General features: G+C 45.1%; 9 protein-coding genes across 12 annotated transcripts in view; 4 read left to right on the top strand and 5 right to left on the bottom strand.

Moving 5' to 3' along the window:
- Positions 1 to 4,778: 4,778 nt before the first annotated feature.
- On the bottom strand, positions 4,779 to 7,313 carry LOC120029034 (caspase-13-like). Its single transcript, XM_038974327.1, is given in 4 exon segments — positions 4,779 to 5,115; positions 5,236 to 5,345; positions 5,429 to 5,557; positions 7,076 to 7,313. Coding segments are annotated over 4 exon segments (570 nt in total). The 3' UTR covers positions 4,779 to 5,022.
- A 6,994-nt stretch (positions 7,314 to 14,307) lies between these two features.
- Positions 14,308 to 15,240, top strand: LOC120029232 (olfactory receptor 11A1-like). Its single transcript, XM_038974520.1, has one exon. The coding sequence runs from the start codon at positions 14,308 to 14,310 to the stop codon at positions 15,238 to 15,240; it is 933 nt and encodes a 310-aa protein (XP_038830448.1).
- A 12,601-nt stretch (positions 15,241 to 27,841) lies between these two features.
- Positions 27,842 to 37,750, bottom strand: LOC120029080 (caspase-1-like). Its single transcript, XM_038974385.1, has 8 exons — positions 37,568 to 37,750; positions 30,281 to 30,565; positions 30,037 to 30,146; positions 29,423 to 29,599; positions 29,079 to 29,319; positions 28,850 to 28,978; positions 28,657 to 28,766; positions 27,842 to 28,536 (listed from the first exon to the last, which is right to left on the bottom strand). Exons 1-8 carry the CDS (start codon positions 37,572 to 37,574, stop codon positions 28,444 to 28,446), a joined length of 1,152 nt encoding a protein of 383 aa, XP_038830313.1. The 5' UTR covers positions 37,575 to 37,750; the 3' UTR covers positions 27,842 to 28,443.
- Positions 37,751 to 38,297: 547 nt separating this feature from the next.
- LOC120028603 (rab5 GDP/GTP exchange factor-like) lies at positions 38,298 to 47,832 on the top strand. 4 transcript variants are annotated; one of them, XM_038973813.1, is made up of 9 exons: positions 38,298 to 38,416; positions 39,431 to 39,633; positions 39,967 to 40,142; positions 44,547 to 44,716; positions 44,944 to 45,025; positions 45,221 to 45,353; positions 45,459 to 45,550; positions 45,677 to 45,933; positions 46,066 to 47,832. In XM_038973813.1, exons 2-9 carry the CDS (start codon positions 39,455 to 39,457, stop codon positions 46,465 to 46,467), a joined length of 1,491 nt encoding a protein of 496 aa, XP_038829741.1. In that variant the 5' UTR covers positions 38,298 to 38,416; positions 39,431 to 39,454; the 3' UTR covers positions 46,468 to 47,832. The 4 variants fall into 4 exon arrangements, with proteins under 4 accessions (XP_038829741.1, XP_038829742.1, XP_038829743.1 ...); XM_038973814.1 differs by having other exon boundaries at positions 38,317 to 38,416; positions 39,405 to 39,633; XM_038973815.1 differs by lacking the exons at positions 38,298 to 38,416; positions 39,431 to 39,633; positions 39,967 to 40,142 and adding an exon at positions 42,622 to 42,656.
- An 881-nt stretch (positions 47,833 to 48,713) lies between these two features.
- Positions 48,714 to 59,591, top strand: LOC120028958 (Fc receptor-like A). The gene is made up of 6 exons (XM_038974236.1): positions 48,714 to 48,744; positions 48,885 to 48,920; positions 49,708 to 49,998; positions 50,708 to 50,974; positions 51,162 to 51,437; positions 59,140 to 59,591. The coding sequence occupies exons 1-6, from the start codon at positions 48,720 to 48,722 to the stop codon at positions 59,337 to 59,339; spliced, it is 1,095 nt and encodes a 364-aa protein (XP_038830164.1). The 5' UTR covers positions 48,714 to 48,719; the 3' UTR covers positions 59,340 to 59,591.
- A 343-nt stretch (positions 59,592 to 59,934) lies between these two features.
- Positions 59,935 to 70,974, bottom strand: LOC120029233 (inner ear-specific collagen-like). The gene is made up of 5 exons (XM_038974521.1): positions 70,901 to 70,974; positions 61,416 to 61,834; positions 61,224 to 61,313; positions 61,036 to 61,107; positions 59,935 to 60,830 (listed from the first exon to the last, which is right to left on the bottom strand). Exons 1-5 carry the CDS (start codon positions 70,972 to 70,974, stop codon positions 59,935 to 59,937), a joined length of 1,551 nt encoding a protein of 516 aa, XP_038830449.1.
- A 13,812-nt stretch (positions 70,975 to 84,786) lies between these two features.
- LOC120029234 (serine palmitoyltransferase small subunit B-like) lies at positions 84,787 to 85,020 on the bottom strand. Its single transcript, XM_038974522.1, has one exon. The coding sequence runs from the start codon at positions 85,018 to 85,020 to the stop codon at positions 84,787 to 84,789; it is 234 nt and encodes a 77-aa protein (XP_038830450.1).
- Positions 85,021 to 91,528: 6,508 nt separating this feature from the next.
- Positions 91,529 to 102,590, bottom strand: LOC120028908 (60S ribosomal export protein NMD3). Its single transcript, XM_038974178.1, has 17 exons — positions 102,344 to 102,590; positions 101,918 to 102,046; positions 101,300 to 101,372; positions 101,046 to 101,180; positions 100,786 to 100,882; positions 100,592 to 100,672; positions 99,905 to 100,033; positions 99,712 to 99,802; positions 99,114 to 99,192; positions 97,658 to 97,754; positions 96,701 to 96,818; positions 95,140 to 95,285; positions 93,888 to 94,000; positions 93,663 to 93,735; positions 92,230 to 92,336; positions 91,991 to 92,061; positions 91,529 to 91,852 (listed from the first exon to the last, which is right to left on the bottom strand). The coding sequence occupies exons 3-17, from the start codon at positions 101,341 to 101,343 to the stop codon at positions 91,719 to 91,721; spliced, it is 1,515 nt and encodes a 504-aa protein (XP_038830106.1). The 5' UTR covers positions 101,344 to 101,372; positions 101,918 to 102,046; positions 102,344 to 102,590; the 3' UTR covers positions 91,529 to 91,718.
- A 293-nt stretch (positions 102,591 to 102,883) lies between these two features.
- Positions 102,884 to 142,976, top strand: part of LOC120028896 (protein phosphatase 1L-like) — a 47,592-nt gene continuing 7,499 nt past the window's right edge. The window contains exons 1-2 of the mRNA XM_038974168.1: positions 102,884 to 103,751; positions 137,444 to 137,642. Of these exons, the coding sequence (XP_038830096.1) occupies positions 103,353 to 103,751; positions 137,444 to 137,642 (598 nt within the window). The 5' untranslated portion in view covers positions 102,884 to 103,352. The remainder of the gene's footprint in view (positions 103,752 to 137,443; positions 137,643 to 142,976) is intronic.

Here is a 142,976-nt window from a genome sequence, read left to right on the forward strand (position 1 = left end):
CAAAATAACAAAACAACGTAGACTGACCTGAACTTAAGAACTTACATGTAACACGCAGAACGCAAGAACAGGGAAAAAACAGACTACACAAAAACCGAACGAACAAACATACCGAAACAGTCCCGTGTGGCGCAACATACAGACACGGAAGACAACCACCCACAACAAACAATGTGAAACAACCTACCTTAATATGACTCTCAATTAGAGGAAACGCCAAACACCTGCCTCTAATTGAGAGCCATACCAGGCAACCCATTAACCCAACATAGAAAACACATAACATAGACTACCCACCCAAAACTCACGCCCTGACCACTTAAACACATACCACACAACAGAAAACAGGTCAGGAACGTGACAGAACCCCCCCTCAAGGTGCGAACTCCGGGCGCACCCCTAAAACTCAAGGGGAGGGTCTGGGTGGGCATCTGTCCGCGGTGGCGGCTCCGGCGGTGGGCGAGGACACCACTCCACCACTGTCTTTGTCCCCCTCCTTAGCGTCCTTTGAGTGGCGACCCTCGCCCCCGACCATGGTCCAGGAACCCTCACTAAGGCCCCTCCACAATAGAGGAGACAACTCAGGACAGAGAGGTAGCTAAGGACAAAGAGGTAGCTCAGGACAGAGGGACAACCCAGGACTAGTGGCAGCTCCGGACTGAGTGGCAGCTCCGGACTGAGTGGCAGCTCCGGACTGGGTGGCAGCTCCGGACTGGGTGGCAGCTCCGGACTGTAGGGCAGCTCATGACTGTAGGGCAGCTCATGACTGTAGGGCAGCTCATGACTGTAGGGCAGCTCATGACTGTAGGGCAGCTCATGACTGTAGGGCAGCTCATGACTGTAGGGCAGCTCATGACTGGTGGGCAGCTCATGACTGGTGGGCAGCTCATGACTGGTGGGCAGCTCATGACTGGTGGGCAGCTCATGACTGGTGGGCAGCTCATGACTGGTGGGCAGCTCATGACTGGAAGGCAGCTCATGACTGGAGGGCAGCTCATGACTGGAGGGCAGCTCATGACTGTAGGGCAGCTCATGACTGGTGGGCAGCTCATGACTGGAGGGCAGCTCATGACTGGAGGGCAGCTCATGACTGGCTGGCGGTTCTGGCAGCTCCTGACTGGCTGGCGGCTCTGGCAGCTCCTGACTGGCTGGCGGCTCTGGCAGCTCCTGACTGGCTGGCGGCTCTGGCAGCTCCTGACTGGCTGGCGGCTCTGGCAGCTCCTGACTGGCTGGCGGCTCTGGCAGCTCCTGACTGGCTGGCGGCTCTGGCCGCTCCTGACTGGCTGGCGGCTCTGGCAGCTCCTGACTGGCTGGCGGCTCTGGCAGCTCCTGACTGGCTGGCGGCTCTGGCAGCTCCTGACTGGCTGGCGGCTCTGGCAGCTCCTGACTGGCTGGCGGCTCTGGCAGCTCCTGACTGGCTGGCGGCTCTGGCAGCTCCTGACTGGCTGGCGGCTCTGGCAGCTCCTGACTGGCTGGCGGCTCTGGCAGCTCCTGACTGACGGACGGCTCTAGCGGCTCGGGACAGACGGGCGGCTCTAATGGCTCGTGGCAGACGGGCGGCTCTAATGGCTCGTGGCAGACGGATGGCTCAGAAGGCGCTGGGCAGACGGATGGCTCAGAAGGCGCTGGGCAGACGGATGGCTCAGAAGGCGCTGGGCAGACGGATGGCTCAGACGGCGCTGGGCAGACGGATGGCTCAGACGGCGCTGGGCAGACGGATGGCTCATACGGCGCTGGGCAGACGGATGGCTCATACGGCGCTGGGCAGACGGATGGCTCAGACGGTGCTGGGCAGACGAGCAGTGCAGGCGGCGTTGGGCAGACAGCCGACTCTGACCTGCTGAGGCGCACAGTAGGCCTGGTGCGTGGTGCCGGAACTGGTGGACCCGGACTGGAGACACGCACCTCAAGGCTAGTACGGGGAACAACAACAGGGCACACTGGACTCTCAATGCGCACTATAGGCCTGGTGCGTGGTACCGGAACTGGAGGTACCGGGCTGAGGGCACGCACATCAGGGCGAGTGCGGGGAGAAGGAACAGTGCGTACAGGGCTCTGGAGACGCACAGGTGGCTTAGTGCGTGGTGCCGGAACTGGAGGCACTGGGCTGGAGACACGCACCATAGGGAGAGTGCGTGGAGGAGGAACAGGGCTCTGGAGACGCACTGGAAGCCTGGTGCGTGGTGTAGGCACTGGTGGTACTGAGCTGGGGCGGGAAGGTGGCGCCGGATATACCGGACCGTGTAGGCGTAATGGCTCCCTTGAGCACTGAGCCTGCCCAACCTTACCTGGTTGAATGCTCCCCGTCGCCCGACCAGTGCGGGGAGGTGGAATAACCCGCACCGGGCTATGTAGGCGAACCGGGGACACCATACGTAAGGCTGGTGCCATGTAAGCCGGCCCGAGGAGACGTACTGGTGGCCAGATATGTAGGGCCGGCTTCATGACATTTGGCTCAATGCCCAATCTAGCCCTACCAGTGCGGGGAGGTGGAATAACCCGCACCGGGCTATGAACACGTACAGGAGACACCGTGCGCTCTACTGCGTAACACGTTGTCTGCCCGTACACCCGCTCTCCACGGTTAGCCTGGGAAGTGGGCGCAGGTCTCCTACCTGCCCTCGGCCCACTACCTCTTAGCCCCCCCCCCAAGAAATTTTTGGGTAGTACTCACGGGCTTTTCGGGCTTCCGTGCTAGACACGTCCCCTCATAACGCCGGTTCCTCTCTCCGGTTTCCTCCGCTCTCCGAGCTGCCTCCAGCTGTTCCCATGGGAGGCGATCCTTTCCAGCCAGGATCTCCTCCCATGTGTAGCAACCCTTACCGTCCAAAACATCCTCCCATGTCCATTCCTCCTTCTTGCGCTGTCGTTGCTGTCCGTTAACCCGCTGCTTGATCTGGGTTTGGTGGGTGGTTCTGTAACGGCGTTCCTCCTCGAGTAGTGATTCGACCAACGTGCAGCGGGTTGTGAATACATAATGATTTATTAGACAGACGACGAAACACGAAAACAAACACTTGGAATGATTTACAAAATAACAAAACAACGTAGACTGACCTGAACTTAAGAACTTACATGTAACACGCAGAACGCAAGAACAGGGAAAAAACAGACTACACAAAAACCGAACGAACAAACATACCGAAATAGTCCCGTGTGGCGCAACATACACAGACACGGAAGACAACCACCCACAACAAACAATGTGAAACAACCTACCTTAATATGACTCTCAATTAGAGGAAACGCCAAACACCTGCCTCTAATTGAGAGCCATACCAGGCAACCCATTAACCCAACATAGAAAACACATAACATAGACTACCCACCCAAAACTCACGCCCTGACCACTTAAACACATACCACACAACAGAAAACAGGTCAGGAACGTGACAGAAACGAAATAAAAATCAAATATAAATAGTTTTCTACAACTCAAACTAAATAAAAACTAGCAAATCAGGTTTGAAAACTAACTGAACCTAAACTGAATTTCTAATAAAAATAAAAACAAAACATTTAAAGAATAAAAAAATTACAGAGCCTGGGTGCCGATCAGTTATGCCAAATTGGCCACTGGTAACCCTACCATACCAATCTACTGTAGTTTATACCAAGTAGCACACAGGTGTAGAGAACATCGCTTGAACAGGCCTGCTAGTCATTTAAAAAACGTTTTATGATGGAGATAAGTCATTAGTTTAGACCTCATCTGTGGTTTTAAAAACTCTACTTCTCCTTACCGAAATAACATTCACATGATAAGACATGCACTCTACACACACGTACACAAGGATGTTGTATTGTAAATATGTGATTGTGTAGTAGTGGCCTGAGGGAACACACTAAATGTATTGGGTAAAGTGTTATGAAATGTAATGTCATGTAATATTTTAAACTGTATATAACTGCCTTAATGTTGCTGGACCCCAGGAAGAGTAGCTGCTAATGTGGATCCTTAATAAATGCAAATACAAATATGCAAACTTGCTCACTGCCTCACAATTGTCACGCCCTGACCTGTTTCACCTTGATCTGTTTGTGTTCGTCTCCACCCCCTTCCAGGTGTCGCCCATCTTCCCTATTATCCCCTGTGTATTTATACCTGTGTTCTCTGTCTGTTTGTTGCCAGTTCGTCTTGTTCGTTCAAGCTAACCAGCGTTTTTCCTGTCAGCTCCTATCGTTCCCAGCCTCTTTCCTCGTCCTCCTGGTTTTTGACCTTTGCCTGTCCTGACCCTGTACCCTCCCGCCTAACCTCTCTGCCTGACCCTGAGCCTGTCTGCCGTCCTGTACCTTTGCTCCACCTCTGGATCACTGAACTCTGCCTGTCCCTGACCCTGAGTCCGCCTGCCATCCTGTACCTTTACCTTACAATGGATTTTCGACCTCTGCCTGCCTTGACCTGTCTTTGCCTGTCCATTGCCACAATAAACATTGCTACTTCGACAGTCTGCATCTTGGTCTTACCTTGATTCCTGATAACAATAGTGGATAGGCAAAATTAAGTTAATTTTCATTTTTAGCCAAAGGCACATCACATCTGTTAAATGTATTACATGTTTTTGAGTGCAGTGAGATATTTATTTTCGGCAAATACTGCTTTTGTCAAAGAGACTTATTTTACTTATCTTCCAAATGTTAAAACAGGAGTGGCCAATCTTCCTCCTGGAGAGTTACTGGGTAACCTAGTACCCAATACATTTTTGTTCCAGCTCTGCTCTAACACACCGCTAACACATCTTTATGTTGATTAGCCGAATCATGTGTGTTAGAGCAGGGCTGGAACAAGACTACATAGGCTACCCAGTAGCTCTACAGGAGGATATTATAATTTGCAGATTATAAATTATTTGTAGATAAAATAATGTTAAAAGGTTCATCATAGGTATACATTTAAAACATACTGGTGATGATCTTAAAAGGAGTGTATACCAAACACTTTCATACAAAATAACAGAAAATATGCTCCTCCCTTATTCCTCCATTGTGATTACAGTACAATTAATCAATCATCACAACTTCTCAGAGGCCTGGGAAGAGGTAGAAGTGCTTTGTTAGAGTGGCTCTGTCTTTGGTCGGCATCTGTCTGGGGAAATCTTCAAAGCGTCCCATGACCTGTATGGAAGAAAAAACAAATCTGTTATTGTGGCTCAAAGTAAATCAAAGCTAATCAATCATTCTATACAGTGGAATAAGGAAAGAACAATGTTATCTGTTCTGTTTCCAGATACTTGCCTTCCTGAACAATTCTTCTATATGATCATCACATGCATAGGTGTTGAATGTCTTCATGATGTGTTGGACAAAAAAGGTGCCCATCTTTGGATCTCTGTAGGACACAGTATCTGAAAGCGGAGGTAATGTAATGGGGGTTTACTCACAGTGATTTACAAACAATATAATGCCTGAGAATGTATAACACACTGACCTGGTGTGCAGGACAGGAGGGAGATGAAGTCCTTCTCTTTGTGCTCCCTCCTGATTGAGTCACTCTCTAACCCCTGGTCAAGGCTGGACCCAGGCACTGTGTCACTGACCCAAACAGACCCATCCTTGCCTGAAACAACATGCAAATCCTCTTTAATATGAAGGTGATGCCTGTACAAAAGGTTTACTTACATACATTTCAGAAATGTGTATTTTTAACCTGTTTGGGCTGCAAGGGGCAGTATTGAGTAGCCAGATAAAATGTGCCCATTTCAAACGGCCTCGTACTCAATTCTTGCTCGTACAATATGCATATTATTATTACTATTGGATAGAAAACACTCTCTAGTTTCTAAAACCGTTTGAATTATTTCTCTGAGTGAAACAGAACTCATTCTGCAGCACATTTCCTGACCAGGAAGTGGAAAGTCTGAAATCGATGCTCTGTTCTTCTTCCTGCCTATAAATGGGCACAAGACTTATTAGTATACATGCACGTCATACACCTTCCTCTGGGTGTCAAGAGGCTGTGAGAGAAGAAATTAGTTGATTATCTTGGTCTGAGATGGAACACATCATCTTGGAATGACGTGTCCACCATTTTCGGTACTCTGAAGAGCGCGAGCTGGACAGTCGGATTGCCTTTTGTTTAGCTGCCGTTATAGGCGACTACAATCTCCGGCTTTGATTTTATTTGATACATGTCACCATATCATCGTAAAGTATGTTTTTTCAATATGGTTTCATCAGATTATTGAAATTTTTTCGGGAGTTTTGCCGTGTTCCGTTCTCTTCCGTTTGTTGACATGGAGAGTGTCGTGCCACCCGGCTAGCACGCTTGCTAAATGAAGAGGGAAAGTGTCCGTTCTGAATCCAAACAACGACTGTTCTGGACAAAGGACACCTTGTCCAACATTCTGATGAAAGATCAGCAAAAGTAAGACCCATTTTATGATGTTATTTCATATATCTGTCGTAGTCGCCGGCGCCCAAGTGTTTCTGGCTATTGTGCTAAGCTAATATAACGCTACATTTTTTTTTCTCGCTGTAAAACACTTAATAAATCGGAAATATTGTCTGGAATCACAAGATGCCTGTCTTTCATTTGCTGTACACTATGTATTTTTCTGAAATGTTTTATGATGAGTAATTAGGTATTTGACGTTGGTGTCTGTAAGTTTTATGGCTGCTTTCGGTGCAATTTCTGACTGTAGCTGCAATGTAAACTATGATTTATACCTGAAATATGCACATTTTTCTAACAAAACATATGCTATACAATAAATATGTTATCAGACTGTCATCTGATGAAGTTGTTTCTTGGTTAGTGGCTATTTATATCTTTATTTGGTCGAATTTGTGATAGCTACTGATGGACTAAAAAACTGTTGGAGTAAAAAAAGTGGTGTCTTTTGCTAACGTGGTTAGCTAATAGATTTACATATTGTGTCTTCCCTTTAAAACATTTTACAAATCGGACATGTTGGCTGGATTCACAAGATGTGTACCTTTCATATGCTGTATTGGACATGTTAATGTGTGAAAGTTAAATATTTTAAAAAAATATACATTTTGAATTTCGCGCCCTGCACTTGAGCTGGCTGTTTTCATAAGTGTACCGTCGTCGGGCTGCAGCCATAAGACTCACCTCCCCTGCAGGCCTAGATGAGGATGACTTTGGGTTTGTTAATCAGTGCTTTGCAGTTCTCTGTGTTCAGGTGTGTGAAGATGTTGTTGATGGGGAAGATGTCAAGATTAGGGTCCCCTTCCTTGTAATGGACACCCATGATGGCTCCCAACTCCCCATGAGACATCATCACCACGAAGACGCTGTCCGAAAATAAGTGTTCCTCATGTTTAGAGAACGCTTTCACAGCCTCGTCCATCTCCTGCAAGAGCAAATACACAATATTACATATCATTTTTAAACCTTGCCTTGAAGAAATGTCCACATAAATACTGTACGGTGGGAGAATATTACCCCTTTCAAACCACTGAAACCCCAAAGGAGTGCTCTTTAATGACTGCAATTTCCAGCAAGACCAAAACAAGTGGCGATCTGTCAAGTTGCAGGCATAAGGGTATTGTGTTTCCGTCATCCCTAAGCCTAATATTAGTCAGGCCTGTGTACAAGAGGTCTAGGATCTTAATATGATCACCCTGTTGTTGCAGGAAATGTCCTACACAGAAGGAAATGCAAACGTAAAGTGTATGAGGTTTAAAAGGCTTCTAAAGTTTGTAATTACCCCTGATATTTTAGACTTAATTTTCCTAAAATTGTATCAACCCGTACAAAAATGTACATTAACTATATTCTGCACATATCCTGTTACTGGATTATTTTCCTTCTGTGAGAAAGTGGTCAAATTAAGGTCCTGTGTGTTCAGGCAAAACAATGTTTCTATGCCAAGGTTTCAAGTTAATTATAAGTATTAAATTGTAAATTTATTTTACACGTGAAAGGGTTGTGCCAATCAAGAGGTCAGCTGCCATGACTCCTGTGAACAGTACACTAGGGGTAGATAGATGATACGGACCACTTCGATATCAACTCTGTGAAGGTTATGGTACATTGTACAAACACTTTGTATTTCACACTCCGAAAATATTTTGCAATTTAAATGTTTTTCATTAAATAAAATGAAATCGTTTGTTCATGCAAAAAAATGGTTACTAAAGTCTAGCTCTCCTCTGACTGGCTTCCTGGAGCTGAGCTTTGCTGAGATCTGTGCATTTTGCTGAAAGCCTTTAGAGACAAAGAAAATGTAACCCTTGTGGTCCAAATGCCAATTACAGATGTCAGATCTTAATTTGACCCGTTTTGACACAGGAGTAAAATAATACTGCAGCAGGAGGATTTGGATGTCTAAAGAAATATATAGAATTCCCGACGGGGGGCAGCTGGAAGTGGTGTTTGTATGCAATACAGTACCGTAGCTTACCTACTAGCTACAGTTGAAGTCGGAGGTTTACACACACCTTAGCCAAATACATTTAAACTCAGTTGTTCACAATTCCTGACATTTAATCTTAGTAACAATTCCCTGTTTTAGGTCAGTTAGGATCACCACTCTATTTTAAGAATGTGAAATGTCAGAATAATAGCAGAGAGAATTATTTATTTCAGCTTTTATTTCTTTCATCAAATTCCCAGTGGGTCAGAAGTTTACATACACTCAACTAGTATTTGGTAGCATTGCCTTTAAATTGTTTCACTTGGGTCAAATGTTGTTTCGAGTAGCCTTCCACAAGCTTCCAACAATAAGTTGGGTGAATTTTGGCCCATTCCTCCTGACAGTGCTGGTGTAACTGAGTCAGGTTTGTAGGCCTCCTTGCTCGCACATGCTTTTTCAGTTCTGCCCACAAATGTTCTATAGGATTGAGGTCAGGGCTTTGTGATGGCCAATACCAATACCTTGACATTGTTACCCTTACGCCATTTTGCCACAACTTTGGAAGTATGCTTGGGGTCATTGTTCAATTGGAAGACCCATTTGTGACCAAGCTTTAACTTCCCGACTGATGTCTTGAGATGGTGCTTCAATATATCCACGTAATTTTCCTCCCTCATGATGCCATCTATTTTGTGAAGTGCACCAGTCCCTCCTGCAGCAAAGCACCCCCACAACATGATGCTGCCACCCCCAAGCTTCACGGTTGGGATGGTGTTCTTCGGCTTGCAAGCCTCCCCCTTTTTCCTTCAAACATAACGATGGTCATTATTGCCAAACAGTTCTATTTTTGTTTCATCAGAAAAGTACGATGTTTCATCCAAAAAGTACGATCTTTGTCCCCATGTGCAGTTGCAAACCATAGTCTGTCTTTTTTTATGGCAGTTTTGGAGCAGTGGATTCTTCCTTGCTAAGCGGCCTTTCAGGTTATGTCGATTAAGCACTCGTTTTACTGTGGATATAGATAATTTTGTACATGTTTTCTCCAGCGTCTTCACAATGTCCTTTGCTCTTGTTCTGGGATTGATTTGCACTTTTCGCACCAAAGTACGTTAATCTCTAGGAGACAGAACGCGTCTCCTTCCTGAGCGGTATGACGGCTGCGTGGTCCCATGGTGTTTATACTTGCATACTGTTTGTACAGATGAACGTGGTACCTTCAGGCATTTGGAAATTGCGCCCAAGGATGAACCAAACTTGTGGAGGTCTACAATTTTTTTTGATGAGGTCTTGGCTGATTTCTTTTGATTTTTCCATGATGTCAAGCAAAGAGGCACTGAGTTTGAAGGTAGGCCTTGAAATACATCCACAGGTACACCTCCAATTGACTCAAATGATGTCAATTAGCCTATCAGAAGCTTCTAAAGCCATGACATCATTTTCTGGAATTTTCCAAGCTGCTTAAAGGCACAGTCAACTTAGTGTATGTAAACTTCTGACCCACTGGAATTGTGATACAGTGAATTATAAGTGAAATATTCTGTCTGGTAACAATTGCTGGTAAAATTACTTGTGTCATGCACAAAGTAGATGTCCTAACCGACTTTCCAGAACTATAGTTTGTTAGCAATAACTTTTTGGAGTGGTTGAAAAATGAGTTTTAATGACTCCAACCTAAGTGTATGTAAACTTCCGACTTCAACTGTACGTTGTACCTTAGACTGCAGGTCCACTGAGTACCATTTCAAGTAGGCTACATGCAGCTACAGCGTGTTTTGTGTGACTTTTTATGTGGTACTGGATAATTGACATATTTGCATTGGGGGGGTTAATGTTAGGGATTTTTTTTAATCAATTGTTTTATTATACTGTATGTTTGAGGCAAACAATAAGCAAAATAAATCATTGAACATATAACAATTATATTGTGAGCATATGTCCAATATAAACATGATTATCAATAATACAAGGTAATTCATAGAACATGCACAGACCTAGCAAGCATCAATAGATGTTATGCTAACTGATTCCACCTTTGAAGGAGAAAACAAACAACAATAGAAAATAAGCTCTATATGCTGAGATTCAGGTTGGAGATTTTGAGGTGGAAATTATAAACTTCTGACTTTTAAGCCGAGAATACATTGGAAGTTTGCCTTTCCAATGTTGATTTCACCACTGAATGATTGAATGGAGGAGTTCCACCATCTGATCATCATTTTTTATGTTAAGTTAATTGCATTTATTTCAATGTTTTCAAGAAGTAAAAAGAATAGTCAGAATTTACGCACCAAAGAAAAGTGTCTCAGCTCAACGAAATCATCTTTGGATCATAGGCTCAAATGCATAAACTGCTTTACAAAATTAAAATATAAATATCAAAGCCAAATAATACAGTCCTTCAACGCAACAACAAAGTCGCCTTCAAATACCGACATCAAACTGAAAGTACAGTATGCTACTGTGGCCTGTGCATTACAGCTTAGCAATGGAAATGTCACCTAAGACCATAACTATACTGACAAATTATACATGGCCTAACTATATAACGTGGGCGAGCATCCTCACTGGAGGAAAGTTTATTGTTTTACAGTAGCCTAGGCCTACACCTGTCAATCAACTGACACAGACAATGGGCGGCAGGTAGCCTAGCGGTTAAGAGAATTGGAACAGTAATAGAAAGGTTGCTGGTTCATATCCCCTAGGTAAAAAATCTGTTGATGTGCTCTTAAGCAAGGCACATAACGCTAATTGCTCTGGATAAGAATGTCTGCTAAATTGCAAAAACTTAAAGGTACTACTGTTTACAATCAGGGTATGTTCATTGCTATAATTTGTTTTATTGTCATATACACTGGATAGGTGTGAAATGTGTTATTTTACAGGGTCAGCTATATTAGTATGGCGCCCCTGCAGCAAATTAGGGTTAAGTGGCTTGTTGAAGGGCACGTTGACAGATTTTCACCTTGTCGGCTCGGGTATATTCAAACGTCGCCACCTACTGTATTGGCTGTGCATCAGCCTACCATTCCGTAGTATTAATTCCTTATACTTTGTGAAAAAATTGCCCTACCAACTAACCCTGCACCCATTAAAACATTACTTTGGCCCCATATGATCCTGCTCCAGGCCAGCAACCTGGAAAGATGGGACACTATCGTTCAAAACATCTTGTAACTCTTCTGCAAATACTTCACTGCAGCTGCCACCACATCTATCCTCTGTTATTCATGGCCATCAACCATGGCCATGAATGCCAAAAGAACTACCTTATTGAAGCACATGTTATTCCTATCACTCTCTATTGGCCTTGGCCTACTCACAGGGATCCTCTTAGATCCCTCACCCTGGACCCATCTTCCTCTACTACTCTCTTCACTGCCTCAGCATAAGACACCTTGTGCATAAAACACTTTGTGATGGCGCCTGAGGGGAAGGCAGACGTCTTATCGGTTCTTAACCAACCATGCTATTTAGTTAGTTTTTTTGCGTTGTTCGTAACTTGTTTTGTACATAATGTTGCTGCTACCGTCTCTTATGACCGAAAAGAGCTTCTGGACATCAGAACTTCGATTGCTCACCTCAAACTGGATGAAGAGTTCTTCTTCAATGAGTTGGATGGGAGGGATATAATACAGAAACCCGACCAGGCCCTGATCAGCGTCATTCGCTCGAGAAGGAAACACAAATTTCGTGAAAAGAGATCAGGGTCCTTTGTGAGGATCAGGCGACGAGTGGATAATCTGCCCAACCATTCCATCCTGCTAACTAACGTTAAATCGCTGGAAAATAAAGGGATGAACTGAAAGCATGTTTATCCTACCAACGGGACATTAAAAACTGGAATATCTTTTGTTTCACCGAGTCATGCCTGAACTACGACATTAAGAACATATAACTGGTGTTTTATACACTCTATCGGCAGGACAGAACTGCAGCCTCTGGTAAGACACGGGGCGGGGGACTTTGCATTTATGTAAACAACAGCTGGTGCACAATATGTAAGGAAGTCTCAAGGTTTTGCTCACCTGAGGTAGAGTATCTCATGATAAACTGAAGACCACACTATCTACCTAGAGAGTTTTCATTTGTATTTTTTTGTAGCTGTCTACATACCACCACAGACCGATGCTGGCGCTAAAAGAGCACTCAATGAGCTGTATACCACCATAAGAAAACAGAAAAACGCTCATCCAGAGGTGGCGCTCCTAGTGGCCGGGGACTTTAATGCAGGGAAACTTAAATCAGTTTGACCTCATTTCTATCAGCATGTTAAATGTGCAACCAGAGGGAAAAAATATTCTAGACCACCTTTACTCCACACACAGAGATGTGTACAAAGCTATCCCTCACCCTCCATTTGGCAAATCTGACCATAATTCTATCCTCCTGATTCCTGCTTACAAGCAAAAAACCACCAGTGACTCGGTCTATAAAAAAGTGGTCAGATAAAGCAGATGCTAAACTAAGGGACTGCTTTGCTAGCAAATACTGGAATATGTTCCGGGATTCTTCTGATGGAATTGAGGAGTACACCACATCAGTAAGGGGCTTTATCAATAAGTGCATTGAGGACATCGTCCCCACAGTCACTGCACGTGCATACCCCAACCAGAAGCCATGGATTACAGGCAACATTCTCACTGAGCTAAAGGGTAGAGCTGCCGCTTTCAATATGCGGGACTCTAACCCGAAAGCTTATTAGAAATCCCGCTATGCCCTCCAACAAACCATCAAATGGGCAAAGCGTCAATACAGAACTAAGCTCGAATCGTACTACACCGGCTCCGACACTCGTCTGATGTGGCAGGGACTGCAAACTATTACAGACTACAAAGGGAAGCACAGCCGAGAGCTGCCCAGTGACACGCGCGTACCAGACGAGCTAAATAACTTCTCTGCTTGCATCGAGGCAAGTAACATGAAACATGCATGAGAGCATCAGCTGTTCCGGATGACTGTGTGATCACGTTCTCTCCGCAGCCGATGTGAGTAAGACCTTAAAACAGGTCAACTTAAACAAGGCCGCAGGGGCAGACGTATTTCCAGGATGTGTACTCCGAGCATGCGCTGACAAACTGGCAAGTGTCTTCATTGACATTTTCAACCTCTCCCTGTCTGTAATACCAACATGTTTCAAGCAGACCACCATAGTCCCTATGCCCAAGAACACTAAGGTAACCTGCCTAGATGAATACCGACCCGTAGCACTAACATCTGTGGCCATGAAATGCTTTCAAATTCTGGTCATGGCTCACATCAACACCATTATCCCAGAAACCCAAGACCCACTTCAATTTGCATATTGCACCAACAGATCCACAGATGATGCAATCTCTCTTGCACTCCACGCTGCCCTTTCACACCTGGACAAAAGGAACACCTATGTAAGAATTCTATTCATTGACTACAGCTCACATTATAAGAATGAGCATTTTGGGTGGATTTTTCATGTAAAAAAAGGCCTTTGAACACCCTGGAGGGCATGTGATGCAAAATGTTATCTGTTTTTCTCTATATGGTTACCTTGACTCTGAAAATGTCTAATTATCCCCAGGTATCCCCAGGTATTGGTAATCCTTTGCATATCACACCATGGCAAGCTTCTTTTTTTTATATCTCACAAGTATAAGAATCAAGTGAGGAGCTGAGTTTAAGCAGGTCATCATGGATTAGAAATGAGCAGGCTTCATTTTGGATTTAGAATACAGATATAATTTTGCATTTGAATGTAAAGTTACATGAGTGCAGGATACAAAGAATAATATTGTTTGAATTATGTTTTCATGAGAATGAAAAGCAGTCTATATTGTTGAGTATACTGTAGATGTGGGGAAATCTATTACTGAATCAACAAGTCAAGGAATTATCCATTTAAGTTGTCTGTTCTCTGTGATTTCATCAATTTTACTTATATGTAAGCTATAGTAGGAGGATTTGCTCCTGTTCTTCAAACATTGACAGCACATCTTTAACAACTCCCAGGACCATGGAAAACTCTACTCACTATAAGGTCTTTAGGCTTGCTGCATACGGTGATATCGGACAATTGAAGTATTTCTACTTTACTGTAGTGACTGTATTATATTTTGCCATCATTCTTGCCAATGCTTTACTTATTGGAGTTATCTGCATTGAAAGAAGCCTTCATGAACCCATGTATCTGTTTCTATGTGCTTTGTTTGTTAATCAGTTGTATGGGAGCACTGGTTTGTTTCCTGCTTTCATGTTTTACTTGCTGTCTGACACACATGATATTTCCCTTCTTTATTGTTATCTCCAGATTTATGTGTTGTACACATATGGTTTAACAGAATATAGTAATTTAGCAGTTATGTCCTATGACAGGTACATTTCTATTTGTTATCCTCTACGATATAACAATATTATGACACCTAAAATAATTTGTGGCTTAATTCTGCTGTCCTGCTTGTCTTCTTTTTTCCTCAACGCCATCCTTATCTCCCTGAGTTTGCGACTGCAATTTTGTGGTAACGTTCTAGACAGACTGTATTGTGACAACTACTCAGTAGTCAAGCTTGCCTGTTCAAATACTATGCTGAATAACATATGGGGTCTTGTTGTCACTGTGCTTTATATTTCTTGTACTATATTTCCTACCATATACTCATATGTCAGAATTCTACAAATATGTTTAAAGTCTTCTAAAGAGACGAAACAGAAAGCATTTAATACCTGTACGCCACATATAGCCTCTTTGCTGAACTTCTCCTTTGGCTGGTTATTTGTGATTCTACAAGGCAGATATGAAACTGCAGATCTTCCACCTATACTTCGCACAATTTTATTTGTTTATTTTCTGATATGTCCACCACTTTTCAATCCTTTAATGTATGGCGTTAGGATGGTTAAAATCAGGCATGCTTGTAAAAAGGTACTAGGCCTTAACCCTGAAACATAACCTGATGTGTTTTCTTACTTATAGTTGCTATAATTGACTGTAAAAATGGCATCAAGTTTATCATGTATTGTAACTGAGAATGTTGTGTGTCATATTAGCTAGTTAACTGCATAACTACAGAGCATCAAGGGGAGCTGCCCTCCCTACCTTCAGACTATGCTCAAACAGATGCTGAGTGGAATCGTTGGGAAGATCCTACACCCCAACCCATTCTGCCAGATCTGGACTCTTGGCCCACCTAACTTCAGGACAGCTGTGTACTTGCCCATCTTCCTAAAACGTTTGTCTTCTTGATTTTTAAAAATTTTGTTGCAGTTTTCAAGTTCATTTCCTGCAGTTCTACACATTTTGCCATGAGGCAGAAATAAAGAGAATCTCTCACGAAGGTTGTATATTGCAGGTTTTTTCTGCAATGTATATGTAATGAGTGCTTACTTATTCTGGCAGTGATGGCTTATGACAGGTTTGTCTCCATTTGTAAGCCAGTTGTATTTTATTCCCATAACCCTTTTCTCCCACTTAGCAATTGTTAAACTCTCCTGTGTTGAAAGTGCACCGAGGAACTTTCATGATATATGTATCATAGCAAGTCTAGTGGTTTCACCTTTTGTGTTAGTTGTGCTCTCATATGTCAAAATATTACTTGTTTGCTTGAAAGTCTCAAAGGAGTCACGAAATAAGGCTTTTAATACGTGTGCTCCCCACTTGATCATATTCATCAACTTCTCTACAGCCATCCTTTTTTCTGTTGTTTACAGTAACCAGAAATATCTGTACAGTTTATTCTGTTCCATAGCCATGGGGGGAAAAATACTATGCCCGCACTACAGAAGGCTATATTGGTCCGCTAATGCAGGACTAGTAAAGGCCCAGTGTGCTATTTTTGTGAGAAAATAAGTTCTCCAAACATATTAATATTTGTTATTAATTCAGATTTTTCAGGGGGTGCTGCATCACCCTCAGCACCCCTACTTCCTGTGGCTATGTTCTATTCCCACCACTGTTGCACCCTACCATATAGGTATTAGGACCAATGAGATCAGAAATCTGAGCCTGAACTAGTACCAATTATGACTTTAGATGGTACAGCAGCAGGGCAGGGTTACGGGTTTGAATCCCAGGACTGACAGGAATATCTGTCAAGACGTGAGCTGCCAGACCTGCTGCCAGAACTGAATGCTTATACTGTTTGTTTTATCATCAACATAATCGTTTGTATTGCATTTTATTTCTGTAAATTCTTATTTATTTCCGTTAAATGTATTTTACTGTCATAGTACTGTAAAGCACTGTAGTAAAGTCAAATCAGTGATGCTGCTGTGGCTCTGACCCTATGTTCTTCTAGAATGTCAGTGGATATGTACTGTATCTGTGTTTCAGGGGGGTTGGGGAAAGAGCAAAATGATGTAAGGTTCCAATATGTTCTGTTTCCACAAATGGGCAGTAAACTATTCCTCTAGTAGTGAAAGATCTATAGACTTAGATCAACATCACATCAGTGTATCTGTCCCATTATGGCATCTGCGAGAGCACTGGAAGCACCATTGAGGCAATCTCCATTTTGAAATAGTCAATTTTCTTCTATTACTTCTACGAGTTTTCAAACATACTGGAAGGGTGCATACTGCCACCTGGAGAGTGTTGTTAGAACAGGTATTAAGCCAAGGTTGGTGATTTACTGCCACCTGCAGTTATGGAACGTTTGCTCATAAGTATAATTCATTGGCTGATCCCCCAGTTACTACTTCAAAATGGTGAAAGTCCTCAATGCCGCAGCCCATGCTAAAACTGGCTTTTGGGCACTACAGTCCTCTATCTATCTCTATGGTTACATACTTTTTAGACCGGTCACTGAGCTAAAGGTGGATCGGGGCATTTGCCCTAACTACCTGGCCCGTCTGTTTCTGCTTAATTCTTAAATATATGTTCACACTGTCATTTAAGCACAGGTGTTGTTTAATACCACTATCCAATGATAATGTCCCTGAGAGGAAAAGCTTGTGAGTTGTGTTCGTTTTAACATAGAGAACGCCTACAGCATAACATTCTAAGTCAGTGGTTCCCGCGCAAGGTGTCAGCACTACCCCCCCCAAAAAATTAGGTAGTGCATCAGCAGTTCCTCTTGTCATGTTAGTCATTGCATACCTTAGAGAGCTATTTACAACTTGCCAGAAATGTACAGATCAACTAGCCCATGTCAGCTAATGCATTTTTATTTATTTCTTGTCCATAGACATTGTTGTAATTGTTTAGTCACTCAAATATCACATGGATACACATAAGACATGGCAAAATGTATAGAATTGCAAGAATATTTGCTTTAAAACTGCAACATTTTCTTTGTACCCGATGACAAAATGTGTAGAATTGCAGGAAATAAGCATTAAACTTGCTAAATTCTCTCTGCCAACAAGAGAGGTGTGAACAGTTTGTGTCATAAACAGTGCTTGAGCCCATAGAAATAGATCAATGTTAAAATTAGTGCTTCAAAAATGGGGGGAAATTAACTTAAAATCAGTAGTAGGCCTAAGATAACAATTCACCAAATGTCTTCTCAAGTCCAATATAAGAAAAGGATATGTACAGTACATACTGTATAGAGTAGACCTATGAACAGCTATTTTCACTTAAATGTTCAATGCAGCCATTTTTATCTCAATATCAAATAATTTATGGGTAACAACTTAAGTACCTTACTGTGGTTATTTATGACCACTTTAATTGAAAACAAACAAAAATTGCTTCTTAGCAAGGACACAATTTCTCAAGCAAGAGAATTTTGGGGACTGTCTGGGAGTGATCTGAGTGGGGAGGGGAAAACTGAAAACTTGCTGTTATTGGCAGAGAGGTTTGGAACTCTTTTTTTATTGGTCTGGTAACTACAGCATACTGAACGAAAATATAAACGTAACATGTAAAGTGTTGGTCCCATGTTTCATGAGCTGAAATAAAAGATCCCTGAAATTTTTCATGAGCTGAAATAAAAGATTCCAGAAATTGTCCATTTGCACAAAAACCTTAGTTCTCTCAAATTTGGGTCAGAAATTTGTTTACATCTCGGTTATTGAGCGTTTCTCCTTTGCCAAGATAATCCATCCACCTGACAGGTGTGGCATATAAAGAAGCTGATTAAACAGCATGATCATTACACATGTTCACCTTGTGCTGGGGGCAATAAAAGGCCACTAAAATATGCAGTTTTGTCACATAACACAATTCCACAGATGTCTCAAGTTTTGAGGGAGCGTGCAACAGGCATAATGACGGCAGGAATGTCCACCAAAGCTGTTGCCAGAGAATTTTATGTTAATTTCTCTACCAAAAGCCGCCTCCATTTTAGAGAATTTGGCAGTACTTTAAACAGGCCTCACAACCGCAGACCATTTGTACGGTGTCGTGTGGGTGAGTGGTTTGCTGATGTCAACGTTGTGAACAGTGCCCCATGGTACAGGTGTGGTTATGGTATGGGCAGGCATAAGCTACGGACAACGAACACAATTGCATTTTATCAACGGCAATTTGAATGCACAGAGATACTTTGTCGTGCCACTCATCTGCTGCTGTTACATGTTTCAGCATGATAATGCATGGCCCCATGTCGCAATGATCTGTACACAATTCCTGGAAGCTGAAAATGTCCCAGTTCTTCCATGGCCTACATACTCACCAGACATGTCACCCATTGAGCATTTTTGGGATGCTCTGGATTGACGTGTACGACAGCGTGTTCCAGTTCCCGCCAATATCCAGCAACTTTGCACAGCCATTGAAGAAGAGTGGGACAACATTCCACAGCCCACAATCAACAGCCTGATCAACACTATGCGGAGGTGATGTATCGCGCTGCATGAAGCAAACGGAGGTCACACCAGATACTGACTGGTTTTATGATCCACGCCCCTACCTTTTTTTTACGCTATCTGTGATCAACATATGTCCATCTTCATTCCCAATTATGTGTTATCCATATGTTAGTTCAGGGTTGGGAGGGCCAAGAGACCAAAGGTGCCTGAACGGAGTGCTCGGGTTGGGGTGTATGTAAGGTTTGATCATAGCCTGAAGGTAGGGAAGGGCAGTTCCTCTGGCTGCTCCGTCGGCAAGTACCTTGTTTGATATTTGATCTTGAAATCATGAAATGACAATAGTCTTAGGAATATAGATTACAATACCTTAAGTGTAAAATTCTTAATAAGACATTCAAATATATAAAGTAATTCCAAAAACTAGGCTACTATGCACAGGTTTGGAGAAGATTGCTGCTGAACTGATCGGGACAAATTAGGACAATGATCAAATCAAATCAAATCAGCCATGGTGTTAAGAGATTTTAGCATGTGTGAATATACATCTTTCCAAAACTCATTACATGGACTGGTGTAGTTCACAGAATTTCCAAACTCATGAGATCTGTTTTTATCATGACTTGTCAATACTTGGCTTTTACTTGTAATGATTAAAGATAATTGGATAGCCATTTGATCCAGTGCAAGCTATTTCGCACCAGGTCCTGCTATCAAAATCCTCCTCTCTCCTTCTCTCTCTCCCTCAAACGCTAAAAAATTAATTGTAGTAGTAAATGTCCTACTGCTATTGTAGACCTAGGTCCAATCACTGCAAAAATGTCTCTGAAATGCATCCATACATATCAATAACCGTTGTTTTATATAGCTTAATAATAAGATAGATATTGGTCTCCACTACGACATACAGGTGTCAAGTGTATTAGAAATGCAGCTGTATGCTACACCTAAACTATAGCCTACTGTAGCCTATCAAAACAAATTGAACACATAGGTGTATAATATTAGATATAGATGAAATTGAGAATAGTGCAGCCTGGTCTCATAAACTAGACGTAACATGGTAAATGTAAATTCAGCCAACTTATTTGTACAAGAATTTATGCTATGTTTGGTATGGTTACGTAAGACAAAAGGTTACTTAGGGCAAAAATTAAAGGAGGGTGGGTAGTTGGTTGGTTGCTATGAAACATTACAAGTTGTAATTAGGAACATATCATACTAAATGGAGGGAGACCGATTTACATGAACTATGTTCCGTCTACTCCTGATTCCAGATTGAATAGTGAGGTAGCCTACGGAATGGAGTGCAATGGAGCATGAAAGAGAACGATTTTAAAACAAACAAATAACACGGAAAATTTTGGGAATCTATATATAATTTAAAAAAGCACTTATTAAGGTTTCCAATCACTGTTCAAAATTAGTTCAAACGAGTGAAGTCTTAACTGGATGAAAAACAGAGACAAAATGCAATATCAAAGTTTATTAAAATAGTTTGGGGAATGGCCTCCTCTCCGAGGGAAGATTTGACGGCAGGTCACATATGTCAAATTAATGGAAGGTGTGAATGTCACGTTCCTGACCTTATTTCCTTTGTTTTGTCTTTGTTTAGTTGGTCAGGACGTGAGCTGGGTGGCCATTCTATGTTATGTGTTTCTATGTTGGGTTCATGTTTAATTAGCCTGATATGGTTCTCAATCAGGGGCAGGTGTTTGGCGTTTCCTCTGATTGAGAACCATATTAAGGTAGGCTGTTCACACCGTTTGTTTGTGGGTGATTGTCTTCCGTGTCAGTGTTTGTACCACACGGGACTGTTTCGTTTGTTTAGTCTGTACATGTTCGTGCGTTCTTCGTTATATGTAAGTTCACATGTTCAGGTCTGTTGACGTCGTTTGTTGTTTTGTATAGTTTGTCAGTGTTCTTCGTTTCGTCTTCTTTAAAATAAATCAAACATGTATTCTCCACAAGCTGCGTTTGGTCCGATCCATGCTCCTCCTCAGACGAGGAGGAGAACAATCGTTACAGAATCACCCACCAATCAAGGACCAAGCAGCGTGGGAAAAAGCAGCGGCAGCGATTGCAGGATTTCTGGACATGGGAGGAAATTCTGGACGGTAAGGGACCCTGGGCACAACCTGGAGAATATCGCCGCCCTCGTGAAGAGCTGGAGGCAGCTAAAGCCGAGAGGCGGTGGTATGAGGAGGCAGCACGGAAGCGAGGCTGGAAGCCTGTGAGTCAAGCCCAAAAATTTCTTGGGGGGGGATACAACGAAGTGTGGCGAAGTCAGGTAGGAGACCTGCGCCAACTCCCCGTGCTTACCGTGGAGAGCGAGAGTACGGGCAGACACCGTGTTATGCGCTAGAGCGCACGGTGTCTCCTGTACGTGTGCTTAGCCCGGTGCGGGTTATTCCACCTCCCCGCACTGGTAGGGCTAGATTGGGCATTGAGCCAGTTGCCATGAAGCCGGCTCAACGCGTCTGGTCTCCAGTGCGTCTCCTCGGGCCGGCATACAAGGCACCAGCCTTACGCATGGTGTCCCCGGTTCGCCAACACAGCCCAGTGCGGGTTATTCCACCTCCCCGCACTGGTCGGGCTACGGGGAGCATTCAACCAGGTAAGGTTGGGCAGGCTCAGTGCTCAAGGGAGCCAGTACGCCTGCACGGCCCGGTATATCCGGCGCCACCTCCCCGCCCCAGCCCAGTACCACCAGTGCCAACACCACGCACCAAGCCTCCTGTGCACCCTGTTGCTGCTCCCCGCACTAGCCTTAAGGTGCGTGTCCTTAGCCCGGTACCACCAGTTCCGGCACCACGCACCAGGCCTACTGTGCGCCTCAGCCGGCCAGAGTCTGCCGTCTGCCCAGTGCCGCCTGCACTGCCCGTCTGCCCAGAGCCGCCTGCGTTATCCGTCTGCCCAGAGCCGCCTGCGCTATCCGTCTGCCCAGCGCCGTCTGAACTGCCCGTCTGTCCCGAGCCGTCAGAGCTGCCCGTCTGTCCCGAGCCGTCAGAGCTGCCCGTCTGTCCCGAGCCGTCAGAGCTGCCCGTCTGTCCCGAGCCGTCAGAGCTGCCCGTCTGTCCCGAGCTGTCAGAGCTGCCCGTCTGTCCCGAGCCGCTAGAGCCGTCCGTCAGTCAGGAGCAGCCAGAGCCATCCGCTAGGCAGGAGCAGCCAGAGCCGTCCGCCAGACAGGAGCAGCCAGAGCCGTCCGCCAGACAGGACAAGCCAGAGCCGTCCGCCAGACAGGAGCAGCCAGAGCCGTCCGCCAGCCATGACCAGCCAGAGCCGTCCACCGGCCATGACCAGCCAGAGCCGTCAGCCGGCCATGACCAGCCAGAGCCGTCAGCCGGCCATGACCAGCCAGAGCCGTCAGGCTGCCATGACCAGCCAGAGCCGTCAGCCAGCCATGACCAGCCAGAGCCGTCAGCCAGCTGCCCCTCAGTCCGGAGCTGCCCCTCAGTCCGGAGCTGCCCCTCAGTCCGGAGCTGCCCCTCAGTCCGGTGCTGCCCCTCAGTCCGGTGCTGCCCCTCAGTCCGGTGCTGCCCCTCAGTCCGGAGCTGCCCCTCAGTCCGGAGCTGCCCCTCAGTCCGGAGCTGCCCCTCAGTCCGCTGCTGCCCCTCAGTCCGGTGGGGTTTATATGGAGGGTCGACATTAAAAGGAGGCCACGGAAGCGGGGATTAACTATGGTAGGGTGGGGACCACGCCCAGAGCCAGAACCGCCACCGTGGACAGATGCCCACCCAAACCCTCCCCTATAGGTTAAGGTTTTGCGGCCGGAGTCCGCACCTTGGGGGGGGGGGGGGGGAGTACTGTCACGTTCCTGACCTTATTTCCTTTGTTTTGTCTTTGTTTAGTTGGTCAGGACGTGAGCTGGGTGGCCATTCTATGTTATGTGTTTCTATGTTGGGTTCATGTTTAATTAGCCTGATATGGTTCTCAATCAGGGGCAGGTGTTTGACGTTTCCTCTGATTGAGAACCATATTAAGGTAGGCTGTTCACACCGTTTGTTTGTGGGTGATTGTCTTCCGTGTCAGTGTTTGTACCACACGGGACTGTTTCGTTTGTTTAGTCTGTACCTGTTTGTGCGTTCTTCGTTATATGTAAGTTCACATGTTCAGGTCTGTTGACATCGTTTGTTGTTTTGTATAGTTTGTCAGTGTTCTTCGTTTTGTCTTCTTTAAAATAAATCAACCATGTATTCTCCACAAGCTGCGTTTGGTCCGATCCATGCTCCTCCTCAGACGAGGAGGAGAACAATCGTTACAGTGAAAAACATTCATTTGTGTTTCCCTGGCTGAGTTGACTAGCTGATATGAGCTGATGGCCCATCAGTTGAACTACAAATGTAGGATCTTAATTTGAGCCAGTTTGCCTCAGCAGGAAAATAATCCTGCAGCAACAGGAAATGTGAATAATTATGTGGATTTTAATTATTGGACATTTTGTAAGGGTTGATACAATTTCCGTAAGAGGAAATCAAGTCTGAAATTTCTAAGTGGAAATTACAAACTTCTGAAGTCTTTTTAAACTTCAAATACATTACAAGTTCGACATTTCCTGCATTAGAGGAAAGTTCTCCTGCAACAGGGTGATCAAATGAAGATCCTACATCTGTAGGAAGTTTGCTGCAGACAGATTTTTGTCTTTGGGTCATTGAAGGCTGCCGGTGTGGGCATGAGGTATGGGTGAGATGGCGGACAGGAAAAAAATGAGAAAAGTGGAACATATAAGTAAATATGAAATGGACAAGCCTTGTGGAAGATCTGATGGAGTAGATGGCGGACAAGGGGGAAAAAAAGGAGAAAAGTGGAACTTGTTTTGAGTAAATATGAAATGGTGGATCACACATAACTTTTGGAGGAGCTACAGAAGGAAATTGAACATGATGACAGTGAGGATGAATTAACTGCGGTGGCATGTGTGATCATCCTGATGATGACAAAGACGATTCTGACCCAGTGGGAATGATATTTTTGGAGAGAATTGATCCTTGCCTTTTGGCAGATCCATATGTGGTGTCAGGTTGGGGGGAGAAGAGGTTGGGGAATGTTGGGTCGAAGAAAGTAACTCGAAGTGGAATCACGTATATTTTTTGCATTTCTGCCGTCCAGAGGGAGAATGCACTCCATATCACGTGACTGAGGACAAGAACTATGACTTGCTTTCCTCTCCAGAGCAGGGCACCGTTGGAAGGAGATATAACTGGAGTGGTGAAAAGTGTTGAGGGTCAACTGAAGTTGAAGATTCCCGGTGAGGAAAAGTTGAGTGTAGAGGGAAGCAGTGTGGTGAGGAATGTTGGTGTCAAGTGCAAAAAGAGGCATACATGCTCCAGTAGTTCAGAGATGGAACCTGTCGAGAGTGAGGATGAAGTACCTGCGGTGAGGAACACAGAGTTCTGGCCTCGTCCCAAGGATGATAGGGATGATTCTGGCCCAGTGGAAGTGAGATTTGTGGAGATAATGGATCCTTGCATTTTGGCTGAATCATATGTGGTGTCAGGTTGGGTCGAGAAGAGGTTGGGGACTGTTGAGTTGGTGAAGTTAACTCGGACAAGAATTATGACTTACTTTGCTCTCCGGAGCAGGGCGCCATTGAAAGGAGTGATAACAGGGGTGGCATTAAGTGTTGAAGTGGAGCAGTTGAAGTTGAAAGATTCCCGGTGTCTGTGACGCCTGCTTTTAGGTGAGACGTGGATCCAGTGGAGAGTGTGGGGAAATGGAGAGGACATTGTCTGTCATCAAAAATAAAGGGGGACCAAGGCACTCTTTATATAATTAATTAAAATGCCTTTATTTGTATGGCATGTTCAATGGAAAAAAAGTTTTAAAACTCTGCTGTGTTTCGGCTGCATGGCCTTCGTCAGGGAGTACAAAAAAATGATAATACAATGTCCTCTTTTGAACAGCTTTTCCCAATCGCCCCTGATAGAATGGCGGCGCGTGTACAACGCAAGGCTCGGCGTCTACCCAGATTTTGAGAATTAGTTGTAATTTACTTAACAGTTCTTAGTTTATTCACTCAGTACAGCCTGATGTACACTTTATATACACTGCTCAAAAAAATAAAGGGAACACTTAAACAACACAATGTAACTCCAAGTCAATCACACTTCTGTGAAATCAAACTGTCCACTTAGGAAGCAACACTGAATAACAATAAATTTCACATGCTGTTGTGCAAATGGAATAGACAAAAAGTCTATTCCATTCGCATTGATGTGCCATCCTGGATGAGCTGCACTACCTGAGCCACTTGTGTGGGTTGTAGACTCCGTCTCATGCTACCACTAGAGTGAGAGCACCGCCAGCATTCAAAGGTGACCAAAACATCAGCCAGGAAGCATAGGAACTGAGAAGTGGTCTGTGGTCACCACCTGCAGAATCACTCCTTTATTGGGGGTGTCTTGCTAATTGCCTATAATTTCCACCTTTTGTCTATTCCATTTGCACAACAGCATGTGAAATTTATTGTCAATCAGTGTTGCTTCCTAAGTGGACAGTTTGATTTCACAGAAGTGTGATTGACTTGGAGTTACATTGTGTTGTTTAAGTGTTCCCTTCATTTTTTTGAGCAGTGTATATACACGGGACACGACAAGACGAGGACAAAAGACGTCTGACTGCTATGCCACCTTGGAACAAAAATATATATATGAGATGAGTAATGCAAGATATGTAAACATTATTAAAGTGACATTATTAAAGTGGCCAATGATTTCAAGTCTGTGTGTAGGCAGCAGCCTCTCTGTGCTAGTGATGGCTATTTAACAGTCTGATGGCCGTGAGATACAAGCTGTTTTTCAGTCTTTCGGTCCCCGCTTTTGTAAATCTAATCAGCTTTCCACATAATCACAGATTTTTTTGAATGACTTGGAAACAATGTTGATTCAACCAGTTCTTGCCCAGTGGGATATGTTTTTTGAAACTTTATTCTTCTTACATGTTATCACGTTTCAAGGTAAGACCCAGATGCAGACAACGTTGAATTAACAACAGTATATTAATCCAACAGGGGCAGGCAAAAGACAGGTCAAGGGTAGGCAGAGGTCAGTAATCCAGATAGGTGGGGCAAAGGTACAGGACGGTAGGCAGGCTCAGGGCAGGCAGAAAAGGTCAAAACCGGGAAAACTAGAAAACAGGAACAATCGAGAGACAGGAATAGAGGGAAAAACGCTGGTAGGCTTGGCGAAACAAAACAAACTGGCAACAGACAAACAGAGAAAACAGGTATAAATACACAGGGGATAATGGGGAAGATGGGCGATACCTGGAGGCGGGGTGGAGACAATCACAAAGACATGTGAAACAGATCAGGGTGTGACACATGTAGACCTACATTCATTTGATGTAAACATAAGGGTGAGAAAGAATTTCCTAATACCATGTTTTTTGCACCAGTCTCGGCACTATTCCTTTAAAATCCAAATCACATTGAGATTGACTTTATAATTTTATCCTAACCCCGTGCTTCCCAAACTTGGTCCTCGGTACCCTGAGGGGTGCATGTTTAGTTTTTGCCATAACACTACACAATTGTTAGGGCAAAGCCTTGATGATGAGTTGATTATTTGAATCAGCTGTGTAGTGCTAGGGCAAAAACCAAAACGTGCACCCCTTGGGAAACCCTGACCTAACCTGCGACCTGACCCATCACTTTATGTATCACTGCCCCCCAGTCGCAAGAAGCGAGATAAAAAAAAACAACACAAAAAACGATACAACACAAACGGCTTCTAGCATCCTACGCATGCTTTCTGTCTCTAACACTAAAACTGAAACGAAATCATATAAAAATCAAATATAAATAGTTTTCTACAACTCAAACTAAATAAAAACTAGCAAATCAGGTTTGAAAACTAACTGAACCTAAACTGAATTTCTAATAAAAATAAAAACAAAACATTTAAAGAATAAAAAAATTACAGAGCCTGGGTGCCGATCAGTTATGCCAAATTGGCCACTGGTAACCCTACCATACCAATCTACTGTAGTTTATACCAAGTAGCACACAGGTGTAGACAACACCGCTTGAACAGGCCTGCTAGTCATTTAAAAAACTTTTTATGATGGAGATAAGTCATTAGTTTAGACCTCATCTGTGGTTTTAAAAACTCTACTTCTCCTTACCGAAATAACATTCACATGATAAGACATGCACTCTACACACACGTACACAAGGATGTTGTATTGTAAATATGTGATTGTGTAGTAGTGGCCTGAGGGAACACACTAAATGTATTGGGTAAAGTGTTATGAAATGTAATGTCATGTAATATTTTAAACTGTATATAACTGCCTTAATGTTGCTGGACCCCAGGAAGAGTAGCTGCTAATGTGGATCCTTAATAAATGCAAATACAAATAGGCAAACTTGCTCACTGCCTCACAATTGTCACGCCCTGACCTGTTTCACCTTGATCTGTTTGTGTCCGTCTCCACCCCCCTCCAGGTGTTGCCCATCTTCCCTATTATCCCCTGTGTATTTATACCTGTTTTCTCTGTCTGTTTGTTGCCAGTTCGTCTTGTTCGTTCAAGCTAACCAGCGTTTTTCCTGTCAGCTCCTATCGTTCCCAGCCTCTTTCCTCGTCCTCCTGGTTTTTGACCTTTGCCTGTCCTGACCCTGTACCCTCCCGCCTAACCTCTCTGCCTGACCCTGAGCCTGTCTGCCGTCCTGTACCTTTGCTCCACCTCTGGATCACTGAACTCTGCCTGTCCCTGACCCTGAGTCCGCCTGCCATCCTGTACCTTTACCTTACCCTGGATTTTCGACCTCTGCCTGCCTTGACCTGTCTTTGCCTGCCCATTGCCACAATAAACATTGTTACTTCGACAGTCTGCATCTTGGTCTTACCTTGATTCCTGATAACAATAGTGGATAGGCAAAATTAAGTTAATTTTCATTTTTAGCCAAAGGCACATCACATCTGTTAAATGTATTACATGTTTTTGAGTGCAGTGAGATATTTATTTTCGGCAAATACTGCTTTTGTCAAAGAGACTTATTTTACTTATCTTCCAAATGTTAAAACAGGAGTGGCCAATCTTCCTCCTGGAGAGTTACTGGGTAACCTAGTACCCAATACATTTTTGTTCCAGCTCTGCTCTAACACACCGCTAACACATCTTTATGTTGATTAGCCGAATCAGGTGTGTTAGAGCAGGGCTGGAACAAGACTACATAGGCTACCCAGTAGCTCTACAGGAGGATATTATAATTTGCAGATTATAAATTATTTGTAGATAAAATAATGTTAAAAGGTTCATCATAGGTATACATTTAAAACATACTGGTGATGATCTTAAAAGGAGTGTATACCAAACACTTTCATACAAAATAACAGAAAATATGCTCCTCCCTTATTCCTCCATTGTGATTACAGTACAATTAATCAATCATCACAACTTCTCAGAGGCCTGGGAAGAGGTAGAAGTGCTTTGTTAGAGTGGCTCTGTCTTTGGTCGGCATCTGTCTGGGGAAATCTTCAAAGCGTCCCATGACCTGTATGGAAGAAAAAACAAATCTGTTATTGTGGCTCAAAGTAAATCAAAGCTAATCAATCATTCTATACAGTGGAATAAGGAAAGAACAATGTTATCTGTTCTGTTTCCAGATACTTGCCTTCCTGAACAATTCTTCTATATGATCATCACATGCATAGGTGTTGAATGTCTTCATGATGTGTTGGACAAAAAAGGTGCCCATCTTTGGATCTCTGTAGGACACAGTATCTGAAAGCGGAGGTAATGTAACGAGGGTTTACTCACAGTGATTTACAAACAATATAATGCCTGAGAATGTATGACACACTAACCTGGTGTGCAGGACAGGAGGGAGATGAAGTCCTTCTCTTTGTGCTCCCTCCTGATTGAGTCACTCTCTAACCCCTGGTCAAGGCTGGACCCAGGCACTGTGTCACTGACCCAAACAGACCCATCCTTGCCTGAAACAACATGCAAATCCTCTTTAATATGAAGGTGATGCCTGTACAAAAGGTTTACTTACATACATTTCGGAAATGTGTATTTTTAAGAAAGACTCACCTCCCCTGCAGGCCTGGATGAGGATGACTTTGGGTTTGTTAATCAGTGCTTTGCAGTTCTCTGTGTTCAGGTGTGTGAAGATGTTGTTGATGGGGAAGATGTCAAGATTAGGGTCCCCTTCCTTGTAATGGACACCCATGATGGCTCCCAGCTCCCCATGAGACATCATCACCACGAAGACGCTGTCCGAAAATAAGTGTTCCTCACGTTTAGAGAACGCTTTCACAGCCTCGTCCATCTCCTGCAAGAGCATACTGTCAGTCACAGAGGAGAAAAACCATAGACTAAGGAAACATGTAAAGATTCTTCTAGAAGCAGGACAGATGTTTCCTCCCTCTGTTTACCTGTCCAGACAGGTTTCTGTGTTTCACCACATCATATCCCAGATCCCTGAGAAGCCTCTCCACATTCTCCTCATCCTTCTCTGCCCCTCGTCTCAGCATGTTCTTATCATCAAACTCCACGTTGTTTATGAGCAGGGCCAGACGCTTCCGACCAGACTTATCCCTTGGAAGGTAAATCTGATCGAGCAAAGCAATGACAGGTGCAAAGGTTATTTAACAGTAATATAGCCTAGCAACAATTCTACTCAGTCAAAATATGTGTGGAAATTGGTCCCAATTTACAAGTTGTGCTAAAACCACTGTGTAATAACAGTGTAGGTACACATTGTTACACAGTTATTGCAGTTTGTGAAATTACAAGTTGAAACTTTGATGGTTTGTTTACACTGCAGGACTATACTTTCACACCTAGATTATTATTATTTTTTAATTTTTTTAAGACTTTAGAGTAACTGTGTTTCCTAAACTATGACACCGGTAACCCAAGGGGTTCATCAGCAAGCTTACTGGTCTAATAGGAGAACTATAAACTCAGAAGCTAATTCTATTGGGGCACTCAGAAAACCGATACATGTACACTGATCTATCCTTTGACAACCAAGTAGAGGTCGAACCTCGCTACCCTTCCTCTGAAGAATGTCCTTCTTAAAGTCCTTTGTGCTGGGGATGAGGTCAGAGGACACCTGGTGCTCCTCCTGCTGTGATAACTGGGGCGATGATGGTGCTGCAGGGAAAATACAGCATGTTACATTACATTACATTTACAGTATCTGTTAAGTTCTTACTAACTCTTATCAAGTCTAAGAGAAGTTTGGGACTGTGACAGACGTAACTGAATGGTGTATCAGTTTCACTCACTCATCTGGGCAGGCTGCCTGGGGGGCAGACTCATTTTGTCATAAAGTACAGGATCTCTCTCCTGAATTCTGGCAATCATCTTCTCACTGGCTTTGCTCCCTTTCTTCCGCACCATATCGATAAGGCATCGTGCCTGCTCTGCCCTAGTGCTGTTCTCCTCCGTCACTGATTCTGTCTCTTCATCGTTCAGCACCTTGTCCTCCAAAAGGTCATCCAGGAGCTGCTTGATCACTGGCTTCGTCACACTGTCTATGAATGTCTTCCGAGCATTGGAGAGCACCTTGTCTGGTGAAAGTAAATAGGATTTAATCAGAGCTACAATTTAGTCATTGTTGGAGTGATGTCTAAGTCTTATGCATCTGCTTTGTAAATGAGCATACAGTGTATTCTAAATTTAAATTAATCCTTTAAAGGGACAATCTGCAGCTCGAACAATAACAAAGTGGACACCCCGCCACTGATTTGGTAAACAACTGAGGGATGAGGCTGGAGAAACGTAACCACTCTCAAACTCATGGACAGAGCTATGGATGCAAACACTGACCATCCATGATATCAACATGATAGTTTAACCATGTTTTGAGGCTATACAGTGTTTGTTGCCAATTACATTGTTTACAAACAAATTAATAAACCAAGCTTATATTTTGATGAGTATGATGGTTGAACTAAGCTCATGAGTCATCTATAAGTTAAAAAAATTCAAGAATCAATGTGTTTATCATTAATTTAAAAGTCTAACAATTGATGTAGCAACTTCAGTTTGTCTCTTTAATGATGCATACTGTTTTTTATAATATTGTAATGACCTGACTAGATCATAAAAGAACGACTGTCCAGACAGAGGATTGAGTTTACGAATGGACGGTTTATTAAACCAACTTTACACAGGCTACTGTTTGGCCGTAGCCCACGCCAAATAAATGAAAGATAACCCACAAGCCAATCGTGACCTTCTCTTGTGAAGCCCAGACGTAAGAGAGAGAACAAAGGCAAAACCTGGTCTTAACTTCCAATGCTCCATCCCCCTGCCCAACCCCCCTCCACGCCACTCCGCCAACCGCCAGGATGCCCGGCATCAGAACATTCCAGGCATTCCCGTGATTGGCAGATAGCAGGTTGACTGACATGTCGGACCCCGCGAACACAACCACCTACTAGCCTAACACATAACACACAGCTGTCTGTGCGGGTCGCTACACAGCCCCCCCACCACAAAGTCCCTCGTCCCCGAGGGAACAAACAAAGTCTCTGAAGCGACCCGGAGGTCTCCTTTGCCTGCGTGGCCGTGATGGTCGCAGAGTGCCCCTCTGGGAACCAGGGGATGAAGGCAGGGATATGGGGGACAAGGAAGCGGGAACGGGTAATACAGTCCGTGGCTCTGGGGAACCACGCGGTGACACAGGGGGGGAGACAGGGGGAGTGGGCTGTCTGGAGCCTTGTCTGCAGCACCTGGGGGTGGGTGCCTGGAGAATGGCATTGCCAGAGAGGGGAATTGTGGGGGTTCCTGGGGTTTGGGGAGAAGAGGCCCCTCTATATGGGGCTAACCTGTCCCGGTGCAGTGCCACCTTTCTCCCCCTGGGAGGAAGCTGCACCCGGTAAACAACCTCCCCTACCCTCTCCAGGACACTGCAGGGTCCCACCCAGTGACTGTCCAACTTGGGGCATCTGCCTTTTTTCCTTAGCGGGCTGTAGACCCAGACCAGCTCCCCAGCCACAAAGTGCCTTCCCCGGGTGTGCACGTCATAGTTCCTCTTCTGCCTCACACCTGCATTCACCAGCTGCTCTCTGGCGAAGGTGTGGGCTGTCTCCAGGCGGTCCTGGAGTCTCCGGGCATACTCCGGCCCCGGGGGAACATGAGGGCTATCCAGGGGCCGACCAAACGCCATCTCCGCAGGGGTGCGGATCTCTCTCCCCAGCATGAGGAGGGCAGGCGTGCAGGAGGTGGAGTCTTGGACAGCGGAGCGGCATGCCATGAGGACCATAGGCAGGTGCTTGTCCCAGTCACACTGGTGTTTGGAAGAGACGATGGCCAGCTGCTGTCCAAGCGTTTTATTGAAGCGCTCTACAAGGCCATCACTTTGAGGATGGAGAGGAGTAGTGCGGGTCTTGTGCATACCCAGCCTCTCACACATGGTGGCGAACACACGGGACTCAAAGTTTCTGCCCTGGTCGCTGTGGATGGACTCTGCAGCTCCAAACCTGCTGAACATCCCCGCTGTCAGGGCGTCGACGATGGTCTCTGCCTCCTGGTCAGGCAGAGCATAGGCCTCGGGCCATTTTGTGAAATAGTCCATGGCCGTGAGCACCCAGCGGTTTCCACTGTCTGTGGTGGGGAACGGCCCAACTACATCCACTCCCACCCTCTCCATGGGAGCCCCCACTGGGAACTGTTGGAGCTGAGCATGAGAGCGGCCTGGGGGGCCCTTTCTCGCTGTGCAGTTGTCACAGCGGCGACAAAAGTCCTCCACATCCCTCTTGTGCTGCCCCCAGTAGAAGCCCTGACGGAGACGGCGCAGTGTTTTTGTGACCCCAAAGTGTCCAGTCCCCACCCCGCCATGAGTACTCTGGAGCACAGCCTCCCGCAATGCTTTTGGGACCACCACCTGCCACCTCTCCTCTCCCGTAGCTGACTCCTTCCATGCCCGCTGTAGCACGCCATCAGCCAGCCGCAGTCTCTCAAACTTTGACCACAACCCTTTGGTCGCGAGTGAGAGCGCTGTCACCTCTTCCCATGGTGGCCTCACCTGCGCCTCTACCCACTCTAGCACTGGCTGTAGATCTGTGTCCCGTCCCTGCTGCTGCCGCCATTCAGCCACGTCGACAGTCTGCAGCTCACAGCAGACAGGCCCGCTCGCCCGACACACTGTGGCACAGACCCCCTCTGCACACAGCTCTCTCTCCCGTCCCTCTCTCCGTTCGCAGTGGCGGCAGCCGTCTGCAGTACAGGGCCGACGGGACATGGCGTCGGCGTTGGAGTGGCGTGCCCCTGCCCTGTGCACCACTGTGAAGTCATACGGCTGAAGCTCCTCCAACCAGCGTGCCACCTGCCCCTCTGGCTCTCTGAAAGACATGAGCCACTGGAGAGCAGAGTGGTCAGTCCTTACAGTAAAGGGCAGACCACCCAGGTAGTACTTGAAGTGTTTGACGGAAGCCACAACAGCCAAGAGCTCCCGCCGGGTGACACAGTAGCGGCGCTCATGTTTGTCAAATGTTTTGCTGAAGTACGCCACCACTCTCTCCCCCGCTGGCCCCACCTGGGCCAGCACCCCACCCATGCCCACATTGCTCGCGTCTGTGTCCAGGATAAAGGGCAAGGTGAGGTCAGGGGGGGCGAGCACGGGGGCCTCGATCAGTGCACGTTTGAGGGTGTTGAACGCCTCCTCACACTCCACTGTCCAAGTGAAAGCTTTGTCCTTCGGCAGCAGGCGGTTCAGTGGAGCAGCAACGCTTGAGAAGCCCCGTACAAACCTCCTGTAGTACGAGGCCAGGCCCAGGAAGCTCTTCAGCTGACGCTGGTCGGTGGGGGTGGGCCAGTCTCTGACAGCCCCTACCTTGTCCTCCATGGTGCTGATCCCCTCCTTCCCCACTCGGTGGCCCAAGAAGGACACCTCTCTCCTCATGAAGTGGCACTTCTCGGGGTGGAGCTTCAGACCTGCGGCAGCCACCCTCTCCAGCACACGCCGTAGCGCCCCCAGGGCTGACTGGAAGGAGCTGCCATGGGCCAGGATGTCATCAAGGTATACCAGACACTGCTGTCTGGGGATGCCATCCAGCACCCTGTCCATCAAACGCTCAAAAGTAGCTGGAGCGTTGCACAGGCCAAAGCACAGGACCTTGAACTGCCAGTGTCCTCTGTTAGTGGAGAATGCAGTTTTGGCTCTGGCCTCTGGGGAGAGGGGCACCTGCCAGTAGCCACTGCGGAGGTCTAGTGAGGAGAACCAGGAGGACCCCCTAACCAGGTCCAGCGACTCATCGATACGTGGTATGGGGTATGAGTCCTTCCTGGTTACCTCATTCAGCCGCCTGTAGTCCGCACAGAACCTCAGCTTGCCCCCCTTCTTCGGAACCATGACGACTGGCGCCGCCCAGGGGCTGTCTGAGGGCTCAATGAAGTCTGCCCGCTGCATCTCCAACACAGCCTTGTCTGCCGCCTCCTGGCGTGCCAGCGGGATACGGCGGGGACGCATCTTGATGGGTCGAGCATCACCTGTGTCGATCTCATGCTGCACCAGATGAGTCTGACCCACCTCTTCCTCACTCAGCGCAAAGCTGTCTCTGAATTCAAACAGCAACTGCCACAACCGTTCCTGCTGCTCGGGGTCAAGACCAACACAGTTCCTCCCCCATATCTCCCTCACTGCAGACAGTGTCCTCTCCTCTCCCATCTGGGGTAGCTGGGCTGGGGGGGCGCGGCCTGGGCTCACAGAGGGCTGTGTCATGGAGGTAGCTGGGGGAATGTAACACACCGCAGTAGGTGACAGGGGGGCTGGGGAAAAGTCACACACAGCTGTGGGGGAGGGGGGGCAGCCATGAGTCTCTGCTGCTTTAACTGTTGGAGTAAAGGGTTTGTTGGGTTGAGTGAATGTGACATTAGGGGGGGCCATGGTGACTTCCGGCCCTCCCTGGAAGCTCAGTGTGCCCCTATTTAGGTCTAACTGGCAGCCTGTGCTCCTAAGAAAGTCCAACCCCAGGATACAAGGGTCCTGCACAGCCGCCACCCACACAGGATGACGCACAGTCCTGCCCCCTACTGTCAGAGTCATTATTCCCTTCCCTTTCATGGGTGCCAGCTCACCTGTGACTGTGCGGAGCTGCACAGTTGTAGGCTCACACTGAGTCCAACCTGGCACAATATCTGGCCTCACCAGGGTTACTGTGGACCCAGTGTCCACCAGGGCGGAGCAGGGCACACCCTCCACAGTGACAGGGACATGACAAAAGTCCCCAACACAGGTCCGGCCCACCACAACAACAGGCTCCATTCGCTTGCTCTCGTCTGCTTCTGGGGGAAGTGGAGCCTTGCTTCCCCGTCTGTGCCGGTGGGCTCCTCCTGAAGATGATGGTGGTTGGGATAGAAAGCCAGGGGTCCGCACTACCCGGTCTATGCGGACCCCGAGCCGTTTCCCTGAGCTCTGGGGGACATGGGGCAATTTCGGCGCAGATGGCCTGGCTGGCCACAACCCCAGCAGACCCTGGGACCAGGGTGTGTGTTTTGTGCCGCCTGTAGCGACACAGCACGAATGAGTTCTGTCATTTCAGCCACCCATGCAGGCTTTTCCGGCTCCGGGCTGCTCTGCCCCCCAGCTCGCACAGAGGGTGTGTCTCCCTGCACCCCCACCAAAGCCCCAGCTGAAGTCCCAGCCCACACCAGCTCCCTCTCCAAAGCCATCTCCAAGGCTATCTGCAATGACTCAGGATGAGCCAGCTGGGTCTGTATGCGCAGCTCCGTAGGAGAGAGCGCCTGTATGAACTGGTCCCGTGCTAGCTCGCTCTGCACGGAGGGGGGCATGTGAGCATATGCCCGCCGAGAGAGGCTCTCAATGTCATTAGCTAACACCCGTAGAGGCTCTCCAGGCTGCCTGCGTCTATTACTCAGTTCGGAGCGCAGTAGCCCGGGCTGTACACACTGTCCATAGCGCCTCCTCAGTGCTCCCACTAAAGCGCCATAATCATGTCTGTCCTCGGGGCTAATCAATATCAAACAGGCCAGAGCTTCATCCGTGAGGCATAAAGCCAACTGCAGTGCCCTTTCTTCATCCGACCACCCCCTAAAATGAGCTAACAGTTCAAACTGAGCATGAAAAGCTTCCCAATCCGCCTTACCGGAATACTTCGGGGTCTTAACAGATACGGACGCAGCCGGGAACTGGGCGCCGCCATGTTTGTTTACATCCTGAGCCCCAGATTCCTCGTCCCGCCGCGTCGACGTCACCACTTCGGCCCGCCCACCAGAATCCGCGCGAAACACAGTCGACGAGGCGCTCATGCCCGCTTCAGCCGCCATCACTCTAGCGTCCTCCCTCAAGCGGCCTCTGCGCTCCAACGCCCTGGCGATCTCCTCAGCCAGAACCTCCGACGTCCATTCACACGTATCTCCTTGGCCATAATCGTCCCCTACCTCCACCTTCACTTTCGGATTCCCTCGAAGCATTTTCAACCCCCGTTCTCACCTACGGTAGCTAGCCACAGAAGTCAGCTAGCTAGCTGGCAAACTTTTATCAACGTTTTTACTTCTGACACCAATGTAATGACCTGACTAGATCATAAAAGAACGACTGTCCAGACAGAGGATTGAGTTTACGAATGGACGGTTTATTAAACCAACTTTACACAGGCTACTGTTTGGCCGTAGCCCACGCCAAATAAATGAAAGATAACCCACAAGCCAATCGTGACCTTCTCTTGTGAAGCCCAGACGTAAGAGAGAGAACAAAGGCAAAACCTGGTCTTAACTTCCAATGCTCCATCCCCCTGCCCAACCCCCCTCCACGCCACTCCGCCAACCGCCAGGATGCCCGGCATCAGAACATTCCAGGCATTCCCGTGATTGGCAGATAGCAGGTTGACTGACATGTCGGACCCCGCGAACACAACCACCTACTAGCCTAACACATAACACACAGCTGTCTGTGCGGGTCGCTACAATATTTTGGTTCGTGTCTTACTTGGGGTGTGTTCGTAAAGTCAATCTGGAGTGCCAGAGTGCGTTCAGACTGCGCTCTGGACGTTCGTAAATATCAGAGAGTTGTCAGATTGTCCGTTCGTAAACCCAGAGCGTTTCGCTCAGGCCAAGGAGTAGGGTTGATCCGAGCGTTCTGACCTCACAATGGCAGTCAAGCACCCTAGCTAACTGGCTAAAGTTAGCTAGCTTGCCGACGTTTACTGACTCCCAGCATATTCAAAGCGTGTTGAGCGTTCGTAAATTCGTCAGTTATTCTGCGCTCTGGCAGACAAAGACGAGAGCGCTCTGAAATCGGAGTAGATGGCCAGAGCAAATTTACACACATTGTTATCAAATCAACTGCTCCAGATAGAAAAAACGGGGGATCGACCGTGCATTTTGCTTGCACCAGTCAGTCTTGAGTTTGACGCCTATAGCGAAAGTGAAAGTATGCATGCTGTCGAAGTGGGAAAAAATAGACCAGAATTCCAACAGAAATATTGCAATATTCTTCATATTTATATTTGTCAGAGTATTACCATAAATACAATGTTTGTTAAAAACAAATTGTACCTAAGCAAAATAGCCGATAATGTTTGTACATATACGTTTTTATTATTTACCTGCCATTCCTTAGATGAGGTGGATGAAGCTATTCTCTTCTTTCTGCTAGCTATTTCGCATAGAATAAAGGTATGCCTATTTCGCATAGAATACAGATATGCCTATTTCGCATAGAATAAAGATATGCCTAGGCGTTCTCTTGATGATACTCGATCATCCCAAATGCTTTTCAACCTAGGCTACTGGAGTCATAAAAAGTCTTAGCAACTTCCCGTATATTTTATACAGTAACCTGATTGGCTGGCTTGGTGCATATATTTACTTAACAGGTTTGTTGGACTGTGATATGCATTGAAAAATATGTTGTATTTTTCTGATTTACAAGAAAGGAAATGTGCATTTCTGTACTGTAGCTTCCAAAATATTTTTTACAATTGAGGAGGAGTGCCAGGATGGCTGCGCGGTGGCTTCAATACAGCGCCCCCCTGTCACTCATCCAGGGTTTATACACATAATTTGTCAGGACCCAGTAGTCAGGACAGCTGAGTCCCTGCCCATCTTCCGAAAACGTCTGACATCAATACTTTATTATATAGCTACTTACTATAAATGTGATATGTGGTTGTCCATATCTAGCTGCCTTAAGATTCATACACTAACTGTAAATCGCTCTGAATAAGAACCCCTTATAAAATTAATAAAATTTTAATAATTTCCCATTTGAAAGAATATAGTGTTGCACAGGACTGTCTGAAATGGTCTCAAGAGCGCGCTATTGGATATCGACTAACGAGGAAGAAGGGTGACTACGTAAACAAACTAGTCTGTCAGACGGGTGGGTAGCAGATGGTGTCAATGGCTGCATAAAAAAACGACATATATCTACACTCAATAATCTTTCTGAAAAGGTAAGGAGTCGCAGAATGTTTTTAGCTAACGAAATTGTTTGTCAATTTTGTTGGGTCTGGAATTACTGTCACCCTAGCTAGCTAACGTCAACTGCAAGTGCAAACTAGCTAGCTAGCTAATGTTAGCTTCTAGTAGTGTGAGCCAAACCCTAGTTCAATGTATCTCTACTCTGGTAAGGACCCAGTGGTCTAGTGCGTCCATTGTAGAATACTTAATTATGGTATTTTTGTAGCTAAGTTTACTGTTAATATTTAGCTACCAGAAGAAGCCTAGCTAGCTTTGTCATGTCATTGTGTCGAGTTTTTCGTGAATTTAGAGCTAGCTAATGTTAGCAAGCTAGTTATAGTTTAGCTAAGCCCATTGCATTGCTTGCAGCTATACAGTATAGTACACAGTAGTAGGGTTAGTTATACAAATATTTGATAGTAAAGTAGCTAACTAGCGTGTTTATAAATCAGGATGGCTAGCTACTAACGTTAGTAACGTTGTAATGTGGCTTCAAACAAAGTCAAGTGCAGGGCAGCTACACTATTGGGATTTGACACAGCTAGAAGGCCATAAACATTTTCACCAGTGTTTGTGGTCATCCATTAAATTCCTCCTGTGTTGATTTTCGTATCATGCATTCCCAATGTGAGTCGGGAGTCAAAATCATCAGAAATGGGCAGATAGGCAGATTCTTAGGGGTTCAAACTCTTGTCAGATGTCCACTGTGTTGAACTTAATGTTACGGTGGTAAAGGTGTGTAAACACTGCCATATGAAATCATATTTTGACAGGAATTCACTAAGATTTTCAGTGTGTGGATTGAAATGTGTCATTATGCTAGCTACCTCTATTAAACATACATTTTTATCAAATACCTCAACCTGAATGTGACCCATAGTGTGTAGGCATTCAACTTTGTCAAAGTCCTGATAAATAAAAAATAGCCATCAAGTTTGATGTAGGCCTACTTCTGACTGCGGATCTTTCTACCATTCACAGTCTTGTCTTTTTCCTGTTATTCCCAGCCGTATCCACGCTAGCTGTGAGGGATGAGCCACCGGTCGGAACGTCGTGGGATCCATGTGGACCAGTCAGAGCTGCTGTGTACGAAGGGATGTGGTTTCTATGGCAATGCGGCCTGGCAGGGCCTCTGCTCCAAGTGCTGGCGGGAGGAGTACCAACAAACCAGACACAAACAGATCCAGGAGGATCATGCACTGGCAGAGAGGTGTGGTTGTCTATCTGAGCAAACTTGTTTTGCATCAACCCCCAGCTGTTGGGCGGAGGTAGCACTCGATTTTAAATCTAGGAGCCCTGTGGCAAACTGAATGCCCCGCATAAAATTGAGGGGTGCAGTCGAAAACAAAACAATAACAAAATGCAGCTGTAACTTTTGATCATTGGTCAAAAAAACATTTTCACAGAAGCAAATGGAACAGTGTCATGTTACTGTCTGTCATTAGTTGAAACGAGTCTTGCCTTGTTGATCTCTGACATTTTTTCTGTCTGTCTGAAGTATTGATCATGTGGTAGTAACAGCAATGCCTGTTCTGTATCCCAGGTTACAGAAGGAGGAGGAGGCAGTGTACGCTAACAACCACCAGGGGGCAGCCCAGCCCCAGCCTGCCATCGCAACCTTCAGCAAGTTTGAAGAGAGGAAAACCAAGGAGAAGTCACGTAAAGTCAACACGATGACTAAGTTTTTCACTCCCTCAGCAAAGACACCGCCCAAGAAAGGTAGGGTCCAAGTTTTTGAGATAGGGTTTATAGTGTTTTCTCTACCATTACTTGAGGTATGAGCAGATCCAAACCAAAACTACCTTCCCTCCTAATAATGTTGGTGTACAGTTCCTCTTTCAGAATTCTGCTCCACTACCACTCTCTCCCCCCAGTCACTGTGGAGGAGGTCACATGGGGCATCCAGCTAGAATTCCTTAGATTTTCAACCTCTCCCTGACCCAGTCTAATACCTACAGTACCTTCAGAAAGGATTCATACCCCTTGACTTATTCCACATTTTGCTGTGTTACAGCCTGAATTCAACATTTATTAAATATGATTTTTCTTACCCATCTACACAATACCCCATAATGATAAAGTGAAAAACATATGTTCAATGTATTGATAATGAAATACAGAAGTATCTCATTTATATAAGTATTCACACCCCTGAGTCAATACATTTTAGAGACTTTCTGGGTAAGTCTCTAAGAGCTTTGCACACCTAGATTGTACAATATTTGCCCATTTATTTTTTTTCAAATTTCTTCAAGCTCTGTCAAATTGGTTGTTGATCATCGCTAGACAACAATTTTCAAATCTTGCCATAGATTTTCAAGCAGATTTAAGTGAACTATAACTCGACCACTCAGGAACATTCACTGTCTTCTTGGTGCGCATCTCCATTGTAGATTTGTCCTTATGTTTTAGGTTATTGTCCTGCTGAAAGGTGAATTCATCTCCCAGTGTCTGGTGGGAAGCAGACTGAACCAGGTTTTCCTATAGGATTTTGCCTGTGCTTAGCTCCAGTCTGATTCTTTTTTTTATTCTGAAAAACAACCCAGTCTTTAACGATTACAAGCATACCTATAACATGATGCAGCCACCACTATGCTTAAAAATATGGAGAGTGGTACTCAGTAATGTGTTGCATTGGATTTGCCTCTAACAGTTTTACTTCAGTGCCATGATGCAGACAGGATGCATGTTTTGGAATATTTGTATTCTGTACAGGCTTCCATCTTTACACTCTGTCATTTAGGTTAGTATTGTGGAGTAACTACAATGTTGTTGAGCCATCTTCAGTTTTCTCCTGTCACAGCATTTAAATGGTGAAATCCCTGAGCGGTTTCCTTTGACTCCGGCAGGAAGGTAGGAAGGACAACTGTATCTTTGTAGTGACTGGGTGTATTGATACACCATCCAAAGTGTAATTAATAACTTCACAATGCTCAAAGGTATATTCAATTTATTTATTTATTTTACCTATCTACTAGTAGGTTCTTTTCTTTGCGAGGCATTGGAAAACCTCCCTGGTCTTTGTGGTTGATTCTGTGTTTGAAATGCGTTGCACGACTGAGTGATCTACAAATAATTGTATTTTTGGGGTAAAATCATCTTAAACACTATTATTGCACACAAAGTGAGTTCATGCAACTTATTATGTGACATGTTAAGCAAATTTCTACTTATTTAAGCTTGTCATAACAAAGGGGTTGAATACTTAATGACTCAAGACATTTCAGCTTTTCATTTTTAATGAATTTGTAAAAGTTGCAAAAAACATATTTCCACTTTGAAATTATGGGTTATTTTGTGTAGGCCAGTGACAAAAGATCTCAATTTAATCCATTTTAAATTCAGGCTGTAACACAACAAAATGTGTAAAAAGTCAAGGGGTGTGAATACTTTCTGAAGGCACTGTACATGTTTCAAGCAAACCACCATAGTCCCTGTGCCCAAGAACGCCAAGGTAACCTGTCTAAATGTATATCGCCCTGTAGATGCGAACGACTCACAATACCATCATTAACTTCTTATGGCTGGGGGCAGTATTGAGTAGCTTGGATGAATACGGTGCCCAGAGTAAACTGCCTGCTACTCAGGCCCAGTTGCTAATATATGCACATTATTAGTATATTTGGTTAGAAAACACTCTGAAGTTTCTAAAACTGTTTGAATGATGTCTGTGAGTGCAAAAACCTGAGAAGAAATCCAACCAGGAAGTGGGAAATCTGAGGTTGGTCGTTTTTCAACTCATTCCCTATTGAAGATACAGTGGGATATTGGTCATGTTGCACTTCCTAAGGCTTCCACTAGATGTCAACAGTCTTTAGAAGTCTTTGTTTGATGCTTCTACTGTGAAGGGGGGCCGAATGAGAGGGGAATGAGTCAGAGGTCTGCCAGAGAGCCACGAGCTGGCCACGCTCGTTCATGTGAGAGTTAGCTTGAGTTCCATTGCATTTCTGAAGACAAAGGAATTCTCCGGTTGGGACATTATTGAAGATTTATGTTAAGAACATCCTAAAGATTGATTCTATACTTTGTTTGACATGTTTCTACGGACTGTAACGGAACTTCTTGACTTTTCGTCTGCTCCTAGTGAACGCGCTTCGTGAGTTTGGATTTGTTTACCAAACGCGCTAACAAAAGGAGCTATTTGGACATAAATGATGGACATTGTCGAACAAAACAAACCTTTATTGTGGAACTGGGATTCCTGGGAGTGCATTCTGATGAAGATAATCAAACGTAAGTGAATATTTCTAATGTTATTTCTGACTTCTGTTGACTGCACAATATGGCGGATATCTTTTTGGCTTGTTTGGGCTCTGAGCGCCGTACTCAGATTATTGCATGGTTTGCTTTTTCCATAGAGCTTTTTTGAAATCTGACACAGCGGTTGCATTAAGGAGAAGTGGATCTAAAATTCCATGCATAACAGTTGTATCTTTTAGCAATGTTTATTATGAGTATTTCTGTAAATTGATGTGGCTCTCTGCAAAATCACCGGATGTTTTGGAACTACTGAACATAACGCGCCAATGTATACTGATATTTTTTTATATAAATATGAACTTTATCGAACAAAACATACATGTATTGTGTAACATGAAGTCCTATGAGTATTCATCTGATGAAGATCATCAAAGGTTAGTGATGAATTTTATATCTATTTCTGATTTTTGTGACTCCTCTCTTTGGCTGGAAAAATGGCTGTGTTTTTCTGTGACTTGGCTCTGACCTAACATAATCGTTTGTGGTGCTTTCGCTGTAAAGCCTATTTGAAATCGGATACTGTGGTGGGATTAACAAGAAGTGTATCTTTAAAATGGTGTGAAATACTTGTATGTTTGAGGAATTTGAATTATGGGATTTCTGTTGTTTTGAATTTGGCACCTTGCACTTTCACTGGCTGTTGTCATATCGATCCCGTTAATGGGATCGCAGCCGTAAGAAGTTTTTAAACCAGCATTAAGTTGGCAGATGACACAACGGTGGTAGGCCTGATCACTGACAACTGCTTGGCATCTGACCGTCCCCAATATGGGGACTACAATTATTTAGCGTATTGATTTTACCCTTAAGGTATCAAAACAAAAATATATAATAATTATTATTATTTTGATACCTTAAGGGTAAAATCAATACGCTAAATAATTGTTGGTATGACCATCTTAAAACAAGTCCACATGTTAGTTTAGAACCCTTCCCCCGGCTTAGACTCTAGAGGGTTTTAAGACAGTACTGTTCAGATAATACAGGACAAGCCATGGTTGATGTAATTCATGTTGAACTGTTTATTTGATGCGTAGCAGAAAGTAACTAGCTAAACACAAATTGCAGAAGGATGTTGTGTGAAATCACAACTCTGCAAGCTGTGCTGGTCAAGGATGAGATGAATAGAAAGCCCATCCTTGTTTTTCTCTACTTTATATCAAGCACCTAAGGAATATTGTACATACACAGGTATATCATTCCCTCCATTATAAACTCAGCAAAAAAAGAAATGTCCCTTTTTCAGGACCCTTTCTTTCAAAGATAATTCGTAAAAATCCAAATAACTTCACAGATCTTCATTGTAAAGAGTTTAAACACTGTTTCCCATGCTTGTTCAATGAGCCATAACAATTAATGAGCATGCACGTCCTGTGTGTGATTTCCTGCAAGACAGGAATGTCAGTGTTCTGCCATGGCCAGCAAAGAGCCCGGATCTCAATCCCATTGATCACATCTGGGACCTGTTGGATCGGAGGGTGAGGGCTAGGGCCATTCCCCCCAGAAATGTCCAGGAACTTGCAGGTGCCTTGGTGGAAGAGTGGGGTAACATCTCTCAGTAAGAACTGGCAAATCTGGTGCAGTCCACAAGGAGGAGATGCACTGCAGTACTTAATGCAGCTGGTGGCCACACCAGATACTGACTGTTACTTTTATTTTGACCCCCCCCCCCCCCTTTGTTCAGGGACACATTATGCCATTTGTTAGTCACATGTCTGTGGAACTTGTTCAGTTTATGTCTCCGTTGTTGAATCTTATGTTCGTACTAATATTTACAAATGTTAGGTTTGCTGAAAATAAACGCAGTTGACAGTGAGAGGATGTTTCTTTTTTGCTGAGTTTATGTATCCTCCCCCCTCCCAGAATCCGTCCCTGGTGAGGCCCTGTCGACCCCCAGCCCCTCAGTGAGCCGCAAGCCCTTAGAGACGGACCGCACCACACGAGAGTTCATCGACTTCCTTAAGACACTGAAACCTGGCAGGGAGATCTTCAAACAGTGCAGAGCCTTCACAGAGAGCATGGCCTACAAGAGGGTGAGTAGTACACCACAATACCACCAGGGGCTTCTGAATGTGGAGAGCCTAATGGGGGTTACCTCTATTTGGACCATATCACTTCCTCGTCGTAGAAGAAGAAGGATGACAAAGACAAACGCTGAGGTTACTCTAGAGCATTGAGTGAATAAACAAATGAACTCACCCTTGAAATGAATGAAAATGTACGACAATCCCTTCGAGCTAATAGTGAGCTTGTTCCCCAGGACCTGGGTGCTGATGAGCTGTCTGAGTGCGTTCAAGACTTCTACCAGAACCTTTCAGACCGCCTGCACACACACTTCAAAGGTACACCTTTCCTTTCCTCACCTCTACTACTCTAATACTGGAACATTAAGGATATTTTGAAGTAGGGGCTTGATGATAAAGTTGCTGGTGACAATGAAGGAGAAGGAACACACGTTTCTTTCAGAGAGCTCTCCTATAGGTAGGCCTTGAATGACTCACATTTGCTGTTTTCCCGTCTGTCCGTGTTGACTCCAGGGTCGTCGGAGCGCGTAGAGAGTGTGATGGACGAGGTAGAGAGGTACATGATGACACGTCTCTACGAGGAGGTCTTCTGTCCTGAGACCACAGACGATGAGAAGAAAGACCTGGCCATTCAAAAAAGAATCAGGTAAAGACATTGAAACTGATATGGTACTGAGTTTGAGTATTGAAGCTGCTGTATGCCTCCTTGTACATCTGTTCACTAAAGTGGTTGGGGGTGGGTGGGTTGCAGGGCCTTGCATTGGGTCACCATTGAGATGCTGTGTGTCCCTGTGGATGAGGAGATTCCAGAGGTGTCTGATAATGTGGTCAAAGCCATCACAGGTCAGACTTACAATGTATTAATTTGTTTTTTACAAAGAGAGACAAACATTGAATGAACATGCATGTGATGTAGAATGTCATCATAGCACATTAACTACCACTCTGTTCCACCCTGACATCCTGTAGACGTGATCGAGATGGACTCGAAGCGTGTGCCCAGGGACAAGCTGACCTGCATCACACGCTGCAGTAAGCACATCTTCAATGCCATCAATACCACCAAGAAGGAGGCGGCATCTGCTGATGACTTCCTGCCCACCCTCATCTACATCGTCCTGAAGGCCAACCCTCCGCGACTGCAGTCCAACATCCAGTACATCACCCGCTTCTGTAACCCTAGCCGCCTCATGAGCGGAGAAGACGGGTACTACTTTACCAACCTGGTGAGAGGGCTGTGTCGACAAAGCAAACAGACAGACGAGCTGTACCAAACAAACTCAATTTACACATATTAAGAATGTATTTTCTGATTTCCCCCTAATTCCCCTCTGTCTCTCTCCTCTCTCTCTCTGCAGTGCTGTGCGGTGGCCTTCATAGAGAAGCTGGATGGCCAGTCTCTGAACCTGAGCGTTGAGGAGTTTGAGCTCTACATGTCAGGCCAGGTGTCTCCCCAGCGTCCCCAGGCTGCCACCTCCCCCGCCTGTAGTGCTGCTTTCAGCCAGATGAACGAGAGTCTGGACCTACTGACGGGGCTGGGCGTGAGGCAGGAACGCGTCATGGAGGGGGCTCGCCGCCTGGAGAGTGACCTCATCGACTGGAGGGATGGGGTAGAGCACAAAGTGCAGGATGTGTTGGAGAGGTTCCCCCTGGAAATGCACCCCGCCGCTTCCCCCACCGCCTCTTCTGCCATAGATGCTGACAACGTGGAAAACGACCACCTGCCTTCTCCTCTCCAACCCCAGTTGTTTGCCGGCTGACCCCCCCCCCCCCCCCCCCCTTTGGACTTGTTACTCTCTCTCTCTACCCTGGAAAGTGTCTCCTGTCCTTATGCACATATAGGTTCCCTCTAATGGATCCAAGAAATATAACTCCAACCCTCCCCATTGTATGCACACTTAAAATAGATGCTTGCAGTCGCCTGAACCCCAGTACTCTTAAATAGCCAACTTTCTCGGTCTGTCTTCCCCACTGATTGGTAAGAGGACAAGATGGGTTGCAGGCATATTGCCTTCATCCATGGTCATGAAGGAAAGGAGATGAGGAAAGGAAACTTTAAGAGTATTGGGACACAGATCATTGATCTTGCCCTCCTTTGTCCCCTATATTACTCCTCCTGACTGAATCCAAGTCAGAGTACAGAAACCCAAGCGAGAGGGATCTGTTGGGGGCACGTGAGTGTATGTGACCACGACCAAATTTCCCCTTAAGATGTTTATAAATAAGTATATATATATATGTGTGTGTGTATAGTTTCATTTCCCTGCCAAACCTGTTCAGTCATGCGCTCAGTTTGAGGAAGTTCTTTTATTTTTCTATTATTCAGGCTATAGTCTTCTGAGAGGGGATAATGACTTAAGCCTATTAAAATGGCTAAATTGATACTGTAGCTCAAAGTTTACATTTTGTCTGTAAGAAATACGTGATTTGCAATTCAGAGTATAGGAGATACTAACAGTCACTTCTCTCTTGTTTGACCTTATTTGACTGCTGAACAGCTGCTTCTTCAGAAGAACAGAAAGGGTGCATATTTAGAATGGTTATATCTAAGAGTACTTTTAGTAAGTTCTTTATATTATTTTACAGTGGTGTATATTATTTGTACAAATGTTTTGTGGGTAAATGTTGCCAAACAGAATAGCCATAACAATGTTGATCTCAGCTCCATGTAGTAACCATTCATTCGCGGTCAGATATATGAAGGAACAGTAGACATTGAGTTGAATGAGTAGTATCTTTGATGCAACAGAAAGGTCCATTTACATACTACCTATATATTTTCTGTTCTTTAATCATGTTTCATTTTATTACATTTGTAACTATCAGAACAGTGTACAAATGCTGTACAAATGCTGGTTGCCAAAATCCATTCAATCCAATTTAAACACTAACTGAAATAACTAGGCATTGGATACCACACAGCAATCAATGATTAGGTATTTTTGAAAGCAATGTTAAAAAAATATATATATCACACACACATCTGTACAACCTTGTAGGTTTGTCTTTGTATGTTGAAGGAGTAACTCAACATTGTCTTGTATTTTAATGTAACTTATTGAGACAGTTTTGTTTTATAGTGTCCATGGGTTTGTTGTGTTGATGAATAAAATAACTCAAAAGCTGTTCTGTGTCTAGAAGGCTTTGTCACCACTGTAACATGACTATCTAGGGTAAGTAGAGAAAAAAGTAGAGAAAGCAAAGGTGTGTTTGCAATGTACACAGTGTACAAAACATTAAGAACACCTGCTCTTTCCATGACTAAATGACCAGGTGAAAGCGATGATCCCTTGTTTATGTCACCTGTTAAATCCACTTCAATCAGTGTAGATGAAGGGGAGGAGACCGGTTAAAGAAAGATGTTTAAGCCTTAAGACATGGATTGTGTGTGTGTGTGTGTGTGTGTGTGTGTGTGTGTGTGTGTGTGTGTGTGTGTGTCATTTAGAGGGTGAATGGGCAAAACAAAAGATTTAAGTGCCTTTGAACTGGGTTTTTCATGCTCAGCAGTTTCCCATGTGTATCAATGGCCCACCACTCAAAGGACATCCAGCCAACTAGACACAACTGTGGGAAGCATTGGAGTCAACATGTGCCAGAATCCCTGTGGAACGCTTTCAACACATTGTAGAGTCCATGCCCTGATGAAATGTCTGAGGGCAGAAGGGGGTGCAACGCAATATTAGGAAAGTGTTCCTAATGTCTTGTACACAGGCTATATTGATTTGAGTACTGTGACACAGCTTCAAAATAATATACTTGCTGGGCTGGCAAACTTATTGATGTTAAGAAAAACAGCACACATGAGGTTGCATCCCAGGGCTTTGGTAATTCCCTCATTCCTAAAAAGGAACTTCCCCAAAGTTATTTGTGATGTCAGGAAGAGCATTATGCAATTATTTCATAAAAATTAGATGGTATTTTTTGCAATCGAAACTGAAAACTAGTCTCATTTCCTCTGACAATATATAGAGATTGTAGTGTAATCATCCCCATTAGAAGCAGAACACTCAACATGAAGCTCTTACTGAGCCTCCTTGGTGAGTTCCTTTCAGTCTACTTTAAGAGATTACAGACAATTATTTCTGTGTATAGATGATCATTGATTGATTGATTGACAGAATGATCACTGGATTTTTTGGGGGTTATTTTAATGATTAATGGTTATTTATTGTTTCAGTTGTTTCAACGCTACCTAAATGGGCTGTACCACAAGGTATGTATTAAGTACACTACTCTCTGGCTGCATTTACACTTTTTGACCAATTATTGGCAAAAGATCTGATCTGATTGGTGAAAAATACTAAATAGTGGCAAAAGACCCGAATTGGGCTGCCTGTGTAAACGAAGCCTCTGAGATTCAAATCCTTCTCTTCAAACCAGTTTTGTCTTGTATAATGGAAACATATGAAATACAGTATGTATTTCCCGAGTGGCGCAACGGTCTAAGGCACTGCATCTCAGTGCTAGAGGCATCACTACAGACCCTGGTTTGATTCCAGGCTGTATCGCATCCGGCCATGATTGGGAGTCCCATAAGGCGGCACACAATTGGTTTGGCTGGGGTAGGCCGTCATTGTAAATAAGAATTTGTTCTTAACTGACTAGCCTAGTTAAATAAAGGTTAAATAAAAATACATGTAAATTGTCTATTTTCATGAGTTACGTAATAGTTATACACTACTGAACATTAGCTGTCTTTTGTAATGTTAGGTGACCATGTAAATAAGACTTAAGTTACCATTTATGCTCAGAAATTATGCTTAAGTCTCTCTAGTAGGCTGCGTTTACACAGGCAGCCCAATTCTGATATTTCTTTTCACTAATTGGTCTTTTGAGCAATCGGATCAGCTCTGAAACAGATCTGATGTGAAAAGATCTTATGTGATTGGTCAAAAGACCAATTAGTGGAAAGAAATTTCAGAATGGGCTGCCTGTGTAAACGCAGCCATAGTAATCTATTCAAAACGTCAGAAAGACTTACCTGTCAACATTTCTTCAAGTTCTCCCCACGAGTGCTCCGCTGACAGCCTTGGCTGAGCTAGTTAATGGGGGACCCTGGATCTTCTCAGGGGAGAGAGTACGTCTGAAGTGCAGTGTTCCTGGGAATGTGTCGGCCGAGTGGAGGTACCAGTGGTTCAGGGGGAGAGAGCAGCTCCAGGAGTCTGAGTACTTTGTCCTGTGGAAGGCCAGGCCACAGCAGAGTGGGAAGTACTACTGCCAGGGCCTGAGAACCACATGGATAAGCACACAACACACCCTCCACAGCCTGCCCATAGAAATAGAGGTGGACGGTAAGAGAACCCATATGAATATTGAGCCATGATGACATCTATACTGAACAAAAATATAAATGCAACATGCAACAATTTCAACAATTTTACTGAGTTACATATAAGAAAATCTGTCAATTTAAATAAATTCATTAGGCCCTAGTCTATGGATTTCACACAACTGAAAGGGGGTGGAGCCATGGGTGGGCCTGGGAGGGCATAGGCCCACCCACTTGGGAGCCAGGCCCACCCAGTGGGGAGCCAGGCACAGGCCCAGCCAATCAGAATGAGTTTTTCCACACAAAAGGTCTTTATTATAGACAGAAATACTCCTCAGTTTCATCATCTGTCTGGTTGGCCACACCTGTCAGGTGGATGGATTGCCAAAGGAGAAATGCACAACATTTGAGATAAATAAGCTTTTTGTGCATATGGAACATTTCTGGAATTTTTTATTTAAGCTCGTGAAACATGGGACCAACACTTTATATGTTGCGTTTATATTTTTGTTCAGTGTAGTTTGGTTGACCTTCTGTTAGCAGTCTGTATTAGACAACTCCTTTCTTGTTGTCACACCAAACATGTGTGACAATAGCAAAATAAGCAGAAACAGACTGACAACCAGGCTAAGATACCTGTAGCACACCAGACCATAGAGGGTACCTGTCAACAGGCCAGACAGAGACTACACCATCCCGTTAATTAAAATCACTTACTACTCTTTGCCCAGGTGGGTGGGCCATCCTGCAGGCCCCGCCCCTGCCCATGCTGGTTGGAGAGACAATGACCCTGATGTGTCGTGTCCGTGGCAACCCCAGACTGACAGAGGTCATACTCTACAAGGACGGGGTGGAGCTTCAGAGACAGTCTGGACCAGTGCTATGTGTCACCAACCTTACCCTGCAAGACCACGGATCCTATTGGTGCAGAGCATCCTGGGATGGACGGAGGCAAACCAACTCTGTGATCTCAGTGGCTGCTCCGGTGTCCATCATAGGTGAGGTTGATAGACAGGTGTGGTTTGTCATTTTGAGTTTGTGTAGGATGAGGAATCAGATTTCAAATGAGATTTGCCCTCATCATTCCATTATCATCACTATCATATCATGTTTAATGGCAATTGAATACCAGTAGGTATGTGAGAAATATTTTTCAGTATTAATACTCTGTATTCTCCCCTGCAGAGGTTCTGACAGAACCCATGTTGGAGATTGTGCCCAATGACCCTCTGATCCATAAAGACCGTATGCTCCTGGTGTGTCACGTTCAACTGAACGCCCGTGAGCCCGTTTCACACATCCACTACTACTTCTACCAGGACGGGCTGAGTCTGGGGCCTGCCTCTTCCCAGGACAGAGTCGCAGTACTGAGGGACTCAGGCCGGTACTGGTGCAAAGCCAGCATTCCTACTCTGGGGCTGAAGAGGCTCAGCGAGCCCGTACCTTATGGGCGAGTGACAGGTGAACACTCAGAACAAATGAGAAACCAGAAAAAAATTGTGGTGATGCAGTCTCTCTTTAGGATGATTCATAATGCTGACCAGTGGCGTCAGTTCAGCTAAACTTAGGGTATGGCAGGGAGGGGGTGGACAGCTTCTCTCTGAGCAACTTCTCTCTGGCCTCATGGTCCTGAAGCCAGCCAACCAACACGCTAAACAGCTGTTGCATTTTAATTGGGTTTGGAAAAAATGTTAAACTAGGCTACAAAAGAATTGACTAAAATCAAGTCAATTCTTTTGTAGCCTAGTTTAACATTTTTGGTCTTGAGCTAGGGTATGGCGCCAAAGGAGATGGCTGCCGTTTTACGATTATGCTATTGTGCTATTGTGTATGTTTTTTATGCGTTATTTGTAACTTATTTTGTACAATGTTTCTGCCACCGTGTCTTATGACCGAAATGAGCTTCTAGATATCAGGACAGCGATTACTCACACAGTACTGGAGGAATACTTTTTCTACAACGAGTCGGACAGGAAGGTTTTACTTCAGGCGCCTGACAAGGCCCTCATTCCCGTCATTCGCAGGAGAAAGAGACGGAGGTATCGAGGGCGAAGGTCCGGGTGCCTTGTAAGGATCAGTTGCCGAGAGGGTAATCTACCTTTACCATCGATCCTATTAACCAACGTACAATCAATCGAAAATAAAATAGACGAATTACGATCACGTATATCCTACCAACGGAACATTAAAAACTGTAATATCTTATATTTCACCGTGTCGTGGCTGAATGACGACATGAATAACATACAGCTGGTGGGTTTTAAGCTTTTTCGGCAGGATAGAACAGCGGCATCTGGTAAGACAAGGGGTGGAGGTCTATATATATTTGTTAACAACAGCTGGTGCACGAAATCTAAGGAAGTCTCAAGGTTTTGCTCGCCTGAGTTAGAGTATCTCATGATAAGCTGAAGACCACACTATTTACCAAAAGAGTTTTCATCTGTATTTTTCATAGCTGTCTACATACCACCACAAACCAATGCTGGCGCTAAGACCGCACTCAATGAGCTGAATATGGCCAAAAGCAAGCAAGAAATTGCTCATCCAGAGGCAACGCTCCTAGTGGCCGGGGACTTTAATGCACGGAAACTCAAATCCGTTTTACCTCATTTCTACCAGCATGTTAAATGTGCAACCAGAGGGAAAAAAACTCTAGACCACCTTTATTCCATACACAGAGACTCGTACAAAGCTCTCCCTCGCCCTCCATTTGACCATAATTCTGTCCTTCTGATTCCTGCTTACAAGCAAAAACTTAAGAAGGAAGCACCAGTGACTCGGTCAATAAGAAAGTGGTCAGATGAAGCAGATGCTAAGCTTCAGGAATGTTTTGCTAACACATACTGGAATATGTTTCGGGATTCTTCCGATTGGCATAGAGGAGTACACAACATCAGATAGTGGCTTTATCAATAGGTGCATCGAGGACGTCATCCCCACAGTAACTGTACGTACATACACCAACCAGAAGCCATGGATTACAGGCAACATCTGCACTGAAATAAAGGGTAGAGCTGCCGCTTTCAAGGTGCGTGACTCTAACCCGGAAGCTTATAAGAAATTCCGCTATGCCCTCCAACGAACCATCAAACAGGTAAAGCAGGAATGCTCTTCTTTGTGATCCGAACACCTCAAACTTAGATTTGTCCATCCATAACACTTTTTTTCAATCTTCCTCTGTCCAGTGTCTGTGTTCTTTTGCCCATCTTAATATTTTATTTTTATTGGCCAGTTTGAGATATGGCTTTTTCTTTGCAACTCTGCCTAGAAGGCCAGCATCCTTGAGTTGCCTCTTCACTGTTGACGTTGAGACCGGTGTTTTGCGGGTACTATTTAATGAAGCTGCCAGTTGAGGACTTGTGAGGTGTCTATTTCTCAAACTAGACACTCTAATGTACTTGTCCTCTTGCTCAGTTGTGCACTGGGGCCTCCCACTCCTCTTTTTATTCTGGTTAGAGCCAGTTTGCGCTGTTCTGTGAAGGGAGTAGTACACAGCGTTGTACAAGATCTTCAATTTCTTGCATGTAATAGCCTTGATTTCTCAGAACAAGAATAGACTGATGAGTTGCAGAAGGAAGTTATTTGTTTCTGGCCATTTTGAGCCTTTAATCGAACCCACAAATGCTGATGCTCCAAATACTCAACTTGTCTAAAGAAGGCCAGTTTTATTGCTTCTTTAATCAGTACAACAGTTTTCAGCTATGCTAACATAATTGTGCTAACACAGCGTGCCATTGGAACACAGGAGTGATAGTTAGTGATAATGGGCCTCTACGCCTATGTAGATATTCCATGAAAAATCTTAAGTTTCCAGCTACAATAGCCATTTACAACATTAACAATGTCTACACTGTATTTCTGATCAATTTGATGTTATTTTAATGGACAAAAATGTGCTTTTCTTTAAAAAACAAGGACATTTCTAAGTGACCCCAAACTTTTGAACAGTAGTGTACATGTAGGTAGAGTTAAAGTGACTGTGGATAGGTAATAAACAGAGAGTAGCAGCAGCGTAAAAGAGGGGTCTGGGTAGCCCTTTGATTAGCTGTTCAGTAGTCTTATGGCTTGGGGTAGAGGCTGTTAAGAAGCCTTTTGGACCGAGACTTGGTGCTCCGCTACCGCTTGCTGTGCGGTAGCAGAGAAAACAGTCTATGACTAGGGTGGCTGGAGTCTTTGACAATTTTTAGGGCCTTACTCTGACACCCCCTGGTATAGAGGTCCTGGATGGCAGGAAGCTTGGCCCCAGTGATGTACTGGACTGTATGCACTACCCTCTGTAGTGCCTTGTCGGTCGGAGGCAGAGCAGTTGTCATACCAGGCAGTGATGCAACCAGTCAGGACCTGTATAACCTTTTGAGGATCAGAGTACACATGCCAAATCTTTTCAGTCTCCTGAGTTTGGTAGTTTGTTGGTGATGTGAACACCAAGGAACTTGAAGCTCTTCAACCTGCTCCACTGCAGCCACGCCGATAAGAATGGGAGCGTGCTCGGTCCTCCTTTTCCTGTAGTCCAGAATCATCTCCTTTGTCTTGATCACATTGAGGGAGAGGTTCTTGTCCTGGCACCACAAGGCCAGGTCTCTGACCTCCTCCCTATAGGCTGTCTCATCGTTGTTGGTGATCAGGCCTACCGCTGTTGTGTCATCGGAAAACTTAATGATCATGTTGGAGTCGTGCCTGGCCATGCAGTCATGAGTGAACAGGGAGTACAGGAGGGGACTGAGCACGCACCCCTGAGGGGCCCCCATGTTAAGGATCAGCATGGCGGATGTGTTGTTACCTACCCTTACCACCAGGGGCAGCCCGTCAGGAAGTCCAGGATCCAGTTGCAGAGGTAGGTGTTTAGTCCCAGGTTCCTTAGCTTAGTGATGAGCTTTGAGGGCACTATGGTGTTGAACGCTGAGCTGTAGTCAATGACTAGCATTCTCACATAGGTGTTCCTTTTGTCCAGGTGGGAAATGGCAGTGTTGAGTGCAAAAGATTTCATCATCTGTGGATCTGTTGGGGCGGTATGCAAATTGGAGTGGGTCTAGGGTTTCTGGGCTGCGATAATGGTGTTGATGTGAGCCATGACCAGACTTTCAAAGCACTTCGTGGCTACAGACATGAGTGCTACGGGTCGGTAGTAATTTAGGCAGGTTACCTTAGTGTTCTTGGGCACAGGGACTATGGTGGTCTGCTTGAAATATGTTGGTATTACAGACTCAGTCAGGGACAGGTTGAAAATGTCAGTGAAGACACTTGCCAGTTGGTCAGCGCATGCTCGGAGTACACATCCTGGTAATCCATCTGGCCCTGCGGCCTTGTGAATGTTGACCTGTTTAAAGGTCTTACTCACATCGGCTACGGAGAGCGTGATCACACAGTCGTCCGGAACAGCTGATGCATGCTTCAATATTGCTTGCCTCGAAGCAAGCAGGATATTTGTACAGGGTAAAAGGGATCTTGAAGAAGGAAGGCTATCACTCCATTTTGCAATGCCATGCCATACCCTGTGGACAGCTCTTATTAATTGGAGCGAATTTCCTCCTACAACAGGACAATGACCCAAAGCACAGGTCCAAACTGCTGTATGCAAGAACTATTTTGGGAATAAGCAGTTAGCTGGTATTCTGTCTATAATGGAGTGGCCAGCACAATCACCTGATCTCAACCTTATTGAGTTGTTGTGGAAGCAGCTTGACCGTATGTTACGTAAGAAGTGCCCATCAAGCCAATCCAACTTGTGGGAGGTGCTTCAGGAAGCATGGGGTGAAATCTCTTCAGATTACCTAAAAAAATTGACGACTAGAATGCCAAAGGCCTGCAAGGCTGTAATTGCTGCAAATGGAGGATTCTTTGACGAAAGCATAGTTTGAAGGACACTATTATTGTAACGGCAGCCTTCCCTCTCTTCACTATAAGAGAGGGTGAAACAGGGATCGGACCAACACGCAGCGTAGCCAGTGCTCAACATGTTTAATTAAACAGAAAACAGTGAACACTTACAACGAACAAAATAACAAAATGTGGCAAACCGAAACAGTCCTATCTGGTGCAGAATACAAACACAGAGACAGGAAACAACCACCCACAATCCCCAACACAAAACAAGCCACCTATATATGATTCTCAATCAGGGACAGTACCCCCCTCCTGAGGTGCGGACTCCGAACGCACCCCTAAAACTCAAGAGGAGGGCCTGGGTGGGCATCTGTCCGCGGTGGCGGCTCCGGCGCAGGACGAGGACACCACTCCACCACTGTCTTTGTCCCCCTCCTTAGCGTCCTTTGAGTGGCGACCCTCGCCCACGACCTCGGCCTAAGAATCCTCCCCAAGGCCCCCACATGATTTAGGAGGTAGCTCAGGACAGAGAGGTAGCTCAGGACAGAGAGGTAGCTCAGGACAGAGAGGTAGCTCAAGACAGAGGGGCAACTCCGGACAGAGAGGCAGCTCTGGACTAATGGCAACTCCGGACAGAGAGGCAGCTCCGGACTGAATGGCAGCTCCGGACTGAGTGGCAGCTCCGGACTGAGTGGCAGCTCCGGACTGAGTGGCAGCTCCGGACTGAGTGGCAGCTCCGGACTGAGTGGCAGCTCATGACTGTAGGGCCGCTCATGACTGTAGGGCAGCTCATGACTGTAGGGCAGCTCATGACTGTAGGGCAGCTCATGACTGTAGGGCAGCTCATGACTCTAGGGCAGCTCATGACTGGAGGGCAGCTCATGACTGTAGGGCAGCTCATGACTGTAGGGCAGCTCATGACTGTAGGGCAGCTCATGACTGTAGGGCAGCTCATGACTGGAAGGCGGCTCATGACTGGAGGGCGGCTCATGACTGGAGGGCGGCTCATGACTGGAGGGCGGCTCTGGCAGCTCCTGACTGGCTGGCGGCTCTGGCGGCTCCTGACTGACGGACGGCTCTAGCGGCTCCTGACTGGCGGACGGCTCTAATGGCTCGGGACAGACGGGCGGCTCTGAAGGCTCGTGGCAGATGGATGGCTCAGATGGCGCTGGGCAGACGGATGGCTCAGATGGCGCTGGGCAGACGGATGGCTCAGATGGCGCTGGGCAGACGGATGGCTCAGATGGCGCTGGGCAGACGGATGGCTCAGATGGCGCTGGGCAGACGGATGGCTCAGATGGCGCTGGGCAGGCAGGCAGCTCAGACGGCGCTGGGCAGACGAGCAGTGCAGGCAGCTCAGACGGCGCTGGGCAGACGAGCAATGCAGGCGGCGTTAGGCAGACGGCCGACTCTGACCTGCTGAGGCGCACAGTAGGCCTGGTGCGTGGTGCCGGAACTGGTGGTACCGGACTGGAGACACGCACCTCAAGGCTAGTGCGGGGAACAGGAACAGGGCACACTGGACTCTCGAGGCGCACTATAGGCCTGGTGCGTGGTACCGGAACTGGAGGTACTGGGCTGGAGACACGCACCATAGGGAGAGTGCGTGGAGGAGGAACAGGCCTCTGGAGACGCACTGGAAGCCTGGTGCGTGGTGCTGGAACTGGAGGTACTGGGCTGGGGCGGGAAGGTGGCGCCGGATATACCGGACCGTGCAGGCGTACTGGCTCCCTTGAGCACCGAGCCTGCCCAACCTTACCTGGTTGAATGCTCCCCGTAGCCCGTCCAGTGCGGGGAGGTGGAATAACCCGCACTGGGCTGTGTTGGCGAACCGGGGACACCATGCGTAAGGTTGGTGCCATGTACACCGGCCCGAGAAGACGTACTGGAGACCAGATATGTAGAGCCGGCTTCATGGCACTTGGCTCAATGCTCAAGGTGGAATAACCCGCACCGGGCTATGCACACGTACAGGAGACACCGTGCGCTCTTCCGCATAACACGGTGTCTGCCCGTACTCCCGCTCTCCACGGTAAGCATGGGAAGTGGGCGCAGGTCTCCTACCTGACTTCGCCACACTATCCTTTAGTCCCCCCCCAAGAAATTTTTGGGGTTTCTTCACGGGCTTCTTACCGCGTCGTCGTGCTAACCTCATTCGCCGGTATCCCTCTGCACATTGCTCCATCGAATCCCAGGCGGGCTCCGGCACTCTCCCTGGGTCAACCGACCACCTGTCTATTTCCTCCCAAGTGGTGTAACCCAGATCCGGCTCCTGCTGCCGAGCTAGCTCCTCGAAACGCCGCCTCTCTGCTTTTGCTGCCTCCAGCTCTGCTTTGGGGCGGCGATACTCCTCTGGCTCTGCCCAGGGTCCTTTTCCGTCCAGCTCGTCCTCCCATGTCCATTTCTCCTGGTCCCGCTGCTGCTGCTGCTGCCGCTGCTGCCCGTTGCTACGCTGCTTGGTCCGAGTTTGGTGGGTGGTTCTGTAACGGCAGCCTTCCCTCTCTTCACTATAAGAGAGGGTGAAACAGGGATCGGACCAACACGCAGCGTAGCCAGTGCTCAACATGTTTAATTAAACAAAAAACAGTGAACACTTACAACGAACAAAATAACAAAATGTGGCAAACCGAAACAGTCCTATCTGGTGCAGAATACAAACACAGAGACAGGAAACAACCACCCACAATCCCCAACACAAAACAAGCCACCTATATATGATTCTCAATCAGGGACAACGATTGACAGCTGTCTCTGATTGAGAACCATATTAGGCTGAACACAGAAACAGACGAACTAGACACACAACATAGAATTCCCACCCAGCTCACGTCCTGACCAACACTAAACAAGCAAAACACATAAGAACTCTGGTCAGGACGTTACAATTATTTCAAATAAAAATCATTGTTTATTACCTTCTCATCGTCTTGACTATATTTCCTATTAATTTTGCAACTCATTTAATGTATGTTTTTATGGAAAACAAGGACATTTCTAAGTGACCCCAAACCTTTGAATGGTAGTGTACATATTACCTCAATTACCTCGACTAACCTTTGACCCAACACATTGACTCTGTACAGGTACCCCCTGTATATAGCCTTGCTATTGTTATTTTACTGCTGCTGTTTAATTATTTGTTACTTTTATTTTCTATTATTTACATAACACTTTTTTTTCTTAAAACTTCTTAAAGCATTGTTGGTTAAAGGCTTGTAAGAAAGCATTTCACTGTAAGGTCTACATGTGTTGTATTCGGCTCATGTGACAAAATACAATTTTATTTCCCATACTCTGACATACCCAACTGACGCCCCTGATGCCGACTCTGTGTTAACAGGGATACATCAGGGACCAGTTGTCTCACTCCAGCCCAGAGCACCATCTCATCCAGATCCTATGAAAGGACCTCCCCAGACCACCACCTCTATCCAGCCTTCTGAGCCCCCTACCTTCTCCGATGTATCCGGTGATTCTCCAAACACACTGGCCCCTGGTGTTGGTTCAGATGACGGAACAGTGGTGTGGAAGGACTTCTAAATTCCTTAATAATTGTTAATTAATATGTTATTTGTCTTTTAGGTTGTGAATGAAACAATGAATTGTATTTGAACTGTCGATTTTAAGTTAAATGCAAATAAATCCAGTCAAAGTCAAACATTTACATATTGATTTTATTTCAAAAGTGTACAAAAGCTAATTTTCAAAAAGCTGATAATACAGCGATACAATGTACTGATTTCTTAACCTAACCTGGGAAACATTATGTGATTAGTATTCCTCAAGTAATAAACATGAACTACTCCAGTGCTATCAGTCTTACTTGCATTAGTTTTCATTCTACCAGATTGACAGTCTTGTAAAGATGTCTATATGTTGATGGGTCTATAGAGGGAGTATGAAGAGAGATGGGGTGAGTGCTGCCATCTCATATAGAGGTGTTTTACAGTCCCTGGTACTGTGGTGGTATAGTGGGCTCCATTGTCATAACGTGTCTGTGTAGAGCAGGAGTACAGGGGGGCTGGTTTGTGGGGTACAGTATGGGTGGTATGGAGGAGTGCCAGTAGAGATTGTTTAGGTACTGTGGGGTACAGTAGAGTTACAGTGTAGATTGTATTAGATATCAGATCGTTTGTCAGGGCTTGTCAGCGTAGAGCAGAAATCCAGAGAAGGTGCTGTCGTCCTCACTACTGGCGTAGACACCATTCCAGTCCCTCAGTGTCTCCAGCCATACCTGGTCCCCCACCACCAGCTGCAACAGCACCAGGCTGGACGCCTGGTCGATGTCCTGGCCATACAGAGAGTCGCGCGTCCGCACCTTCCTCACCCCATTGACTACCAGGGCGGCACGCAGGGGCTTGTTCCGCACGGTTATGTGGTAGGAGAACACGTAGACCCCCCCGTAGGCACAGGTGAAGCTGTTGGAGGAGGAGTTGTAGTGGTTCTCTCCGTTGTAGAAGACCTTGTCGAAGCGGACGGGGAAGCCCGATGGAGGGAAGGACTTGCTGGGAGAGAGGCCCACACTGAAAGCTGAGCGTTTCTGAATCACCCCGTTACCCTTCGCCCCTCTGATCCCCCGAGGGCCCCTGTCCCCTCTCATCCCAGGGGGGCCTCTGTCACCCTTTGGCCCAAACATCCCCCTCCCTCCCTGGGGTCCAGGCAGCCCTCGCACCCCTGGCTCACCTTGAGCCCCTGGGGGTCCTAGATCCCCCTGGTCGCCCGCCACACCAGGGGAGCCCTGCATGCCATCCACCCCAGGAAGGCCCACCTGTCCCTGAATACCTGGAGGCCCAGGGTCCCCTCTATCGCCCTTCAGTCCTCTCTCCCCAAATGTCCCACACTCTCCTTTGTCCCCCTTGTCCCCCTTCTGGTCTTGTACTCCAGCCAGCCCTGGGGGTCCTGTTGGGCCTTCCATTCCAGGTTCCCCTCTCTCACCCTTAGTCCCATTTTGGCTTTCACCCTTCTCCCCCTGGTCACCTTTGACACCAGGGGGCCCGATGTCACCTTTTTCACCTTTGAAGCCAAATCCACCTGCAGGGCGCAGAGCACAGTGTAAGTGGACCATTTCAGCATCTAGGCCCAGACAGAATCTATGAGGAAGATATGAATTGATTCTATGTTGATTTAATAATCAGTATATGGAGGCTTGAACAGGTACAGGTAGCCTTGTTTCATGATTTTCTATGTTGTACCGATCACATGCCTACTATATGTGTTAAAAGGAATGGCTTGTTACCTCTCTCTCCTGGTTTCCCTGGGTTACCCAGAGTTCCTGCCATTCCACGGTATCCTAGGTCACCTTTAACTCCTGGAAAAGGGAGATAGAAAACAAACCATTTTGAATAATCAATAAATCTACTGTTTGCTCACACGGCCAATAAAGTGTACATATTTCTAATTTAAAAAAAATGGTGTTGTGTTCACCTCTGTCTCCTTTTGTCCCCATAGTTCCATTTGAACCAGCCAGTCCAGAAAAGCCTCTGGGTCCTCGCTCCCCCTCTTCTCCAGGTGAACCTGTGAGAAAATTGTTTCAACAAGACATCAAAATCCATGGATCACCACTACAGCATACTGGTATTGTTAAATGTCCCTATGTTGTCATAGTGATTTCAATACCTGGTAGTCCTCTGTCCCCTTTTGGCCCTCGAGGGCCCCTCTCTGGTGGACAGCACTCACAAAAATTGAAGTAGCACTCGTTATAATCCATTGTGTAATTATCATGCCCAACACCAGGGGGCCCTGTGGTTTCAGTATAGTAATCCTGGTAGGCATCGCTGGGGTAGGTTGTGGTCTCTGTGGTAGCCAGAGGGTAGGGGTCCATGTGATCTGATTTCTCCACTGATTTCAGTGTCTTAGGGATGATGGTGGTTAGGGGCTGCATGGTAATCTGGGGCTGCTCGCGGTAAGGCATGGGCTTCTTGGTGTATTGGTACTTTGGCCGCTGAGTGGTCTTCGTCGATACACTGGTCACTGTGAGTGACATCACTGCCAAGAGTGCCGAGTGATAGGGGAGCATCCTGATGTTAGAGAAGGATCTAACGAGGGAGAAATTGAGAAATTGTCACTTCTTCTACACTGATGTAGCGTCACTGTATGTAAAAATACTACTTACAGCCTCTGCCAAGAGGTCTGGAGCTTTATGGCACAGGATATACTGAGCTTACCCTGCCACTGCATGGTTTTTGGTTCAAACCCAGCTGTGGTTGTTCTTCCTAAATCGCTATACTGCTCTGCATATGGGGATATTACAATCGAGACTAAAATAGGATTGAGGGGAAACTTTGCTCCAATGACTTTAGTGAGGATCTCAGTAGCAGATTACTCAACCAAAGCCTTTTTCATGAGATGCTCACCTGTTCTGACCTGTAAAAAATGTACTTCAGAACTGATTATATTAGGTGTACATCCCACATTAATATTTACAGTAGCTCAAAATAAACGTTATTTCGACTCAGGGCAGTGGAAAATTTGAGACCTCATAACAATCCTCCAAAAAAACATCTATTAAACATCTTATCATTTATCAACTCTTCAGATAAATTCAGTTTGACACCTTCTCTTTTGCTCTCTTTTCCATCCATCTCTCTGTTCCTTCCTCTGTTTCTTTCTGTTGCAGACTGTTCTACTTTACAGTGGCAAGAAAAAGTATGTGAACCCTTTGGAAATACCTGGATTTCTGGTCTGGTCAGAAAATGTATCTGATCTTCATCTAGGTCACAACAATAGACAAACACAGTCTATTAAACTAATAACACACAAACAATATGTTTACATTTATTGGACACACCGTGTAAACATTCACAGTGCAGGGTGGGAAAAGTATGTGAACCCTTGATTTAATAACTGGTTGACCCTCCTTTGGCAGCAATAACCTCAACCAGACGTGTTCTGTAGTTGCGGATCAGACCTGCACAACGGTCAGGAGGAATTTTGGACAATTCCTCTTTACAAAACTGTTTCAGTTCAGCAATATTCTTGGGATGTCTGGTGTGATGTCTGAGGTCATGTCACAGCATCTCAATTGGGTTGAGTTCAGGACTCTGACTGGGCCACTCCAGAAGGCATATTTTCTTCTGTTGAAGCCATTCTGTTGATTTACTTCTGTGTTTTGGGTTGTCCTGTTGCGTCACCCAACTTCTGTTGAGCTTCAATTGGCGGACAGATAGCCTAACATTCTCCTGAAAAATCTCTTGATCGACAGAAAAATGAATTCCCAAGTCAATGATAGCAAGCTGTCCAGGCCCTGAGGCAGCAATGCAGCCCCAAACCATGATGCTCCCTCCACCATACTTTACAGTTGGGATGAGGTTTTGATGTTGCTGTGCCTTTTTTCCTCCACACATAGTGATGTGTGTTCCTTCCAAACAACTCAACTTTAGTTTAATCTGTTCATAGAATATTTTGCCAGTAGCGCTGTGGAACATCCAGGTGCACTTTTGCAAACTTCAGACGTGCAGCAATGTTTTCTATGGACAGCAGTGGCTTCTTCCGTGGTGTCCTCCCATGAACACCATTCTTGTTTAGTGTTTTACATATCGTAGACTCGTCAACAGAGATGTTAGTATGTTCCAGAGATTTCTGTAAGTCTTTAGCTGACACTCTAGGATTCTTCTTAACCTCATTGAGCATTCTGCACTGTGCTATTGCAGTCATCTTTGCCGGACGGCCACTCCTAGGGAGAATAGCAATAGTGCTGAACTTTCCCCATTTATAGGCAAATTGTCTTACCGTGTACTAATGAACATCAAGGCTTTTAGAGATACTTTTGCTTTATGCAAGTCAACAATTCTTAATCTTAGGTCTTCTGAGATCTCTTTTTTGTTTGAGGCATGGTTCACACACTTTTTCCAACCGACACTGTGAATGTTTAAATTATGTATTCAATATAAACAATAAAAATACAATCATTTGTGTGTTATTAGTTTAAGCACACTATGTTTGTCTATTGTTGTGAATTAGATGAAGATCAGATAAAATTTGATGACCAATTTATGCAGAAATCCAGGTAATTCCGAACGGTTCACCTACTTTGTCTTGCCACTGTATATGAACCACTCAATATTTCACTGTCACAACACAGCCAGACATACCTTCATCACAAAGATGTTGATTGAGAACTTACAGGCACTCAACCTATCACCTCACAATGGTTTGTCAAACAAAAAGGCCAAACAAAACAGAAACCGCTTATGGAACAGAGCTCAGTATGAAGCAATAAATCCAAATGGACACTTACCTAATTATGACGGGCCCGTCTAATCATTGATTCCCTGTCTAACAGTACAATGGAGACTGCAGCAGCAGCAACACTGGACCTCTTGATATCTCTTTAAGGCTTTGATGATGGACATCCCCACCAATGAGGAGTAGAGCTGTGAGCCCAGGGGGAGGTTTGAAACCCAACGACATGCTAATCTAGCTGAGCCTGGAGCTGGACCAAGCAGAACCACTGCACCGCACCGTGGCCCACTCTCTGTACCCGTTGTGTAAAATGTGCTTTTGTGACACTGGATACAGTGCCTGTGAGAAGCACTACACCGGTGTGGGCCGGGCGAGGGGAGAGGGGCGACGGGTCACCTGATATAAGAGGAATTCCTCCAGCAGCCACCCTGCTGCCCCACTCTTACCGGGAGACAAAAGCCAAGCTGGGAGGTTTCCAGTGGCCCCATAGTGGGGTTCATACATGTCCGTCTTACTACAGGTGGAGGGATTGCAGCGCAATACAAGAAGGTACATTTCTCCTGGCCATATTGGTCAAGTCCTTGTGAGCTTGTGGAAAGGAGTATAGATGTGATAGTGATTACAGTTGTAAATCATTAGCTACAGGTGCCCCACTCACCCGCCTACTGAGCCCAAATCCTCTCTCTATATCTACCACAGGACAAGGATCTGTATCATTACTATCTACTTGGTGAATGTCCAAGAAAAGCTTTAATCTAAAGAGCACTGATAATCTCACTGTCTCACTCAACAGTTACTAAACCTGAGCTGTCGTCAAAGGAAACTGCTTATCTCTCTAACCCTCTCTACAGGTGAAAACACAGCCACACTGCACAGTCAGTGGGACCAACTATCCACACAGCCATGGAAAGACACGGTATAATTGCCAAAGACCATGTACATACATTATGGTATAGTAAGAGAAAAGGTTTACATCTCCTCAGGATATGGGTTCGGGTTCGATTTCACACTTCTCTTGTTAGAAGAATGGTCCTCCTTTCCATAAATGATATGAAACTCAATCTCACAGTGGTAACAGAACAGCTTATGGCTGATACAAATGAAACTACTACCACCAGAGGTCATGGTTCAGTAGTTAAAGACCTCCACCTGAGGGATCTATGACCAGCCAAAAACATTTGCAGGAAGAGGGGAAATGAAAGAGGGAAATAGAGAGGGGAGATGAGGGTGAGGTGGAGGGAGAGGAATCGAGAAAGGGGGGGGGGGGGGGGGATTCCAGGTTCTTTCTGACTACACTTTGTGTGTACTTACATATTCAAGTTATTGAGTATATAAGACTGTGCTTTGACCTCCCGCAAAGACATACATTTGCATATATACAATTTTCACCTGTTTCTTATTCTTTCTTTCTCTATCTTTCTCCTTCTTGCATTCTCTTATTAGTTCTCTCCTGCCCCCTGCTCTCCCTCCGTCTCTCTCTCCCTTTGCTGTGGTCCGTCCCTGAGTTGGCCCGTTGAGGTTCCACCCCTCAGTCTCACTCCTCTATTGAGTCTACACAACAGAACTGGTCAGTTTACTAGCCTCGCCACAGGGAGCCAAGCGCCGCTCACCTGCTCACTCACTTAACACTGGCACTGCCCGTGACCCCAGGCGCTCCCACAGTACAGCACCATGGAGAAAAACATATACAGCCAAGAGTTAAGCAGCAGCAGTGGAGCAGGGACAGAGGCAGGATGACTTGCATGGGTACTTTACATTAACTAACCCTCTTCATGGAAAGAAGATCTCTAAGTGTCAGTATAGAGGATGTAGGATTGCAGGTGGGAAGGTGTGTGAGGTATAAGTGTGTGAGTGTGTGTGCATGTGTGAAAGACCAGACAGTTGTTTGCCTCCTGGGTGAACATCTCCTTTTATCCCTAGTGAGAAAGATGACAGTTGTTTGCCTCCTGGGTGAACATCTCCTTTTATCCCTAGTGAGTTGTTTGCCTCCTGGGTGAACATCTCCTTTTATCCCTAGTGAGTTGTTTGCCTCCTGGGTGAACATCTCCTTTTATCCCTAGTGAGTTGTTTGCCTCCTGGGTGAACATCTCCTTTTAGCCCTAGTGAGAAGGATGACAGTTGTTTGCCTCCTGGGTGAACATCTCCTTTTATCCCTAGTGAGAAAGATGACAGTTGTTTGCCTCCTGTGTGAACATCTCCTTTTATCCCTAGTGAGTTGTTTGCCTCCTGGGTGAACATCTCCTTTTAGCCCTAGTGAGTTGTTTGCCTCCTGGGTGAACATCTCCTTTTAGCCCTAGTGAGAAGGATGACAGTTGTTTGCCTCCTGGGTGAACATCTCCTTTTATCCCTAGTGAGAAAGATGACAGTTGAAGTAAACTATGATCAAAATGTCAGCATTAGTTTTTGATTCAGAGAACAAAATTCCCACTACCAAAACACCAGAACATTTCCCTCTCAGATTATCCCCTCGTACACTAACCTGGCCATAGACAGCTTCTTGTTCTGCAGCCCAGCCTGCCTTATCAAGTGAAATCTAGAGACCTTGGAATTAGCAACTAATGACTTTGGCACTTGAAGTCTTGGCAAAGAAATATACGCCTCTTATGTAGTGAGACCCAGCAATACCTTCATATTATCTGTCACACTTTTCTAGAGTTGTTCAATACTGAAATATAAATATCAATCTAGAACAGGTACACCCTATTTTCTTATGAGATCTTGGTTGTTGGTTTGCCATTGAGCGTTACTGAAGAAGCCAGCGTAAAAAAAGTATTTGCTTTTTTTCACTCAAGCACAGAGCCTAATTGTCTTGTGAGATGGAAGCTGAAGCATTGCAAGGGTATCAGAGACCCAGGTGGACTCCCCAGAGACACAGAGGGGTGTCTGTGTGGAGAGAGACCCCAGGAGAGTGATCCCTGAGTAGGGGGTTATGGGGGCTGAGAGATGGAGGGTGGGGAGCAAGGAGCCCAGGGCTACAGAGGGTGGGGGTAGTGGGGGGAAACAGGGTCCGGGGGTGGGTTACAGGGGAGAAAGGGGGGGGGGGGGGGGGGGGTGTCATGGTCAGGTGAGTGCAAGGGAGATGGGGGGAGGGGCAGGTAAAGGGGGACAGGTGGAACAAGGTGAAAGTGCTCTGGTAACACCCACTTGTTTCCCCCCACCTCCGTTCTCCACCTGTCCCATAGCCCCAGCTCCGACCCCGTCCCACGGTAGAGGTAGACTAGCCCAGACTGTGATCAGGTGTAGAACTCCTAATGGACTTCTCTATGACCCCGTGGAGAAAGGACAGGCTTTAAGTCCTCAATGAACTATTAGAAAAGCTTTTAAAAACCACCTCACTTTCACGCTCTCTCTCCAACACACAGGGTTTGGTGTTCTATCCATTGCTTTTAGGCCTACATCTTACTAATAAAGAATAGCCACACACGTTTTCCAGAGAATATGCCAAAACTTCATATTTTACAGAAGTAAAAAAAAACCTAGGGCCAGGATTCAAGGCAAAGCACGTAGCCTACAGAATAGTTAATTCAGGCAAACATTCTACAACTTATCAAATATCCATTACTTACATTAATAAATTGTTTTAAAAAGTTAGAAAAAAGTTAGATTTCTTTATCATCAAAACAGGCAAATGTTTAGTATAAAGGTCTAGTTCACCTAAAAAGAAATGTAGACCTATTCCACTTTAACATAGATATACTTACTTACAAGCATGTTTTAACTATTTGCAAAAAAATAGGCTATAGTGAGATTTGCCTCAATATCTACAGAAGGACGGTAAAAATGCACGTTTACCAGCATCAGGTGTTGGCCTGGTCTTGTGTCCGGACAGTCTGACGGTCAGTATTCAGTTGATGGAGGGAAGGAGAGAACAAGAAATGGAGCAGACGAGAGGAGGGCTGAAAAGAGTGGGAAAGAGAGAGTGACAGAGATTTTTCTTAACAGCACTGATGGTCAAATGATGCTTGTATGTGTCACATTAGCAGTATGTCTTTGAGAACAGATTGACAGGGGGGGGGGGGGACATTGCTTATGGTTGAGCGATCAGTTCTACCATCATCCGTAGTGGAACACAGTGATGTCAAGCCACACACTTACTAATGGTAACCCTGACCTACAAACCTGACCCGTCCCCTGGGCTCCTCTGTTTCAAAATCTGCTCCTTCTCTATCCCTCCCCCTCTCTCGCTGAAATTAACACCCTGTTCCTACTACATAGCCACTAGGTGACAGTGTCGTTTGATCAAATAAGTCACTGAGGTACACAACTTGGAACAACAGGACCCAAAGCTTGTCTGTCCTGAGCTACTCCTGTATGTTTACTCATCATAACATAGATAGGTCTGCAGTGTGAAACACTATGATTCATATTGATTTATCTGCTGTCTTTTATCTATAGGTAGAGTACAATCTCATTATGTGATGGTGCATAACAGAAAGACAAGAAGTGGAACTGGGTAGGCAGTTTTAACCCTAACCATCTTTCCACATGTATAACCATATAAATGGTGACATGCCCACTTCATCACTATCTTGTACTTGCTTGACTAAACTACTCTAATGCAGCCTCATTTGCCTGATCTGTGTGTGCTGTCGTCATGTAAAGCTATAGGCTAGGGGCCTCCCTAGTGGTGCAGTGGCCTTCAAACCCTGTGCCACTAGAGATCCTGGTTCGAGTCCAGGCTCTGTCGCAGCCGGCCATGACCGGGAGACCCATGGGGCGGCGCACAATTGGCCCAGCGTCGTCCGGGTTAGGGGAGGGTTTGGCCGGCAGGGATGTTCTTGTCCCATCGCGCTCTAGTGACTCCTGTGGCAGGCCGGGCACATGCACGCTGACACGGTCACCAGGTGTAGCGTGTTTCCTCCGACACATTGGTGTGGCTGGTTTCTGGGTTAAGCGGGCATTGCGTCAAGAGGCAGTGCGGCTTGGTTGGGCTGCGTTTCGGAGGATGCACGGCTCTCGACCTTCGCCTCTCCTGAGTCCGTACGGGAGTTGCAGCGATGAGACAAGACTGTAACTTCGGATGGGGCCACAGTGTCTCCTGACCGCTCCTGTCTCAGCCTCCAGTATTTATGCTGCAGTAGTTTATGTGTCGGGGGGCTAGGGTCAGTTGGTTATACCTGGAGTACTTCTCCTGTCTTATCCAGTGTCCTGTGTGAATTTAAGTATGCTCTCTCTAATTCTCTCGTTCTCTCTTTCTTTCTCTCTCTCTGAGAACCTGAGCCCTAGGACCATACGTCAGGACTACCGGGCATGATGACTCCTTGCTGTCCCCAGTCCGCCTGGCCTTGCTGCTATTCCAGTTTCAACTGTTCTGCCTGCGGTTATGGAACCGCCACCTGTCCCAGACCTGTTGTTTTTCAACTCTTAATGATCGGCTATGAAAAGCCAACTGAAAATTATTCATGATTATTATTTGACCATGCTTGTCACTTATGAACATTTTTGAACATCTTGGCATAGTTCTGTTATAATCTCCACCCGGCACAGCCAGAAGAGGACTGGCCACCCCTCATAGCCTGGTTCCTCTCTAGGTTTCTTCCTAGGTTTTGGCCTTTCTAGGAAGTTTTTCCTAGCCACCGTGCTTCTACACCTGCATTGCTTGCTGTTTGGGGTTTTAGGCTGGGTTTCTGTACAGCACTTCGAGATATTAGCTGATGTACGAAGGGCTATATAAAATAAACTTGATTGATTGATTGATTGTAACTACCAATTAGATACCACGAAATTGGGGAGAAAAAGGGGTAAAATATATATATATATATTTTTTAAACACCTATAGGCTACATACTGCACTTTGTACTGGAATTACTAGCCAACCCTTCTGGGGTGACTATCGGCAGTGGTGTAAAGTACTTACGTAAAAAATACTTTAAAGTACTACTTAAGTATTTTTTTATCTGTACTTTACTATTTATATTATTGCCAACTTTTACTTCACTACATTCCTCAAGAAAATAATGTACTTTTTACACCATACATTTTCCCTGATACCCGAAAGTACTTGTTACATTTTGACAGGAAACAGATTAAATTCATACACTTATCAAGAGAACATCCCTGGTCATCCCTACTGCCTCTGACTCACTAAACACAAATGCTTTGTTTGTAAATTATGTCTGAGTGTGCCCCTGGCTATCTGTTTTTTTAGTTTTTTTTTATCAAATAAAATTGTGCCATCTGGTTTGCTTAATTTAAGGAATTATACGTTTAAGTATATTTTAGCAATTCCATTTACTTTTGATACTTATGTATATTTAAAACCAGTAGACTTGAGTGAAAGTCTACTTTTAGACTTTCACTCAAGTAGTATTTTACTGGGTGACTTTCACTTTTACTTGAGTCTTTTTCTATTAAGGTATATATCTTTACTTTTACTCAAGTATGACAATTGAGTACTTCTCCCACCACTGACTATCGGTCTCACTCTCCCATGCCTCCTTTCCTCTTTAGTTTGAAACCAGTATTTTAATTTTATTTATTTAACCGTTATTTAACTAGGCAAGTCAGTTAAGAACAAAATCTTATTTACAATGACGGCCTAGCAAAAGGCAAAAGGCAAAAGGCCTCCTGTGGGGACGGGGGATAAAAATATATATATATATACACATTTATAGAAATATAGGACAAAACACACATCACGGCAAGAGAGACAACACTACATTACATAAAGAGAAACCTAAGACAAGAACATAGCAAGGCAGCAACACATGACAACACAGCATGATAGCAACACAACATGACAACCAACATGATAGCAACACAACATGGTAGCAGCACAAAACATTATTGGGTACAGACAACAGCACAAAGGGCAAGAAGGTAGAGACAACAATACATCGGTAGTGATCATGTGAGGTTGAGTTTGCTCAGGGCGTAATGGAATTCTATAACTCCATGGTCAGTCTATTCACCTAGCTCACCTGATCTCTGGAGGGGACAGCAGGGGGGCATCCAGCTGTCCACAGAAACAGGTTCTCACCTTGATCCCCTCCATCTTTGCATTGTAGAAGGGAGTTGTACACCTGTTCAACCATAGATGACCCTTTCTTCCTCTCTCCCACAAACACACAGGCATGTACACACACAGTCTTGTGACTGACCTCAATGATCTCTCCATCCAACCTGGTAAAGCCAACACACTACCCTCAAAACAAACAGTAAAAATGGCGCTAGGCTTTTTTTGCTGTCTGTGATTGTGTATATGTGTCAATCTGAGGGGACCAGAACACACCCAAAGAGATGAAACCAAACAAAGAGAACAGATAGATTCACTAATAAAAGAATGATCCATGAACATTGGAATTTACATGGCTTTGATAGTAAATCTGTATCATGCTTAGATGTGGCTTTCTTTCTCTCTGTGAGTTAATTAAATTGGCTCCCTCTGCTCCTTGTCAATCACAGTTCTGACTAAACAAAAGCTTCGCTCATTACCATGGGCATAATGTTAGTAATGCCACACCTCTACACTCGACTAAAATTTAACAAAGCAGCGTGTGTGTATGAGTGAGTGAATGGATAGGTGGAATTACAGCAGGGTTTCCCAAACCCGGTCTCCGGAACCCCAAGGTGTACATGTTTTGGTTTATGCCCTAGACGTAGATTGGGAAACGCTGAGTTACAGACTCTTGGGGTGCCCTAAAAAGCTGTGCTGTTGTGTTTTACATACGAAATGTAGGCCTTCAAACCCTGATCAATTTCATACTGACGGATCAGACACGGTGTGTGTGTGTTTCAAGTGGGAACATTTTGCAAGTCCCCACAAGGAAAAGGGCTATTTTAGGCTTAGGGGTTAGGTTTAAGGTTAGGGGGTGTGTGTGTGTGCGTGCGTGCCTGCGTGCGTGCGAGCGAGCGAGCGAGAGCGCTTGTGTGTGAGATGCTAATAATTTTCCTGTGAGAAGCAGCAACAAAGCAAGCCAAGAGAGTTGAGAGGTTCATATGTAAACAGTGTTACTTAGCATTGGACCCATTGTTGATGTGTTTACTGAGTCAGCATGAAGACAGATAGCTCTCTTTGTTTACATTTGATCATTAGATAAGGGATTTCTGATTTAATCTCATACATAAATTAAGCATAACCAAATCTGGTGGGGAGGGATGGAGAGGAGAGGGTTCCCGTGAATTGTTTCACTTAATATGCTTCATTGGAATTAAGCTGCAGCAATGAGGTGGCATATCATTTTGATCAGGTTGTTTTTTTGTTTTTCTGTTCATTTACTTGCCTAGCTCTTATCAATAGCTCTTATATCAATTTATACATTACAGTGCATGGAGAATGCTGTTATTTCCATCTGAAAAAAAGATATGCTTTTTCCACCCTGTTCATGGTTTCCTTGCACGTAAAGGGTGGTGGAATTATTAGGGAATTAAGTCCAGGTCAGACATCTGTAGACACACAAGAAAGCCCTCTACGACCTCCGATGAGACATCAAACACGCAAAAGGACAATATAGGAGGAAGGTGGAATCCTATTACACTGGCTCCGACGCTCGTCGTATGTGGCAGGGCTTGCAGACGATAACGGATTACAAAGAGAAACCCAGCCATGAGTTGCTCAGCGATGCATAATTCCCAAACGAGCTAAATTCCTTTTATCCTCACTTCTAGGAATATAACATCGGGCCTTGCATGAAAGCCCCTGTTTTTCCGGATCACTGTGTGATCTCGCTCTCTGTGGCCGATGTGAGCAAAACGTTTCAACAGGTTAACAATCACAAGGCAGACGGAATACCAGGGCGCGTTCTCAAAGCATGCGCAGACCAGCTGGCAAGTGTCTTCACAGACATTTTCAAACTCTCCTTGTTGCAGTCTGTAATCCCAACATGTTTCAAGCTGATCACCATAGTCCCTGTTCCCAAGAGCTCCAAGTTAACCTGCCTAAATAGCACTCACATCTGTAATTATGAAGTGCTTTGAAAGGCTGGTCATGACACACATCAACACCATCATAGACCCACTCCAATTCGCATACCGCCCCAACAGAGCCACAGATGACGCAATCTCAATTGCACTTCACACTGCCCTCTGCCAACGGAAGCAGAGGGGAAATAAGTATGTGAGAATGCTGTTCATAGACTACAGCTCAGTGTTCAACACCATAGTCCGCTCCAAGTTGACCCTCAAGACGGGGGCCCTTCAGGGATGTGTGCTTAGTCCCCTCCTGTTCTCCCAGTTCACCCACGACTGCGTGGCCATGGACGACTCCAACTCCAGCACCATCATCAAGTTTGTTGACAACATGACAGTGGTAGGCCCAATCACCAACGGCGATTAGTAAGCCTCCAGGGAGGAGGTCAAAGACTTGGCAGTGTGGTGCCAGGACAACAACCTCTCCATCAACGTCAGTAAGACCAAGGAGCTGATCGTGGGCTACTGGAGAAAGAGGGGAGAGCCCCCTCCCCATCCACATTGACCGGAATGTTGTGGAACTGGTCGAGAGCTTTAAGTTCCTTGGCATCCACATCACTAAGGATTTAACATGGTCCACACACACCCTCATTGTCATGAAGAGGGCACAGCAGCGCCTCTTCCCCCTCAGGAGGCTGAAAAGATTTGGCATGTAAATCAGCTAGAAAGATGTGTCGGCATCGAGTAATTGTCTCTGGCCCCCTCCCAGTTAGGGGGAGTGACGAGCTCTACAGCAGAGTCTCACAACTCAATCGCTGGTTGAAAACTGTTTTCTGCCCCTCCCAAAAGATAGAATTTGTAGATAATTGGCCCTCTTTCTGGGACTCACCCACAAACAGGACCAAGCCTGACCTGCTGAGGAGTGACGGACTCCATCCTAGCTGGAGGGGTGCTCTCATCTTATCTACCAACATAGACAGGGCTCTAACTCCTCTAGCTCCACAATGAAATAGGGTGCAGGCCAGGCAGCAGGCTGTTAGCCAACCTGCCAGCTTAGTGGAGTCTGCCACTAGCATAGTCAGTGTAGTCAGCTCAGCCATCCCCATTGAGACTGTGTCTGTGCCTCGACCTAGGTTGGGCAAAACTAAACATGGCGGTGTTCGCCTTAGCAATCTCATTAGGATAAAGACCTCCTCCATTCCTGCCATTATTGAAAGAGATCGTGATACCTCACATCTCAAAATAGGGTTACTTAATGTTAGATCCCTCACTTCAAAGGCAGTTATACTCAATGAACTAATCACTGATCATAATCTTGATGTGATTGGCCTGACTGAAACATGGCTTAAGCCTGATGAATTTACTGTGTTAAATGAGGCCTCTCCTCCTGGTTACACTAGTGACCATATCCCCCGTGCATCCCGCAAAGGCGGAGGTGTTGCTAACATTTACGATAGCAAATTTCAATTTACAAAAAAAAAAATGACGTTTTCGTCTTTTGAGCTTCTAGTCATGAAATCTATGCAGCCTACTCAATCACTTTTTATAGCTACTGTTTACAGGCCTCCTGGGCCAATTTTTGGTGATTTTAATATTCATATGGAGAAGTCCACAGACCCACTCCAAAAGGCTGTCGGAGCCATCATCGACTCAGTGGGTTTTGTCCAACATGTCTCTGGACCTACTCACTGCCACAGTCATACTCTGGACCTAGTTTTGTCCCATGGAATAAATGTTGTAGATCTTAATGTTTTTCCTCATAATCCTGGACTATCGGACCACCATTTTATTACGTTTGCAATCGCAACAAATAATCTGCTCAGACCCCAACCAAGGAGCATCAAAAGTCGTGCTATAAATTCTCAGACAACACAAAAATTCTTTGATGCCCTTCCAGACTCCTTCTGCCTACCCAAGGACGTCAGAGGACAAAAATCAGTTAACCACCTAACTGAGGAACTCAATTTAACCTTGCGCAATACCCTAGATGCAGTTGCACCCCTAAAAACGTAAAACATTTGTCATAAGAAACTAGCTCCCTGGTATACAGAAAATACCCGAGCTCTGAAGCAAGCTTCCAGAAAATTGGAACGGAAATGGCGCCACACCAAACTGGAAGTCTTCCGACTAGCTTGGAAAGACAGTACCGTGCAGTATCGAAGAGCCCTCACTGCTGCTCGATCATCCTACTTTTCCAACTTAATTGAGGAAAATAAGAACAATCCCCCCAAAAAATGTGATACTGTTGCAAAGCTAACTAAAAAGCAGCATTCCCCAAGAGAGGATGGCTTTCACTTCAGCAGTAATAAATTCATGAACTTCTTTGAGGAAAAGATCATGATCATTAGAAAGCAAATTACGGACTCCTCTTTAAATCTGCGTATTCCTCCAGGGCTTAGCTGTCCTGGATCTGCACAGCTCTGCCACGGCCTGGGATCGGGAGAGACACTTAAGTGTTTTAGTACTATATCTCTTGACACAATGATGAAGATAATCATGGCCTCTAAACCTTCAAGCTGCATACTGGATCCTATTCCAACTAAACTACTGAAAGAGCTGCTTCATGTGCTTGGCCCTCCTATGTTGAACATAATAAACGGCTCTCTGTCCACCAAACTCACTAAAAGTGGCAGTAATAAAGCCTCTCTTGAAAAAGCCAAACCTTGACCCGGAAAATATAAAAAACTATCGGCCTATATCGAATCTTCCATTCCTCTCAAAAATTTTAGAAAAAGCTGTTGCGCAGCAACTCACTGCCTTCCTGAAGACAAACAATGTATACGAAATGCTTCAGTCTGGTTTTAGACCCCATCATAGCACTGAGACTGCACTTGTGAAGGTGGTAAATGACCTTTTAATGGCGTCAGACCGAGGCTCTGCATCTGTCCTCGTGCTACTAGACCTTAGTGCTGCCTTTGACACCATCGATCACCACATTCTTTTGGAGAGACTGGAAACCCAAATTGGCCTACACGGACAAGTTCTGGCCTGGTTTAGATCTTATCTGTCGGAAAGATATCAGTTTGTCTCTGTGAATGGTTTGTCCTCTGACAAATCAACTGTACATTTCGGTGTTCCTCAAGGTTCCGTTTTAGGACCACTATTGTTTTCACTATATATATTTTACCTCTTGGGGATGTTATTCGAAAACATAATGTTAATTTTCACTGCTATGCGGATGACACACAGCTGTATATTTCAATGAAACATGGTGAAGCCCCAAAATTGCCCTCGCTAGAAGCCTGTGTTTCAGACATAAGGAAGTGGATGGCTGAAAACTTTCTACTTTTAAACTCGGACAAAACAGAGATGCTTGTTCTAGGTCCCAAGAAACAAAGAGATCTTCTGTTAAATCTGACAATTAATCTTGATGGTTGTAAAGTCGTCTCAAATAAAACTGTGAAGGACCTCGGCGTTACTCTTGACCCTGATCTCTCTTTTGACGAACATATCAAGACTGTTTCAAGGACAGCTTTTTTCCATCTACGTAACATTGCAAAAATGTTCTGTCCAAAAATGATGCAGAAAAATTAATCCATGCATTTGTTACTTCTAGGTTAGACTACTGCAATGCTCTACTTTCCGGCTACCCGGATAAAGCACTAAATAAACTTCAGTTAGTGCTAAATACGGCTGCTAGAATCCTGACTAGAACCAAGAAATTTGATCATATTACTCCAGTGCTAGCTTCCCTACACTGGCTTCCTGTTAAGGCAAGGGCTGATTTCAAGGTTTTACTGTTAACCTATAAAGCGTTACATGGGCTTGCTCCTACCTATCTTTCCGAGTTGGTCCTGCCGTACATACCTACACGTACGCTACGGTCACAAGACGCAGGCCTCCTAATTGTCCCTAGAATTTCTAAGCAAACAGCTGGAGGCAGGGCTTTCTCCTATAGATCTCCATTTTTATGGAACGGTCTGCCTACCCATGTGAGAGACGCAGACTCGGTCTCAACCTTTAAGTCTTTACTGAAGACTTATCTCTTCAGTAGGTCATATGATTGAGTGTAGTCTGGCCCAGGAGTGTGAAGGTGAACGGAAAGGCTCTGGAGCAACGAACCGCCCTTGCTGTCTCTGCCTGGCCGGTTCCCCTCTCTCCACTGGGATTCTCTGCCTCTAACCCTATTACAGGGGCTGAGTCACTGGCTTACTGGTGCTCTTTCATGCCGTCCCTAGGAGGGGTGCGTCACTTGAGTGGGTTGAGTTACTGACGTGATCTTCCTGTCTGGGTTGGCGCCCCCCCTTGGTTTGTGCTGTGGTGGAGATCTTTGTGGGCTATACTCGGCCTTGTCTCAGGATTGTAAGTTGGTGGTTGAAGATATCCCTCTAGTGGTGCGGGGGCTGTGCTTTGGCAAAGTGGGTGGGGTTATATCCTTCCTGTTTGGCCCTGTCCGGGGGTATCATCGGATGGGGCCACAGTGTCTCCTGACCCCTCCTGTCTCAGCCTCCAGTATTTATGCTGCAGTAGTTTATGTGTCGGGGGGCTAGGGTCAGTTGGTTATATCTGGAGTACTTCTCCTGTCTTATCCAGTGTCCTGTGTGAATTTAAGTATGCTCTCTCTAATTCTCTCCTTCTCTCTTTCTTTCTCTCTCTCGGAGAACCTGAGCCCTAGGACCATACGTCAGGACTACCGGGCATGATGACTCCTTGCTGTCCCCAGTCCACCTGGCCTTGCTGCTATTCCAGTTTCAACTGTTCTGCCTGCGGTTATGGAACCCCTACCTGTCCCAGACCTGCTGTTTTCAACTCTTAATGATCGGCTATGAAAAGCCAACTGACATTTATTCATGATTATTATTTGACCATGCTTGTCACTTATGAACATTATGAACATCTTGGCCATGTTCTGTTATAATCTCCACCCGGCACAGCCAGAAGAGGACTGGCCACCCCTCATAGCCTGGTTCCTCTCTAGGTTTCTTCCTAGGTTTTGGCCTTTCTAGGGAGTTTTTCCTAGCCACCGTGCTTCTACACCTGCATTGCTTGCTGTTTGGGGTTTTAAGCTGGGTTTCTGTACAGCACTTCGAGATATTAGCTGATGTACGAAGGGCTATATAAAATAAACTTGATTTGATTTGATTTGGCATGGGCCCTCGGCAGTGGTGGAAAAAGTACCCAATTGTCATACTTGAGACAAAATTACTATGGTAAACGTGAAAGTCACCCGGTAAAATACTACTTGAGTAAAAGTCTTAAAGTATTTGGTTTTAAATATACTTAAGTATCAAAAGTAAAAGTAATTGCGAAAATATACGTAAGTATCAAAAGTATAACTGATTTCAAATTCCTTATATTAATCAAACCATTTTTTATTTACAGATAGCCAGGGGCACACTCCAACATAATATTAAAAAGAAGCATTTGTATAGTGAGTCTTCCAGATCAGAGGCAGTAGGGATGACCAGGAATGTTCTCTTGATAAGTGTGTGAGTTAGACAATTTTCTTGTTCAGCTAAGCATTCAAAATGTAATGAGTACTTTTGGGTGTCAGGCAAAATTATGGAGTAAAAAGTATATAATTTTCTTGAGGAATGTAGTGAAGTCAAATTAAAAGTTGCCAAAAATATAAATACCTCGTACTTCTAAACATTGATCTGGTACTCCCTGTATGTAGCTCCATTATTGTGTATTTTATCCCTCGTGTTACTATTTTATTACTATTAAAACATTTTAACTCTGCGTCGATGGGAAGGGCTTGTAAGCTAGCATTTCACAGTAAAGACCACACCAATTGTATTTGGAGCATGTGACAAATACAATTTGATTTGACCTTAATTTGGCTTACACGTAGAGAGAATGTAACGGCAGTCTAAGTCGTCCTCCTCATCGGACGAGGAGAGGCGAGGATCGGAGGACCAATTTGCAGAGTGGTAAGTTTCCATGGTAATTTAATGAACACGAAAACAATACAAACCAATAAACGAACATACCGTAACAGTCCCGTGTGGCGAAACACTAACACAGGAACAATCACCCACAAACAAACAGTGAGAACAGCCTACCTAAATATGGTTCTCAATCAGAGGAAACGTAAAACACCTGCCCCTGATTGACAACCATATCAGGCTAATTGAAAAGAACCCAACATAGAAACACATAACATAGAATGCCCACCCAGCTCACATCCTGACCATACTAAACAAAAACAAAATAAAGGAAATAAGGTCAGGAACGTGACAGAGAAAAGTGCATAAAAAGGGAAAAAGTTCAATTTACACACGTATTACTCGAGTCTGAATTTCCCCCATAGAGAATAGACGTATGTCCCACAATCCTGGAAAATAGGGTGGTGGTGTCTAGAAACAGCAACTGATCCTCTTTAAAAACAGGAAGGTAAATGTGAGCGTGTTCACCCTCCACCAGAGAGGGTGACCTGCATCAGTGATTTTGACAAGATAGACAGATCATCTGCAGAGATATGACTTTCCATGTAATCGCCTAGGATTGTACTTTTTATACCACATATCGTATAACTATGTACAAAACCAAATTATCTTATTTTTGTACATATAATTATCTGCCAATGGTATACATACTTAATAGAACTGCAATACAGAACTTAGATACACTCTGAATCTACACTGAGAGCTGTACAGGTTATATCTTGCCTGTTTGGCCATGTCCGGGAGTATCGTCAGACAGGGCCACAGGGGTCTCCTGACCATTCCTGTCTCAGCCTCCAGTATTTATGCTGCAGTAGTTTACGTGTCGGGGGGCTAGTGTCACATGTGCTCCCTCTCCGGCCTCTAGGTCACCAGGCTGCTCATTATGGCGCACACCTATCACCATCGTTACGCACACCTGCGTGTCATCAGACTCACCTGGACTCCATCACTTCCCTGATTACCTTCCCTACATATGTCCCTCCCTTTGGTTCCTTCCCCAGGTGTTTCTGTTTCAGGTTCATGTCTGTGTGTTGTTCGTGTTTTATATTATGTTACGTTTATTTTATTAAAATACTCACTCCCTGAACTTGCTTCCCGACTCTCAGCGCACATCATTACAGCTAGGGTCAGTCTGTAATATCTAGAGTATTTCTCCTGTCTTATCCGGTATCCTGTGTGAATTTTAGTATGCTCCCTCTAATTCTCTTTTTCCTCTTTCTCTCTCTCTTCTCTCGGAGGACCTGAGCCCTAGGACCATGCCTCAGGACTACTTGGCCCGATGACCCCTTGCTGTCCACAGCCCACCTGGTCATGTGGCTGCTCCAGTTTCAACAGTTCTGCCTGCGGCTATGGAACCCTGACCTGTTCACTGGACATGCTACCTTGTCCCCCGGACCTGCTGTTTTCTACCGCACCTGCTGTCTCTAACTCTGAATGATTGGCTATGAAAAGCCAACTGACATTTACTCCAGAGGTGCTGACCTGTTGCACCCTCTACAAACACTGATTATTATTATCTGACCCTGCTGGTCATCTATGAACGTTTGAACAGCTTGGCCACGTTCTGTTATAATCTCCACCCGGCACAGCCAGAAGAGGACTGGCCACCCCTCAGAGCCTGGTTCCTCTAGGTTTCTTCCTAGGTCCCAACTTTTCTAGGGAGTTTTTCCTAGCCACCGTGCTTCTACAGCTGCATTGCTTGCTGTTTGAGGTTTTAGGCTGGGTTTCTGTACAGCACTTCATGACATCGACTGATGTAAAAAGGGCTTTATAAATACATTTGATTGATTGATTACTTGTGTTGCCTGGCTACCCATCCACATCACTCTGGCCAAACTGACGTTTCTTATCCAAAATGAGTCTGGATTTTCCTCCCTTCCCTACGATTTCTAGAATGGGAACACATTTTGACTGTTCTTATTGGTCACAGAAACTGATGGGTTAGGCCAGAGCCAGCCTACATGCTGATGTCATCAACTTTGAAACTCTGATTGCTTAGATTTGTTAGAGACGATCCAGTCGCTGATCAAATTTGGTTTGTCCAACTCCCCTAATTTTGAAGTCACACAAATGACTTTTAGGATGGCAGATTTAGACAATGTATGTAGCAATTAATAAGGCTGCATATATGCATTTCAGGTGACTACCTGTCACGCCCTGGCCTTAGTATTCTTTGTTTCCTTTATTATTTTAGTTAGGTCAGGGTGTGACATGGGGAAGGTATGTGGTTTTGTATTGTCTAGGGTGGTTGTATGGTTTAGGGGGTTAAGTAGAGTAGATGGGTTTGTGTTTAGTGTAGGTGTCTAGCTGTGTCTATGGTTGCCTGAATGGTTCTCAATCAGAGACAGATGTCATTTATTGTCTCTGATTGGGAGCCATATTTAAGACAGCCATAGGCACTAGGTTAATGTGGGTAATTGTCTATGTTGTACGTTTGTAGCTTGTGTGTGCACTTACGTCTATAGCTTCACGATCGTTTGTTGTTTTGTTTCAGTTTGTTAAAGTGTTCGTTGCGTGTTTTTTCCTTTCTCTAAAATAAAAGAATGTATTTTGCACACGCTGCGCCTTGGTCCACTCTCTCTCAGCAAGACGATCGTGACACTACCTCATGAAGCTGGTTGAGAGAATGCCAAGAGTCTGCAAAGCTGTCTTCAAGGCAAAGGGTGGCTATTTTGAAGAATCTCAAATATCAAATATTTTTTGATTTGTTTAACACTTTTTTGTTTACTACATAATTCCATATGTGTTATTTCATAGTTTTGATGTCTTCACTATTATTCTATAATGTAGAAAATAGTACAAATAAATAAAAACCCTAGAATGAGTAGGTGTGTCCAAACTTTTGACTGGTACTGTACATGTGACATTATGTAAGAGTGAGATTAACAGATGTATAGGCAGAGGGAGAAAAGAGAGAGGGACATACATGTACAGTAGCCTCTTCTTCTAGGCTTTAGACCAGCCTAGTAGACTACTGTGGTAAGAAGTAAGAGTCTCAGGAGAATAATAATAAGCCTCCAGATAAAAGGATATGTCCCAGGTGTGTAAACCAAACCCCCTGCCCACTCATTCCTGTGCTTTGAGGGGAACTGATTGGGTGGCACAGCACTCTCAATGCCCTGGACCGACAGCTCTCCTTTATAAATGGAACGTGCCACCCAGGCTTTGTTGTCATTTTGATTAGTTTTCAGTCACAACCACTCTGCAACCCCATTTACATTATACAGTAGGTTAGAAGGCAATCATCTTTTCCTGTTATTTAATAGACTGTACACAAAAATATTCATACATAATGTACATAATGTACATGTGTACTGTGCAACTCAATACACTCAAAACAGCTGCACGCAAATCAATACTATTCTGTCCCTCTAGTTTAGGTCTTCAATTCAAATATAATTCAATGTAAACACCAAAAGATCATTCTTTTATATTTGTAAAATTGCTTTATTTCTGAAGAATCCAGTCATGAGAGATAAATATAACATAGATATCAATAAATGTCTGAGGCCACACAGTGATCTATTGTCCAAATGCAACTCTGTGATCAAGCTATCATAAATGTCTCAACCGTTAACGATTAGGCTTACAGAAATGATATAAAAGCACTTTCATTTGAGGAAAACAATTACTCAGTATTGCCACGAGAAAACACACAGTTTTGGTAATTGACATTGTAACCAGCCAAGCTTTACCAGAGCATATAAACATCAATATAAATATAGTTACAAATCATATACAGACTAAATCAGGAAGCCCTTAAGCATATAAACTCAGCAAAAAAATAAATGTCCTCTCACTGTGTGGCCACCAGCTGCATTAAGTACTGCAGTCCATCTCCTCCTCGTGGACTGCACTAGATTTGTCAGTTCTTGCTGTGAGATGTTACCCCACTCTTCCACCAAGGCATCTGCAAGTTCCCAGACATTTCTGGGGTGAATGGCCCTAGCCCTCACCCTCCGATCCAACAGGTCCCAGACGTGCTCAATGGGATTGAGATCCGGGCTCTTCGCTGGCCATGGCAGAACACTGACATTCCTGTGTTGCAGGAAATCACGCACAGAACGAGCAGTGGCATTGTCATGCTGGAGGGTCATGTCAGGATGAGCCTGCAGGAAGGGTACCACATGAGGGAGGAGGATGTTTTCCCTGTAACGCAAAGCGTTGATATTGCCTGCAATGACAACAAGCTCAGTCCGATGATGCTGTGACACACCGCCCCAGACCATGACGGACCCTCCACCTCCAAATCGATCCCGCTCCAGAGTACAGGCCTCGGTGTAACACTCATTCCTTCGATGATAAACGCGAATCCAACCATCACCCCTGTTGAGACAAAACTGCGACTCGTCAGTGAAGAGCACTTTTTGCCAGTCCTGTCTGGTCCAGCGACGGTGGGTTTGTGCCCATAGACAACGTTGTTGCCGGTGATGTCTGGTGAGGACCTGCCTTATAACAGGCCTACAAGCCCTCAGTCCAGCCTCTCTCAGCCTATTGCGGACAGCCTGAGCACTGATGGAGGGATTGTGCGTTCCTGGTGTAACTCGGCCAGCTGTTGTTGCCATCCTGTACCTGTCCCGCAGGTGTGATGTTCGGATGCACCGATCCTGTGCAGGTGTTGTTACACGTGGTCTGCCACTGTGAGGACGATCAGCTGTCCGTCCTGGCTCCCTGTTGCGCGGTCTTAGGTGTCTCACAGTACGGAGAATGCAATTTATTGCCCTGGCCACATCTGCAGTCCTCATGCCTCCTTGCAGAAAGCCTAAGGCACATTCACACAGATGAGCAGAGACCCTGGGCATCTTTCTTTTGGTGTTTTTCAGAGTCAGTAGAAAGGCCTCTTTAGTGTCCTAAGTTTTCATAACTGTGACCTTAATTGCCTACCGTGTGTAAGCTGTTAGTGTCTTAACGACCGTTCCACAGATGCATGTTCATTAATTGTTTATGGTTAATTGAACAAGCATGGGAAACAGTGTTAAAACCCTTTACAATGAAGATCTGTGAAGTTATTTGGATTTTTACAAATTATCTTTGAAAGACAGGGTCCTGAAAAAGTGACGTTTCTTTTTTTGCTGGGTTTATATGTGATCACCAAAACAAATACATGTTAACAGATCTTCTAGTCACGCAGTGATAAGTACTAGGCTTGTGTTTTATTCTCTCAGAAGTTACAGTTCAACTGTAGGGTCACAAGAGAGATGAGGGTGGGTTGACCACTCAAAGACATCGCTTTTCATTCAGGCCACTTTGACTGTTTTTGATTCATATAATTCCATTCAACTCTATGCGTTCTGAAGAATGATGGTGGATCAAGCAAAGTCAATGACAAAGCAAAGCCTGAACCAGAGAGCTAATATTTCCTCTTGCTCAACATCGACCTTCGTGGCATAGCAACAGTGAAAACACTGCAGATAGGGACAGGACTGTGTACACAAGGATATGATTGTTTAGTTTGATCAATGTATGCATTGAATAATCACCGGATAAATGTAGGGTTGGGAGAAAAATGTCACAACCTTGTAATCTTTGCCAGGACTCAATATCTCTGGTTAGATTGTATAGCAGGAGACTCTAGTCTTGGGAAATATTTGGTTAATGACTCAGTAATTGAAGTGCAAGATGCCAGCCATTGGTCAATGTTCATCATTAGCATTGTCCAGTGGGTTTAAGTGCATGTAAATGTGTTGGGATCAGTAATGTCTCCCTCTATATCAGACAGCCATCAACAGCCAGTGATAAGTGTCATTACCTGCAGGCAAATGCAAAACACAGAGACGTGATCTGCACTCACACAGGATACCTGGGGCCTCATTTATAAAACAGACTAACAATCAATTTTGATCTTAAGTATGACTTCACACAGAAAACCACGTATAAGTAGTTATTTATAAAACCTTACTTTGACGTGGAAATGATCTTATCTCTACTCAAAGTCTAGACTTGACGTAGGTGATTTTGCTGCTGGTTATGTAGGGCTATTCTTTTTTTCACTTGCAGTTTGTCAAACCATTTAGATAGGGGTCCTCGCTTCTCATTCCCAATCTCCCGCCATCCATCTATCCATCCACTGCTTAGTTTATGAGTGCCATGGTGCTCTCTGGCTGTTTCCCGCAGAAGAAGTTGTGTGCCAGACGCACGTGGACAGGCACAAAGACGTAGGAGGTGTAGATGACCATGGTCATGGAGGAGAAGACGACAGAGTTGAAGATGGACTGCTCCCAGGGCTCAAGCACATATATGCCTGTGATGAGCAGGTACTGGTAGTACAGCCAGCCCAGGTACTCCTTCAGGTATTGAAAATCCATCCTCATGCTGCTCCAGTGGTCAGGGTGAGGATGGGAGAGGAAGGGGCAGAGAAAGGAACAGAGAGAACGATAGAGAGAGGATAGGGGGAGTGATAGGAAGATAGGAGACAGAAGACAGAGACAGAGGGAGAAAGGAGGATGGCAGTGATAATGGCAGCAGGGGACACATAATGGGCATAAACACACAAACAAACACACAAGACAGACGACACAACATCAATCATGTGGAAAGATATACAGTTAGTCGCTTCACCTGCACTACCTGATAGAATTAAACCTATTTTCCCAGGAGGAAACACCAACTGTAAAAGGGAAAACACTTAGTAGGTGAAAGATGAACTGTGTGGGTGTTTTGTGGGTAGTTCAGTGGTATAACCTCAAGTTTTTGTCGTAGTCTCATTTTAAACCCTAGTCTTCTTCAGCTTTCAATGCACCTGCTACTATGTAATTACCCATGTCTTACATACCTACCATATCCTTGGGGGAGCTAACAATGGAAAATGGTATTAGAAAGCACATTACATGTGGGTCTGTGTTTATTAATGAGAAGGTCCAGGGACAATCACAGCCCGTGGCCCCTGGGGTCTCTCTGGTGGGGAGGCACTGCAGACATTAGCTCCTGAGAGCCCCAGACAAGGTAAATTAAATCTGCATACACGCATGCATGCACAGTACATACACACACAGTATCCCACTCAAACAGCACATGTGGCACCTTTCTTTTTATTGTCAATGCTGTCAAAATGTCCACCACCGTACAGATGGTGGAAAGGAACAGACATTTACTCCATCATAAGGAAGGAGAACAGACATTTACTCCATCATAAGGAAGGAGAACAGACATTTACTCCATCATAAGGAATGAGAACAGACATTTACTCTACTTCCACACAGGGTAGTTGACATTAAGTATCTAAGGGGATAATAGGAAAGCCTCTGTCTCAGAGTCAGTACCTCAGTGTGCGTTGACAGGTGTCAGGTAAACTCAACTGACACCAGTGCACACTTCTTCACCAGAGTAATAGCCTACTCATTAATAAACAGTTATGGACCAAATAGTTAACGACACACACTGTGGCATGTCAATAAATAAACCTAAAATATAATCCAAGCATGTTTGCTTGTTTTCCAGGTCCTATCCTGTCACACAAATAATTATGGCTAAACTAATGCCGTAGAGACATTGTAACAACTGAATAAGCCTCCTCACATTAAGGTAGTCTACATGCTAGCCTACATGCCTATATGACACAATAATAATCTGTAGGACAACAAAAAAACAATAAGGATCATATAAAAGTGAGCTTACCTGTCTGATAACATGCCGCTGTCCGTGCTCCCCCGGTTCAGAGAGAATGGCCTGCTTCCCACTACTGTGGTGTGAACTGCACTACCAGTTCACAAATATAGACTACCTGTAGCAGGTCATACAGTCTACACCACACCCACTACTCTTTACACTCACCCGGCGTTCACGTGGAGTTGGGTATGGGTTTTTAAGGACAGAGCGTTCGGCGCACGTGTCTTCAAACTCTATAAATAAGGTACGATTATTCACAAATGGGACTAATCCATAGTCGTTTAGTCAGTGGAATAGTCATCAAAACTCTGTCCTGCTTTATTGGATAGGAGACACCTGACGCGCGTGTCCGCGCAACTTTTGAATGGCATCCTCATAGAGATAGAGGACTCTAGTGTCCAAAAGCCTGTTTTAGCATGGGCAGCACCCATTTTGAAGTAATCAACTGAGAGGGACTTCCTATGGGTTAAGGAAGGATCATATAATTATTTATACTTGTGAGCAAACATTCCATAACTGCAGGTGTCAGTAAATAGCCAACCTTGGCTTCATACCTGTTCAAACAACACTCTCCAGGTGGCAGTATGCACCAGTATGTTTGAAAACTCATAGAAGTAGTAGAAGAAAATGGATTACTTCAAATGGAGATGTCCTCTATAGCACTGCCCATGCGCACAGACACCATAATGGGACAGATACAAAGAAGAGTCCTCTATAATTCTCTACAGGCATCCCCCTCTACTTGCCACACAGGGAATGAAATTCATAATCTCCACTGACTGCAAGTAGACTATGCACTGAATTATCCCTTTTGAAAACTCTGTTTATTAAGTTTTACACACACACAGACAAGACAAAGCAATATAAATAATATACTCAACTAGAAAAAATACAAATAATACATAAAAAAAAATAGCTTTAAAGATACCATACTTTAGACAAGTTAAACACACCAGGCAGAAGGCTACAAAGGTTAAAGGGCGATCTATAGTACAGGGACAGAGCAAACACATTTACATTTAAGTCATTTAGCAGACGCTCTTATCCAGAGCGACTTACAAATTGTTCCTGTAAACAGTCAAGGGATGGGGTGGAGAAATGCAACCACTCACAGACAGTCAAGGCCACAGACCGACCATCCACTGGATCAAAAATAAAAAGTTTACAATGCTTTAAAATAAAAAATGAATAATAATAATTTTATGTAGGCGTGAACAAAATTTTAAAAATAAAAATAACTGGGAAAAACAAGCTCACACCTTAGTCTCTGCCCGGGCAAGATGAACAAGGCATCCGCAGGTCCAAATCAATAAGCACATCAACCTTAATGCCCCCCCCCCCCCCCCCAGAAAAAACACAGAGAAATGCTCATCCAACCCCTGAGTCACAGGGGGGGTCAAATAGAGACTTATTTGTTTTAATAGGAATGCCATCAGAGGATGGACTGTTTAAAGTAAGACCGGAATGGAGCCCAAGCCTCATTAAACAGTTTGGGGTTCCCACGTGAATTGAATTGAATTTTTTCTAGTTTCAGAGAGCACAACACATCTCTCACCCAATATTTATAAGATGGGGGAGCTGCCATCTTCCAGTTCTGTAGTATTAGCCGTCTAGCTAAAAGAGTTGTATAAGCAACAGTGTCCGACTGGATTCTTGACAGGGGGGTACCTATGGGCAGTACTCCAAAAAGGGCTGTAAGGGGAGAGGGATCTATAACAGTGTCATATATATCAGAGAAACATTTAAATATTAATTCCCAGAAACCTGACAGTTTATGACAGCCCCAGAACATATGCAACAGTGTGGCTGGTTCAATTTTACATCTGACACAGGTAGGATCAAAATCAGAGAATATTCGTCCAAGTCTGGCCCCAGACCAGTGGATACGGTGAACCACCTTGAATTGAATGAGGGTGTGTCTAGTGCTAAAAGAGGACGAATGCACCCTGCGCAGCACAGATTCCCAGGTGTCTTCCCCAAGTTCCTCCCCCAAATCCTTTTCCCATCGAGTCTTTAAAGGCACCAAAGAAGGGTTCTGTAAGTCATGAATGATTGCATATACATCTGAAATTGCGCCCCTAGGAAGCTTGCACTGAATTATCCCAAAACATAATTCACCCATAACAGCGCAATGCACACTCTGCAACTGACAGGGGATGCAAGAAGTCATAGTGTTGCTACAGAACTGGCAAAATTACTGAGATTCCTCCAAAAATGTTGAGTGATTGGATAGCCTATTTAGCTGATAGCCTTTATTATTTTATAAATCAAATGAAGAGGATATATTTTCAGCACATTGATATCCCAGTACTCTCTTTCATTGTCTGTCTTTGGGAATAAAATGTGTTTTTACAACTTCTCAGCTGCTTACATTATTGATGTGTAAAGACATGGCTGAGCCACTCTGTCCAGTTGACTGAACAGACAGTCTCCAAGCATACAGACTCTGCACCGGGTGGAAGTCTGGAAGCCAAACTCACAGCATGAAGGAGCATGACACTGTCTGGGACCCTGAACAGTTGAACAGTCAGGTAGCCCACTGATCCTTCAATAGTATTCTTGGAAGGAGAGTGAAAAGTGGACATACGGGGTCAGAAAAAAGGGGATGATAAAAAGAGGTGAGTGGGTGACAAGAACAGGTTGACAGAGACCGCATATACTGTAGGTGTGGAGGAGAAGTGGATGATAAGAACACGTTGACAGAGACAGCATATACTGTAGGTGTGGAGGGGAAGTGGATAAGAACAGGTTGACAGAGACAGCATATACTGTAGGTGTGGAGAAGTGGATGATAAGAACACGTTGACAGAGACAGCATATACTGTAGGTGTGGAGAAGTGGATGATAAGAACACGTTGACAGAGACAGCATATACTGTAGGTGTGGAGGGGAAGTGGATGATAAGAACAGGTTGACAGAGACCGCATATACTGTAGGTGTGGAGGGGAAGTGGATGATAAGAACAGGTTGACAGAGACAGCATATACTGTAGGTGTGGAGGGGAAGTGGATGATAAGAACAGGTTGACAGAGACCGCATATACTGTAGGTGTGGAGGGGAAGTGGATGATAAGAACTGGTTGACAGAGACAGCATATACTGTAGGTGTGGAGGGGAAGTGGATGATAAGAACAGGTTGACAGAGACAGCATATACTGTAGGTGTGGAGGAGAAGTGGATGATAAGAACAGGTTGACAGAGACAGCATATACTGTAGGTGTGGAGGGGAAGTGGATGACAAGAACAGGTTGACAGAGACAGCATATACTGTAGGTGTGGAGGAGAAGTGGATGATAAGAACACGTTGACAGAGACAGCATATACTGTAGGTGTGGAGGGGAAGTGGATGACAAGAACAGGTTGACAGAGACAGCATATACTGTAGGTGTGGAGGGGAAGTGGATGACAAGAACAGGTTGACAGAGACAGCATATACTGTAGGTGTGGAGGGGAAGTGGATGATAAGAACTGGTTGACAGAGACAGCATATACTGTAGGTGTGGAGGGGAAGTGGATGATAAGAACAGGTTGACAGAGACAGCATATACTGTAGGTGTGGAGGAGAAGTGGATGATAAGAACAGGTTGACAGAGACAGCATATACTGTAGGTGTGGAGGGGAAGTGGATGACAAGAACAGGTTGACAGAGACAGCATATACTGTAGGTGTGGAGGAGAAGTGGATGATAAGAACACGTTGACAGAGACAGCATATACTGTAGGTGTGGAGGGGAAGTGGATGACAAGAACAGGTTGACAGAGACAGCATATACTGTAGGTGTGGAGGGGAAGTGGATGACAAGAACAGGTTGACAGAGACAGCATATACTGTAGGTGTGGAGGGGAAGTGGATGACAAGAACAGGTTGACAGAGACAGCATATACTGTAGGTGTGGAGGGGAAGTGGATGATAAGAACACGTTGACAGAGACCGCATATACTGTAGGTGTGGAGGGGAAGTGGATGACAAGAACAGGTTGACAGAGACAGCATATACTGTAGGTGTGGAGAAGTGGATGATAAGAACAGGTTAAGAACAGGTTGACAGAGACCGCATATACTGTAGGTGTGGAGGGGAAGTGGATGACAAGAACAGGTTGACAGAGACAGCATATACTGTAGGTGGGTGAGAAAAGGGGGTCAGGGGGAGAAGGTGGGAGGGAAGGTAGAGAACCCCTCGCTCTACCTTATTATCCGCTGACTCGAAGGGACCTAAAGTTACTTTCCCAAGGATCTGGTTACCCCTAACAACCTGTTTAAGTTGCCAAAAAACAAGATCCCGCCTCCTCCCTCTTCAAGCCAGACTGAAGTGGCACATAACACAACTCTCTCTCCCCTAAAATATCTAAGCCCCCAAGATAAAGTTTCCTCTGAAGCACTCAACCTCCCCCTGCACCAACCTCTCCCCTTCAGCCCCTACTATAATTACAATGTCTACCCGGCAACAATAGAGCAGCTTGCATTGGATAACAGTCTAATAGTAGGGGACATGTGCCCACTGAGTCCTAGTCCCAAATTATTTTTTAATTGATTAATTTCTGAAGTTAAGCGAACCAATTTCACAAGACAGTGGCTCTGCATGTGAGTGGGGCTGGTTTTGTTAGGTAGAGAATCTAGATGCCAGTCTGCAGCCTATTACAAGCATAAGCATACCCAATCCAGAATGCATACACAGGATATCTACACATAGAACTAGCTACTCATAGAAGGTGCCCATGCATTCCCAACTGGTACATTCTACCACTTTCATCATGTGGCCAGTCTCTGCTTTTAAGTGTTAGGTACCATATTGAGAGTGAGGTCCATGCTTATAGTTCAGTAACATCTTCCCCACTTCTCCAGCTCCTTAGTGGACGCTGTGCATCTCCGAATGAAAAAGTCATATTGTAACCAGGTTATATTTTATTTGGTGTACATCACAAACCAATGCCTCTAATATGGAGACAGGGAAGGGTCAAACAAAGGGCAGGATCCACTCAATAACTCAGCAACCTCAGAAGTGACCCTTCTGCTGCATTCTGAGTGGCTGCTGTTGGGGGGAGACTGTAAGAAATGGTAGCTGACAGCGCATTGCCATTCTTATTGGACTACTAATCACTCATGTTATTAGTAGGATTTTTATTTAACCTTTAACTAGGCAAGTCAGTTAAGAACAAATTCTTATTTACAATGACGGCCAAACCCGGACGACGCAGGGCCAATTGTGCGCCGCCCTATGGGACTCCAAATCACGGCCAGTTGTGATACAGCCTGGATTCGAACACTGCACTGAGATGCAGTGCCTTAGACCGCTGCGCCACTCGGGAGCCCATTTGTCTAGTCAAACATCATGTTGATGTTATTAAGACCCTGATTGGTCTGAACAGTTATTATGTGGATGTAAGCAGGCCGGTGATTGGTCTATTCGGTCAGCATGTCGGCTCCCTCTCCCCCGGTGGCGTCCGTTAGGCTGAGGTCCTCCAGCATCTCCATCAGAGAGATCCGAGGGGCGCCCTCGTCATCCGTATCACTCTCCACTGGGATCTTAGACGCATCTGCAATATAAAACAACTTCATCATGAGGCTACAGCTAAAATGGATCAATAGAAAGCTATGGGTGACAATTGAGGAAAACATCCAGATTCTTGCAAGAAGAACTATAAAGAGAAGCAGAAAGCTGCGGTCCCACTCACCTCGGAAGATGTTGACGTTCTTTCTCAGGGCTTCGTCTTCCTCCAGGTCCTCTAGGAAGTCCTGGTATTGTCTGAAACAGGAAGAGAACAAATAAATCACTGCCAATGTTGTAGACAGACACCTTTAACAACTTACTAAGTCATCACCTGGATATTGAGCATATCCATCCTTCACTTTCTCTCTCCTCATCCCTTCCTGCTTCTCCCCCTCTCTCATCAGCTCTTCCTCTCCTCCTTACCTCTCGTCTTCAGGCGCCATGCCCTCTCTATCTTTGTCCATCTCCTTCAGCTTCCAGTTCCTGCGCTTCACCCTCTTGCTGCGGTTGTAGCTCTTCTTGATTAGCACCTGCAAGTCACAACAAACATGTCCAAATGGCTTCAATACATGCATTAATTTCATTTTGTTATGATGTATTCTGTCCTTTGCAGTCATGTGCTGACAGGTATGCAGTCGAGCTCTCATTTCAAAATGAAGTGAACAGTACGTGGTCAGGTGGCCAATTTTCCCATTAAAGGATTGACATTTCAACTCAATGCAGCAAACAAAATCAAACCAATACCACAATGTCCACCAGGGGGCAATGTGATCTAATACAGACAGTACAGTGCAGTACATGGTAAAAGAGGTCTCGTTTGAGCAGGGTTCTCCAACCTTTTCTAGCATGAGCTACTTTTTTTTTAATATAAATTTTGCGAGCTATAATTTATTTTATTGCTTTCCAAAAGGCACATTGTTCTCTTCTCCTCTACCTCACCCCAGGGTCCTTGGTGTACAAGAGGTGTTTTTGTCTGTCTATATACCTGGTCAAATAATGGTTGATAAACAGTATTTGGCATGACAGGCCCCATAAAATTATATTTTGTATTTTCCAGAATTGTATTTTTCCTGGTTTTGGATATTTTTTATGTTTTCCACTCTCAATATTACACATATTCATAGAGAAACAACGAAAATTGATGTTCTGAGTCCATGTCCATGTTTAAATCACATCAGAACAACATTTATGATGTCTGGAAAGAGTGTGTAATTCCCCTTTAACTGAGCATCTAGCAAGAGTGGAATGTGTCGGTCTAGCGATGTTTCTGCTGATAGGCCTACTGCTGAAGCACATGCCATGGCAGAGTTTGAAAAACAATGGCTACCCAATTCAAACAAATAATCATGATTTATAGTTCTGTCAGGTAAGCCTACTTTGAGGTTAACATTTAATAGAGAACGTTTTTGGGGAAGTCTGTCCACCCTTCTGTATTAAAATGTGCACAATGTACATTATGTGGGGTTGAACCTCAAACACACAAACCAATTGAAGAAAAAAAATACGTTATCATTAGTGTCGCTAATTGGCTACATACGGAGTGAGACAAATGCATGTACAAAACAGACAGACAGACAGGGGCAACATTGCTGGAAATTAATTGGCAGATTTTGTGTTACTTTTGGCTTTTTAAGCCAATAGTGGCTAACCAGGGGTGGGAAAATGTCAATGTGACTGATTGAATTGTAGCTGGGAGCTTTATGTTTATGACAGTTTGTGATGGAAAACTGAATGTACTTTCAGAATTGATTGGCAGCTACTTATATGTGGGCTGCGAGCTACAATCTACCTGTTGGAGATCCCTGTTTTGAAGGATACATAAGTGTGTCCGCACAGTAGTATGTACTGGTTCTTACCACGTCAGGAATATGACTCGGGTTCATCTTGTTCAGAAACTCGTCATTAACGTTGGAATTGGCAAAGTCAAAGCTAGAGGGTAACAAAAGTGAAAAAAACATAATATTTTCTCTAACTTCACAATCAAAAGAATAAGGTATTGTTTTGATTCTCTTATACAGCAAGAAGTTAGATGAACATTTAAGAGTTTAGTAGCTATATAGCAGCCCATGACAGTCACCTACCCCTGAACCAGGTCTCCTATGTTGAGCAGGTGGCCCAGGTGGGTGCGACAGTGGTACTGCTGAGCCGTGTCCATCTCTGAGGTCTTCTGCACCCACACCTCAGCCAGGGTGTGCTGGAGACACACAAAATCAGAACACATACACAAGATTTACCCTAGCACCACCATTACTTCTATTCCTTTCCACTAAACGGATGAAGGGTGTTTAGTTGTACCAACACCCTTAGTTGGGGGAGGGGACGTTATCGTACCGTAGCAAACCCATTTCCTGTTTCATTTTACAGAAACACTTCCATGTATTTTGGAGGGTTTTTCTCTAATCTGATGTGCTGCTTCAGGAATAATGTAATGGTTACCCATTGACATTTCTTCCAAGAAAAGAGAAATGATCCCCATAATTCAATCTGCTTAAAAACACTGTCATTAAAGCCACAAACACACCAAAGCACCGCAGTCAAGCGGGAAGTTGCACGCATGAATACACACAGTGGTGTAAAGTACTTGAGTAAAAATACTTTAAAGTACTACTTAATCAAGTCGCTTTTTGGGGTATCTGTACTTTATCATTTATATTTGACAACATTTACTTCACTACATTCCTAAAGAAAATATTACACTTTTTACACTATACATTTTCCCTGACACCCAAAAGTACTCGTTACATTTTGAATGCTTAGGACAGGAAAATGGTCCAATTCACGCACTAATCAAGAGAACATCCCTGGTCACCCCTACTGCCTCTGATCTGGCAGACTAACTAAACACACATGCATCTTTTGTAAATAATGTGTTGGAGTGTGCCCCTGGCTATCCGTAAATTTGGAAAACAAGAAAATGTTGCTGTCTGCTTTGCTTAATATAAGGGATTTTAAGTGATTTATACTTTTACTTTTGATACTTAAGGATATTTAAAACCAAATACTTTTAGACTTTTACTCAAGTAGTATTTTACTGGCTGACTTTCACTTGAGTACATTTCTATTAAGGTATCTATACTTTTGTTCAAGTATGACAATTGTTGGGCCTCCTGAGTAGCGGAATGGTCTAAGGCTGTGCCACTAGAGAACCTGGTTCAAGTCCAGGCTCTGTTGCAGCCGGCCGCGACCGGGAGACCCATTGGGCGGCACACAATTGGCCCAGCGTCGTCTGGGTTAGGGTAGGGTTTGGCCAGCAGGGATGTTCCTGTCCCATCGCGCAGTAGCGACGGGACAGCCCAATTCCAAATCACCGCCCAATTCCCTCAGAACTCCTACCTTATTGGACCTTATGCCTGCTCCCGCCCCCAGCTTCTGGTTCCTGATGATGTCAGTATCCATGACGATGAACTCCTCCAGTTGCCGTGGGCTAACGAGGCTGTTGAAGGGGTTGCGCCAGTATGTGCCCCCGTCCACCTCAGCGACTGTTGGGTTAGACAGGAGAAATAGAATTAGATGTTTATCTCTATGGACAGTCCAGAGTTTCAATTTTCACTGCTCAAAACACCAATAATTTCCTACACTCACATGCTTGTGTGCACACGCAAGATAAATGGATTTATTTGAACTTCCCTCCCTCTTGCAGTCGAATGATTTGGCTAGCATGGATCATTGTTCTGCCCAGAGGCTGGGGTTGAGAATGGAGCAAAAATAGCCTTTCTTTGAACACTAATTAAAAACATGTGCCCTGAGTGTGTGTGTCATGTGTGGAATGCCCTGATTAGACACAGAGGGAAGCTGTTGAGAGTGAAGGGAGGGTGATGAGCATGTGGTGAACAGAAACACTGTAAACGATATTGGGTTCAGTTCAGTACAAAAGACTTAAATCAAGTGGAATATAATCACATTCCATCAGTCTAATCAAAAACTGATGCAAAAAATTTGGAACAGATGGTAAACTGTTGATGCTTTATCACACAAGCACAAACTCATGCACACACACATCCAATCGCCTTGAAACGTTGACTTGTCAACACATCAGCAATACATCAATCAATCAAAGAAGCAAAGCATATCTGTAAAATAAATGTTTCAGTAGTCATAAAATCATGTGTTGAAACAGCCTCTGTCCCCTGGCAGCTAGGGGCCGACAGTAAAGGTGGTGCTGGTGTGTACTGTACTCACTCTGCAGGGTGTTGGGGCCGACAGTAAAGGTGGTGCTGGTGTGTACTGTACTCACTCTGCAGGGTCTTGGGGCCGACAGTAAAGGTGGTGCTGGTGTGTACTGTACTCACTCTGCAGGGTGTTGGGGCCGACAGTAAAGGTGGTGCTGGTGTGTACTGTACTCACTCTGCAGGGTCTTGGGGCCGACAGTAAAGGTGGTGCTGGTGTGTACTGTACTCACTCTGCAGGGTGTTGGGGCCGACAGTAAAGGTGGTGCTGGTGTGTACTGTACTCACTCTGCAGGGTGTTGGGGCCGACAGTAAAGGTGGTGCTGGTGTGTACTGTACTCACTCTGCAGGGTCTTGGGGCCGACAGTAAAGGTGGTGCTGGTGTGTACTGTACTCACTCTGCAGGGTGTTGGGGCCGACAGTAAAGGTGGTGCTGGTGTGTACTGTACTCACTCTGCAGGGTGTTGGGGTCAATGAGGTGGATGGTGTTGGTGTGTACTGTACTCAGTCTGCAGGGTGTTGGGGTCAATGAGGTGGATGGTGCTGGTGTGTACTGTACTCACTCTGCAGGGTGTTGGGGTCAATGAGGTGGATGGTGTTGGTGTGTACTGTACTCAGTCTGCAGGGTGTTGGGGTCAATGAGGTGGATGGTGCTGGTGTGTACTGTACTCACTCTGCAGGGTGTTGGGGTCAATGAGGTGGATGGTGCTGGTGTGTACTGTACTCACTCTGCAGGGTGTTGGGGTCAATGAGGTGGATGGTGCTGGTGACTCGGGCGCACACACACACCTGGCCCATGTTCCCCAGGCTCTGAGCCAGACGCGGCGACAGACACACCACGTTGTCCTGGGCAATGAGACAAAACATACCAGGGGTCAGACTGAGGTCAGGTCAGAGAGAACTTTGAAACCTCTTCCCAATGCCAATTTTCCCACCGGATTATTCCCCAGAGAAACACACAGTAAAGTGTAGTACAGCAGAGATTAACATTCAACTCTGGATTAGGCTACACCTTCATGAACAATCTGAATAACAGAGGCTGTCATTGCCAGTTTGGTTATACAAGGGGTCGGCTATGTTCTCTTTGTTTCATCAGCGTGATTACAATTTGTCTCACAATGCAAAAGAAAATAAGATGCTGATTAGGAACGCATTTCATTGATCTTGAAAATGTTAAGTCATATCCGTTTACTGAATGAGTGCTGCAATGCTTCATTCAGTCATGGGATAGAAATGCATAAAAACACATGGATAGAATTGGATATGAACAAAATTCACTCTTCACATCTATGGTCAGAAGCCAAGCATCGATACGTGTACTCAGTCTACATGTTAGAACCTATGAGTAGATGAATCTACTACATGAAACCAACAGAAGAGCATTAACAAGAAACATTCACTCAACAAAAACGTTTTAAGTAAAGACTCCTGACTTAGACACACCCAGATTGATTCAAATTTAGTTTCCATTGGACGGTTCAAAAGCATCTTTTAAAACATCAGTTGTATCCAAGGGAAGCTGTGTCTGTTATGATAAGACGGGGAATCTAGGTCTGCCCTGGCCTGTTTGGACCTGAGCATTTGAGTATAGGTGCGCTCTGTTCACCTATTCAACTAATGTTCAGCCCCTTGAGATACATGTAGAGCATTTGACCTTCAATATTTTTGAGGAAGATGATGTATACCTTGCAAACAGGAACGATCTCAATGGAGTAGGTGCTCTTGTAGTTGAATGTGTTTGAGTGGATGTCGTGGGAGATGAGGCGCTGGGAGGTCTTCGACCTAAACAAGACAGGGTGACAAAGAAACCATAAAGAACACTACAAGAATATATCTTGTCAGAGAGAAAATAAGCAACATTCTTAAGCATCTCCATGCAAAGCTAAAAATAAATATTTTGAAAAATTATATACCGTACCAGTCTAAAGTTTGGACACCTACTCATTCAAGGGTTTTTCTTTATTTTTACTATTTTCTACATGGTAGAATAATAGTGAAGACATCAAAACTATGAAATAACACACATGGAATCATGTTGTAATCAAAAAAGTGTTACACAAATCAAAATATATTTTAGGTTCTTCAAAGTAGCCACCCTTTGCCTTGATGACAGCATTGCACAATCTCACACTCCGTTCACCTACTCTGCATCTCACAAAGACACGGCGGTTGGGACCAAAAATATCAAATTTGGACTCCAGACCAAAGGACAGATTTCCACTGGTCTAATGTCCATTGCTCGTGTTTCTTGGCCGAAGCAAGTCTCTTATTATTATTGGTGTCCTTTAGTAGTGGTTTCTTTGCAGCAATTCGACCATGAAGGCCTGATTCATGCAGTCTCCTCTGAACAGTTGATGTTCAGATGTGTCTGTTACTTGAACTCTGTGAAGCATTTATTTGATCTGCAATCTGAGGTGCAGTTAACTAATGAACTTGCCCTCTGCAGCAGAAGTAAGTCTGGGTCTTCCTTTACTGTGGCAGTCCACATGAGAGCCAGTTTTATCATAGCGCTTGATAGTTTTTGCAACTGCACTTGAAGAAACTTTCAAAGTTGTTGACATTTTCCGCATTGAGTGACCTTCATGTCACAAATTAACAAGGCACACCTGTTAATTGAAATGCATTCCAGGTGACTACACCTCATGAAGCTGGTTGAGAGAATGCCAAGTGTGTGCAAAGCTGTTGTCAAGGATAAAGGGTGGCTACTTTGAAGAATCTTAAATATAAAATATATTTTGATTTTTTTTATCACTTTTTTGGTTACTACATGTGTTATTTCATAGTTTTGATGTCTTCACTATTATTCTACAATACAGAAAATAGTAAAGAAAAACCCTGGAATTAGTAGGTGTGTCCAAACATAAGTCTATAGACATTGAATAATCGTAGCACTAGCCACACAGACTGCACTTAATGTGGTTAGTGCGGTCTAGCGCATAACTGTTCAATTCAACATTAACATGTCTCAACACAAAATGGACATTGCATGGGCATTATACAATAACCATGAAGGCGCCATCCAGAGTAGGATGATGTTACCCCTAGACACTGACCTCAAGTCAGATTTGCAGGTCAGGCAGTTCTGTCACTACAGGGCAACCTCTAAACGTAGTGGAGGGACTCTGGAGAACTGGTTCCTACCTGCAGGGGACTGTGCACTGGAGGAAATCCACCATCTTCTGAGCATGCTGCTTGGTGGCATAGTAGAAATCAATACCCTCTGAGAGAGGAGAAAGATTAAAAACCAATCAGTCTTCAATCGATAAATCAATCACAGGCACACACACCACACGTAACCTCTGCCATCACCATTCCAACACTTAACACGCCAGCCTCAGTAATATAGCCCAGATGGGCACCGCGGGGGGAAATATGGCCACCACATGTTGGAACCTCAAGGCTTTTAACTACGGCTAGAGAGGGAGGTCATTTATATTGAACTGTCAAAGGGCAGCTTTTCCCTTACAATCTGGTCCAACCACACTGGGCGCTGTTTCTGAAATATCTCTCACTACACAGTGTGTGTGACTGAAAATAGGACCGAGTCCAAAAGCATTGTTGGCATGGTAAATGGAATGCTCAGTACTATGATCCTACCACAGTGATTATAAACACATGGCCATGTCGTTCTAAAGCCCGGGATAGGAAAGCTTTTAGAAAATCATCAATATCAATGGTCTGGTGTCTCTTCCTGGATGAAAACCCCACTTTAGAGCAGTATATTCTATCCCAAACCCACCATTGATCTCCTTGATGTTGAGTGCGTTCTGATGGAGTTTGTGCTTGAGAATCAGCTGCTCCAGGTAGTAAAACGTCTTCTTGTGAGAAGTCTAAAAAAGGACCAGCCCAATATTAGGTTACCAACACAACATGTTAAAAATGATTGTTGTGGTGAGCAACATGAATAATATAATTCTAATCATCAGTGGTACCTTCTGTCTGACTTGTACCACAGAGTTCCAGAAGTCCTTGGCCTCGACACGGTGGCAGTCATCACACATCTGGCCCTGGATGACAAACTCTACCACAAACACCTGCTGCAGGATGGCTCCGTTCATCACCTGGACAGGACAGGCCAAACTACCATCAACCACTATTCTCTTATATGACTGACTCAGAACATAGTTTCCGACTAATGCGACACACCAGGTAAACACTTTATTTATTTATATATATATATATATATATTTTTAAATACAGAACTGGGCTAGACAGCTGTGACCCACCAGTGGATCATTACCCACCCATAATTTGGGGAACACTGATGTGCAAGACTTTATTCATCAGAGTTTGGTGCTGCTGTTTCTGGTGACTAAAGGGCATCTAGATACAAGATCACTGGTCACACAAAACCTCCTACACTCCAGACTAAGGCCTGGGCCCTGAGGAGCTCAGATTCCTCTGAAAGGTCATGAAGTTAAGATGACAGCCACTGGCTAACCTTCACCCAATCACTGTGCTCTGAATCACTCAGCCCTTTACCCCTTTACTGTCACCTGGATTAAATAATGACAACATGGAAGTCAGCGGTGGGACACGTCCACCTGATCAGGTTCCTAATCCACACTAATCTATTCCATTAAATATCACACACTGACGCCTCTTATTTCTCCTCTCACCTCTTTCTGTATGGTCACCTTCAACTTGATCCGCTTGGAGTGGGGTTCCGTCCACAGGAATCCAGCATCGATCAGACGCACCTGGATTAGGAGGTCACATGAGTTTCTGAGGTGAATGGCTACAGCCCTGTTGAAAATGTTGAACAAGTGTATGTTTGAATGTAAATAGAGCAGAGTAGGGAAGGGATACTCACTTTGGTCATGTTGCCCTTCAGTTTTTTAAGGCAGAGGGCGAGCAGTTCCCTGGACTCCAGAGCACACTGCACCCAGGAGGCTGGAGGCTGCAAGTACCTGCATAGAAAAGAAAGAGGAGCAATCAATGAACCTGAACTAATGTAGGAGCCTTGGTAAGATCCCACAGTTTACTGACTAATGAACCTTGGGCAGGAAGAGCACAAGACAGGGATTTAAACGTCTTAGCTGTGGCACTAAGTTTGACAGGCTTGTGATGTACCGTTCACACTGCTTGCAGAAGTGCAGATTGACTTGCTTGGGGATTCCCTCGGAGATGTCCACTGTGGTCCTGAGGCAGGACACACACATGTTGGCTGGGTTTGGGGGGATAGGGATGCCACAGGTGCAGCACAGGCTAAGGAGAGGAGAAAAAACATTCCTTGATTAGTACTGTGTACCAGCTGATACCTTTGAAAAAGTTATGAATGACAATTATTTGTAGCCTGTAGGAGGCTGATCATATATTCTACTTACATGTTCCCCTGGCTGCTTGTAGCAGGAGCTTGCATGTACTCCATTATAAATGGTGTGGGTGTTGTAGTGAGATCTAGATAAATGACAGATCAGATTGATGTTATGAATCAGATAAATCTTTACTTTTTAATTATATACAAAAACGTAATGCTATTAGCATACAACACATCCACATGGGTAATGTGTATTGATTATGGTCAATACATGGTAGCCAGCTAACGTTATCTAGTGCACTAACTTCCCTGGTAATGTTTTTCCCCCACACATGACACTTAGCCAGACTTAGCTACAATTCTATGATATCTTTCAGGTAGTTAACCATTTATCACAATGTCACAACTCATCTGACAAACACCTTTTTGCTGCTAGTTGTCGTTAGCTATGTATACAATTGGATTAACTTCACCAAACAGTTACCGTTAGATAGAAAAAGGCAGGTTTAAATGGCCGGTAACTTTACTTGCTAGCCAGCCTTAGCCTAGCTAACAGGGAACAGCTTTCCTTCTGACTAATTTGCGATGATCGTGACAGTTTTGTCTTAACACGGCGCCTCCTATGTAAAGAGGTTTCGGGGGGGCTTCGTGCCATTTAATGAGACAACTGATAAACAACACGTACTTGCAGAATGTTTTTCCAAGCCACGTTGCGGACCTCCACGTTTCACCACCACAAACTGGAAAGGAGGAGCAGGGTGATGACGACACACCACTTTCTGGTGGGAAAAGGACCCAGTCCCCTCTCGTTTGCCTGAGTGCAGTAGCGTCAGAAACCATTCAAATTAAATACAGACAGAATAAACTACACTACCGGTATATGGACGTTGTGATATGATTGACAAATGTTATAATACTCCAATTCATTAATTTTGATATACATTGGACAAGGCAATACGTATTTAAAAAATATAAGGTAAAAAAAATGTACCCAACGAAGATCGATTTATCGAACCAAAGGCATTATCATTATCTATACCTTCCTCCTCTATCTTTCTTCGTCGCCATTATTAAAAACAACAACAAACAAAAGTAGAATTTTACAAAGTACCTTATCCATAGAGTTTCTAAACCTTTGCCTTATCTGTTTATAACCGAACTGGGGTCATGTCTAGATGGGATACAGTTTTTGTCCAATTGACGTCAAAGTAGATTTTTTTGTGCATTTTAGCTTACTCTAACTCTTTTCCTGACCTTAACCCAATTGTCCTAAAACCTGTTGTTCATTCTCATAACCTACTGCGAAAAATTCTCCTAACTTGCTTCGACCGAAAAGTCTATTTTCACCACAGCTCTATCCATTAGTAGACAAACCCCTGTTCTGGTCCTCGGGGCTTGCCGTAATTTATATAAACAGGTGGGCTCAGATTAAAACAATCCGCCGTGGGGGGTGCGTGCATCCGTCAATAAGTTACGTAGGTCAAAAATGTATTTACCCAAATTCTATAAATGGTCTATTCAGCCAGTATAAAGTTGCAAATGACATTTAGTTTGCCCCTCCAGAAATATGATGTATGTTATCCTAAACAAGGTTGCATGGTGCACACCTCACGTGCTCCAATTGGTGCGGTCCTGAAAACGAACACTTCCTCGGCTTCAAATTGAGTGCACTATTTACAACTCAATCGCAATCTCGCTGCCAAAGGTTGAGGGAGCATGCAGTTTGCTTTCAAGTTAGCGTTAAACGAGGTACTTCAAAGTGGGGTCTCTCCGACTGAGGTTTAATATAGCTACCATTCTCCTCCTTGCAACGGTTGTGATTCACTGCATCATATGGACAAGGGACAATCGCTGGTTCATGGGGCTTTATGTTAGAGTGAGCCAGCCAAGGCAGTCTTACACCCCGCAGTGTCTAACGTTACGGATTCTCCAATACATCAAGCCACATTGCTACATGGAGCTATCAGTGTTGGGTTGACTTAATTCAGTTTTTTACACCAGATGTGTTGTAGACTACGTTTGCATTTGGTTTCGCTGATTATTTACTCTAGCATCGATAATAATGGACTGAAAGTTGCGGGTAAACAACAACAACCTGCAGTGATTTCTTGTTTGTATAAATGATAGAGGATACGATGACACTGTTGTCTCTTTTGGGTCGGATCATGCGTTATTTTCTGCTCAGACCAGAGACCTTGTTCCTTCTATGCATAAGCCTTGCTCTGTGGAGTTACTTCTTCCACACTGATGAGGTGAAAACCATCGTCAAGTCCAGCCGGGATGCTGTCAAAATGGTCAAGGGGAAAGTGGCGGAGATTATGCAGAATGACAAATTCGGGGGTCTCGACGTTCTGGACGCAGAGTTCTCCAAAACTTGGGAGTTCAAGAGCAACAATGTGGCGGTGTACTCCATCCAAGGCCGGAGAGATCACATGGAAGACCGCTTCGAGGTCCTCACTGACATCGTGAACAAGAGTCACCCTTCTATATTTGGGATTTTTGATGGCCATGGGGGAGAGGTAAGATAAATGGGCTGATATATTTCATTTGTTGAGAGGCTATACTTGTTTTGGTTTGGTCAACACTTGCACATGCACTTGCTATACATCAAATCAAATGAATCCCTCTCCACAGGGACATGCAGAAGGCACTTTAGCACTTTACTTTGTGAAGTTGTGCCAAACATAAGAGACCATCATTCATGGTCTTGCACGTTTAAAATACTTATAGACATAACAAGATTGTGTGGTATGCTGCAGATAAAGTCTAAACGGATTGTACAAGAGAGCTAATCATTTCCAACCCCAGTGAGAGGTGCTTTCAGATATGGGTCATATTCTGGTCTGAATACAGTAAATCACTGGTGTCCTGTGCATGACCATAACTTGTCATCCGATGCCCATGCACCTGTCACCCTCTCCATGTTCTGGTCACAGACAAAGCCCTGGCAGCTGTAGGTCTTTGACTCCATGACAAGCATTCAGTGGCACAGATTGAGCAGCTTGTCTCACAGAAATACACTTCCTACTCTCATCAGCCAGATGTCCCTATAGCGGGGCAAAGCGTCCATCTGTGTGTGTGTGTGTGGTAGTGTGAGATAGGCAGTCATTCAATGTAATGATCATACAGAAAGTGGGATACTGGTCTTGTTACTCCTCGACCCGACCAGAAGTGAAAGAATGTGTTTTTTTTTTTTTTTGGGGGGTGTGGGGTTTATCTCCATTGTTGGCAGGGTAACAACACTGATTGTTCATGATGGCCAGGCCTGCCTGAACAGCGACCTTGTCTCCGTGGGCTGCAGCTGTGGCCACGCGGGCCTGACAGCCCAGTATTGACTGACGCCATGGAGCTACGTGAAGAAACTCACTGGCAAATTCTTTCTGACAAGGTGCCCCTCTCTCCTCCCCCTCACACTGCCTCTCTCCCAGACCCTGTCTATGGGCTGCCAGTGTTTTTCTAAGGAACTCTACTGCTCAGGCATGCTCTAGTCTGTTTAATACAGAAGTTGACTATTCTGGCCTGACCCAGGCTGAAAGATAACATTCTAAAAAAAAAAGACAGCGATGGAGGTGGAGGATAACCATTATTTTCAGGGTAGATTAAACGGTGGGCTCTAGTGCAGCAGCTCACTGCTTCCCTTTGACCAGAACTGGCCATTTGTCTGGTTTTCCCTGCAGCATGTTTGGGCCTTCATTCCTCCTTCCCTATATTCCTTATAGAGGATGGTAAACCAGGCTATAAAAGCCATCCTCAGGTCTGTGGAGAGCAGAGAAAGAGGGTGTTCACTTCAGATTTGCTCATGTAGGCGAGGGATTTTTTCCCCCTCGCTTTGCCCTTGGGTGACAATTTTGTGTGTTTTTATTCCTTCACTCTCTTTTGAAGTGTGAAACTGTTGCCAGTAACCAGCTTTTCAAATGGTTCTGCTGCTACAGTATGTTATTGTTGATGTATTCCTGGCCGGGGGCGGTGCGTCAGCAGAGAGCTGCAGTGTAGACCAGGGCTGGAGGAGGACTCAGCTAGCCTATTGGTTAGTTCCCTCTACCACTCTAAACAGGGCAATGATTTGTCCATCTTTTGGGCCAGATAGCCTCTCTCTCTCTCTCTCCTACTCAAAACAAAGTTGACATGATTCGCCAAGCCCTAGTGGCAGGAGAGGGGATGAAGGCTGAGGTAGGTTGGGGGAGGTGGGTGAGAGGGTTGGTAGCCAGAGTTAGAACGGACCGATTTACCCACAGAAAGATACATCGCCTCTCAGAGAAGAATAGTAAGCTAGACACACACACACACGAAATGCAATACCTTGCAAGGATACCTTGCAAAGACTGAACATGTCTTTCCTTAATTGCTGGTTATTTGGTATGCGTGCATGTGGATGTGTCTGGAGATAGCAATTCATGACGTTGAAGTAATCTATCCATTCCAGGCTGTTTGTTCTGTAAAAATAAGCAGTTTCTGAACAGGAGAAGATGGAGAGAAGTATTGTGTTGAGAGGAAAGAACACAAGGCTGACCTTTTTTAAGTGGGTGTGTTTTTTTGTTTTTTACTGGTTTCCTTTCTTTCTTGCCTTGGCCCTCACCGGAGTTCATCTTCCTTTCGCACTAACAATAAAGGCCTCTGTTAGTGGAAAGGGCACCGTTTGCATTTTAATCCTGGGGAGGGACAGAGTATGTGTGTAAGAGAATGTGAGTGTCTGAGACGATGCGTGAGAGACTCTTACAGAGGGAAGCCCTTTGCTTGCAGTTTGCTGAACCCTTGAATATTATAGTTGACCTGCTTTCATTCTCCTCCCTCTCTCTCTTTCCTTTTCTCCTCTCTTTCATCCACTCAGGTTGTCAGTGTGATTACAGCTCAGTAACTGCAGTCTGATTACTGGAGCACTATTTGAGGAGCTTTCAATTGAACTCCTTTCATTCCCATCTCCCTACTGCCATTTTCTCTCACTTCATCTCCTCTATACTGTAGCCCTGGTGCAGAATGGCTCCAGTGTGTGTCTCTGCATCAGGCTCATGGTTCCCTCACCATGGGAATAAACCCTCTTCACCTGTTATGGAGGGCTGGTGGGCTCAGTTGGCTGGTCTCCAGGAGTGTGTCCATTTGTGATTGTGGACAATTGTGTCTGCGGTGGTGTATGCATAAGTGTCAGGCTCCAGCTGTGTGTGTGTGTGGTTTAGATATTCAGCATCCTGGATCCCTCTTGAGCCCACTCACACTGGAGATGAAAGAAGCAGCATGACTAATTGTAGTGTCAGCATTCTAGAGGATTACTTAGTGTGTGTGTTCCCTCGTGTGCAAATCTAAAGTAATGGATTTCCAGGGGACGTTAAATGAAGTGAACGACCAGCAGCGATGGCAGTGGCATTTCACGATAACATGCCAATCTGGGCTTCACACACCTGTTCCAGACGATGTCATTTCCTGCCGATTGTCCCCCGCAAGCCTCAGACCTCCGAAATCAAAATGAAATGTATTTCTCCAGGAGCCGTACAATAATAGAATTGATGAGAATAATATACAAAACGAATACACCCTTCACTCTGGCTGACCAAAAAACTCTGCACCACTCATGGTTGTTCTGCTCAAAACCACCCTTCATTCTGGAGGCAGATTCCGGGACATGTTTTTATTGCTTTTGGCAAAAGCAGATGCTCAACATTTCTTTTAGCCTGCGTTGATGTTATGGAAAGAGCAGTGAGCAGGAAAGGTGATGTTTTGTTGGAAAAACATGCTGTAGAGATGGACTGGGAGCTTTTCTACAGTTCTGACCTTTTACTCATTCCGCACCAGTTGGGCATAAAAAAGTTGTTCTTCAATCTAAATTGGGCGTAGAGTTAGACCAGGATGGTGCAACTGGCCCCAGAAGACTGTCACGGATTGTTTGAGAAGCGGAACCTGACAAGTGGAACACTGTAAATACGGAACCCAAATGTCACAATTCCCCCATTTGCTATTTTAAGTATTTTCTGCCATGGGCAATTGTTTCGTACAGTATTAAACTCGCATTGAGTGTAACATTCTGTTTTTCCCACCTTCATTCTTTTGCATTAAGCAAGTACAGTGGCAAGAAAAAGTATGTGAACCCTTTGGCATTACCTGGATTTCTGCGTAAATTGGTCATAAAATGTGATCTTATCTTCATCTAAGTCACAACAGTAGACAGTCTGCTTAAACTAATAACACACAAACAATTATACGTTTTCATTGAACACACCGTGTAAACATTTACAGTGCAGGGTGGGAAAAGTATGTGAACCCTTGATTTAATAACTGGTTGACCCTCCTTTGGCAGCAATAACCTCAACCAAACGTGTTCTGTAGTTGCAGATCAGACCTGCACAACGGTTAGGAGGAATTTTGGACCTTTCCTCTTTACAAAACTGTTTCAGTTCATCAATATTCTTGGGATGTCTGGTGTGAATAGGGATGGGTATCATTATTATTTTAACGGTATTGCTATTCTTACCGATGCTGCTTATCGATCCGGTACTTGTAACGGAATTCTTACCGGTTATATATATATATTTAATTAAAACTAAGAACCGAATTAACATTGCTTTATTTTCTGAAATGTAAAATAAACAATTTATTTACAGCCATAGAAATTGCAGTGGTATAGAGCAACATGGGTGGGGCATGCAGGTAGGCTGCAAAAGGACTATCAGTTCTTCTGGAGAAAGATCAACATATTTGCCTTCTCTGGCAGAAGTAGGGACCTCTCCTGGCTTATTGTGTTCCCTGCAGTAGAAAATACCCTCTCTCTAGGGGTGTAGGAGGCTTGAGCACAGAGGTAGCTTGTTGCAATGTTTGTGAGGAGGGGCAGAGTACTGTAGCTCTCTTCCACCACCACATCACAGGATCTTCAGCCATAGGGACGGGAGGTAGGCCTTTGTAGAGCTCGACCTCTAGGTCAACACGCTCGCTGAGGGTGAGGGACGAGGTGTCCTGTTGGATCTTCAACCTCAACTCCCTGTCCTCTGAGAACAGCTCCTCTAAGGCACTCCTTGTTTAGTACAATGGAGGGACTGTCTCCTCCATTTCCTTTCCTTCAGACTCCTCCTGTTGCTGGTGCTCTGTGTCTTTCTGCTCCAGCTCCTCTGACAGCCCTGGTGTTGCTCCTGTCACATTGGCCTCAACAGTCGTCTTCCTCAGCCTGTCCCAGGTGGCATCACTCACCGGCTTCCTTTTAAATCTGGGTTCCATTGCTGTGGCCTGATGCAGGAAGGCTTGAATGTCCTCATCCTGATGGCGCTCGGAGAGGTTCTCCCACACCTTCTCTTTGATGGTTGCCATAAACGTTGTATCTTCGTTCGAGGTCGACCGATTTTTCAACGCCGATACCGATTTATTGGAGGACCAAAAAAAGTCAACCGATACCAATTAATCGTCCGATTTCAAAACATTTTTTTTTGTTTAAAAAAATAAAATAAAAAATATTTATTTATTTTACATTTTTTGTAATAATGACAATTACAACAATACTGAATGAACACTTATTTTAACTTAATATAATACATCAATAAAATCAATTTAGCCTCAAATAAATAATGAAACATGTTCAATTTGGTTTAAATAATGCAAAAACAAAGTGTTGGAGAAGAAAGTAAAAGTGCAATATGTGCCATGTAAGAAAGCTAACGTTTAAGTTCCTTGCTCAGAACATGAGAACATATGAAAGCTGGTGGTTCCTTTTAACATGAGTCTTCAATATTCCCAGGTAAGATATTCCCGCTCAGCCCAGTCAAAACTGTTCGCTGCTCTGGCACCCCAATGGTGGAACAAACTCCCTCACGACGCCAGGACAGCGGAGTCAATCACCACCTTCCGGAGACACCTGAAACCCCACCTCTTTAAGGAATACCTAGGATAGGATAAAGCAATCCTTCTGACCCCCCCCCCCCCCCCCCTTAAAAGATTTAGATGCACTATTGTAAAGTGGCTGTTCCACTGGATGTCATAAGGTGAATGCACCAATTTGTAAGTCGCTCTGGATAAGAGCGTCTGCTAAATGACTTAAATGTAAATGTAAGAAGTTTTAGGTTGTAGTTATTATAGGAATTATAGGACTATTTCTCTCTATACCATTTGTATTTCATATACCTTTGACTATTGGATGTTCTTATAGGCACTTTAGTATTGCCAGTGTAACAGTACAGCTTCCATCCCTCTCCTCGCCGCTACCTGGGCTCGAACCAGGAACACATTGACAACAGCCACCCTCGAAGCAGCATTACCCATGCAGAGCAAGGGGAACAACTACTCCAAGTCCCAGAGTGAGTGACGTTTGAAATGCTATTAGCGCGCACCCCACTAACTAGCTAACCATTTCACATCGGTTACACCAGCCTAATCTCGGGAGTTGATAGGCTTGAAGTCATAAACAGCGCAATGCTTGAAGCATTGCGAAGAGCTGCTGGCAAAACGCACAAAAGTGCTGTTTGAATGAATGCTTACGAGCCTGCTGCTGCCTACCATCGCTCAGTCAGACTGCTCTATCAAATCATACTTAATTATAACATAATAACACACAGAAATACGGGCCTTTGGTCATTAATATGGTCGAATCCGGAAACTATCATCTCGAAAACAAAACGTTTATTCTTTCAGTGAAATGCGGAACCGTTCCGTATTTTATCTAACGGGTGGCATCCATCAGTCTAAATATTCCTGTTACATTGCACAACCTTCAATGTTATGTCATAATTACGTAATATTCTGGCAAATTAGTTCACAATGAGCCAGGCGGCCCAAACTGTTGCATATACCCTGACTGCGTGCATAGAACGCAAGAGAAGTGACACAATTTCACCTGGTTAATATTGCCTGCTAAACTGGATTTGTTTTAGCTAAATATTCAAGTTTAAAAATATATACTTCTGTGTATTGATTTTAAGAAAGGCATTTATGTTTAGGTACACGTTGGAGCAACGACAGTCCTTTTTTCGCGAATGCGCACTGCATCGATTATATGCAACGCAGGACACGCTAGATAAACTAGTAATATCATCAACCATGTGTAGTTATAACTAGTGATTATGATTGATTGTTTTTTATACGATAAGTTTAATGCTAGCTAGCAACTTACCTTGGCTTCTTACTGCATTCGCGTAACAGGCGGGCTCCTCGTGAGGCAGGTGGTTAGAGCGTTGGACTAGTTAACCGTAAGGTTGCAAGACTGAATCCCTGAGCTTACAAGGTAACAATCTGTCATTCTGCCCTTGAACAAGGCAGTTAACCCACCGTTCCTAGGCCGTCATTAAGAATGTGTTCTTAACTGACTTGCCTAGTTAAATAAAAGTGTAAAAAAAAAAGAAGAAGAAGAAATCGGCAAAATCGGTGTTCAAAATTACCGATTTCCGATTATGAAAACTTGAAATCGGCCCTAATTAATCGGCCATTCCGATTAACTGGTCGACCTCTAATCTTCATGCTTCACAGTGAAGTGCTCTTCCAGTTTGTGGAGGATGGGTATGATCTGTCCACAGGTGGTGTTCTTTTCACATGACACACACAGTGTGGATGTATAGAGGATTCTCATGAGCTGGACAAACTCCTCAGCCTTATGGAAGTCCTCGTCTTTCAGACGGTCCAGGTTGTCCTTGGGTATTGCTTTTCTCAGTCGTGGGTCCAAGGCTGCTTCTTGGATCGCTGGATACTGCTCTATGAATCTCTCTATCGTTAGAGATCCATCTGGTCTTGACATCAAGGATGAGCGAGTGAGTGCGGCAGGCCTGAAACAACAAAAACATACATTTAATTACCGCACACATCAATATTGAATTAAATTGTTAAATGTTGGAATTTCAAAATAGTACTTTAATAGATTGAACTGGCTTCTTACCAAGGAGCTGCTGCTTTTCCTTCAAGACTGTTTTGGACATCGAGGATCTCTTGAACCACACGACCACTGCTCTGATTTCAGGTTGCCCATTTATCAATGGAAGTCATTTTGTAGATTTTCTGCGCTGCCAGATTCAGTGTGTGCGCAAAACATCCTATTTTTAGGTGTTATCAACAGTAACAGCTACAGTCTTGCTTGGCTCTATCTCAAACTCTTCCAGAATGTCTGAGATCTCCTCTGTCACTACTTTGCGAGTTGTACACTGCCCTGGTGTGGAGGACCTTCTGTTTTACACTGCCCTGGTGTGGAGGACCTTCTATTTTACACTGCCCTGGCTTGTGTAGTGCACTGTAACAGTGAGATATTGGTCCTGACAGAGGCTGGTCCACCCGTCTGTGATGGCCAGCTTTGGCACGTCTTTCAGCTCAGTGATCACATTTGCCTTTTCTACACCATACCAGGTAGGAATGAATGTGTCACTGAGGTAACTCCAGGAGGGAGGGGTATATTTGGGGTTGAGTGCCTTGCTCATCTCCCTACAGTAAAATAGTTTTCATGTGTTGAATTATTGTATTGTGTAGTGATGGGACTAACATACAACCCTTTTATACTACTATATCCTGAACATGAATACAACTCAATATATACTGACAGACTGTTACCTCAAGCCCTTGGACTCCACTGTTGCAAAGGGGTGTAGGCCTTTCACTATGAACTTGGTCACGGCTAGGTGTCACTCATTCACCCTCTCGTCAGTCATCCTCCCACTAGCTGCCAGCGTGAAGGGGCTTTTGGCTTGGACCAGCTGTATTAGAGGGAGGAGTGGGTTGGTTCATTGTAGCTGCAACTTTAACAAAAAAGTTGCAAAATCTTTAAATGGCTGATTGAATTTCTGAACGTGTCTACGATCAGCTGGCTAGTGGTTCCTTTTGATCATGAACCCATGTTCTCATAATTGAGTTAACTCCGTGTGTGGGATCTAGGCTGCTAGCATACGTACCTAACATAGATCGGGCAACGAGAGATGAACGACGAGCTCGGCAGTCAAACTGCATTTCTCTGGCTGTACACAATGCACTTTCAATAGATGTTTGGACAGATTGCTCGTGTTTCTGTCCTTACAAGCAAAAGTCTTGTTGGACTTGTGGCACGAGCATTGTCAGCATCGACTCAGAAGTATAACCACACTTTTGAACGTTTAGTTCTCGCCGCCATCGTCACTAATTTAAGAGCAGGGTCGTGCGTGTGTACACGCTGTAGCGTGTGAGAGACGGGCTCCGTGTGAAAGATCTCTCTTCTGGATTTGGAATAGTGAAAATGCATTATAGACGAATGTCTTCATCACATTGCAAATTAGAAACGGTTGGTGAGAGAAAATGTGTAAGATGACCTTTATGTAGCAATAATAAATAGGAAATGTGTTTTCTTAATTTCTCCAGTATCGAAAGCATAACTGATACCGTCGGAGCTTATCGATACTACAGTCTTTCATAATTTAGCCCCGGGGCCCGTTTTAATACCGGGTTTCAGTACCCATCCCTAGGTGTGAACCGCTCTCTTGAGGTCATGTCACAGCATCTCAATCGGGTTGAGTTCAGGACTCTGACTGGGCCACTTCAGAAGGCATGTTTTCTTCTGTTGAAGCCATTCTGTTTATTTACGTCTGTGTTTTGGGTCGTTGTCCTGTTGCATCACCCAACTTCTGTTGAGCTTCAATTGGCGGACAGATATGTCTTGATAAACTTGGGAATTCATTTTTCCGTCGATCGTAGCAAGCTGTCCAGGCCCTGAGGCCCCAAACCATGATGCTCCCGCCACCATACTTTACAGTTGGGATGAGGTTTTAATGTTGGTGTGCTGTAGCTTTTTTCTGTCTTTTTTTCTCCACAGACAACTCAACTTTAGTTTCATCTGTTCACAGAATATTTTGCCAGTAGCGCTGTGGAACATCCAGGTGCACTTTTCTGAACTTCAGACGTAAAGCAGTGGCTTCTTCCATAATGTCCCCCCATGAACACCATTCTTGTTTAGTGTTTTAGGTATTGTAGACTCGTCAACAGATGTTAGCATGTTCCAGAGATTTCTCTAAGTCTTTAGCTGACACTCTAGGATTCTTCTTAACCTCATTGATCATTCTGCACTGTGTGCTTGCAGTCATCTTTGCAGGACGGCCACTCCTAGGGAGAGTAGCAACAGTTCTGAACTTTCTCCACTTTTATAGACAATTTGTCTTACTCTGGACTGATGAACATCAAGGCTTTTACAGAGTTTTGTAACCCTTTCCAGCTTCATGCAAGTCAACTTCTTAATCTTAGGTCTTCTGAGATCTCTTTTGTTCGCGGTGTTGTTCACATCAGGCAATGCTTCTTGTGAATAGCAAACTCACATTTTGCTAGTGTTTTTTATAGGGCAGCTCTGAACAACATCTCCAATCTCGTCTCATTGATTGGACTCCAGGTTAGCTGACCCCTGACTCCAATTAGCTTTTGGAGAAGTCATTAGCCTAGGGGTTCACATACTTTTTCCAACCGACACTGTGAATGTTTACACGGTGTGTTCAATAAAGACATGAAAACATAGAATTGTTTGTGTAATTAGATTAAGCAGACTGTGTTTGTCTATAGTTGTGACTTAGATGAACATCATATCAAAACGTATGACTGTTTTATGCAGAAATCCAGGTAATTCTGACGGGTTCACCTACTTTTTCTTGTGTGTGCTGCATGTGGAGCCCCCCAAAAAGGTCCCAGCATGGTGTCCCTCCCGGTGGTTCAATAATTCAACACTCCCTCTGCCAGCTAGGCGCTTCTTCTGCTAAAAGCCCCCTATCTAAAAATCTGTAATGCTGACTATTGTCTGCTCCCTGTAATGCTGTGTATGAGGCTTGTGGATGGGCTGAGGGACAAGTTGGCCTTGTTTCTGATTTTGGACAGAGAGGAGGGAGATGTAGAATATGAGGGGTCTCCTCTCCACATCTCACACACGCTCACACACACAGTCCTCTCCATGGCTTCTGATGTGGTTCTATAGAGGGCAGGGGTATATTCTCTGCTGCCAGGTCTCTCTGCTTTATGCCTCTGTGGATGTTGGGCTGGACACCTATTTGTCCTCTCCCTGTGGGGTTTGGGGAGGTGCTCTGTTTAACCTGTTCTTTCTCACTGTCAATCGGTTATAATTGAACAAGGCTAAATGGCCATGGTGACTTGAGGTCCCTGCTGAGTGGACTGGCGTCAGCTGCCTTTTACAGGCTTAAAAGGTGTGTTGTGTGTGAGGCAGTGGAAATAGAAACATCCATTTTTGATTGGTGCTGTCTTGGCAGTGGGGAGAGCAGGCAGAGGAATCTTGACACAGGGGAATGAGAGGGTCACAGCGTGTTTGTGATGGATATACAGGTAGGTTTGTGTGATGCTCACTGGTGTATGCGTCTGTCCCAGCTGTCACTTCTACCAGACTCCTCTTTGGGTGAGCTGCTGACCAGTGGGTTGGCACGGATGAGGCAGGTGCATTCTTTTTGGGGGCAGTGTTTGTAGTTCACTCTGTACTGTGTGTGTGTATGTATAGTTCACTCTGTACGCTATGGTGTGTGAGCATGCATGGGTGTGTGTAGGAGGGGTAATCTATAACACAAGACTGTCTGCAGGGCATGTGTGTTGGCTGGTCAGACAGGAGGAATGCAGCACATATGAGTGGCTGATGTGAGCAGATGGTTTCTATCTACTACAGCATGGACCTGAACTCTCCTCTCCTTAGTGCAGAGACTGGGCTTCTCAAGGATATGAATACTCAATGTTTTGTTCTAATCTGTCATGAGTGTCTGAACTCCTCCTTCTAGTGGGAGGAGCAGTTGTATTCATTTTAGGGTTAAAGGTGCCTGCGTCCCATACTGGTAGACCTGTTGGAACTCTGCTATGTACTTCTGATTGCGTCTCTCTGAGATCTTTCATTCTCTTTTTTTGTATTCTTCTAAATGTGTTATGGTTTGTGTGTGTTTGGCCCTCTGAGATTTATGACCCGTAGAGGTGCTTTCATTTATTTTTTTAATACTTGAGGCCTGAGCTAAAATCTCCCTCTGTTAGACCAGGCTGGGAGTTTAGAGAATAACCATGATGAAGTTATGGCTCAGCTAAATTGGCTTGGATCCTCAGACATGCTTCTGAATCCATGCCCACTGAGTCTTCCATAGGCAAGCAAGCATTACTGTTCAGCTTGACTGACTGATTATTTTACTCTCTGTATGTCACCTTACATGATCGTCTGCCAGAGAGGAACTCCTTATATTACAACCTAATGTCCTTTTTTCTTGGAATTTCCCTGGATATTTTCTATGCGGAGACCGGAGAGCTAGGTGGATTGTAGAGCTGAGGGGGATGGTTTATGAGTGATGGGCTGGTGGCTCAGGGCTGAGCTGCTAAATTGATTAGTGAAGTAGGGGGGCGCGTATGGTGACGGTGGCTAATGGTAACCGCTGAAGCCGCAGGGAAATCGTGCTTTCTTTCTCCTAACTTGTGACTGTCTCTCTAAATCGATGACTGAAGGGAGGAGAGGAGACTGCAGGGCAGATTAGAACTACACTAATCCCAGTTCAGAGATTGGAAATATGTTTATAACCTTTTACTTTTCTTACTCTTTTTATTAAAAAAAAATTCTCCCTCCCTCTGGTCTGTCTCTGTCAGTGGAGGATGGTGGGAGGCGCTATAGGAGGACGGGCTCATTGGAAAGGTATCAAACATATGGAAGCCACATGTTTGTTTCTATTCCATTCCAGCCTCCACTGGTCTCTCTCTCCATCTTTCTGACTATCTCTCCATCTCACTGTTGGCTCTGCTCTTCCTCTCTTCTCTACATCTCTCCTACAGGGAAGGCCGGTGGCTATAAGAGGCTGTGCGTTGCCTGTATAATGAGCTTAGCCAGCGGCAGAGCTGTCAGCGAGGTTTTTGAGCTGCTCTTAGCAGGCTTACACCATCCACAGGAGGAGAGGGTGAAGGATGGAGAGGAATGAGGAGAGGGTGAAGGATGGAGAGGAATGAGGAAGAGGGTAAAGGATGGAGAGGAATGAGGGAGAGGGTGAAGATGGAGAGGAATGAGGGAGAGGGTAAAGGATGGAGAGGAATGGGGAGAGGGTGAAGATGGAGAGGAATGGGGAGAGGGTGAAGATGGAGAGGAATGGGGAGAGGGTGAAGATGGAGAGGAATGGGGAGAGGGTGAAGATGGAGAGGAATGGGGAGAGGGTGAAGATGGAGAGGAATGAGGAGAGGGTGAAGATGGAGAGGAATGGGGAGAGGGTGAAGATGGAGAGGAATGGGGAGAGGGTGAAGGACAAAATTTGATTGATTGGAAAGTGGCTATGTTTACAGCTGCTCTTAACAGGCTTACACCATCCACAGGAGGAGAGTTGAAAGGGGATGAGTAGAATAGTAAAATAAGAGGTAGAAGGGATAAGGGAGGGGAGAGAGTCCAGCTTTAGAACCTTTTTTTTTTTTGTGGACTTACAACCGCCGCAGGAGGGGAGAGAGAAGTGAGAGCGGCAGGAAGACTATGTAAGATAAGAAAGGGATGAAGTGAACGGTTGGAGAGGAAGAGAGACTGAGCTGTGTATCTATATTTTTATATCTGGATGAGAAGACACATGTCTGCAGGGTGTATTTATGTGTTGTGTGTAGCATGCAGAAGGCTGCATTAGCAGCATCAAAGCAGATGTAGTGAGTGTCAGTGGAACATGCAGCCAGTCAGGTGCTAGTCTTTGATCTTCTGCTTGAGTGTGAAGGAGAACATTCCTACCTCAAAGGCTTAGCAGCCCAGGGACACCGACTCGCAACAACAACATTCGTGAGGAGTGGCAGCGACAATTTTCTTTGTTTGTCTGTTAGTGAGGGAGAAATAGTGTGTGTGAAAGAAGAGGCAGTAGCGCTTTTCTCTTTGATCATGAGTCATTTCAACAGACTGACGGGCGTTCTCTCTAGTGTCAGACAATATGAACATGGCATTCTCTCTCTTTGTCTGTCTTTATATTCTCTTCCTGTCTGTTTTGAACTTTTGCTCTATTACTTTCTCATGTTTTTCTCCATACCACACACTATCCTCTGTTCCATGTCTCCATCCCTCCCTCCTCCCAGAAATCAAACTGTTCTTCACCTTGAGTGTCTCTGGGAGACTACTGCCAGGGGAGTGCAAGCCGAGCCTCCTGCCTGCCTGTGTTGTGAGACAGGAAGTTAACAGGGTGAAGGACACAGACAGAGGTCTCCTACTGTACTCATTTCCCACTGCCCTGTTCAGACACCCAACATATAGTGCATTCGGAAAGTATTCGTACCCCTTGATTTTTCTTCCACATTTTGTTATGTTGTTTTTTCGCCCTCTATGTACACACAATACCCCATAATGACAAAGCAAAAACAGGTTTTTAGAAATGTTTGCAAATGTATTAAGATTATTTTTTTTTTTACGGAAATACCTTATTTACATAAGTATTTAGACCCTTTGTTATGAGACTCGAAATTGAGCTCCGGGGGAATCCTGTTTCCAATGATCATCCTTGAACTGTTTCTACAATTTGATTGGAGTCCACTTGTGGTAAATTCAATTGATTGGACATGATTTGGTAAGGCATACACCTGTCTATATAAGGTCCCACCGTTGACAGTGCATGTCAGAGCAAAAACCAAGCCATGAGGTCGAAGGAATTCTCCATAGAGCTCCGAGACAGGATTCGTGTCGAGGCACAGCTCTGGGGAAGGGTACCACAAAAATTCTGCAACATTGAAGGTTCCTAAGAACACGGTGACCTCCCTCATTCTTAAATGGAAAAACTTTAGAATCACCAAGACTCTTCCTAGAACTGGCCGCCCGGTCAAACTGAGCAATTGGGGAGAAGGGCCTTGCTCAGGGAGGTGACCAAGAACCCGATGGTCACTCTGACAGAGCTCCAGAATTCCTCTGTGGAGATGGGAGAACCTTCCAGAAGGGCAACCATCTCTGCAGCACTCCACCAATCAGGCCTTTATGGTAGGGTGGCCAGACGGAAGCCACTCCTCAGTAAAAGGCACATGACAGCCTGCTTGGAGTTTGCCAAAAGGCACCTAAAGGACCATGAGAAACAAGATTCTCTTGAGTGGCCCAGCCAGAGCCCGGACTTGAACCTGATCTAACATCTCTGGAGAGACCTGAAAATAGCTGTGCAGCAACGCTCCCCATCCAACCTGACCAAGCTTGAGAGGATCTGCAGAGAAGAATGGGAGAAACTCCCCAAATACAGGTGTGCCAAACTTGTAGCATCATACCCAAGAAGACTCGAGGCTGTAATTGCTGCCAAAGGTGCTTCAACAAAGTACTTAGTAAGGGTATGAATAATTATGTAAATGTTGTTTTTGTTTTCATAAATTTGCTAATATTTCTAAAAACCTGTTTTTGCTTTGTTATTATGGGGTATTGTGTGTAGATTGATAACTAATACATTTTAGAATAAGGCTGTAACGTAAACAAAATGTGGGGAAAATGTAAGGGGTCTGAATCCTTTCTGAATGCACTGTGTGCCCGTTATCTGCCTCGCTCTGCTTAGAAGTTGCAATTTACAACTTCTGGAACAATAAATCAGACCTTTTTATGTCAGCATCATCCCACTCCAATTCGGCTCTCCTCACTGATTGGCTGCCTGGCCTTGGTCAATGTTATCTGAATCACCGCACCACTCCCAGAAAGGTGGTTGTGTGAAATCCATACGTGTGTGTGTAATATGCACTGCATTGTTAATCTCTGAGGCTTGCCATATTACAACACCATCCATATTGTGTTCTACTCTCCACGGGAGAGGAAATTAATGTTTGTTTGCTAATTTAGTTTTCTTTTAGCTTTGTGTGTTTGTTCATGGTACATTGTTCATGGTACATCTGCATGCTGAGATGAGTGTTTTCTAACTCCTGTAGTAAAAGAGGGGAGTTTCTCTCTCTCCCTCTCCCCTGTGCAGAGTTACCTTATCTCCCTGCACTCTCTGTTTTATCATTTCTCTGCAATATTGAAGAGTCTGCTGCCTACAACCCTGAGGGTTCCATGTCTACACACACGTATGCTGCCTGTCAGCTGCCCTTATCTTTTCCAGAAAACACACTCCCATATTGGTATAACATCACAGAAACACACACATTTATCCATGGGTTTTCAGTTAGTGTATATTATCTTCACTGAGAATTCTTGTTTCTGTCCTCATTGGCTATAGCATGTCTGTGGATGAGCGTTTCCACATCTGCGAGCGTGTGTGCAGATGAGCGTGTGTGTGGCGGCAATGCCAGGACTCTGCTGGTGGGTGTAATTGCTGTGCGTCTCTGTGCCTCAATGAAGCTAGCCTGGGAATCCTGACTCATCTCTACTGGCAATGCTGCCTGGGCCGTCGGTGCGCCGTCTGGACGGACTGATAATCACAATGCTGCTGCCTGCTTGCTGCTGTACTTAGAAAGAGCAGGCTTTCCTGTGGTTCTGAGTTAAAACTGGAAACCGTGAACGGGCCAAACTGGTTTCTGACCAGGCACCTGCTGTGGAAACAGGGCTTCAGATGGCAGTCAGCCTGGCCTGTACTACCTGGCCCTGGCTGTTCACTTCACTAGATCCTAACTGGACCAACCGTTAGCAAGAGGACTGTTCCTATTGGACAATCAATAGCTTTCAGACGACAGGCAGCAATTCTAAGGGTGGGCCTTAGCTAAGCGATGAGTAGATTTACTCATATTTATGTAATAGTAAATAAAATGGCCATTTGTTTGGAAAGGGGAAATGGCAATACCAAGTCAATTGTACAACTGAAATGTCATTTAATCCAACCCCTCTGAATCAGAGGTGCGGGGTGGTGGACGTTGATGTGATTTGTAGGTTAGTGCTGCTCAGTGATATTTGGACTGTGCCTACCTCAGGCTTTGTTCAGGCTACCGCTTGGAGGCTTCTGAAAAATACTTATGGTATGGATTTGAGCCAAAATGGAGTCGCTGGGGGATTGGCTCTGTGTAAGGAAGCTGTGCTGCACTGTTGGTTGTTTGGCTGTGCTCTCTTCCCTGATTTATTGACTGGGGAAACTTGGCTGTGCTCTCTTCCCTGATTTTATTGACTGGGGAAACTTGGCTGTGCTCTCTTCCCTGATTTATTGACTGGGGAAACTTGGCTGTGGTCTGAGTTAAAGCCAATATGGAGTCAGTGTGTCGCTATGGGCCTCCCTTGTCAATGCTGTTCACTTGCGCGCACACACACACACACACACACACACACAAACTCACACACACTGTTCATATAGATAGATGTTGTCGCGTCTCTCTCTTGCCCATGCATCATAAACACCCACATTCACTTGCTGTAAGATTTGTCATTTTTCACTAGCATTCCCAATCCTAGACACTTTCATACAGGCACATTCTCTCACATCTCTTATTCCCATTCATCATGTACACCCTATCTTCTAAACAAAACATTCAACCTCTGTCACTCTCTCTCTCACACACACTCTGAGTTGGAGAGGATCAAAGCACTGACCTGCTGAGAACAATCAATCCACACTTTCATGAACTCTCTCTCTCTCACTCACACACACACACACACACACACACACACTCACTTACCCCAGTGGCATGCGTTTAATTCCTTCATCCTCTCTCCCAGTCCCCTAACAGCCTCAGCGGCTGGAGGCCTGTGGATGAATATAGATTTTCATGAGTCTGAATGTTTATCAGTTAATAGCTGAGCTCTGCGCCGTGCGGCGCTAACCTGGGCTGCTGCATTGATCTGTGTTTTTCCTGCTTATTGATGAATGGGGATTCAATTCAGTGATGGAGTGATCAATGTCAGGAGGCCCCAGTCTGATCAGAAGAGAGCCAGGTCAGGGGTTAAGTCTGCCACACTGGGTTGATGATAGGGAACAGGTGAACATTATATTATACAGGCCTAGTATAGGAGGAGTAGCAGCACTCTGTCTCTGAAGAAGTACTTGTTGTCTTTGCCTCTGTCTTCATCACTGCTGTTCGTCTCGGCTGTCAGCGCTCCGTGAGAGGAGGCAGTTTCTAATTAATGTGATAAATGCTGCATCCATCTCTAGAGGGAGGAATGGAGGGAGGGGTAAGGACGGAAGACATGGAGAGGAAGACGGACTAGTAATATTGGTACAAAAGAGGCGGAAGATAGGTTATTTAGATGGAATGAGAGGGAAGAGTGAGGGAACATGTGACTTTGTTTTTAGTGTGTGGTGGTAAGGGGTTATTGAAATGAAGAGCCATCAATTTATTCATAATATGCATCCCAGGAAAGCAAATCACCACGGAAACCAGGCTTGCTTCAGTGTGAGACACATCTGCCCTACAGGATGATGCTTTCTCAATTCAATTCAATTCAAGGGGCTTTATTGGCATGGGAAACATGTGTTAACATTGCCAAAGCAAGTGAGGTAGACAATACACAAAAGTGAAACAAACAATACAAATTAACAGTAAACATTACACATACAGAAGTTTCAAAACAATAAAGACATTACAAATGTCATATTATATATATACAGTGTTGTAACAATGTACAAATGGTTAAAGCACACAAGTTAAAATAAATAAGCATAAATATGGGTTGTATTTACAATGGTGTTTGTTCTTCACTGGTTGCCCTTTTCTTGTGACAACAGGTCACAAATCTTGCTGCTGTGATGGCACACTGTGGAATTTCACCCAGTAGATATGGGAGTTTATCAAAATTGGATTTGTTTTCGAATTCTTTGTGGATCTGTGTAATCTGAGGGAAATATGTGTCTCTAATATGGTCATACATTGGGCAGGAGGTTAGGAAGTGCAGCTCAGTTTCCACCTCATTTTGTGGGCAGTGAGCACATAGCCTGTCTTCTCTTGAGAGCCATGTCTGCCTACGGCGGCCTTTCTCAATAGCAAGGCTATGCTCACTGAGTCTGTACATAGTCAAAGCTTTCCTTAAGTTTGGGTCAGTCACAGTGGTCAGGTATTCTGCCACTGTGTACTCTCTGTTTAGGGCCAAATAGCATTCTAGTTTGCTCTGTTTTTTTGTTAATTCTTTCCAATGTGTCAAGTAATTATCTTTTTGTTTTCTCATGATTTGGTTGGGTCTAATTGTGCTGTTGTCCTGGGGCTCTGTGGGGTGTGTTTGTGTTTGTGTTTCTCTCTCTCTCCCTCACTCTCTCTTTTTAACAGTACCCCTCTTTCTCTCTCTCTCCCTCACGCTCTCTTTTTAACAGTACCCCTCTTTCTCTCTCTCATTTATGTGCCCTTATTTTGGGGGCGCCTGTTCAACATGCATCATTTATATTTATGGAAATTAAACACACAAGCTGTGTGTGGGTGTGCGTTTGCTTGTGTGGGACTAAGGTTGCAAGATACCGGGAATTTTCAATAAATCCTCAGGTTTTCCTGAATTCCTGGCTGGCAGATACCTGGAATCAGGAGGGAATAAGCAGGTAATCCAGATTTTCTGGAAAACCAGGGAATTTACTGAAATTTCCTGGAATTTTGCAAGTCTAGTCAAGTCTTACCTGTTCTCGAATGATCAGTCCTAGCTGTACCCAAATCCCACTGTTGAATGTGATCTGGGATACCATCAGGATGTGATGTGGTGTCCGGAGCTGGCAAGCTGAATGGAGAGGAGAGCCTATGAATGGATGGTTAGAGGAAGGGGATACATGGATGGAGGAAGCCGGGAGAGAGGAACCGAATCGTAATTGGAATTAGAATGGCATCTCCTGTCAGTGTGGCAGTGTGTTGCCTGGTATAGTGAGAGTCATTTGCCTGTTGATACTGATCTAGAATCAGCTTGCCTTCCCCAAATCCTTACCTTAACCCTGAGAAGGAACAAAACAACATTGACCATAGACCAGCGTCTAGGGACCACTTCATCCTACTCAGATATCTGGGAATGCTTCCACATCTGACAGGAAGAGTAGAGGAGGAGGGAAAACTCAAGAACAGTGAAGCAGTGTTTGATTCAGAAGGCAAACAACTCCTTCCCTTTCTCTTCTCTCCCTCCTGGTACAGGCCTTGCTTTCATGAGCCTGATAGCAGGTGTAAACTCTGCTTGCTTCTCTCAAACTACACAGCTGACAACACATGAGGTTGGTGGCACCTTAATTGGGGAGGACAGGCACGTGGTGATGGATGCAGTGGAAAGGTATCAACAACATCAAACACATGGTTTCCATGTGGTTGATGCCATTCCATTCGTGCCGTTCCAGCCATTATTATAACCCATCCTCCCCTCACCAGCCTCCACTGGCTGACAACTGGGGGAGTTAGTTCATGGTTAAATCTTTCATCCTTTCCATTATTTGTTTTTGCAGTACAAATCACTCTTCTAATATCGCTCTGTTGTGATTTTGGGAGCTCACTTTCTCTGTTCACCTTTTTCTGTAATTAAGAGCAGGGCAGGTGTCTTCTCAAAGGAGAGCGAGAGAGAGAAACAGGCCTGCATTATTAAGGATACATGTTAGACCTTTATCAGGGCCTGAGCTGGAGAGACAATGAGATGGAGACAGACAGAACGAGAGGAAGGAGTGCGGTAGTGTGATGTTGCATTGTACCTGCAGTGAAGTGGAGAAAAGTGCAAATAGACCTTTCAGATCTATAGAGTGCATCTAGGTGATTGCGTTGGATTCTGTGTCTTTGTGAGTTTCTGTGTGTGTGAGGTACGGGCCTTTTGCTGCACGATCAGGCAGAAAAAACATAGTGGTAGAGGGGAGATGACTTCAGAGCAACAGGGGTCTTTCGTTCCTCCAGGAGAGGGCTTAACCCTTGCCCTGTCACCCCCACAGCAGGCGAACCCTTGCCCTGTCACCCCCACAGCAGGCGAACCCTTGCCCTGTCACCCCCACAGCAGGCGAACCCTTGCCCTGTCACCCCCACAGCAGGCGAACCCTTGCCCGGCATGTAAGGGTAGGCTACTGATGAAGTGCACTAGAGTGCACTGTGCGCGGTCAGTTTTTGGCCGCCTCAGTGACGCGTCTAGTGCTGTCAGACAGACCATAAAGAAGCTTTCAGACATGAGCAATCAAACGGGAGATCATTCCAGGCCAGATTAATCAAACATGAAATGATTGATCAGGGGCTTGAGGGTTATTTATGACTGCACTCATTTTTCTGTGTGAATGATATAGTGGGTGAACAGGTAGTTCATCAGCCAGAGTAATCTCCCAGTTGACGGGGTCAGGTCCAGAGAAAAGCCCAGTCTCCCCTGCTACTGTTGAATCATCCATCCCTGGGGCTCCTCTCCTCTATCAGGACTCATTCCTCTGTCTAGGTCTGTCTCTCTGTGTCTCTCTCGGAATCTGAATTCTGGGGGGGAGAGAGAACACTAAGATGTTTGTTGCTGACATTTGTAGACATTCTACTGTGTGCTCCAGGAAAAGGAATTGTGCTGTGTCTTCATCACACATCCACACTGAAATGATCACCTTCGAGACGTGTGTAATCACTAGTGTGAATGAGGTCAGTGGCCCAGGGGATAGCACAGGAGTAGTACCAGGGTTGGGTTGCTGCTGCTGCTGGACTATACCCAGTAAGCAGGGTTGGGGTGCTGCTGCTGCTGGACTATACCCAGGAACCACAGAGAGTCATCTACAAGGCTATGCTAGGTAAAGTGCCGCCTTATCTCAGTTCACTGGTCACGATGGCTACACCCACCCGTAGCACGCGCTCCAGCAGGTGTATCTCACTGATCATCCCTAAAGCCCAAACCTCATTTGGACGCCTTTCCTTCCAGTTCTCTGCTGCCTGCGACTGGAACGAATTGCAAAAATCTCTGAAGTTGGAGACTTTTATCTCCCTCAACAACTTTAAACATCTGCTATCCGAGCAGCTAACCGATCGCTGCAGCTGTACATAGTCCATCGGTATATAGCCCACCCAATTTACCTACCTCACCCCCCATACTGCTTTTATTTATTTAATTTTCTGCTCTTTTGCACACCAGTATCTCTACTTGCACATGATCATCTGATTTATCACTCCAGTGTTAATCTGCTAAATTGTAATTATTCGATTTATGCTGCTACTGCTGCTGCTGGACTATACCCAGTAACCAGGGTTGGGGTGCTGCTGCTGCTGCTGGACTATACCCAGTAACCAGGGTTGGGGTGCTGCTGCTGCTGCTGGACTATACCCAGTAACCAGGGTTGGGGTGCTGCTGCTGCTGCTGGACTATACCCAGTAACCAGGGTTGGGGTGCTGCTGCTGCTGCTGGACTATACCCAGTAACCAGGGTTGGGGTGCTGCTGCTGCTGCTGGACTATACCCAGTAACCAGGGTTGGGGTGCTGCTGCTGCTGCTGGACTATACCCAGTAACCAGGGTTGGGGTGCTGCTGCTGGACTATACCCAGTAACCAGGGTTGGGGTGCTGCTGCTGGACTATACCCAGTAACCAGGGTTGGGGTGCTGCTGCTGGACTATACCCAGTAACCAGGGTTGGGGTGCTGCTGCTGGACTATACCCAGTAACCAGGGTTGGGGTGCTGCTGCTGGACTATACCCAGTAACCAGGGTTGGGGTGCTGCTGCTGGACTATACCCAGTAACCAGGGTTGGGGTGCTGCTGCTGGACTATACCCAGTAACCAGGGTTGGGGTGCTGCTGCTGGACTATACCCAGTAACCAGGGTTGGGGTGCTGCTGCTGGACTATACCCAGTAACCAGGGTTGGGGTGCTGCTGCTGGACTATACCCAGTAACCAGGGTTGGGGTGCTGCTGCTGGACTATACCCAGTAACCAGGGTTGGGGTGCTGCTGCTGCTGCTGGACTATACCCAGTAACCAGGGTTGGGGTGCTGCTGCTGGACTATACCCAGTAACCAGGGTTGGGGTGCTGCTGCTGGACTATACCCAGTAACCAGGGTTGGGGTGCTGCTGCTGGACTATACCCAGTAACCAGGGTTGGGGTGCTGCTGCTGCTGCTGGACTATACCCAGTAACCAGGGTTGGGGTGCTGCTGCTGCTGCTGGACTATACCCAGTAACCAGGGTTGGGGTGCTGCTGCTGGACTATACCCAGTAACCAGGGTTGGGGTGCTGCTGCTGGACTATACCCAGTAACCAGGGTTGGGGTGCTGCTGCTGCTGCTGCTGCTGGACTATACCCAGTAACCAGGGTTGGGGTGCTGCTGCTGCTGCTGCTGCTGGACTATACCCAGTAACCAGGGTTGGGGTGCTGCTGCTGCTGCTGCTGCTGGACTATACCCAGTAACCAGGGTTGGGGTGCTGCTGCTGCTGCTGCTGCTGGACTATACCCAGTAACCAGGGTTGGGGTGCTGCTGCTGCTGCTGCTGCTGGACTATACCCAGTAACCAGGGTTGGGGTGCTGCTGCTGCTGGACTATACCCAGTAACCAGGGTTGGGGTGCTGCTGCTGCTGGACTATACCCAGTAACCAGGGTTGGGGTGATGCTGCTGCTGGACTATACCCAGTAACCAGGGTTGGGGTGCTGCTGCTGCTGGACTATAAACCTCTTTGCCATTCCGTGGAGGCATCCACCAAATGTGTTTCAGGGAACTTCAATGATTGTCCATCTCCTACTTCTTAAATATGGAGCACAGAGAGTCTGAAGGGGAGTAGAGGAAAATAAGTGTCAGCATTCTCTCTCGTTCTCACACACACTCACATCATGCGCACACACACCTGCCACAGAGGTGTGTATAAAAATATCCTGGGGATCGGGTAAGGGGCGAGAAGACAAGTGAATGTATAATGGAGGTCTCAGGGCAGGCCTGTGGAGAGGAAACTTCTTACTTCTCACACACTTCTCACAATCTATTCTGTCGCAAACCTCTCGCTCTCTCTGTCGGTCTGTCACTCTCCTGTTATACCTCTCTCTACCTGTTTTATAGGCCAGGTATTATCTTTAGGGTGCAGACAGGGACAGAAGCTGGGGTTTTATTGAGTAAGCATGTTTTTCATGGAGCTCTGTGTGTGTGTGTGTGTGTGTGTGTGTGTGTGTGTGTGTGTGTGTGTGTGTGTGTGTGTGTGTGTGTGTGTGTGTGTGTGTGTGTGTGTGTGTGTGTGTGTGTGTGTGTGTGTGTGTGTGTGTGTGTGTGTGTGTGTGTGTGTGTGTGTGTGTGTGTGTGTGTGTGTGTGTGTGTGTGTGTGAGATGGAGCGGAGTACAACAATGGCTGTGAGTGGTAATGGCAGGATGGTATCAAGATGACTGGTAAGCCTAGTAGTTCACTGCTCTGTTAGGAGATATTGTACAGTGTTGTTCTCAGCCCAAGGACGTTTGTTGGGTGAGATGCAGATCTCAGATCTCAACCCATCTGTGTTCTAAAAGGAAATACTCAGAATTATCTTTGTCTGTTCATTTTGAAAAATGGCTGTTGTGCACAAGTTCAATCTGCTTCCTACAATAACCCAGGGTGTGTGTGTGTGTGTGTGTGTGTGTGTGTGTGTGTGTGTGTGTGTGTGTGTGTGTGTGTGTGTGTGTGTGTGTGTGTGTGTGTGTATATATATATATATATAAGCATCAAGTTCACATTCTGTCTCTCATTGTCTCAGGCTCCACCCCGTTCTCTCTTCTCTCTCCCTCACCCCTTCCCTCTACTCTCTTACCTCTATTCTCTCTATCCTCCTCTCTCTGTCTTCCTCAACCCCTCTCTCCCTCTGTCACTTCTCTCTTCCTGTCCATCTCTCTGTTTCATGGTGAGGTTGTTCCCTCCCTCGCTCTCCTCCTCAGCAGGGTCCACAGCCAAAGTGTTTTTATGGCCAGTGTTGATTTGTCAATAGGAGTCTGTAATTACTGGCCACAGAGCCATAGCGCCGAGGTGGGGAGCGCCCATGTGAGAGTAATGGCTGGTTTTACCTGTTCCCTTAACGCCAGCGTGTCTGTGTTATTACATACACACACACACTGCAGTACCAACATCATATAGATCACAGAAATTACAGGCCTGCAATACCTAACGAAAGGCATTCTGTAAAAAGGTGCAAGTCTTGGCATTTTGGAGCTGTGTGTATGTGACTTAGAGAGAGGATTAAATATTGCTTACATCCTTGCTGTAATGTCTGCATATCAGCACACCTCTGTGCATTACAATCTTTAACACACACACACACACACACACTGGAAAGCATGACAGACCTTGAATTCATTGCATGCTTCAGCAGTATGCATGTATTTCAGCGCTCTTCAGTGAGTCTTCTTCTTCCTTAATCCTAATTGAAATAGTCTACAAATCTACAAACAACCTCCTGTTGTCTAGTTTGTTTAATGTGCCTCACCTTCTGTAATGGTGTCCTCTGACCTCACAGGGACTTTCATAATTCCTATCACTTTATGGGTAAAGAGGTTGTGTGTGTGTAGATGGATGGGGTCATACTGACAGATGTCTCCTTCCTTTCACTGAATGTGAATCACTTCTCAGTGAACATTTTCCCATCCTTATGAGTAAGCAGGGTGTGCGTTGCTGTCATAATAATTCCCATCTCTTTATGAGGAAGGAGGGACGTGTGTCGGTTTAGAACTTGACTCCCCTGAATGTCATGATTTTAAAGGTGGAGATGGTCACCTTGACTGTTTATTGGCATTCAAAAGAGCCAACCATCTGTGCCACTGACCCCTGGAGGGGCGGGCTTTTGCATGTCAAAGAGCTTGATTGTGCCGAAGGGACCTGGAATGTCACAGCTGGCAAGGTCGGAAAGAACAGCCAATTGAAGGGGTTGCTCTGATGTTTGTTCATGTCAACACCGTCTTCACACCTCGCCAAATCTCACGAAACAGTCAGTACTGAGGCTTTACTTCACCACACACACCACTCATAAGAGGAGCCTTTCATCTGTTGGCCTCATTCAGTAAGCTTCCTCTGTTAATGTTGTTAGTCACCTCTCCACTTTCACAGCCCAGCGTTTTAGATCTCAAACCTCCATTCACTTTGAGTTTACAGCATTTCACGCCCCCAGTCCACTCTGTCACAGAGCCCAGTGTAGGCTACCACATCCTCAGTCCTCCTTTTCTGAAATATTAATATTACATTTCAATCTGATTTGCCGGTGGAATGGTGTGTGTGTGTGTGCCTTATCAGAATCTGCCAGGAGTGCTCCCAGTCATGAATACAGCTCCCTTCTGTCCTCATCTCCAGCTCTCTCCTCTCAGACCCCCCCCCCCCCCCCCCCACCCCCCCCCCCCCCCCCCCCCCCCCCCCAAGCTCTCTCTGCCCCTCACCTTCCTTCCTTTCACCCCTACACCCTCCTCAGCTCTCTACTCCCACTCTTCTCCTCCCTCGCCTCCTTTCCCACTTCACTCTTATATTAAAGGGGCATTCCACCTCGTTTCCACAACACGAACGGCAACTGAACGTAAACATTAAAGGGGTGTGTTTCAGTTTGGACCGAGACTTTGACAGGCAGAGGACACGCATGCACGCAGAGGACACACACATTGGTGTTGGTAGTCATAAAGGAGAGATCAGGGGTTGATGGTAATTCCCAGGTCCTACTGACAGATGGGTCTAGTCGTAGTACTGTAGAAGCATTCCAGGCCTGAGGCCTCGTTCCCTGGATCCCTCAGCGGTCGGTCTGGATCAGAGACCCAGGATGAGGAGAGTTACTCCCAGAAGGTCAGACATAGCCAGCTGAACAACACCTAATGACTTAGTAACACTGGAGCTGGGATTGACTATAGACCTGCAACTACTGTGGTTTATTGGCTAAGCACTGGACCATGACCGCCCTGACTGTTGTGGTTAGGGTTCAGTCTCTGGCTTGTCTGTAGTCAGTCTGTCTGTACTGGGGTGCTTGCAGTGTTAGGGTGAACAGGGACAGAAATCAACAGAACAGTTTCCCTCTTATTAAAACCTCAAACAGCAGCGGTTTGCTTTGATGATATGTTGGGAAATGCCAGACAATGCATTTTTTTCATTCTTCTGAAACTGCAGCAGAGGGAGAGGCGGTTCTAAGGGTACGGGGGGGGGAGAGTGTAGGGCACTTATTACATTGCCACGGATGTTGGTTTTGAATGGCTTCTATATTTGGTACAATGACCCCCTCTTTCTCACATGTGCACTCCCACACCCACTTAAAACATGTACTTGACGCAGTTTTGACACATAACACATGATGCTAGCCGAATGAAATTAGCTCTCACTGCTAGGCTAGCACTCTCCACTGCTAAGGACAGACCTCTGCAATGTCACTGTAAGGATATAGTTACAGTACACTACACCTCTGCAGCAAACCAACCTATAGAGCTGCAGTACATTGTCATGGAGCCAGATGCATGTACGGGGGGAGTGGTGGTAAACATGTGCCTGTTGAGGTTAAACATCATGGCTTTTCCAGACATTTTTTATTATTCTTTTTTTTTCACCTTTATTTAACCAGGTAGGCTAGTTGAGAACAAGTTCTCATTTACAACTGCGACCTGGCCAAGATAAAGCAAAGCAGTGTGACACAAACAACAACACAGAGTTACACGTGGAATAAACAAGTCTACAGTCAATAAAAAAGAAAGTCTATATACAGTGTGTGCAAAAGGCATGAGGAGGTAGGCAATAAATAGGCCATAGTAGCGAGGTAATTACAATTTAGCAAATTAACACTGGAGCGATAGATGAGCAGATGATGATGTGCAAGTAGAGATACTGGTGTGCAAAAGAACAGAAAGTAAATAAAAACAGTATGAGGATGAGGTAGGTAGCTTGGGTGGGTTATTTACAGATGGACTATGTACAGCTGCAACGATCGGTTAGCTGCTCAGATAGCTGATGTTTAAAGTTAGTGAGGGAAATATAAGTCTCCAGCTTCAGCTATTTTATTTTTTATTTTTTTGCAATTCGTTCCAGTCACTGGCAGCAGAGAACTGGAAGGAAAGGCGGCCAAATGAGGTGTTATCTTTGGGGATGACCAGTGAGATATACCTGCTGGAGTGCGTGCTCCGGGTAGGTGTTGTTATCGTGACCAGTGAGCTGAGATAAGGCAGAGCTTTACCTAGCATAGACTTATAGATGACCTTAAGCCAGTGGGTCTGGCGACGAATATGTAGCGAGGGCCAGCCGACTAGAGCATACAGGTCGCAGTGGTGGGTAGTATATGGGGCTTTGGTAACAAAACGGATGGCACTGTGATAGACTGCATCCAGTTTGCTGAGTAGAGTATTGGAAGCTATTTTGTAGATGACATCGCCGAAGTCGAGGATCGGTAGGATAGTCAGTTTTACTAGGGTAAGTTTGGCGGCGTGAGTGAAGGAGGCCATAAATGTTTCCATCCAAAATGGATGATTCAAGATTAGAAATTAAACAAAATCTTAATCACTTGTTGTTTTGCCATGTTGCAGTGCATTTGGACAATATTCAGACCCCTTCCCCTTTTCCACATTTTGTTACATTACATCCTTAGTATAAAATTGATTAAATAAAATGTTTTTCCTCATCAATATACACACAATATCCAATAATGACAAAGTGAAAACAGGTTTTTAGAAATGTTTGCAATTTTCTAAAAAAAAAAAAAAAAAAAAAAACATACCTTATTTACATACCTTATTCAGACCCTTTGCTAGACTTGAAATTGAGCTCAGGTGCATCCTGTTTCCGTTGATCATCCTTGACGTTTCTACAACTTGATTGGAGTCCACCTGTGGTAAATTCAATTGGACATGATTTAGAAAGGCACACGCCTGTCTATATAATGTCCCAGAGTTGACCGTACATGACAGAGCAAAAACCAAGCCATGAGGTAGAAGGATTGTGTTGAAGCACAGATCTGGGGAAGAGTACCAAAAAATGTCTGCTGAATTGAAGGTCCCCAAGAACACAGTGGCCTCGATCATTCCTAAATGGAAGAAGTCTAGAGCTGGCCAAACTGAGCAATCTGTGAAGGACCTTGGTCGTGGAGGTGACCAAGAGCCCAATGGTCACTCTGACAGAGCTCCAGAGTTCCTCTGTTGAGATGGGAGAACCTCACAGAAGGACAACCATCTCTGCAGGCCTTTATGGTAGAGTAGCCAGATGGAAACCACTCTTCAGTAAAAGGCACATGACAGCCTGCTTGGAGTTTGTCAAAAAGGACTCTCAGACCATGGGAAACAAAATACTCTGGTCTGATGAAACCAAGATTGAACTCTTTGGTCTGAATGCCAAATGTTATGTCTGGAGGAAACCTGGCACCATCCTTACGGTGAAGCATGGTGGTGGCAGCATCATGCTGTGGGGATGTTTTTCAGCTGCAGGGACTGGGAGACTAGTCAGGATTGAGGGAAAGATGACCGGGAGGAAAGTACAGAGATCCTTGATGAAAACCTCTTCCAGAGCGCTCAGGACCTCCGACTGGGACGAAGGTTCACCTTCCAACAAGGACAATGACCCTAAGCACACAGCCAAGACAACGCAGGAGTGGCTTCGGGACAAGTCTCTGAATGTCCTTGAGTGGCCAAGCCAGAGCCTGGACTTGAACCCAATCGAACATCTCTGGAGAGACCTGAAAATAGCTGTGCAGCAATGCTTCCGCTCCAACCTGACCAAGCTTGAGAGGATCTGCAGAGAAGAATGGGAGTAATTCCCCAAATACAAGTGTGCCAAGCTTGTAGGGTTATACCCAAGAAGTCTTGAGGCTGTAATCGCTGCCAAAGAGGCTTCAACAAAGTACAGAGTCAAGGGTATGAATACTTATGTAAATATTATATACATTTGCAAACATTTTAAATGTTTTTTTGCGTTGTCATTATGGGGTATTGTGTGTAGATTTGAGGGGGAAGACCATTTTTATCCATTTTAGAATAAAATAAGGCTGTAACAAAATGTGGAAAAAGTCAAGGGGTCTGAATACTTTCCGAATGCACTGTAAGTTTGACAGTAGTTTACAACAAAGTACAGCTGCCTTTCTGTGTTCCACTCCTTCATGTTGGACAACATTGGCACTGGGTAGCTAAGAGGTGAGCTGAGACGAGTATCCCCCACATCTCTGTGTTCAATCAAAGATGGCCACAGACTCTTCCTCTCTAGCATTCTATCCTCATTGTCAGCCAGGCCTTTGACTCTTACTGATATCTGAATATCTCGCTCTCTGTCTCTCTCTCTTTGTACAAATGGAGAATATTTTTTAAATGATGTACTTCAGCAAAGCTAATCCACTGCCGTCCTCTCGCTCTCTACTCCTCTCGCTTCCTCTACTTCCCCCTCTCTCTCGTCCTCTCTTTGTACAAATGGAGAATGTATTTTAATGATGTACTTCAGTTATGCTAGTTAACTGCCCCCCCTCTCCCTTTCTCACTCTGTTGGAGAAACAGCAGTTAAAATAAGACAGACCCACTCCCCTCCTTATGAAAAAATTACTTTCCCCCTTCCTTATCCATCATTAAACCTGGCAGTAGAGAAGCTGTTCAGTCCTCTCCCTTGCGGTCATTCTGTTCAGTCCCCCTCTCTCTTCCTCCCTCAGTCAGCCTGAAGAGACCTACAGTACATAACTCTCCCTGGATCTAATAACCTCACTGTCTGATGGATGCCTATGGTAAAGAGATCTGGCTGTTATCATTGGATGAGTGGTGGATTGGTTATGCATTTGGATTGGGCAAGGAATATGGTGATGGTATGGGGGGCAGAGGGGATTTGGAACGTGTGCAGTTGGGGGGGGGGGGGGGGAGAAGGTCTTCAGAGTGTTTGGTTATATAAGGGGAGCTGTGTGTGTTCATGTGTGTAGGGAGGGGGAATCTCCTTGTAGAACATAGCTGAAGAACACAGGGCATACTCCCCTGTGTGAGGTGATAAATGTGTGTCTCATCAGGAGAGCATGTTTGCTGCCTTTCCATCTCTTTGCTGACAGACGCCTCTCTCCTATGATCGGATCCGCTGCTTTGTTGTTGCCTTGGTGAAGCATCGCCTCAAGGCCAACTCCCAATACATGGTCATTTTGCTCATTAGGCTAGGCTGTTGAGCCTTCTGCTACTGCCGTCCACGGCGTCTTTAAAAAAAGATATATATTTATTTTTACATTCCAAAAACAAACGTATACTTACGCACACATCTCCTCTGCCCAGACCCGCATGCTCACACCCCCATCCCTAGTGCCTGCATTATTGTTTGCCACATGGCCTTAAACAGATTGGTACAATTTCTCGGTCGAACATGCTATTTCAATAATTAAACATTCGATTTTTCAATTGTGTTAATGACTTCCAAGTTTTTCCTATACATTGTTTTTCAAGGTGAGTGATGTCATTCTAACTGACAGACATGTAGAATGTTAGGAACTAAATCATGAAGAATACAAAGTTAGGAACTAAATAGTTAGGCAGTCAAGTAAAGATTGTTAAGCATAATTAGAGAATACGTAGTCTGAAACCCAACTGCCATTGGACGGTGTGGTAAAATGATGTAGTTTGAGGCTATTGAAACCCTCCAGTCAGCACACACACCAGTTAGTCACTGTAATGATTAAGATGTCCCTGCAGCAGCAGAACTGTCGGCTGCTGGAGTCGTGCGTGCCCACACAGCAGATAACACCACTCTGATCTCTCTCTCACACACACTCCTCCATTATACCTCCATCATCCCTCTCTCCGTCCCTCCATCATCCCTCTCTCCATACTTCTGTCATCCCTTTATTTTTTTCTCTCCACAGTCCTCCCTTCCGCTCTCCATCACTGGACACAGCAAATAACACAGCCCAGATAAGTCACACACACACACACACTCTCTGTTCAAACCGTGACTGCTGCCCCTTCATCTGTTTCCCCACCACCCTACTTTCTCGTCTCAGGCGTCTGATCATATCTGGGTAATCGTAGACACGTTGACATCCCAGTAGGTCTAAAGTATTGTACTACATGTGGTGTTGATCAGTGTGCAGGCAGTGGGAGTAGGACAGGTCAGGGGGTGCAGTGGGAGTAGGACAGGTCAGGGGGTGCAGTGGGAGTAGGACAGGTCAGGGGGTGCAGTGGGAGTAGGACAGGTCAGGGGGTGCAGTGGGAGTAGGACAGGCCAGAGTAGATCAGGGATCAGAGACTGAGCTCTTAACAGGTGTCTGATCATCCACTCTGTTACTTAACAGGATAACTAAGACATATCCCTGTGTTTGTTTGTTTGTTTATCCAAGCTTTAATGGCTGTGTTCACTCACTCATATACACACACACTCACAGCTGCTCTTGGGATGTCTGAAAGGATGAATCGCCATTGTCAACAAAGACAGGCCTCGTAAGTCACAATAACAATGTTCCAAAGCAGCTATTAATGTGGTCATTACTGTCCCATGTAGTTCCTCCAGAAATACTTATTTCTCTCTCTGACCTCTGTTTATGATCCCTGCGGTCACTATGGTAACCACAGGAAGGAATGTCTGAGACTGCGTCAGATATGTCCCCATGCAGCTCCGAGAAAGGCCAGAGAAAGAGGCCTAGACGGATATTCCACCCATAGGCCTCTGCACCAAAGAGAACACAGAGGACTGAGGGGTTGTGGGAACAGCAGACAGAGGGGAAGGGGTCAGCCACTGAGAGCAAGGGACATTCAGAGGGAGAGCGAGTCGGAGAGAGCGATACGGTGAGGGAGAGCGAGTCGGAGAGAGCGATACGGTGAGGGAGAGCGAGTCGGAGAGAGCGATACGGTGAGGGAGAGCGAGTCGGAGAGAGCGATACGGTGAGGGAGAGCGAGTCGGAGAGAGCGATACGGTGAGGGAGAGCGAGTCGGAGAGAGCGATACGGTGAGGGAGAGCGAGTCGGAGAGAGCGATACGGTGAGGGAGAGCGAGTCGGAGAGAGCGATACGGTGAGGGAGAGCGAGTCGGAGAGAGCGATACGGTGAGGGAGAGCGAGTCGGAGAGAGCGATACGGTGAGGGAGAGCGAGTCGGAGAGAGCGATACGGTGAGGGAGAGCGAGTCGGAGAGAGCGATACGGTGAGGGAGAGCGAGTCGGAGAGAGCGATACGGTGAGGGAGAGCGAGTCGGAGAGAGCGATACGGTGAGGGAGAGCGAGTCGGAGAGAGCGATACGGTGAGGGAGAGCGAGTCGGAGAGAGCGATACGGTGAGGGAGAGCGAGTCGGAGAGAGCGATACGGTGAGGGAGAGCGAGTCGGAGAGAGCGATACGGTGAGGGAGAGCGAGTCGGAGAGAGCGATACGGTGAGGGAGAGCGAGTCGGAGAGAGCGATACGGTGAGGGAGAGCGAGTCGGAGAGAGCGATACGGTGAGGGAGAGCGAGTCGGAGAGAGCGATACGGTGAGGGAGAGCGAGTCGGAGAGAGCGATACGGTGAGGGAGAGCGAGTCGGAGAGAGCGATACGGTGAGGGAGAGCGAGTCGGAGAGAGCGATACGGTGAGGGAGAGCGAGTCGGAGAGAGCGATACGGTGAGGGAGAGCGAGTCGGAGAGAGCGATACGGTGAGGGAGAGCGAGTCGGAGAGAGCGATACGGTGAGGGAGAGCGAGTCGGAGAGAGCGATACGGTGAGGGAGAGCGAGTCGGAGAGAGCGATACGGTGAGGGAGAGCGAGTCGGAGAGAGCGATACGGTGAGGGAGAGCGAGTCGGAGAGAGCGATACGGTGAGGGAGAGCGAGTCGGAGAGAGCGATACGGTGAGGGAGAGCGAGTCGGAGAGAGCGATACGGTGAGGGAGAGAGCGATACGGTGAGGGAGAGAGCGATACGGTGAGGGAGAGTCGGAGAGAGCGATACGGTGAGGGAGAGTCGGAGAAAGTGAAGCGAGTTGAAATGTTTGGCAGAGAAGGTTTCAGAATGATAAGGCACAAGCTCAGGCACTGTCTGCGGCCCTTGACCTCGTATACAAACGCCAAGCCCCCTGATAAACAGCCAGGCCACAACATGGCTGAAACAACATGGCTGAAACAAGGCTAGTGGATGGAAACATGGCGAGGCAATATAACAGGCCAAAAAACCCTCATTAGCTTACACTGCTATCTTTCTCTTTTGGTTTTGGCTCAGCTCGGCTTGGCTTGAATCTCTCTCTCTGGCCATGATTCAGGAAAGGAGTAGAGAAACGAGCCAATCTTTTTGCCGGGAAATGTTGCATATTTGTCCGTAAAAGGGTGTGCAGTGACGTTATCGCCTGGCTGAAATGGATAGGGGAGGATTGAGTTTCTCTTGCTCAGCTGTATTCCACAGCACAGCGGAGGGAGGGGAAGTGTGTTTGGCTAATGGTGTAGTTTCTCCCCCTCATCTCTGGCTATTTATCTCCTGCTTTATCTGGGTTTCAGCAAGGAACGAAGGACAGCCAGGTCACCGCTACTGTAGCCTCGGTCTTCTCCCCCAAGTGTGTGTGTGTGTGTGTGCCCGCCTGCACTGTAGTCACACAAAAAGTTTGATGCTGTGTGGCGAGGCAGAGCTGTGAACATCACTTGGCTTACAATTTCTTACAGTTTACACCATACATAACTCTAACTTCAGTATAGCCAGCTCACTGTAGTCCTCTCTCCCCTCCCTCTTCCTCCCAGGCGGCGGCTGACTTTGCCAAGGCCCATCTGTCGGAGGCGCTGCGTCAGCAGCTCCTGAGCTACGACCGAGAGAAGGAGAAGGAGAAGGATGAAAAGGAGCGCAGCGACGGTCTGTCCTATTCCTCCATTCTGGAGCAGCAGATCCTGGCTCTGGACAGGGACATGTTGGACAAGCTGTCAGCCGTCTACAACGAAGCAGGTCAGAGGGCAGGCAGCCAGGGGTTAAAGGTCACAGCCACACCTCTGTGGGCAGACAGCTGCCCCTAGCCACTAATCTAGCAACAGTTTATACCTTAATCCTGAACTCAACCATTCAAGGGAATTCTTTTAATTATTTCACACAAACTTCGCACAGAAATAGAATGAATATGTAGAGCTGACTTAACTTTTAGTTGGATGCGTCAGTCTTGAGATCCGTGTTCTACAGTGACCGCAATTCTTTGTTTTGGATTGATTGCACTCATTTCTGCATGCTTAAATAGTGTTGTCTAACATGTAGGCTGTGAAAAATGCACAAATTATGGCTATGGTATGTTTGGGGACAGGGCAGAGAGTTTGTTGAAGTAGCTGTGGTGTTTGTGACAGTGAGAGCTAGCGGAAAGGAAGCCTGTATAAATAGCTGTGGTTCAAGGGTGCTCGTTTGTGCGTACATTTGCGTGTGTGTGTGCGTGCACGTAAGTGTGTGCATTGTTGTTTTTGTAGGAGCACGACATTTCGGCTTGCATAGTATTTCTGAGTTGTTTGCGGTCGTTTACAGTGGGCTCCGGCCGTGCTGCTTATTCAGCTATTAAAATACAGCTTTATCTTCATCAGACATGTAGCAATTATCTCTTCTGATTCCAAAGAGAAAAGAGGGAGAGAGAGAGTGCCCACGCTGCCTCTCCTCAGGGGGCTTGACAGATACAGGGCCTTCATAAAGTATTCATATACCCTTGACTTATTCTACATTTTGTTACAGCCTGAATTCATAATGGATTAAATTGATGTTTTTTTTCACCCATCTACATACAATACCCCATAATGACAAAGTGAAAACATGTTGTTGTTTTTTTTGTTGCAAATTTATTAGAAATGAAATGGGGAAAATATCTCATTTACATAACTATTCACAACCCTGACTCAATACATTGTAGTAGCACATTGAGTCTTTCCAGGTAAGTCTCTAAGAGCTTTCTACACCTAGATTGGGGAATATTTGCCCATTTATGCTTTAAAAATCCTTCAAGCTGTGTCATTGGTTGTTGATCATTGCTAGACAACTATTTTCAGGTCTTGCTCTAGATTTTCAAGCAGATTTAAGTCAACTGTAACTCGGCCACTCAGGAACATTCACTGTCTTCTTGGTAAGCAACTCCAGTGTAGATATGGCCTTGTGTTTTAGGTTATTGTCCTGCTGAAAGGTGAATTCATCTCCCAGTGTCTGGTGAAAGCAGACAACCAGGTTTTCCTCTAAGATTTTGCTTGTGCTAAGCTCTATTCTGTTTATTTTATATCCTGAAAAACTCCCCAGTCCTTAACGAATACAAGCATACCCATAACATGATGCAGCCACCACTATGTTTGAAAATATGGAGAGTGGTACTCAGCAATGTGTTGTATTGGATTTGCCCCAAATAACTGTTTTTCTTGAATACAATGTAAATTGCTTTACCACATTTTTTTCAGTTTTACTTTAGTGCCTTGGGCCTGGGTGTATTGATACAACATCCAAAGTGCAATTAATAACTTCACCATGCTCAAAGGGATATTCAATATCTTGTTTTGTTATTAAAAAAAATGTTTTACACTCATCTACCAATATGTGCCCTTTAAGAATTGGAAAGCCTCCCTGGTCTTTGTGGTTGAATCTGTTTAAAATTCACTGCTTGACTGAGGGACCTTACAATTATCTGTATGTGTGGGGTACAGCGATGAAGTAGTTGTTCAAAAAGTCCATGCAACTTATTAAACAAATTTGTATTCCTGAACTTATTTAGGCTTACCATAAAGGGGTCGAATACTTATTGATTTGAGACATTTTAGCTTTTCCTTTTTTTATAATTTGCAAAAATGTCTAAACATAATTCCACATTGACATTATGGGGTGTGTGTGTGTGTGTGTGTAGGCCAGGGACAAAAGAAATCGCAAATGTATCCATTTAAATTCAGGCTGAAACGCAACAAAATGTGGAAAAGTCAAGGGATGTGAATATCTCTGAAGGCACTGTATATAGGGTGAGAGGGTATAGAGTTCCATAATAAAGGGAAAGAGGACAAAAAGAACAAAAGGCTGGACAGAGCGACAAAGGGCCAGTGTGTGGAAAGGAGAGAAAGATGTGAGGGTGGGGCAGATAGGAAGAAAAGGGTGGAAGCCAAGGGACAAAAATAGGGTTGAGACAGTGATATGATGACAGAAGGTGATACTGAAAGAGGAAGGGTGTAGTCCTGAACTCCTAGAGAGGGAAGGGGCGAGAGATGGAGCTCCATCCGTCTTCACCTCCACCCACACTCATCTAGCACCTACAGGACCAAAGAGCAGTGGGAGGGAAAGCCTTGAGGGAAAGCCTTGAGGGAAAGCCTTGAGGGAAAGCCTTGAGGGAGAGAGCGTGGGGGAGAGAGCGAGGTGGAGAGAAGTTGTCACCACAGATGCACTGATGGTTTATTCAGAATGTAGGGAAGAGAAAAGAGAGCTAAAATATTCATGATAAGCTGGCGGTAAAGACTTGCTTCACACACGGCGATTTCAGGAATGCAGCACACGGAATGTCTCTGCCGCTCCACGCATTCCTGATCCTGACATTCTAACTTAATGTTCAGGGTGGGAGGTGGAGAAAGAGGTAGAGTCCGAGAGAGAGGAAGAGAACAAACTAGTAAGATCGAGAGGGAGGGTGTCTACGGAATATTTACATAACAAAAATATAAACGCAAATATACAAAAATATAAACGCGACATACAACAATTTCAAAGATTTTTTTACATGACTTGGAATACAGATATGCATCTGTTGGTCACAGATACCTTAAAACAAATGGGCCACACATTGGGCCTCAGGATATCAACCCAGTATTTCTGTGCGTTCAAATTGACATTTGCTAAAATGCGATTGTGTTCATTGTCCGTAGCTTATGCCTGCCCATACCATAACCACACCGCCACCATGGGTTTGTCACAATGTTGACAAACCACTCGCCCACACGATGACATACACATGGTCCTCGGTTGTGAGGCCAGTTGGACGTACTGCCATATTCTCTAAAACGACGTAGCTTATGGTAGAGAAATGAACATTCAATTCTCTGGCAACAGATCATGCTGTTTAATTAGCTTCTTGATATGCCACACCTGTCAGGTGGATGGATTATCTTGGCAAAGGAGAAATGCTCACTAACAGGGATGTAAACAAATTTGTGCACAACATTTGAGAAAAGCTTTTTGTGTGTATGGAACATTTCTGTATTCTTTTATTTCAGCTCATGAAACATGGGAAGAACACTTTACATGTTGCGTTTATATTTTGGTTCAGTGTAATTCCTTGCATGTTAACTTATTTTGAGGTGGAGAGTGAGGGAGGGAGAGAGCGATGGAGTGTTCCTTGTAGAGTGTACAGAACACTATAGTAGTTTATTCACAGCACAGAACCTCACATGACTCTGAGTGTGTAATTGAATGAGTGGCTGGTATAAAAGGGCCATTCAAGCTGTCAGTCACATTCTAGCGGAGGTCATGTGACACCCTGATTGGAAAAGTAGAATGGACCGGTGTTGAACCCGAGACCATAAGTTAACTCCCAGTCTGGGGGTGGCAGTCGACTTTTTTTTAAGTTACTCCCAGGCAAGGTTACTCCTCCTGTGACGTGCCCACTTAGCGAAGGCACTACCGCTGTTACACTAATTTACATTTTAGTAATGTATCAAACACTCTTATCCAGAGCAACTTACAGTAGTGAGTGCATACATTTTCATACTGGTCCCCCATGGGAAACGAACCCACAACCTTGGCATTGCAAGCGCCGTGCTCTACCAACTGAGCTACACGGGACCACTCGCCTTCCTTTGACCTCTTACTCTCCGGAGAAACCCCAGCTGCTGATATAAATCTATTGTGTGATCTGCTTCAACCTCCAAGTCTAGTGGAAAAGACTAAACTAGCCCGTCCACTGATCCAGTCCCATCTGCCTTCTTCTCTCACATCCCTCCCTCTTTCCCACCCCTCCGTCCCTCCAAAGCAGCATGACCTGTTGATTCCCAGACAGGTTACAACTGTCCCCTCCTAGGCCCATTCTTCTCCAAGGCCCGTTCATTTATCCTCCCATATTTCACTCCCCCCTTTGTTTGGATGACGGTAAGGATTAAGATTGAGCCCAAAGATAATCTTACCGTAAAGCTACACTACATTTTTTTTTTTAAACTGCTTTCGTGTTTCAAAGCATTAGTCAGACGTATTGAATTGGCTCTGAGTTTTCTGCTAAACTACCTCCCTGAGTCTTGGGGGTGAGTTGGACTGGTTATTGTTTTTGATTGTTGTCCTTGTATCTGATTTTGCGGGTACATCATTTGGGGACTGGAGCTCTGAGCTTTTGTTATAATCAGGATGAGCAGAGAGTCCCCAGGACAACCTAATATCAGATTTATCCCTCTCCTCTCATCCCTTCATCCATCCATTGTTTTATCTGGGAAGAATAGAAGGGAAAAGAAGTGAGTGAGAGGCCTCTGATGAAATGGCCAAGAGAAGTTTGTTTGAATAGTCTTGTAATACAGTGTGTCACGTCCTGACCATAGAGAGCCCTTATTTTCTATGGTAGAGTAGGTCAGGGCATGACTGGGGGGTTTTCTAGTTATTATTTTCTATGGTAGAGTAGGTCAGGGCGTGACTGGGGGGTTTTCTAGTTATTATTTTCTATGGTAGAGTAGGTCAGGGCGTGACTGGGGGGTTTTCTAGTTATTATTTTCTATGGTAGAGTAGGTCAGGGCGTGACTGGGGGGTTTTCTAGTTATTATTTTCTATGGTAGAGTAGGTCAGGGTGTGACTGGGGGGTTTTCTAGTTATTCTTTTCTATGTGGGGTTCTAGTTTAGTTTTTCTATGTTGGTGTGTGATATGATTCCCAGTTAGAGGCAGCTGGCTATTGATGTCTCTAATTGGGGATCATATTTAAGTAGCATTTTTTTCCACCTGTGTTTTATGGGATATTGTTTTGAGTTGGTGCACGTAGCACCTCTGTAGTCACGGTTCGTTGTTAGTTTATTGTTTTGTTTTGCTAAGTTTCACTTTCTAATAAATTATGTGGAACTCAACATCCGCTGCGCCTTGGTCTGGTAATTATTCCAGCGAACGTGACAGTGAGTTATTTATTGAACCTTTCTTTGGCCTGGTATGTCCTAGAGGACAACTACTCTTTTATAGTCGGGACCTGGGTTTAGTAGGGAAAAGCTGATATCTATACCAGATGGAGCTCAAATCAAATTTTATTGGTCACATACACACGGTTAGCAGATGTTAATGTGAGTGTAGTGAAATGCTTGTGCTTCTATTTCCGACCGTGCAGTAATATCTAA

This window comes from Salvelinus namaycush, chromosome 34 (genome assembly GCF_016432855.1).
Source record: "Salvelinus namaycush isolate Seneca chromosome 34, SaNama_1.0, whole genome shotgun sequence".
In the NCBI taxonomy this organism is placed as follows: Eukaryota; Metazoa; Chordata; class Actinopteri; order Salmoniformes; family Salmonidae; genus Salvelinus; species Salvelinus namaycush.

What these genes read in the sequence shown, in the direction of transcription:
- LOC120029232 (XM_038974520.1), top strand. Translation starts at nt 14,308, where the DNA reads ATGGAAAACTCTACTCACTATAAGGTCTTTAGGCTTGCTGCATACGGT.
- LOC120029080 (XM_038974385.1), bottom strand. An exon ending in CAGGCAGCCTGCCCAGATGA is followed by an intron (nt 30,147 to 30,280) that starts GTGAGTGAAACT and finishes TTTTCCCTGCAG; the next exon opens with CACCATCATCGCCCCAGTTA. An exon ending in ACAGAAACCTGTCTGGACAG is followed by an intron (nt 29,320 to 29,422) that starts GTAAACAGAGGG and finishes ATGCTCTTGCAG; the next exon opens with GAGATGGACGAGGCTGTGAA.
- LOC120028603 (XM_038973813.1), top strand. Translation starts at nt 39,455, where the DNA reads ATGAGCCACCGGTCGGAACGTCGTGGGATCCATGTGGACCAGTCAGAG. An exon ending in CCTGCACACACACTTCAAAG is followed by an intron (nt 45,026 to 45,220) that starts GTACACCTTTCC and finishes TGTTGACTCCAG; the next exon opens with GGTCGTCGGAGCGCGTAGAG. An exon ending in GGTACTACTTTACCAACCTG is followed by an intron (nt 45,934 to 46,065) that starts GTGAGAGGGCTG and finishes CTCTCTCTGCAG; the next exon opens with TGCTGTGCGGTGGCCTTCAT.
- LOC120028958 (XM_038974236.1), top strand. Translation starts at nt 48,720, where the DNA reads ATGAAGCTCTTACTGAGCCTCCTTG. An exon ending in CATAGAAATAGAGGTGGACG is followed by an intron (nt 49,999 to 50,707) that starts GTAAGAGAACCC and finishes CTCTTTGCCCAG; the next exon opens with GTGGGTGGGCCATCCTGCAG. An exon ending in TGCTCCGGTGTCCATCATAG is followed by an intron (nt 50,975 to 51,161) that starts GTGAGGTTGATA and finishes TCTCCCCTGCAG; the next exon opens with AGGTTCTGACAGAACCCATG.
- LOC120029233 (XM_038974521.1), bottom strand. Translation starts at nt 70,974, where the DNA reads ATGGAGGGGATCAAGGTGAGAACCTGTTTCTGTGGACAGCTGGATGCC. An exon ending in CTGTCCCCTCCAGAGATCAG is followed by an intron (nt 61,835 to 70,900) that starts GTGAGCTAGGTG and finishes CTCCCTCGTTAG; the next exon opens with ATCCTTCTCTAACATCAGGA. An exon ending in AGGGGACAGAGGACTACCAG is followed by an intron (nt 61,314 to 61,415) that starts GTATTGAAATCA and finishes ATTTTCTCACAG; the next exon opens with GTTCACCTGGAGAAGAGGGG.
- LOC120029234 (XM_038974522.1), bottom strand. Translation starts at nt 85,020, where the DNA reads ATGGATTTTCAATACCTGAAGGAGTACCTGGGCTGGCTGTACTACCAG.
- LOC120028908 (XM_038974178.1), bottom strand. Translation starts at nt 101,343, where the DNA reads ATGGAGTACATGCAAGCTCCTGCTACAAGCAGCCAGGGGAACAT. An exon ending in TGACCCCAACACCCTGCAGA is followed by an intron (nt 95,286 to 96,700) that starts GTGAGTACAGTA and finishes CTAACCCAACAG; the next exon opens with TCGCTGAGGTGGACGGGGGC. An exon ending in ATAGGAGACCTGGTTCAGGG is followed by an intron (nt 93,736 to 93,887) that starts GTAGGTGACTGT and finishes GTTACCCTCTAG; the next exon opens with CTTTGACTTTGCCAATTCCA.